Here is a 122,772-nt window from a genome sequence, read left to right as displayed (position 1 = left end):
AACACTTTAGTGGCATCAATGAGGCGCCGTTGTCAAGCATGCGTGAATGCAATTGGTGGTCACAAGCGTTTTTAACTTTGTTAATTCAAGTTCGAATACCAGTGTCTTTCGAGTGTGCTGAAATTGACGTTATTCGACGTTAACATTAATGGATTATGAAATGTTGTAACGAATACATTTGTTAACAGTATTACAAAAAATAAAATTTGTTCATTGTTATTTTTTATTATTTTTTTCACATATCAATAATGCACAGTTTCTTTTTTCCGCTAGTATATATAGCTTTAGAGCTCTCCACCACAGGACACCACAATCCACAGTGATGTTTGTTTTCAGTTTATTATTCTAATCCGACAAGGCATTATTTATATATGAAGTTACTAACTGGAGGAAGTCCAGCAAATAAATTGATACAATGATATACCTAGTTATCATTCAAGTCTTTAATAATGAAGGAGCGAGGCGAAGTAAAATAACCATGTAGTCCAGAGAGTATGCAGAGTATATCTTGTTCGCTAATTGGCATTATGACAGGTTGTCAAAGGGCTTGCATGTGTTTTATAACAGATGTTTTAAAATCTTGAAACATGCTTGCCGAATATTTCATTTCTTCTGACCTAGATAATCAGCTGATAAAGTGCAGGTCTTCGTTTCATTCAATATGTAGGGCACATCTATTTGATATTTCCTGGTATTGTCTGACTCGAAAGAGCACAACCAGTTTTTATAACTTGAAACGTAATATCTGATTCTTCAAATTGCAAAAATAATTTCTAATTAGATATTATATGCAAACAAGTTGTTGTCTTTTATCAAAGGACTTCAATACATGGACCACAGGCATGAGTTTCTCACAGAAACTTAATATTCAGGTTGAAATAAAAATGTGCTTTGAAACAGATTTTTTAAATTATTCATTATTATTTCATTATATTTTTAGCTTCAGAATTAAGAGCTATCCTTGTATTTGATTTGAACCTTAAAGTTCAAATTCTACAGGGGACACAATCTGGTCTATATGATAATGTTTGAGTTTCATATTTTATTCCAAATCTACATAATACCTTATCCAATGATATAAATCTTGCAACACAATGTTTATGCTCACATGCTTGAGCGTCTTTTTTCCAGTAATAAAAGTCCATGGTGTTTTCACAGGTGAAGTGTATTTCACCTTTGTTGAGCGTTGCTGACGTGTAGACGTTGAATATCTATAAATGAATGAATTAAACTTAATACATTAAACGGTTTCTTTGTATTAAAAACACTAAAACGTTTTTCACAATTCAAAAAAAAAAAAATTCTCTCGACATTTGTTTATGAAACATTACCGATTTCATTAAACATGTACTTGGCATGCACAAGCTGACACCCACCCATCCCCACTTGTACATGTGTACGGTCACGTTCTACTCTGTTGAATAAAGGTTGTGTCATCAAGCTCTCGTACATTTGGTCTAGTATAGTCGAGAAAAGTTTGTAAACTTGATGGAAAGGTCCAAGCAATGTTCCGATTGGCTCCGGTGAAAACGTACACTAGCTTGTGTACATGTATGCGCTAACTTTAATCTCGCTTAACGAACAGTGATCAATCTCTTATATGTCTTTTCTTATAATTTTATAAAACGAACATACCTGTTTACATGGTGCTCATAATTTGAAGTAAGCTTTCTTTGTTTTAAACTTTAGCTTTTGAATATATGATTATATTGTTTTGATAACGTTTTCTGGGACAAGCTTATTTCAAATAAAACGAGGATGTGAAGGGGCCCATACCTACGTCCTTTTGAATACATTCAAATTCAACTCCCAAAAATGTTATACTCTCAAACCCGCATGCTCTTTGGTTTTTCTTCTTCGGTTTTTTTTTTGGAAAAATTCCTTTAAGTTCTGGTTTCTTGTTGTTGTGTATCCAGGGGCGGATCCAGGAATTGCGGTTACGGGGGCGCCACTTCATGAGGCAGGGGGTCTGGGGGTCGTCTTGAGGCCCCTAGTGGGTCCAGGACAAAGTCTTGGTGGGAGGGGGGGGGGTAGGGGGCGAAGCCCCTGGATTTTACAGATTTTATAGGGTTTGAAATATGTCTCCTATTAAGTAATTTGTACTATTTTCTATCATTTTTGATAGGGTGAAATCAATAAAATGACGCAAATTTTAAGAGTTTTTGGGGAAAAAATTAAGTTCTCGCAATAAAGTAATTCAAGAAATCAAAAGATTTTGTCATTTATTTCTCCGGGAGTGGAAGAAATTCTTGCTTCGTTTATCATTTAGTACATTTTTCTAAACACGATACCACGATTTACCTTAAATTTGAAAATTTTAGGGGGGGGGGGGGCAGCGCCGGCTGCGCCCCCCTTAAATCCGCCACTGGTATCTGTTATTTACTGCATGACGACTTGGTATTGTATTGATTCATTTAACAAAATTAGATAAATTCGCCTCCGCCAAATCGACGTGCATTATCAAATCTTAGATTCTTGGATTTCTGTGCTGTCTCGAAATTTAACCTGTCCCCGATGAAAGATAAAAGGACCTCGACTTCCTTGTCTGTTGGTTTTATTTGACATGATTAACTAATGAATCAAGCACGCGATCTCCTGGTTGATACACGTATATCAGAACCCCACAAATATTTACCAGACTCGGAGTGGTTATCTCTCCTCAAGAGCTGCAGGTCCTCTACTCCTTGTCCCTCATTCTGCTCTATCTAAATCTGAAACTTTCTACCAATCCCGGTGTTTAATGACGTTGTGTGATGTCAGAAGAAGCTGTGACTTTAATTAGATAAATATCACACAGATATTGCACTAAAGTACAAGCAAGGGGAACCGAATTATTCCAAATTTTTCATGAATAATTTCATTATAATTATATATCAAAAACCAGAAAGCAAGGCTTTCCCGGAGCTCGGTACACAGCGCAATTCCTAGTGAAAACCGTGCAGGTCGTATAGTGAATTCACTGACAATGCTGAACACGGGTCACATGTTCGAGATTATATAATACAAGGCATGTATATATCAAAAAAAATTTTACATGAAATTGTGTCAGTGAAATTTATTTTGTATAGTGAACGTGTGTTGTAACAATAAGGGGAAAATCGTATTTCTGAACCATGGTTATTTTCACATTTATTTGAACGTGTTACAGAATGATATTTTGCAAACCAATATATACGATATATACATTTTCTTTTGAAACACTCGGTCGTTTCTATCTATGTTTCTGTGTCAAGTTTAGGTCAAAGTTCTCTATATCCGTACCAGAGGACCCTGGGATTTCATTTGAGCAGACATTGGCTGTGTCTGCTAGCGGTTTATTGCATTTTGTGGTTCTAATTTGTTATATGAACACTATTTTTGAACATATTTCTGGCTTGTTTTTCTTTTTTAAGAAAGCAGAACTAATAAACACTGGCAAATTAATTAAGATATGGTAGACCTCGGCTCCTTTGATATGCTTCCATCATACGTTTTCTTGCCATAAGAATACTAGTGCAGTATTATAGATATAACATAAGGTAATGAGGTCATATAAGGTGGAGAAAATGATTTCAACGGCATAAAAATAGGAGTAGGGAATCTAAAATGGTCTCAGTGGGGCTTGCATGTTCCAAATATCATGGAAATATCCGCTATACTGTTGTTTTGCCAGTTATTTGAATATAATAGCTTATGCTCTCAGGGGTATTATTGTTTTGCCTTCTTTGTCATTCTGTCCAAAACTTTATCCTCGTGTATAACTATTGAGGGGTGAGTGATAGGGCTGTCAAATATATATATATAACAATGTTTATTCTATATTGTATGATCTTTAACCTTGTAACCTTGCAGTTTGTCCAAAACTCAAGAAACGATAACGTAGACAATATATCTATTAAACTAATTGGGACTTTCATGTTTTGTACATGGATTCCTTGTGAAGAAACTTCGTTGCCACCAGAGGCATAGTGTTTGTCAAACTTTATTAAAAAACTTTTTTTTTCTTTTTCTCTCTTTTTTCGCTATGCGTTTTTCTTTACTAAAAGACAAAATTCATTACTGTAATTTTTCCCCGTCAGGGAATTAGGTGACAGTTTTTTCCGCCGCTGATTCCATTGACAAAAGACTCCTTTCTGTACGATGACCGATATCTGCCACAACACTCTAACCTTTGATTAATCTAAATGTAGAGTAGCAGAACAATGTACATTTTACTTCGTCAATTAACTTCCAACCTCTGTAAAGTGTATAAAGGGCACAAAAAATTCCACTACTTTTGATGAACGATCTGCCAATGTTTTAATCAGTGACAGTTTACACTAAACTGTAATTAAATTTGTTTGTGATTCATAAAAAGCAAATAACACCCTACGAATCAGCAGGGGCGGGTATAAAAACAGGAGAGCATCTTCGTCTAGTAAGGTAAACAAGAAACATATATTAACTATCATTGGATTGCTAAAATCAGCAACGTTATGATTTCATAATTTCCGAGTACGTTGAAACTTTGCCGTTTTATATCAGAGTTCGTTCATAATTTCTGGATCAGGGAAATAAACTAGCATTCTAAATTGATATGTAGTATTAAAAAGTAGCATAGACAATTTTTTTTTTTAAAACCCGACTTTTTATGATCACAACGAGATTTTGCATTGCATGTTGATTTCTTTTTATGTATTACAAACAAATTTGATTACTGCATCAAAATGATGGCAGATAAAGTACAAGCAGAGCGAGCGCCGTGACAGTGAAAAACATCTACTTTTCTGCAGCATATATATCATGGATTGCTACAACTAAGACCTAGAAAGAATACCGTGGCCCCATGACTGAAATACCAATGTATAAAGAAAATAAAAGCACATACGGTACACATTTTCTAATTTGCCAGAGGTATTACAAAAATACATCCTCATTGAAAATAGCGCATTACATTTGCTCTTTTATTTTATTTTTTACATGTTTCAAAACAAGTCTTTATAACACGGCTTCCGTAATGTGATTAGTGACAATCTCGCACCTCTTTTCCCGTAATGTGATTAGTGACAATCTCGCACCTCTTTTCCCGTAATGTGATTAGTGACAATCTCGCACCTCTTTTCCCGTAATGTGATTAGTGACAATCTCACACCTCTTTTCCGTAATGTGATTAGTGACAATCTCGCACCTCTTTTCAGCATTGACTCTACATTGTTCTCACTCAATGACCCCAAAGTGTGTGGCGTGTTGCTGATCAGATATTAAAAAGGATCAGAAATGATTCCATCTTAACTTGCAGAGTGTCCTCTGTGATCCCTCATCCAACTCACGAGATGTACTTTTGAGTTGCTGGTTTATCTAATGACATGGGATATCGCATCAATTTGTTAGTCTAGACACAGTCTCACGGATAAACTCGAAAACTGACCGACACTATGTTCGGCCAAAGGCACAGGAAGTATGGATACTACCCCCTTTTTCAAAAAAATATTTTTGTGGCGACAATTTCTCTGAAATGTGTAGATTCCATGTCTACCTCATCCCTCTTTCGATTTACGTAATCGTATCACGTTTTCTGTCAGTTTTAGAAATTGGCCTCTTACCGGTATGTATTTTATCCTACCGGTAGGAGTCCAATCTCTAAAGTTTACAAAAAGCGTGAAAGATTACATAAATTGATAGAGGAATGAGATAGACAGGGAATCGACATATTTCAAAGAAATTGTCGCCACAAAAAATATTTAAAAGGGGGGGGGGGGGTAGTATCCACACCTCAGGTGCCTGTGTGCTAGGCATGGCTCTCTTCTTCAGGTTTTTAAAAAGAAAAATACAAAATACATTTTAAGACTTTGTGAAGAATTGTATTTTTCTATGATCTCACAATATTCTAGGCTGGTAATGATGCAGTAAGTCTGCGATAAAGTGCATTGTGCTTCGTTTTCATCAATAGGTTATCAGGAAACGGGTTTTAAGTTACAGATAATTCCTTTTTAAATCAAGTAATTGAGCTGTCTTTTCGATACAAGTGAGTGGTACTTTCAGCTGACGAGAAGGTATTAATAGCGCCCGCTTCGGGTTTCTTTTGAAGTTGAAATAAATTGATATCACTAAGCTCTTTTTATCAATGTGTTATTACGCATTGTAAAGAAACACTTCTGATACCATGAAAAAATGTTACAAGTATAGCTAGCTTCCGTAACAGTGATAGTTGTTAGTCTGGATCATCCCGACGTTTGTGTATACGGAGAGTCCGCGTATACACAAACGTCGGGATGATCCTGACTATGATAGGTATCCCAAATGTTTGTATTAGTTCGCAATGTTGCTATTATCGATAGGAGAATCAAATAAATCGTCGCTGCTTCATTTAAACAACAGAACGCATTTCTTTGTTGTATCACGCAAACAAACTTACGTATTTCATTTTTTGCCTTATGCTCCGAGAATATATTGTACATGTATACCTTTTATTTTCTGTGGATGGAAATCTTTCCTAAAGGATAGCTACTTATATTTTGCGTTACCAATTTATACATTTAATTTTAATTTGTATATTTTGCGATGGTAATGTCTGCGGGTTTTATTTATCCACAAAAAACGGACAACGGCAGAAAATAGGCTTTTTGCGGTAGTCATTGCTTTTCTTTGTCACTTATTCATGGAAAGCAGAATCACAAATTTCATCGAATAGCTTTACGAATGCATAAGTCTGAGACGAAGCTTAAGTATAGCGTGTTCTGTATATTTTCATTCCTGGTCTTTCTGTCTGTCCTGAGATACAATTCATTGCATGGTTACGGTCCATTCCTGTGTCAGCATTACCAAAAAGAAAAAAACATTCCCGGTAAACCATGCAGATCTATAATATGAGTTCAATGCAAAATGTCATTAATAACTTTATCATCATTAATAAGATTTTATTTTCATTAGACATCAATAAATATTTCTCTCTACATTCTCTTCTCCAAGTCCATTCTACAAATTAAACAAAAATACACCACCTTCTGTAGAACTTTCCTGCAAAGAAATATCCCCTCAATATATTCGTCAGAAATTCATACACAGGCAATGCTCAGCTATATACAAAGTGATCCGGAAAGAACCGGAATACTTCTCAGCGTTACAAACCTCATGGTCAAAAGGCATTCATCTGCTTGTGACGACCATTTCGCCTCACGAACAAAACCTGAATGTGGTCGTTCTTAACATTTTTGTAACCACTTCTTAACAAGACCTATAACACCAGTTGAGTAGGAGACGCACACTGCTCAAGAACATTGTCATGCATTACACTTTCTGTATACAAATAAAGCGTACAATGCCTAAAGCTTATCACTTGTAGACAAACACGACTCTCAGTTTTACGGGATGTGAAACTCATTTTTCTGTCATTGATAACTGAAAGCTTTATTAGAGTTGTCACTTTATGATGAATAGTACCACTTTTGACGAGAGGTAAACTGATCCGCAAGACAGTGAAAGACGAATCAAGCGCTGTGTGCACGTCTCCTAGCAACGTATCATTTAAATATAACTTTGACTTACAACCTTATGACCCCTTGATTTAACATTCATCAGTCATCTTCTTTCCACTCTCAACGATTGAGTAAATATATACTTATAATCTGGAATGGTAGTCTTTATATACAGCAAACAGCCTAGGTTGGGGGCACATACACACAAGCGCAAGCATGGGGGTAAGTATGTTTACATATACAATGTATATCACCAGCATTTCAAATGTACAAAAATACCCTAAGTTCTAATTATTACATTTTAAAAAGTTATTGATAACAATAAAAGCACCAACAGGGCAATATCAACAAAGTAACATGGCATAACATCTGACTCCAGACTTAAAACAATATCAACAAAGTAATCAGTTAAAAGATCCCGTGGGGATCCAGGTTATAATAGGTCCTCAGTACCCCTTGATTGTCGTAAGAGGCGATTAAATAGGACAGTCCGTCGAATGAGACCGCAAAATCCGAGACCTCGTGTCCCAGCAAGTGTAGCACGTTAAAGATCCCTCCCTGCTCAAAGGTCGTAAGCGTCGAGCATAGACCTAAATTTTACAGCACTTCACCACCAACCGTGGTGACGTCTCCATATGAATGAAAAATTCTTGAGAGGGACGTCAAACAATATACAATCAATCAATCAATCGATCGATAGAACATCTTAATCCAAACATAGAGCAATAGTCACAAAGTAACACGTTATAACACCTTATTCCAAACTTAATTAAAGCAATAGCCACAACTTACTTATTGTACATCTAGTCAAGGCTTGATTACAACCATTGGAATGAGTACATTATAAACTGTAAATCAGCATTTATTCGAGAAATCATTGCGAGGTTCAAGAAAGCCTCATCGCCGTGAATATTTCTCGCGGTAAATTGCGATATAAAGCCGTCGCCAAAAACAAAAGTTGGTTGACTGTAAATAATGTGTTATAGAAGTGGTATGGTACGGAAATATATATTCGAGATATATATTTGAATGACGGAGGGTATTGTGAGTAAAATACTATTTAGAGTAGACGTGTTCAGTTCTTTAAGGTTCTACATTTCAAAGTTCTACAGGAATCATTAAGTTTGGTTCATAGCAAAATACATGTCAGATCTGTAGTTCACATCGGACGGTAGAAAAGGCATCAATAGTCAAATGCCACTCATGTGGCGTACAGTCCACGTGTGAAGTGTTGACACAGTGTTGAGGGACATTCACTAGAAGTCTGGGTAGTGAGACTCTTTGATTATTTTCCAATACGTCTAAAGAAGAGGACTTTCAGATTCTTCACAAATAAGTCGGAGTAGGAGAGCACTTTCATCCATTACGGTTACGTCTGAGGAGAGGGACTTTTTTATCCTTTTCTGATAAGTCTGAGAAAGAGGACTGTTTTTTTACCTTCGCGGATAAATCTGGGGAGAAGGACTTTTTGATCCTTTACAACCGGAAGTGAAGAGTATTGCGTCTGGTCATCTATATAGTGGAATGCAGGATATCACGCGTGAAGATCTGATCATTAAAGAAATAGGTTAGCCTGACATCTGTGTTGGTTATGATGTCTTTTCGACTTTTGAACCCTTATAGACAGGAATGGGGAGTTGGTGTAGAGGACGTATTTTGCACAGAACAGCGATGGTATGGATTTTGGTAGGTTTTGCTTTTGTACATAAACAACATCCTTAGCTCTTTCCTGAAGTAGGCCCCCGTCAGGCAGTAGAGAAAGAAGTTCACACAGTAGTTAATGTAAAAAATTGTTCTGGTGATGAACATAGCGTTAATGTTCCACGTCACTTCCGATCCTGTGTTGGCCACCAGGAGTTCGTCATTCCGAGTTGTCTTGACCAGTTTGGTCAGAAGATACTGCTTGCACCAGATGGCTGTGTATGGGGTATTGAGTGCGATGAAACAGATGGAAATGGCGATGAGAATGACGGTAAATTCTAGTCGTATGATACTCTCTTCAGTAATTACCTTGCACTCTCGGTGATGCTTGTTCCGAATATACAAGGTGCGAATTATCATGGTATTCAACACCGTTATTATAACGAAAGGAAGAAATATGATGCACAGAACAAATATGCAGTCCAAGATAAAACTAATTTTTTGGTGATTGGGATCAGTTGTGCAGACATTGGATTTGTATGGACCTACCTCAACAGAAGTTGTTAAGCATGGTTTATACAGGCAAAGAACCAAAGCTAGGCTAACTACTGACGTCACGATTTTTTTTGTCGAATGCATGTCACAAAAGGATTTTCTTTTTAGGGAATGGCAGACACCGATGTAGCGTTCAAAAGTGAAGCACACAATGATCCAGGATGACAAAAATCGGGAGAGATATTGTAGGTAGACAAGAATCTGGCATACGCCATTTTGTTCAAAGAATGGCGCCGTAGGTATGTTTGGAGAGTGTGAGATTGCTCGCTTTACCCATTCTATCAGGACATAGAACACAAGTGACATCAAATCTGCTGTAGAGAGAGCAGCAAGGTACAAACTAGCCGATAGCTTCCGCATATTCTTTGTCATGAAGACTCTCAGAGACAATATGTTTCCGAAAATTCCGATGACGAATATGAAGGGTGTCATATATGTGAAAATCTCTTCGCCTACAGTGACAGAACCATGTTCCTCCATCCCTGTAGATTCGCAGTTGTCAAGGGATCCATTTTCTGCGTCATGACAAGGTTTGCTCGTCCCCTGAAATGTGTGATAAAAATTCTACTGATGAATATTTCCATGGGGTTCTCAAAGACGAGATATCCAGAGAAATCATTAAAATTCGTGGAAATCAATTTTCGTGTGTGGTCGAACTTTTACAATTTCGTTGGGATGTAATTTCGTGAATATAGTTTTTGTACATCGGAACATTACATAAATTTTATAGTTTGTTATAATATGAAATTCGTACGATAAGGGTACCAAAAAGAATCACAAAAATTGAGTTCCCTCGAAATGTAATGATTCAAAATTTTAAACACCATAACCAACTAGTGAAAACACAATCTAAATCAGTCTTTAGAACCATTCTTTCCAATAACATACATATTCTAATGCATAATGTACTTGATTTTAACCTACACTATTTACATTTCCAATATTTGTGCCTATATTTAGCATTTGTAGTGATGGCCATTTCCTTAGGAATGCAATGCAGATGTGAACAATGTGCATATGAATCTTGATAAAAAAAATAGTACATCATATATATGCTCAAAATTTCTTCAGAAATAAAAGCACATTGTAAAATTGTAAAGATACTTAAAAAAAAGAATTCATTCTCGTAAAAGCATGAGAACATGAACTGCGACACTTCACGCCAGCGAACTTTTGATGAAGCGCTCACATCGTTCATGAGGTATGCTGGTGTGAAGCGCTCACATCGTTCATGAGGTATGCTGGTGTGAAGCGCTCACATCGTTCATGAGGTATGCTGGTGTGAAGCGCTCACATCGTTCATGAGGTATGCTGGTGTGAAGCGCTCACATCGTTCATGAGGTATGCTGGTGTGAAGCGCTCACATCGTTCATGAGGTATGCTGGTGTGAAGCGCTCACATCGTTCATGAGGTATGCTGGTGTGAAGCGCTCACATCGTTCATGAGGTATGCTGGTGTGAAGCGTCACAGTTCATGCCCTCATTTTTTTTTTTCAAAAATGGAAATTTATTAACAAATAAAATTCTTATCACCGATACACCGATAATATGTGCGGTCTGTATATTTCATTACCGTTTGAATATTGTTTGTTGAAGAGCAAAGCTATCTCAAACACACGGGGATGGGTGGGTGGGGGGCATAGGAGAAGTGCATTTCTAGTGTGATGGTTCTCCTTGCTGTTCAACATTCATGCACATACCTTGCAATAATCACTCATCGAAATACGCAAATCTATTCGTGTGAAAATCATGCTCCATAATATTTCATTATACGTCATAGTTTTCGGTAATTTTTCGTGTGATTGTCGTGCAGTATTCGCATGAAAATGGTGCATTAACTATGCTGCATTGAACTGCTTTGTTTGTTTGTTTCACTCCCTTCGAGAATTTTCACTCATATTGAGATGTCACCAGCTGTACATCTAGGTGAAGTACTACAATTTTAGACCTATGCTTAGCGCTCAGTGGCGTACAATGTTGCAATGAGGGTTCTTCAACGTACCACCGCCCATCATGACACGGGACCTTCGTTCCGAAAGACCCGTGATTTTCACTTCTAAATGCCAAGCGAAGGAGCAATCACTACCCTTGACGCTGCCATGGCAGGAGTGGGGCTCGAACCTCCCAGTTACGAAGCGAACGATCTAGCACTGAGCTACCGCGACCGGTGTCATTAAACCATCATTTGTATATTTCATGTTTCAAATAGATAGAACTGGTAAATAACATCCTTTGATGTCACTTTTTTAAAATAATGCTTTATTTTTTATTCTTACACCTATTCTGTACATTTACTCTCATTCGCACCTGCAATTACACTGCTCATCGTCTGCATCCACAACAACAGCAATAATTGTATTACATGTATTAAAAAGTACAGGTGATTTCTAAGGAACTGAATAGGGTTTTCAACAAACTACCTATCATGTAATCATACATTTATAATTCCATACAATGTCCATTTGCTATGAAATACATTTTTCCAAAATTTCTGATGTAAATGTATGTTTAAAATAAATTTTGCAATGTCATCAGACAATTTGGGTCCGAGTTTTGTAATCTTTTGTAATAAATATGCTTTTTAGCTAACAAAATAAGAAAATTTTCCAAACAACTTTCCTCAATATTGCCTAGTAACACAAATCCTTTTTGTGATTTTATAACCCTTTTCAATGTTGAATTAACTAAAACACGGACAGAGAACTGTGACGATACACTTAGACTACAATAGTGCATTAAAGCATTGTAGAATAGGAAAAATAATAAAAATCACAGTCGAGTTTTACAAATTTTTCTGGAAGGGTATTTTTGTGCTACATTTTAGTTAATTGTTCATTAAATACGGAATTCTAGATTGGAAATCTAAGTTTCAATCCCAATGTGTAATGATTTGCATTCCCACAGAAGAAAAGATAGACGCTATATAAAATAGGCGACCCATTTCAGTGTAAGATGTAGAATATAAAATTGGTTCGGGTGTCATAATAAATCATACAACTCACAAGTGGCATATGTGACACTCAGAAGTTTTATATGATTTGATTTATTATCTAAAACAGCAAAATTCAGCCAGGATTGCTCTCGTTACTAGAATTTGAAATGGAAGATTTGATTTATTTCTTTAGAATGAAGTTTTACTTTATAGAAAAAAAAACAAACAAACAAAACCCCAAACAGCCAGGTTTTCAGTATTGGGGAATCTGTTGTTAAATAGTTCATGACTCGACACCTCTAGTACTAGCTGCATCATTAGCAATGGAAAATGATTTCAATTCTTTAGTCTTGTAATTATCAATCTAAAATTCATTCCGAAAATAAAGCACATATTTTGAATCAAGGTTTGAAAAAAAAGGAGTTCATACCCCCCCCCCTCCAAAAACATAAGTGGAGGATTTATCTCATTTAAACTATTTCAGGGGGGAAATGGGAATCTTATATGCACAAAAGAAACAAAACTTATTTCCAATACCGTATTCTGATTTGTTATATTGCTACAAACTCTGTCCTTCACAAAGTTAAACTTGTAGATAATGACTTGTGTTCATGTCGTGAAAGTGAAACAACAACTCATTTTAATTGCTGTAATTTTGCAACTGAATTTTGGAAAGGTTTTGTGAAATGGTTTCTGTTAACTTCATTTGCTGTCCTGATCCTGCTCGAAATCTTTATAATTTTGGAATATTTACATTTCCAATGTTTTTGCCTTTGATATCTATACAAATTGTAATGATAGCCATTCCCTTATCAATGTTCTGCAAGGGTAAACAATGCGCGTATGAATCTTGATAAATATAGTACGTCTATCACTACGGGAATTCCGACAAAAATGAAAGTAGAATGTAAATATGAAAAATAGAATTTCATTTTTGAAAATACGTATGAACATGAACGCAACGCTGATATTCTCTTTATAAAGTAAGCCGGAGTGAAGTGTCTCAGTTCAAACCCTCATGTATTTTCAAAAGTGAAATTCATTTCTTGAAAACCGGTATATCTTCATTTTCAATGTTTTTGCCTTTGATATCTCTACTAATTGTAATGATAGCCAATTTTCCTAACGAATGCGTTGCAGTTGTAAACAATGTGCGTATGAATAATGGTAAATATAGTACATGTACGTCTACTTTAACGTCTAAGAGTTCCGACAAAAAGAAAGTAGCACATAAATATAAGAACTACAACAGATCACGCCGGCGTACTTTTTATGAAGCGCTATTGTATGCAGGCGTGAATCAATATCTGATATCTCTACAAATTGTAATGATAGTCATTTCCTCAGGAAAGCGTTGCAGTTAGATACAGTACGTCTACTTTAGCGTCAAAGAAATCCGACAAAAATGAAAGTAGAATGCAATTACAAGAAAAAAAACTTCGTTTTGGAAAATACATGAGATTATGAACCGCAGGGCATTACACCGGCATACATTTTATAAAGCGCTAATGCGCCGGTGTAAAGTATGCTTGCGTAAAGTGTCGCAGTTTATACCCTTCATGTATTTTCTAAATTTATTTCTAACATGTAAATATAGTAATTGTATTTTAGCTACCCCTTCTCCCCCCAGGCATGATTTGGAACGGAACAGAAAGTTTACGGGTACCCCGTAAATTAAATTGCTTACGGTGAATATGATCACTGCGTTTCTTTGTAGTCACTGGTGTCATCAATTTGTATAATGATTTGTTCATCCTGTCCACCTCTGGGATCAAGTTAGGCAACAAATTAATCAAAATGAAACCATTTAATTTCTTTTTAGGTCAAGAAACATTCACCAATTGAGATGGTCGTTTGAACTAATATTTCTCTTACTCTCAAAGCCTGGCGGAAGCATTAGTGAAAAGCATTATCGCCGACATTAGGGGTATGTTTAGTTACATGAAAGTGTAAAGTGTTGTCACGAGATATCTTCCGGCTGCTCCATCGCGCTAAAGAGCAGACGATAATGGCTGTCCCCGGTCATGACGACATTTCTTTTATTGTTAGTATCTCCTGGGACGTGTCGTTTTAGCATGCGAAGACAACGGCACAGGGCCAATAACCAAATCACGTATATTCATTACGTGACTGACTTCAATATAGCATTCGCACGGGATTTCGACCAGACGATATGTTTTTGGTACATGCATGTAGTCTGTTTTCAAACCATGGCCGTTTTTGCTGTTACTTCTCAAATGACACAAAAGAGAGCGAAGGCCTGGATCATTGATTCATTTCAATCTACTAGTATTCCAAGGCTCGTGTTAAGAGAATGATAATGACGGTAATTTTGAATAAAGTTTCCTTTTGGTGTCGATTTTTTTCTAATTCCATTTCAACGCTTGAAGTAATTTGTCTAAGAATTAGTCATTTTACATCATAGACGCAATAACAGAGAATTCTTCATTATATCAGCGTAGATAAAAGCAGCCATCTTTTTTTTTTTCAAAATCTCAAGGGGTTGGGGTGAAGTGATTTTATAATTTCATAATTTGATTAAGTTTAAAGGCGTTTTATTCCCATAGTTATCATTACAGTGGCGTATGCTTGCTGTAAATTTTGTCAGTCGTAAAATTCGCTAATGGTTTGAGAATAAATTAGAAAGCGAATGGATATTTGTGCCAAACCTCTACATATTTTAAAATTACAGCTTAAATGCGTAATCATTTACCAAGGTTTTAGATAATTTTATTATTTCAATTCAATATGTATTTTTTAAAATTCCAAGATGAGTTTAATATTGTTTCAAGCAAAACAGGACTACATGTTTGGCACAAATGTTGTGGCCTTTTGATTCAGTTCTTGATCGGAGAAAAAAAATATATTCACTCATTTAATACACGTATAGATGTACGCTTTCAAATCAGTAAGTCGGTTAAATAATTATACAGTTATTTTGTTCACAATATACAGATTTGTATTTTTGATTGCATTGCACTTTTGTTCGCAAAATGTCCATTATCTAGAATTCTTTTCATCACGTTAACTGACATACCAACCAGAATTCCACTGTGTTTGACTTTTCTAATAATTCTGAATTACCGCTGATTTTCTCATCTCATAGATAAATCATTTCTGACAAATGTTGTAAAAACATGTTTAATATACACTGTATATATATTGAAATATAATGTACGTGACTGTAAATGAAACAAAGTTGCAAGGTGCCACGAATAAATGAATAAAGTTATCAGGTTTCTATATCCGAATTCGTCACTCCTGTTTGCTGATTTGAATCTTCGCAGACGGTAATAGAACGTCAGAGGAACAACATCGTCTCACTAGAACTCTATACACCTACTTGACGCTGCAGTTATCTACATCACGTTGTGTCTAATTCTACCACTTGTCGAACTCGTAATTCAACATAAGATCGGGAAGGTTTACGCTCCCCTTTTTAATTCAATAACAAGTGTTCGTTGTTTGGTAGATATACAGATAAAATTGTGTCAGGAATGTTGCTCATTGCTTGTTCAGCTTTGCTCTTTCGGAATAATAAAAAATATTAATTGCTTGGTTTAAATTGTTAGAGTAAAGCTGAAATAGGGAGGGTGGATAGAGACAATTAAGAAATTAGTAAACATTATTCATTTAACTGATGAATGTCTTATGAATCATTCGAACATTACAAGCATGAGTAATTCACATTGATTTCTTGAATATGTAAAATATACAACGAAGGACTTATGACAAATATCAGTAAAAAAAAAAATATGTTCCTGCCGACTTGAATAGACTTAGGTGTTTTGCTATCATTGCTTACTTGCAAAGATAATAGGAAGCGGTACCGTTCTATCCTCAAGGAACAAGACCGACACTATAGAGGAAGTGTCCTGTTTATAGGAAGCGGTACCGTACTATCCTCGTGGAACAGGGCCGACACTATAGAGGAAGTGTTCTCTTTATAGGAAGCTAGGAATCGGTACCGTACTATCCTCACGGAACAGGGCATAGAGGAAGTGTTCTCTTTATAGGAAGCTAGGAATCGGTACCGTACTATCCTCACGGAACAGAGCATAGAGGAAGTGTTCTGTTTATAGGAAGCGGTACCATACTATCCTCAAGGAACAAGACCGACCCTATAGAGGAAGTGTTCTGTTTATAGAAAGCAGTACTGTACTATCCTCACGGAAAAGGGCCGACCCTATAGAGGAAGTGTTCTGTTTATAGGAAGCGGTACCGTACTATCCTCAAGGAAAAGGGCCGAAACTATAGAGGAAGTGTTCTCTTTATAGGAAGCTAGGAATCGGTACAGTACTATTCTCACGGAACAGAGCCAACACTAAAGACGAAGTGCTCTGTTTATAGGAAGTGGTACCGTACTATCCTCACGGAACAGAGCCAACACTAAAGAGGAAGTGTTCTGTTTGTAGGAAACTGTACCGTACTATCCTCACAGAACAAGACCGACACTAAAGAGGAAGTGTTCTCTTTATAGGAAGCGGTACCGTACTATCCTAACAGAACAGGGCCGACACTATAGAGGAAGTGTTCTGTTTATAGGAAGCGGCACTGTACTATCCTCACGGAACAGAGCCAACACTAAAGAGGAAGTGTTCTGTTTATAAGAAGCTGTACCGTACTATCCTCACGGAACAGGGCCGACACTATAGGGGAAGTGTTCTGTTTATAGGAAGTGGCACCGTACTATCCTCACGGAACAGAGCCAACACTAAAGAGGAAGTGTTCTGTTTATAGGAAGCTGTACCGTACTATCCTCACGGAACAGGGCCGACACTATAGAGGAAATGTTCTTTTTGTGTTTCCTAATATTACGGATCTGAGCAAACAAGATATATTTTTTGTTGTTTCAGACATGTATAAACAACAAGGGGTAATTTTGCTGTTTCAAACATGTACAAAGAACGAGAGGTATTTTCTATAACTAGTACTGGGAATGTTTTCTGTTGTGTCAGACCTATAACGACAACAGTAGGCATTATATGCTTTCACAGACCTACATATATACAGGCAACAGGGAGTTTTTTCTGTTGTTGCGGACTTATAACAACTATAGGAGGTTTTTATGTTGTTGGAGACCTCTATAGTTGTTGGAGACCTCTATAGACAACTATATACATATATATAATATACACACCCCGATAACCATGATCCTAAAACAAAAGCTAACCACTTCAATGGAAGAGAAAACCCAAAGACAATAAGACTAGTGTCTGACTTCAAAATAAGAGAACATTTAGTATCATACAAGAAAATCACCAACCTCATATAATGTGAGATATATACTGTATTAGAAAACTTGTACTTTTAAAGTGCCACGGTGTAAAATGAGGGCACTGGGCCTTAATATTACCAATTTCAATGTAAATTGAATTCTGATGTAGATCCTTTCCCACAGTTACTCCCAATAGGTTAGGGAGTGCGGACTGATTGTCCATCTCAAGGGCTTACTTTGTTAACATTGTACTTGTAATGGTAGACATTAACCGATTTGCAATCATTAAGCATCTTTGATTCAAGAAATCCTAACAAAACATTTCCAACCATTTTTCATGCGTACGCGTGTTCTTGACCATGTTGAAATATCCTGTAGTACGTACATAATTATGTACTTGGAAAGACTATCAGAATTTTTGGCACGTACTTCAGGACTTAGATAAATTGATTTGATCGACCAAAAACATGTGAGAGAGTCAGAATTTTTTTTTTATTTGATTTGTCTTTGACGGAGCATCAGCCTTTGCCCATAGCTGCAGAACTGTAGCTCTCTGAAAAATATTTTGACATAACAGAGAGCTACAGATCCACCCTTTATAAAAACCTTAGATTTACGGCGCACAAAAAGCTGCGCACGGTTGAGGCCTTATGTCGTTGTATTCTTGAGTTGCTGTCTCATTAATATCAAAAAATTCTTAACATATTTTCCTACTATTCTTGTGTCTAAACATACCTTCAAATATTCAGTAAAGCCCCATACGACCTGAAAACTCCCAGCTTCAAATGATTTCGTTTGTTGACGTAGCCATGTTAGGTAGCCGGTCAATTCGAACCCCGGTTAATTTCCATACTTGCACAATAACGTCTAGATGTGAACTAATATCCCCACAAAAATTTTATCTAAATATTTTGAATAATATATCATCCCAGTGCCTTTAAATAATAATTATTCATATAGCTAAACTCACGGCTTTCATTAATCTGGTCTGTTCTCCATCCCTGCCCTTGAGTGTTAAGGACTTTTGTAGCATTTTCATGAATCAAGAGCTTATTTTACCTTTAGAAAAACTTTTTCTTTTTTAATTTCTATAAATTATTCGTATTGATGATTAATGAAGAGCGAATACATAACATATAACGAATTTTATGAATAGATACCAACAACAACAGGGTTCGAATTGACCGGCTACCTAACATGGCTATATACGTCAACAAACGAAATCATTTGAAGCTGGGAGTTTTCAGGTCGTATGGGGCTTTAATGAATATTTGAAGGTACATGTATGTTTAGACACAAGCATAGTAGGAAAATATGTTAAGAATGTTTTGATATTAAATTTATGAGACAGCAACTCAAGAATATAACGATATAAGGCCTCAACCGTGCGCAGCTTTTTGTGCGCCGTAAGTCGTCGGTTTTTTATAAGGGGTGGATCTGTAGCTCTCTGTTATGTCAAAATATTTTTTCAGAGAGCTACAGTTCTGCAGCTACCTTTGCCCACAGGTATAGTCTTTAGTACTGTTCACTTATTGTTCATATCTAATATATTTGATTTAAAAATCATTCAGAATTGGAACATATATCAAACCCCGAAATTGTTAATTGATATTTGTCATAAAGCTTTGTTCATTGTATCAGTTATTCATGCAGTCAGTCATCCTTTGTCCTAAGGAAGGGGCGGGTTGCTATTGCGTCTTACTCATATATGTATATTATACTGTATAAACATTTTTAAAATTCTGTTACATTACTAATACCAAATATTTAATTGTACACATAGTCATATTTTAGGATGTATCCACGAGGTCGGGTGAGTATTGTTCATTTTATTATTAGACTCTAACCTTCGCGCAATATCAACTTTGACGTTTATAATACTTACTGTGACGTCATAGTACTTTCGTGTATTTATTCCAAACTCCCCCATTCTCTCACCAGAGGGCGCGTTACGCAAGTTTCACATACACCTCTCAAACTCCCCGTCGAGGCCTCATTACGTCACCTACGAATAGACCTCTCCTATGTGACGCAGCACAATATACAGATTTGTATATTGTGAGTCCGCGATTATCACGTAGGCAAATAACACTAAAGAAGTAGTTCGCAGTTAAAAGTTTGAAAATATTGATATTAAGAGCATTAATATAAAAGTATGGATTTTATTTTAAACATAAAATGATCAAAAGATCATTAAAAAGTAGGGAGACTCTGTTCAAATTACTGTGTAAAGTAATGAACTTGATTTTTACTTCTTGTTTTGAAAGTTGTTTACGTTTGACGTTATGTTTTTTCGTCATTCTACAGTGACGTCACAGTATACGCGGCCTAAGAAATCGCTATCCCATAATGCCTAAGTGGAAGAGTTTGGTTTGTGAGCAAACGAACTCTGGTGGAAGTTTGATACACCTCTGTCCACGCTTGGAATCACGTGACAATATAATCACATGATATAAACAATCATTCTCGATTTCCTTTCCCTTTAAAAGTTCAGGCAACAGGTGATATATCAGGCTCTTTTCATAGCCAACTGACACTTTAATAGGTGCATATTTACCATTTAGCTGTTTGTCTCTTATTTTACAAGTTTTATCGTATTTTTACAGCCTTTCTTACTTTTGATTCCATTTTTACATTTAAATCTCCACCACGTATATATCCTACATTCATACGCATATTACGAAGTAGTTCCAAATTTATGATCAGAAAACAGCGATTTTAAATAATTTACAGTAAGCATCAATTTGATTGCACCAAAAACATATCATAATATGACTAAATATTTAGTCCAAAACATAAATGTTGGATCAAAGAAACTTTTACAAGATTTCTGTAAAAAGCCGTTGACAGAGGTATAGTGCGAGGAGCGCACGGAACTCTGGGTAGAGAATGCAAACTCCCCGTCGAGGCCTCATTACGTCACCTACGAATAGACCTCCCCTATGTGACGCAGTACAATATATAGATTTGTATATTGTGAGTCCGCGATTTTCACGCAGGCAAATAACACTAAAGAAGTAGTTCGTAGTTAAAAGTTTGAAGATATTGACATATGGATTTTATTTTAAACATAAAATGATCAAAAGATCATTAAAAAGTAGCGAGACTGTTCAAATTATTGTGTAAAGTAATGAACTTGATGTTTACGTTCTTGTTTTGAAAGTTGTTTACGTTTAACGTTATGTTTTTTTCGTTATTCTACAGTGACGTCACGCAGTATACGCGCCCTAAGAAATCGCTATCTCATAATGCCTTAGTGGAAGAGTTTGGTTTATGAGCAAACGAACTCTGGCGGAAGTTTGGTATTTAGTCTTGCGTTACGTTGCTATGAGAGATTAACACGACTGAAGAAGACCAGTAACCAGTAACACGGTCGAAATATTTCTACAAAGTGTTTAGAGTTATATATATATATATATATATATATATATATATATATATATATATATACATATACATATATATAAAATTAAAATCCAGAATGTGCTATCCAGATAGTCTGTATTAAAAAAAAATGTATCGCAAAGTTCTTAATGGGATTTATTTATGATTTCCTGAGAGATTAAAAGCAGTCTATTTCTAGCTTTAATGGTGCGAACAAATATGGAGTATCCAGATGTTCATCAAAGAAAAGAAAAAAATGCTCCACAATAAAGATCTAAAAATCTGACGAAAACTGATTTTTGATTTTAAAGCTTCTGGAATTTTGGATATTAAGTAAATCAAATATGTAGTATTTACATTGCGTATGTTTTGTAGAAAAATTCCATCATTTGACCAAATGCTTTTCTTTGGCTTAATACTCCCTCGGCTTTGCCAGGAATATATACAAAATGTTGCTTGATTGTGAATAATTGAGCATTTTTTGCATCTGATTTTTTTCGCATTGCATGTCAACTTTGAAATTTGATGCCATCTGAAAGCATAATTGATGCATAAAATTACCAGTGAAGAGAATCAATTCATAATAGTTGGTTTATGCCAGTCAATATTCCTGATACCACATGTACTATTTTTGTGCTGTAATTTATATAATTTTTGTTACATATAAGCACGTTTGTGGAGGTTGAACGCCCAACATTCTGATTCAGTGATACAGATGCGACTGCAGCGAAACTATTGTTTCGACATTATTGTTTTCGACATAGATTCTAGGAATTTGAGGATATGTCCGAGGAGATATCAGGAAAGTTTTTTTTAAATATCATCAAACCAAACTTGTTAAAAATTTCAAAGAAAAAGTGTATGAACCAGTGGGTGGAATCCCGTTGGACTAATGGTAAATCGGAATTCTTAAATCATGTTTTAAAGGGACATGGACACGATTTGAGCTGAAAATTTACAAATTTTATGTTTTGATTTTTAATGTTTAGAATGAGGTATTGCTAATGATCAGCAAAAATTTGAATGTCAGTAGCCATGGTACATGGGAGATACAGAGGTCACAAGTCCTTGTTATGTAAACAAGGCTCCTGCCATGTTTACGTTTACATAGGTTAATAAAAGTTTCGTTTAAAGCAGATTTTGTCAATTTATAAGTGAATTTTTAACACAATTACGTAGTTTCCAGTGTTTGGCATATCTCATTTTGTTTTAACACGCTATTTTCTACAAAACAGTCTAATGTAAACAAAAGCATGACACGAGCCTTGCAAAGAATTGCGAGTGCTGTATCTCACTTGTAACTCAACAACTGATTTTCAAATTTTGGTTGATCATATATAAATAGTGCATGTAGTTGAGAGTAACATTGAAAATTTTCACCCTGAGAAAACTATTGTCAAACGAGGCGTAGCCGAGGTTGAAAATGGTTTCTCGAGGGGTGAAAATTTTCAATGTTACCCTCAACTACATGTAATATTTGTTTTATTATACTAAATGTTATATAAAAAACAAAGCAGAAGGACTTACGTCTGTTTACATTTGATCAATCACTGTCATGCGATATTTCGTATATCGATGCAGGTATTCGTGTTTATTGCAAACGCTCTAACGACTTCGTCTAACAATCTACGGCGAATCGTACGCGCATAAATTTGACGCATGTGATATTTTTTTTTATTATATACCCATTAATGTTTCGTTCTTTGATACCGTGGATTTCACAGCGTGTGGTCCGGTTTTCCGGATGAATACTGGACAACTCGCCCCCAAGACAACTCGCCCCCTCGTAGGACAACTCGCCCTCTCTCAGGACAAGTCGCCCCCTTCTCTTGAGACAACTCGCCCCCAATATTATATATAAATATATTATCACATTTTATTTTTATTTTGTGTGTGTTATTTACACTTTTAACCCTTTATTGATACGTCTTTTTATTTCATACTTTAACACTTATGGTAAATTCTAATAGAATTATACACATATTTAATTATTGCATTTCAGAAAAAAGTTATATTTTTCATAAATCAAATGACAAGGAAAATTATATTTACTGATCTTCAGGTAATTGATTAAATGTCTCCAATACTGAGAAAATGTTGGGGGTTTGGGTGGGGGTGGGGTGTGTGTGTGTGTGTTTTATCGATATAGTATACTTACGTGTAAAGGTGAAGCATGAATATTCTGATACATGTAATTATCTTTTAATGCGTTTCTCAACTAATTCCCGTTGAAAAATAATAAAATTCCCATTCTAGAAATTTTATAACGGCTAAATTTGCTTTACTGATTCTTTTTACGCGGGGTGATTCTTTTTACGCGGCGATTTCAAAGTGTAAAGAACTCTGATGACGAGTAACTCATAACGTTTGAAGTAAAATAACAGCTTGGGGGAAATCAAACAATTAGATTTAACAACAGACGCAGCTTATTGATAAGTATACTACGTCAGCTGTAGACCAAGCTATAATACTCTCCCTATACCAGACGTTAACTTGTTTCCGCTGAAATTATATATTTTACATGTACATAAAAGTGATGATGAATTTACTGAACCCAAACATTGGATTTTCACTAAAACATTTCGTCTTGCATAAAAAGACACTAAGTTCGGTGTTTATGTGAACACGTCTTATTGTCTGTGATGTATATACTATCTATAAGAAATTCATTAATTTTTGCTAATACACCTGTTGGATTTAGAACAAAAATAATAATTGTAAACATGTATGATATGAAGGAGCTAGTTATCTCAAGAGAGGGGGCGAGTTGTCCCGAAGAGGGGGCGAGTTGTTTTGAGGGCGAGTTGTCCCGATATTGGGGCGAGTTGTCTTGAGGGCGAGTTGTCTTGGGGGCGAGTTGTCCTGATACCTTCCGGATCACCACATTGTAGTTTTTTGGTACAAGTAGAAAGATCTTGTCACAAGAAATGCTCATGTGCAATATGAAAGCTCTAATATTTCCCATTTAGAAGATATGACCAATGTCAATTTTTTAAAAAGTAGGTCAAATGTCAAGGTCAAAAGGCTTAGTACCAACGGAAAGGTCTTGTTGCAAGGAATACTCATGTGAAATATCAAAGCTCTATCACTTACTGTTCAAAAGTTATTAGCAAGGTTAAAGTTTCAGACAGGATCACAGAATGACAGAATTACAGAAAGGCAGACAGGACAAAACAATATGCCCCCCGATCATCGATCTGGGGGGGGGGGGGGGGGGGGGCATAAAAATGAAAAAATAAAATTTGAACATTTTCAGCTCAAATCGTACCCATGCCCCTTCAAAGGAAAATCTCGGTTAGATTTGACATACATAATACGACATTAATGGAGACTCATTTCAAAGACATGAAAAAGCACCTATGGATGATTATTTGACCATAGAAATTTCAGATTATAAGATCTAAACACTTTGCAGTCCCTAGGAGAGTCTGGACACCAAAAACAAATGAACAGAGACCTAGACTGTACAACAGAAAGAAAAGATGTGTACGCAAAGTATTGCAAGGAGTCTGGGAGCGCCTTGAGGCCCCAATGTGTGGGTCCATGGCATTGCCCTGGAGGGAGCCGAGGTGGCTAGATCCTGGGTTTCAACAATGAAATCGCTTATTTTTGTATGCATAGAAACAGGGTTTCTTGTCAATTTCCAAACCCAAAAGAATTCACAAAATTATATTCTAAACTGTTTTATTATGCCAACTCACCGTGTGTACTTTGACTGACTTTACATTCGTCTTACGAATTTTTTTCGTTGTTTTCAACTGGTATCTATCGTAAATTATACTGATAACAAAAATATCCTAATCCGTCTACTACATGTACTGTACATATATGATGTAATATTCTACATGTGTTAGTGATTTGAGATTCAAAAGGACTTTAAATTTGAATGAATGGGCATTATCATGAGGATTAAATTATAACCCGGGACTACCTAATGCATTTATTTTTAGGGCACAAATATTTTAACGGCAAAGTTCTCTCTCTCTCTCTCTCTCTCTCTCTCTCTCTCTCTCTCTCTCTCTCTCTCTGTATGTGTGTGCGTGTGTGTACGTAGTTGCGTACTTGCGTATAGGCAGCCACGCGCCTGTCAGAGAATCAGACTACACAAACGCTCTCAACTGGTCATTGTTGAATACAATACAAAAGTTGCAGACGGACAATAGCGGCGAATTGTGACGGTACTTATTGTCTTTCTGTACTAAATGTAAATGCATTGTCCTCCGACGACGCTATGCACACACATGTACCCTAACCGTACATCGTGTCGTTCGTCCGTAGGCACAAGGATAAGTTTTCAGTCAATATGCAAGATCGCGACTACTTTTTCCGTCTTGGTTTTAAATTTTACTTTCCCCTTTCAAAGTCTCACGAGACCCAGAGTATGCGATAATTCGGGCATGTTGGTAAATAATACCAGTTTTGCAACTTTTGTCGTGATTGATTCACCTGATTTTAACAATGGTGCACTATTATTGCATTGCAGTAGACTGTAGTAATGATTCAAGAAAGAAACCTAATACGCAGAAATATCCACAAATGATAGATTTAATGGAAATTATGTGGATTTTTTCCCACTGCTGTCAGCCAGGAAATTCCCAAACCTGAGAAGAGCTTGCGTCAAAACATATAGCTTCACGAGCCAAATTCAGTTCATTTTTTCTGTATCCAGACGTTTCACACACCTTTCATTTAAAAATGCTTTTAATTGTGGAATGCACAGGTTAAATCGTCTTCCGATGCCATGTTTGAATAAACAAAAAATGCCCAAGATAGACACGCTTTTCCGGACTTCTTTACAAGAGAGTTCCGCTAACTCGGTATTTACGATCTTGCGTATTCTGACGTAACATCCGCCGTTTGATTTTTAGACAAAGTGTAAAGAGCTGATATTAACGAAACAATATTTCTACAATTCAAAGCCAGAGGAAGGGGTTCATATCAATGATTTAAAAAAAAATTAAATCAAAAGAGCAACCCCAGTTACCCCCCCCCCCTCTCTAGATCCACCACACAATTATATACAATATGCTTTCACAGGACATTTTATTCAATGGGTGTAATATTGCATATTGTCTTGCATTTTCACATGAAAAGGTCAAATATTACCTAATTAGATTTGAGTTTATTTCTTTGTATTAGATGAAATATCTTAAGAACGGTGTCGTCCTCATAGTCCATACATGTATATGACCATAAGTGAATCATCATTTAATTTTCTCACATGTTTTAAAATTATACAATGAAGAAATGAATTTGAAAAAACCTATTTCCATTTTATTTTTAAATCACTGTGAGGTCATTAGTCCAATTCCCCCCCCCACCCCCCACCCCCCCTCACCCCCCCCACCCCCACCCCCCAAGATGCTAAGCAAATTATGATACATTGATTATTTTAGAATATTTTATGAATCATCAAGGCTAAAAAAATTTAACCTAAAATTGCTACAATATCCTTAACAAATTTGAGCCGTAAAATTTTAATTTCGCGTTTGATGTGTGATATCACCGCGACACCTACACAGATACAATTATTTTCAAAATGTGTCAAAGAAACTACGAACAATATGATATCATATCCAGAAAAAAAAAGCTACAAATAACGAAGCAATAGATTTTTTAAAAGGCATTTTTCAATGAAATGTGTAGTGAAAATATGAAATGACGACTCATTTATGTCCATATTTCTCGAAAAAATCCCAGACTTAAGTTGGAGTTTTCCTTTATTTGAGCAGTCAAAGTCTGAGTAAAATGTAAGACTTTAAAAATCGAATAAAGTTTATTTTGAGAAATCCAGGTCAGGAACTGTATATTAAGTGTCAGTTTGCACAATCATATTAAAATTGAATTCTTTCATCCGCCCATCTACGACCCTACGTAGGTGTGCTGGTCAGGTAACGGATCTAACTTTAATTAAAGTGCGCTTTTTATGCCTACTATTCCATTCTATTTCAGCGTAACTTTAATATCTGTTTATATTTTCTTTCATCCAAAGGCAATCTAACAGTTTTCTGTGAGCTGCCCCAGGGAATAATTTCTTGCCGAGTTATTTTCGTTTTCTCTGACACTGACTCAAATGAGATGACGTCGAGCATATCACTATCTGATGACTTCGAAACGGATGCAGACTCAAACATAGAAGGTTGAATCCTTAAACTCGAGTCTATCCCCGGTATTTCACCGTCATTATTCACGGTGCCGCTAAAACTGGTCATTTGTCACAGAAATTAAAATGATGATAAAGGGACGTAATGTAAATGATTTTCAATGTTATTTATTACAATTCTCTTGATTGGACAAAAATAAAGGTGAACGAGAACCCGAAAATACGATGTATTTAAGTTCAAACGCGCCTGAAAACAGATAAAGTAATGTATGGAGACTCAGCGAGGAAACTTTTTAAAAATTTTGAAACTTTAAATGCAGGATACAAATTGGAATTATAAGAATCAAACATTCTTTTTGAAGAATTTATCAATGTGTAAACTCTGGACATTTTACTCACAAACTTAACATAAAAGTACACAGCACTTTTATTTAGTTTGGGAGTAAAATGTCTAGAGTTTACACATCGAACAAATCTTCATAAAGAATGTTTATTTCTATAATTTTTACATTCACTGAATCTTTTCTCTTGTATTTCTTTTGAAATTGGCATTGCTTTCATCATAGACAATGAATGTATGTTTGTTGCAAACCAGTGCGATCCAGGTAATTAGAACCACCTGTCCGCGTAATCATATCCAAATATGGAGCGTCGTGAAGGTCAAAGGGTGCATTGGCTGTTCTTTTAGGTAACGAAATGGTCAACGATATGATATTTCAACACTTAAATCTAGTTTTTATTTTTAGAAAATACACAAAAATATATATAATTTATATTCATATTTTTATGTTTCAAATAAATAAATGGTCTCCCATAATGTAATTATAGGAAAGGGCGATAATTCCGTCATTCGTTTCTATAAATAACGTTATTCGCACAAACTATACCCTTTTGCCAAATATTTATCTTTCCAGGGCACTTATGATTAACAATTGCGTTTTCTGATAGAAAAATGTAAAATTGGCATTTTAACTTTTGAGACATATTTTGCAATGATATCACCTTTGACGTTCTGTACGCCTAATGAATGACGCTTACGCCTAATGAATGACGCTTCCATGCGTGAGAAAAATTCTCGAGTTGGACGTTAACCAATATACAACCAACCCATTGAATGAATGTGAGCAAAGTTTGTCATATTACATGTTCTTGCATAATCTTATCCCAGCCTTTACTTTGTTTTCAAGTCATTTGTTCAAGAATAAATGACCAAACCTCACTCTACATTTCATTTTGTCTATTGTATAGAAGTTCATCTGATAGGAGGATGCAAAAACAAGCTGAGTCAAAGTCAGATAAGTTAAGTTTTCAAATAGTTGTGGATATAAATGTGATTAGAGGAAACTGCACGTTGGACATGATCTCTGATATAAAATGAAATAAAACATGAATTTAAACAAGTGCTTTTGCCTTTTATTAAACAATACTTTCCTAAGATATACAGGTTGAGTTTCTCCCTCACTTATCACTGTACAGGATGTACTGCACACCTCGATCTGCGACTATCCGTGTTTTTTTCACACCTTTGAGGGAACGTGGGCGTGGTGTTAATAATTAAGACCGTTCACCATAAGGAAAATTGAAACAAAATTTATCATCAAACTACTTTCATATTTAACTTAGCAATATACAATGTATTTAAACCTGATTTAACCAGTAGCGATTTTCAAATGATTTGATCATTAAAGATATGAAGTCATTAATTGAATAAAAACGGGAAAATAATGAATGTATTTGTGTATATATACATAATGTAGTCTAACTTTGTGATAATGATAAAAATAAAATAAAGAAGAAAAAAAACTAATAAAAATGATAAGAATAGATCAAAACTTCTTTCAATAAATCGCATTCATACTCGATATACATGGGTCAGTATGTACATTTTTAAAAATAATTGTAAGGGTTTGTGTCTGTATATATCGCCAACGACAAAATATACCGTCTTAAATTGGAAGAAAAAATGGGTGGTCTCGGCATATATTGTTGTCGGCGACAATATCTGCCGACGGACGACAACATGTAACGTGAGGGTTTGTACAGAACATCGCCGACAATATGTACCGTAACACCCCCTGCTAGACTCGAGCCCAAAAGGAATCTACATGTATTGCTGATAAGGAACCCAACCATTATGGCGATGTATTATTCTTCCTGAAACTGATCATGATATTTCATGCAGTTTTTCTTTCTTAAAAGGTTGGACAAACTTATAAACTATTATTTTGCCAAATATGTATCTCTCCTTAGCACTTACATGTAGCAATTGCGTTTTCTGAAAGAAAACTGTGCACTAAAATTAGCGTTTTAACTAAATTTGGGACATATTTTACAATTGTATCACTTTTAATGTATGTACTCCTCATGAATGACGCTTTCATATGAGTGGAAAATTCTCGAGTGTCGGTGTCGGTGTCAATAAGATATACATGTACAACCATATATACAACCATATACAACCAACCTAACGAATGTGACTATGGGAAACTGCACGTTGGACATTATCTCTGATATAAAATTAAATAAAACATGAATTTGCATCTAAAGCTTTTTTTATTTGTGAAATTCAGTCCGAAATTCTGTTCTTAAATAACTTCATGAACTGCATGATTGTGTTTGATTTTCTAATAGAATTCTTATACATAACTAAAATTAAAGTTGTGTCCTCATTTTCAATTTGTATTATAAAGTAATCATGAAATTAAACTCCATACATGACTTTCAGTATTACACTTTTAACTTTTTTCTGAAAAAGTGAAATAACATATAAAATATATTTTAAAATATATATGTATATACCAATTCTAACACTCGTTTGTTTTTCATCTACAAAGACATAACAAAAAATCCAAGAAAAATGATCAATTAGATTAAAATTCGCAATAGCACGCTTCATTTCCGAAATGAAATGCTTTCATATGAGTGTAAAATATTAGAATTTCTGCCCATACGGAATTCTTTTATAGCAAATAAAGAATAAATAGACTATTGAAACTTAGTCGATAGTACTCACATTAGTCAACTCGCGCAGCAACAGAGTCAACAGATCCGAGTTGCCGAGGAATTCGGACAAATTCATCTTTCTATTGCTAACAACTGTTAAAGAAGCCGAGTCTTGAGAACGGAATTGATCTCGGAGATGAGAGTAGAGGGTTTATATACAGCTAGGAAAATCAATCACTAACATTAACACAAGCATCTCCCTATGTTTCATCCACGGCTTTACAGCCGCTCACAATAAAGAGACACTCAGGCGGAAAAGATGTCGTCTTTATCTGAGTGAGAAAAAAAAAATTCAAAGTAGGTTCGAGATTTTTCAGACTTTAATCCAAACATAAGCTTTGCATTTTCGTATGACGTTATCCTCATTAACATATTACAGCACTATTAGTAGTTGTAATGGATGCCAGGTATATATCTTACATAGGAGTATTTATCATTTAGTGTTCTAGTTTATTTCGTATCGTATGGAATCAAATTGCACACAAAGAATAAAACACCAAGGTTTTTGTCATACTTCTAACAAGATTCAAACCCCATGCAGGGCTTGTTGGTAACAGTTCCATGTAACACCTCATCGCCTCCTGAAAAACAAAAACCCACCACATTTAACAGATGTACGGTCACAACTACAAAAAGAAATTATATGCAATAGAAATATAGATTAGAATTGTACAATGTCCAGGTATCTGACCTGAAAATAAATACATGTACGTGTATATAAATACATATATATTTATCATTGCATCATGTATGTCCGATTAGAAGCGTGTCCCGTGATGTGCTGCATACCATGCCTATTATCCTATTTCTATTTCATTCATCATACATGTGTGTGTGTGTGTGTGTGTGTGTATATATATATATATATATATATATATATATATATATATATATATATTTTCTATTTTACATTTACAGATTATAAAATGTCCATGACGTACAATTTACAGGCGGTTTGTTGTTAAGTTTATAGAACTTATTTTCCGTAGAAGTGTTGAAATTCCGAAATAGAAAATTTTATTTACTGGGGATGACGTAAGAATTTCCTTAAAAGCTTTTTCTGACCGCGTAAAATTGAATGGAACGAATTGACAGTGATCGATGCTATTAACATGGTGAATTTTTAAAAAATTATGTAATAGTGAACTTTCAAATCATAGTGGAAAACGGCATTTTTGAACAAAGTAAACTATGATTTTACTTCAAAATTGTTTTATTCTCTTTTTAAAAATTGTCGCCTTTCATTTTTTTTTAGAGATGCACATACTTTTGTACATTGTAAGAAATTCGTGATTTTTAGCTTGTGATTCTGAATACCAAAGTTTTGCATGAAACCGCTTCAATATTAATTCTTTGATAGATTTACCTTACCATGTTTGTTTTGAGTACAACTCTGAGCAAGTACCCAGCATACTCGAAAAATCTTGAGCATGTACTCCATTTGAGTATGAGAATAATTCTATAAAAGTTTTATAACCTTCACTTTTGAGTATGAGTACGATTTAGAGCGCAGAGTTCGACTTTGAGTGTGAAAACGTGTCAAAAAAGTTTTATAAACCTCCAGACCTGTAATCCTTGAATGAGAGTTGTTTGCATTCTCTCAAAATTATCATTCATAGATACATGTATTTAGATATTGGCTGAAAACAACCAAGTCTTTGAAATTATAAAATGACATTTTTGGATATGCTTAATTGTCATTCTTTTAATTAAACTCCTTGTAGAATGTGTTAGACAATCCTCTTTCACTTTACAATCTTCATTTTTATCATAAATATGTCATATATCTGATTAGCAAAGTTTATAGAGATCAAACTTTGTGAAAAACTTTACATTTGGTTCCCACTACACCTGAGCTTCTTGTCAGAATTCTATACATCCATGAATTTAGAGCCTCATCATCTGCATCTATACTCTAGAAGAGAAAATAATAAAAAAAAAACCCAAAAAAACCCCACTATCAACACACGTATTTTGGGATAACGTTTACGATGGACGGACTATACGTTGCTTTGTCTCTTTTTTTCTTTGTGCAGGAAAACTGATATATATTGAATTCTACAGTTTTGTAAGTAGAAATGAAGAAACCCTCGCAGGTACATTTATATTATTTGCAGTCTGATTAAAACGAAATCTTTGATCCGTTATATTGTACAGTACGTGAGCAGATCAAAGGACCTTTTGATCTGAAGGATTCTTAGTAGCTGAGTAGTTATTTTCATTTTTAGATGAGAACCCCTGCATCATCACAAACGTATGAATATTCAGCAGGGAATTCTCTTTACAGAAATATCACGCCCCTCCTGCGTATCATTCAAATTTATAGGTTTAATCTGTTTGGAATTTTCCCCTGCATATTCCAACAAATTGACATCGATAAAAAATGTATTTTAAAAAATACAAAAGTACAAAAATAGAAGTTTTTTTTTTTTTAAATGTTAAATTTATCCCTCAATCATGTACGTGCGCAGTAGGCGTGTGAAGACAAACTGCAAACGCAGTAGATAGGAAGAGGTCTCTGTTGTCAATTCAAAAACAATAGTTTCATGTTTTAACTTGGCGTGCTTTATCCAACCAGAGTGACGTACCTCTAATTTCAAAATTATGTAAAAACTCCATGGGTAAATTCCCCCTGGGGCTTTGAATCCTTTGGAAGCTTGTGAACTTATCCAGTTCAGATTTCAAGACGTTTTACCTTTTTTTCTATTTAAAGCAAATACTCCCTTACAACTTGTTTCTTTATTCTCTAAATTAAGCGCTGCGCCCCCTACTCCACATTTGACTCTATCCTTTCTTTATTCTCTAAATTAAGCGCTGCGCCCCCTACTCCACATTTGACTCTATCGCTTCTTTATTCTCTAAATTAATCGCTGCGCTCCCTACTCCACATTTGACTGTATCGTTTCCTTATCATCTAAATTAAGCGCTGCGCCCCCTACTCCACATGTGACTCTATCGTTTCCTTATTATCTAAATTAAGCGCTGCGCCCCCTACTCCACATTTGACTCTATCGTTTCTTTATTCTCTAAATTAAGCGCTGCGTCCCCTACTCCACATTTGACTCTATCGTTTCTTTATTCTCTAGATTAAGCGCTGCGTCCCCTACTCCACATTTGACTCTATCGTTTCTTTATTATTTAAATTAAGCGCTGCACCCCCTACTCCACATTTGACTCTATCATTTCTTTATTCTTTAAATTAAGCGGTGCGCCCCCTACTCCACATTTGACTCTATCGTTTCCTTATTATCTGAATTAAGCGCTGCGCCCCTACTCCACATTTGACTCTATCGTTTCTTTATTCTCTAAATTAAGCATTGCACCCCCTACTCCACATTTGACTCTATCATTTCTGTATTCTCTAGATTAAGCGCTGCGACCCCTACTTCACATTTGACTCTATCGTTTCTTTATTCTCTAAATTAAGCGCTGCGCCCTCTACTCCACATTTGACTCTATCGTTTCCTTATCATCTAATTTAAGTGATGCGCCCCCTACTCCACATTTGACTCTATCGTTTCTGTATTCTCTAGATTAAGCGCTGCGCCCCCTACTCGACATTTGACTCCATCGTTTCTTTATTCTCTAAATTAAGCGCTGCGCCCTCTACTCCACATTTGACTCTATCGTTTCCTTATCATCTAAATTAAGCGCTGCGCCCCCCTACTCCACATTTGACTCTATCGTTTCGGTATTCTCTAGATTAAGCACTGCGCTCCCTACTCCACATTTGACTCTATCGTTTCTTTATTCTCTAAATTAAGCGCTGCGCCCCCTACTCCACATTTGACTGTATCATTTCTTTATTCTCTAGATTAAGTGCTGCGTCCCCTACTCCACATTTGACTCTATCGTATCTGTATTCTCTAGATTAAGCGCTGCGATCCCTACTCCACATTTGACTCTATCGTTTCGTTATTCTCTAAATTAAGCGCTGCGCCCCCTACTCCACATTTGACTCTATCCTTTCTTTATTCTCTAAATTAAGCGCTGCGCCCTCTACTCCACATTTGACTCTATCCTTTCTTTATTATCTAAATTAAGCGCTGCGCCCCCTACTCCACATTTGCCTCTATCGTTTCCTTATTATCTAAATTAAGCGCTGCGTCCTACTCCACATTTGACTCTATCGTTTCTTTATTCTCTAGATTAAGCGCTGTGGCCCTGCTCCACATTTGACTCTATCGTTTCTGTATTCTCTAGATTAAGCGCTGCGACCCCTACTCCACATTTGACTCTATCGTTTCGTTATTCTCTAGATTAAGCGCTGCGCCCCCTACTCCGCATTTGAATCTATCATTTCTTTATTATCTAAATTAAGTGCTGCGCCCCCTACTCCACATTTGACTCTATCGTTTCTTTATTCTCTAGATTAAGCGCTGCGCCCCCTAATCCACATTTGACTCTATTATTTCTTTATTATCTAAATTAAGCGCTGCACCCTCTACTCCACATTTGACTCTATCGTTTCCTTATTATCTAAATTAAGCGCTGCGCCCCTACTCCACATTTGACTCTATCGTTTCTTTATTCTCTAGATTAAGCGCTGTGGCCGTACTCCACATTTGACTCTATCGTTTCTTTATTATCTAAATTAAGCGCTGCACCCCCTATTCCACATTTGACTCTATCGTTTCTTTATTATTCAAATTAAGCGCTGTGCCCCCTACTCCACATTTGACTCTATCGTTTCTTTATCATTTAAATTAAGCGGTGCGCGCCCTACTCCACATTTGACTCTATCGTTTCTTTATTATCTAGATTAAGCGCTGCGCCCCCTACTCTATCGTTTCCTTATTCTCTGAATCAAGTGCCGAACCCCTTACTCCACTTTTGGTTATTTGGCTTCCGTAAATTATAAGTCAGACCGACGATAACTGCCAAACAATATGTCGTCGGTCATAGAGCTAAGTCTCCCTTATACGAAAGGTTTCAGATACAAGTTACCGGTATATCTATAGTGCGCTCGTCAGATACAAGGTACCGGTATATCTATTATGGGCTCATCGAATACAAGCTACCGGTATATCTATTGTGGACTCGTCATATACAAAGTACCGGTATATCTATTGTGGACTCGTCATATACAAAATACCGGTATATCTATAATGGACTCGTCAGATACAAGGTATCGGTATATCTATTGTGGGCTCATCAGATACAAGCTACCGGTATATCTATAGTGAGCTCATTAGATACAAGCTACCGGCATATCTATAGTGGGCTCATCAGATACAAGCTACCGGCATATCTATAGTGGGCTCATCAGATACAAGCTACCGGTATATCTATAGTGATCTCATTATATACAAGGTACCGGTATATCTAAAGTGGGCTCGTCAGATACAAGATACTGGTATATCTATGGTGGACTCGTTAGATACATGTACAAGGTATTGGCATATCTATAGTCGGATCTTCAGATACCGGTATATCTATAGTGGGCTCGTCAGATACAAGGTACCGGTATATCTATAGCGGGCTCGTCAGAAACAAAGTACCGGTATATCTATAATGGGCTCGTCAGAAACAAAGTACTGGTATATCTATAGTGGGATCGTCAGATACAAGGTACCAGTATATATATTATGGGCTCGTCAGATACCGGTATATCTATTGTGTGCTCGTAGCCAATTATGTATGGTAATGAATTCATAGAATATGATATCATGACAGAAAAAAAAATTGTCCCACAAACAAACCATGTAAACATAGTTGGTAAAATTCTTTAACATTACATTCTCATGTTAACCTCGCAGACTTGTAAAATGTGCATAATTGAGAAGATGTATTTAAGTGGAAATGTCAACAGGATCATGCGTGCTTGAATGTCCATCATAACACAAACGGCCACGATAATTTATTATATAATTATAGGTTTTTATATCAAGTTGATACATTAATGCTTTTATCAAGAAACCAAACACACCAAGACAGAATAAGATATACAGCTGACCAATCAAACACACCAAGACAGAATTATGTGTACTGCTCACAAAACATGGGAAATACACACCAAGGCAGAATTAGATGTATTGCTACATTGTAACCAATCAAACACACCAAGACAGAATTATATGTACTGGTGACCAATCAAACACACCAAGACAGAATTATATGTACTGGTGACCAATCAAACACACCAAGACAGAATTATGTGTACTGCTCACAAAACATGGGAAATACACACCAAGGCAGAATTAGATGTATTGCTACATTGTAACCAATCAAACACACCAAGACAGAATTATATGTACTGGTGACCAATCAAACACACCAAGACAGAATTATATGTATTGCTGACAAAACATGGGGAAATAAACACCAAGGCAGAATTAGATGTACTGCTGACAAAACATGGGATAAGACATGCATAAGTATTTCTGTTCATAAATGCATATATACCTACCCATCGCATGGTAAATATTAATGCCGAATGCAGCCACGTAGAACCGGCCACGTGGGTGTAGGGATTACCCACTCGTGGACAACGTAGATTATCTGCTATATTTACATGCAACGATAGTTATTTTCACAAGCAACGGTTGATTAAGCCCTCTTTTGACTTGGAACAGTATAAAATATGTCACGACGTGGTATACGCACGCCCACCATTATTTTATTTCTTTTTTTAAAAATGGTTCATAGAAAACAATACGTACCATAAAGCAGAACATATTCTTACCGCCCGCCTTTGCCTTTCCAGACCTATCTAATTTCATTTATTTTACTTCCTTGAAATCTTTACTTTTATCTGTATTTCATAGCAACACTTCATACCAGAAGCAATTCAAACTTAACACACCTAGATCTGTTCTCGTCAACAGGGAAAATTGTTATTCATTCCAGTTTTTCTCTCATCTCTAGATCTATCTCCATCTTTTAAAAAAACCCATTCCAACAGCAAACAAATATTATCATCTTATACACTAGGCGATATGTTGTGTGGCGATACCACATAATGCTTTTAAAAACGTACTTTTTGTTAGATAGGACGTCCAATCGCCCTGGGTCAATTGAGGCATCGTTAGAATGAAGCAAGCCTCCAATTGTCGCGACTTATAGCGCGTTAATTTAGGACAGTAATGGGCTACTCATAAATCGGCTCTAAAACTGATAGTCCACGAAGTATTCAATTTGTAACTGAAGACTTCAATTACTAGACGGCCTGCATGATCTGTCGGTGGCTGGAGGCTTTCATTGGTGGGAATTGTAAATGTGACTGTTATTAAATGAAATTACACAGTGTTAGTGTAGTTTTCATTACATGACAACGTGAGCTTTTGGTCATTTTTCCTTCGTTTTAACCTAGGGTTACCCATGCCCCTTAGCTTTTGGTGCCCTTAGCAACTTCTGTACGGAGTTCACACACAAGTAAGAATATGGTCTGTGTATTTTTTTTTCTGATTAAGACAAATTGAATTATACTGCATTGATTCCTCCACTTAGAGGGCAGTTAAACACGTCACATTGCCCGTGAATAATGATTGCTATTTTGAGGCATTGATTTTGAAATCTCTAAAGCTGTTTTATGCAGTTTTAGACTGAAAACGATTAATTTAACAATGATTTTCCAAAATCATTTTATTCAATATGTCCAAAGACCTGTTTGACATTTCTCTGTACAGTACTGAAGCAAACACCTTTTTTTTCCTTTTGGACTGAAATACCATGCATGGAATCAAATTTCCAAATAGCGGCAGAGTTTCTTCTCGGCAAAAATTTGGTCCACGATTATATAAGCGATACTAAGGTCCTTAAATTTTCGGTGAATATGACGGGTCATTCGAAGATAAAGACTAGTAAAGTCCTGTCTATACGTTTGCATTGCTCAAGAGAGCTCAGCCATGATCCACAGCCAGGTCAAGCCACATCTCAAAGAGAAAACAATCTTTTAAAACAATTTCTAGTTATAATCTTGTTTATGCTGATGCCACTCAAGAAAATAATAACAAGCTAAAAAACGACCCCGCCCAACCCCCAAAACAATGCATATATATATATATATATATATATATATATATATATATATATATATATATATATATATATATATAAAATATTTGACCCCTTACAGACTGAGTAACGGAGTCATATCAATACATGTACTGAACAATCTAAATTCGTTTCGTGACGGTCAATAACATGTTAATTTCTATTTTTAAACGTATAATTTTAAATATTGATTAAAGTATTACGTTCTGCAATAGATTGAATCTTGTTATCCATAAAGATGAAACTTAATTTCTTTTTTAAAAATGTCCCTGAGAGCTAGATTTGACACGAAACTGGTTTTATTACATGTGTAATGAAACTGCATTTCCAACCAGTAACCTGGAATCTCATAAAACAAAGTTTAAGATAGCTGAAAACAAATAACATGCATCTAATAGGAGACATGTTTTCGAATAAATCTGTCAAGTCCGTGTTGGCAAATCGACACCGACCATTCCTTTCCTTCTTAGGAGAATAAAAGGTGTCGTGGGCGAGTTGATGCACAGCTACAGGACCGACTTTGTCTTGGGAAACCCCTATCTTGCATGTAAAAAATCCATCGTTGAAAAAAAAATATATCGCTTTTCATTCTGTTAAAATCTTACAGGAATTAAAATTTCCTGATAAAATACTTCGTTTCCATTAGGAAAAAAAAAATTCTGTAGGAAAATTACAAATCTCTGAGAATTAAAAAAAAAATCTGTTAACTTTTATCAATGTCCCAAGGGAACACCTTTGCAATTCCGGGGGGAATAATAGTAACCGATTTGGCACTTGACAGATTAATCCAAGAACACGTTGATCACGGCTCTGGTAGGCGGAGGAGTTTGTAGCGTGCTAATTCTTACAGTGCCTTGAACCGGTAGGTTTCCAAAATTTACGTCGGTCCGAAAGTACTGTCTTCTAAGAGACTTTATGACATAAACACATGTACTCTTTCTATTACTTAATCTTGTATCAGGTGCCTAGGAGGCGTAGAATCGGGTGGTATATGTATATCGAAATTGTTAAAAACGGTAGAGTAGAGGCTCACACATCGTAATTTAAGTTACAGGTTATAAATTTATATATTGACTAAAACATAGAATGTAATTTTATTTACGTAAAAAAAAACCCAAGCAAATGTTTAGAATTATCGAAAATGTTTCAAGAGTGAATCATTTCAGCATCTGTACAATTAGAGAGATCCCAAGGAATTGTAGCCCCCCCCCCCCCCCCCCCCCCCCAATCGGAGAGGGTTACATTATTACAGTTACAGAAGGTCTCTTATTTTTATTCTGTTATAGGACTCTGAGGTGGCAAACTTGCAAACATCAAACTAAATGGATTAAATAGGTTCAACTCTTCAAATCCTCAATGTATACATAAAGTGGTGACAGGTGGGAAAGAAGTCAGTTCAACACAGATATATACAAAGCAAGTGAAAGTGTCAGATGATATTATAAACAGAAAGCGGGGGAGTCCATAGATTTATTGTTGAACGTCATTACACCAATCTGAATGACAATCTGAATAACCATTCAGAACCATCAAAACAACCAGCTGAGGTACAACTTATCCCGAACCTACAAAACAGCCAGCTGAGGTACAACTTATCCCGAACCTACAAAACAGCCAGCTGAGGTACAACTTATCCCGAACCTACAAAACAGCCAGCTGAGGTACAACTTATCCCGAACCTACAAAACAGCCAGCTGAGCCTGATTTACAACTTTGGGTGGCAGGGAACAGTGTTTTGGTTCTGAAATATGTGGGTAGGGGGTATACATCAAAGTCAGATTATGACAGACTAATGAAAATCATATTTCCCTTTCATGTCAATACTTGTGTTTCATATTGGTGTAGTTTATACATTTATTGCATGATAGTGAAGGAGATATGAAGATTTATTCACCCAAGAAAAATCATATTCCCCGATGTTCTCGAGGAGATATGAAGTTTTGTCATCCCTGGCATGTGACCGTCTAGACCAATCAGATTACGTGTTACATAGAATTCTCATACTGAGGTATAATAAAATAAATTATGACCCTAAATTACACAATCTAATTAAAATCAGATCCTAGGATACGCTCACAATCGCTAAAATAGGATCTGACATAATCCCATTGGGGGTCATGTCCACATGACCTTTTTCTTGGAATATTCATGAGAACTATCAGCCAGTCAGATTGCGCCATACAGACAATGATGGCTATTCAGGCGGTTCCCCGCAATTCGTAAACAAGTTGCAGTAATCGCTTTCCCACGAAGTTTATTGCACACTATAAAATTGTTGTTCTCACATAAGGAATTCTAAAATTTCGCAATATTGCCGAATCTACTCCGTTCATACAAACAACAGGACGTACGATATAAAATACACTGAAATAAAATTAATTGTGAATTGCGAAGCAAACGAACTCTGGCGGAAGTTTGATGTAAACACGGACAGTTTCAAAGCCAACGCGCTGATTGGCTGATATAAAGTTCATCTGAACATGACCTCTAATCGGTGTATGTCAGATCTTCTTACGCAAAGTATCCGGCGCGGATCTAAGAAGTCTGATTTTAATTAGATTGCTAAATTACATGTAATCTATACATACTGATGCTGGTGTAATCTCAGCGAGATTCGTCGAGGCTGGATATTTGGACTGAATCTCAGACCAGTGTCACATAAAGTGATTCGGGAAATCTTGCCTGAACTTCGGCCGCTTGTTGCAATTAAAATGGGTTAAATTGAGTTTCTTGTCCGCTTTAACTTTTCGCCTTAGACATCTTATTAACTCTCTATCACAATGAAACATGCATTTCTTACCTTTACATAATGTAAATCCCACAGTAATTCAAGATTTTCGTAGATATCTTAAGGAACTTTGTGTTTATATTAGATATCTGACTAATTTACAACTATCCAATTGAAGAGGGGTGATACTAGGTATATTGATATGCCATCAATTTTCAGATATCACGCTTAAGGAAGTCATGAATCGTGATATCTGAAAATTGATGACATTTCAAGATACTTAATATCACTCCTATTCACGTGGATAGTTGTAAGTTAGTCAGATATCTAATACAAACGCTGAGTTCCTTAAGATAATAACTTTACCGATCTCTGAGCAGGTGCCTCTTTCTTGCTTCCATTTTCTCTCATTTGGGCTAAACCACACCACCCCCACACCATCACAGTACCAAGCGAGGGGATTTAGACACTGTGCACAATCAAGAACTCTGTCTGCACTTCTTAAAAATCTATCTTTCATATGGGTCCATCCATCTCAGCTACAGACCTTTTGTTGGCCCATGCATATTTTCACCGGAATTTCTTCAGCAACTGACCACGTGTCTTAGTTTTGTATCTCCACCCATCAACATGCTAGTGTAACAGCACTCTATTGCCGTCAATCTAGTATGAGTTCAAAAAGAACTTCTTTGCTTAAACTAAAGTATAATTTTCCTCAATCACTGATTTGATATATATTTATTTATTTGAATGTCCCTACCTTGGGTTGAAATCAAGAAGTAAATCAATAATAAATGGAGGACTTTAAAAAAGTAAATAGCACGTTTCCTTAACTAAATAGACTAGTACCAAGAACAGGTCGGCTCTATTCGGGCCACTATCCCCAGCACTAGTTAGTTTCCCTGACTTACTGTCGGTGCTATGGTCGGTCACAATGGACAACCACTCCGGAAAACAATAAGGCGAGCAAACAATCAAAACAGCTTCAGCTCTATTCTGGCCACTGAATTGATTGTCTCTTTACCTTTCCTAACGCTAAAACCTTTATTTATCTTTACTTCCCAAGGAAGTTTGCAGCCTCTCACTGAAGAGGAACTGTACAGGTATTACTAGTTTAAAAACCGATATTGTGGCAGTGATTTCCAGTTTCAAAAGAATAATAAAATGCATAGTAAAAAGATTTCCTTTACCAAAATTAATCTGGCTGTGAATGTAACTCATTTATTAAATGTGTACTACAATTACCTCTGATAAAATTTCATAAGTAATTAAATGCATACTTTTCAGAGGGCCTTGATTATCGAAAACATTTACAGAGCCAATTTGAGTATTCAAAAGCTTTGACAATACATTAGTATTTAGGTATTAAGAAATACTTTTTTCCCCAGATTTTTGTGCATTATCTTATACACGCCTGTGAAGTTCCAGTCGATAGACAGATATTGGTCAACGCATGCCCCTGTCGGAACAACTCGTTATCAAGAATTATGTCTAGAAATAGTTTTCAAGAGGTTGAATATAAGAAAATTTTTGTTAAATATGATGCAATTACATTTAAATCTAGTGATTGAAAGTAAGTACTTGAACATTCGTTTATGTTGAACTTGGAGAGGAAAAATGGTTAGTACTTTTTGATAACATTTGATAAGGTGTTGTTGCTTAGCAACCAAATATAATTGAATAAAAAAATAGATTATTTTAGATTAACAATAATTGAAAGATCTTTGTTTTAATGTTGCAATACTTATTCTATTTAATGGAACATAATGGCAAAACGTCATATTATTAGAAAATGATGGACAAGTATATGAAGTACGAAGTTTCCATTTGATGACCTTTGACCTTAATTATATTCATTATATTTTTTGTTATAAACCTTTTAAAATGATTAAGATCTATTTAAAGATTATATTTTTAAAATAATGTGACATTTACTAATCATCATGGATTGTAATTAAGTTTAAATTGTGTCGAATGGATGCAGAAAGGCAAATTATGGTCAAAATTGTACTATGAGTGTTGTTACTTAGCAACCAAAAATATTTGTTTGTCAATAAAATTGATTAGTTTGATTTTGTTCTTTTTGTAGTATATTAAAAGGCACATTAGCTCATACATTTAGAATTTCCTATTTTTGACTCTAATTTAGTGAGAGGGGTCGTAATATATATATTTCAGAGAAAAAAGATTGCAAAAATGTGCACTTATATGACCTTTGACCCCGTAGATCTATTTGAGGTCATGGGATACATTGACAAATTTTATAAGAAATTGTTCCCTGTCCAATTCCTAACAAAATTACATGTCATATGCCTACCCCAAATCGTGATCCATGCAGATTTAAATCGATTTAAAAATACTGTCATTTAGTCTTTAAAAACCTCTAAAATGTGCCGGTAGAGAAAGGGTTAAGCTCCCTCTCTGTTCGATCAGCTTGGAAGAATGATACAGAATCACAGCACCCCGGGTTTATATACATACGGGCTGTTCTAATTATAAGGGATGTCAGGTCATTCCATGTTATCATGACAAATATAGTCATTAAAACGTTTGATTGAATAGAACAAAAACATTACACTAGGAATCATGGTGACATGACACCTACATTTTGTATATCAGCACTCGGCTATATTTGACATGTATCCTAAAATCATTCTATACATTTTTACACAATGTCATGTAATATCACTTCAAATATGAGATAAGACTGTTACCTTATCCCGAGCCAACATAACACAACTTCTTCCGAACCAAAGAAACAGCTATCTGCACGAAGAGTTGAAGGGGAAGGCAACCCAAACATGTTTTACATGATAAATGATAGGATTAATTATATGATAAAAATACTATTCTGTTGATATGTCGATTCGATATATCCATGCGGGCTCGAAATTAAAAAAAATATTTAGTTGTGGCCTTCAATTCGACATTTAGATATATCGACGACGTTTTATCTATTAACAATAATAACTTTATTCATACATGTATGTCGATTCGATATATCCCTGCGAGCTCGAAATAAAGGACACCACAGAATCGTCTACTACTGCTTCATACTTAGATATTTTATTGAAAGTAGATATTAACGGCAAACTAACAACTCAACTTTATTTCAGCTTCTCCATCGTCAACTTCCCATATTTATGTAGCAATATTCCACTATAACCTGCATATGATGTTTAAATCTCTCAACTGATTCGATACGCAAGAGCTTGTTCTGCGTATAATCGGTTTTTAAATCGAGGCAAGCTACTGACAAACAAGTTGATGGTACAGGGGTTTCAACAGTCTCGTTTAAAGTCAGCATTTCGCAAATTCTATGGCGTTATAACGATCTAGTTTGCCAATACAACCTATCATTGGGTCAAATGCTGTCTGACGTGTTTCATATCGATTGTTAGACCGATCTTGGTACACTGATTTTGACTACGGATAACTCCGTTTACCTGATCAAAATATAGGGTTCACGGCGGGTGTAACCAGTCGACAGGGGATGCTTACTCCTACTAGGCACCTGATCCCACCTCTGGTGTGTCTAGGGGTCCGTGTTTGCTTGCCCAACTATCTGCTTTGTATTACTTATGGGATTTATGAGATTGATCACTGTTCGTTATCTTCACCTTCATATACGGCCTATATAAGCTTTGAACAGTACTCATTTGAAAACGTTAAAAATTGAAATTCCCGCCATCTATAGAGGTTGTCTTGATGTGAAACTCTTTTGTATTCAAGACCACAAAAATTAATAATGTTGACGTCACACCGTCTGTTCTGGTTTTAATGAAATTCTAAGATCATAAAAAATATGTGCATGTGGTAGATTTTACGAATAAATAGGTTGGTGCCTTCCTGTTAATCAATACGGGATATCGGAACTAGAAAATTTTGGAACTCTTCAGAAAAAGAAGTTACGAAGATTATGCGTCACTTGGGCAACTCTTGTATACAAATTAGTGATGGCAAAAAACGACTCATTTCTGATATAAAAATATATGCCTGGTTTAAAGATTATTTTTCAGAATGTTGCAAGTGAATGCCCTAATACCAAAACATGAGTTATTGGATTAAATTTGTTATGTTTGGTAGCAAAGATAAAACAAAAGAAAAAGTCTATTTCCTACACCGTATGCACTTGTAAGGATATTTACTTTACGAGATTTTCTTGAGTCATTAAAACAACCGACCGCTATGAAATGATATAATTAATCACAATAAATTATTTATAAATCGATCTCCAGAAACGTACATACAGCAACATATAACCCCCCCCCCCCCCCCCCCCCCGTTTTCCTGAGATTGCGTTAAATTATCACATACAACATTAAAGTTTGTTATTAGTACATGTAAAGATCGATTCATTAGCTGGTCACTTGATATAGTAGCGGTGAGTGGTAGTGAAATTAATGCAAGGTTAGATCGATGAGTTCAACTCATGAACTGAAGAAACCCACCCCCCTTTTACGATTTAGGGGTTTGAGCAGAACTGCTCTTCTTGCTAACTAAGATTTTTCATATTTTGATATAACGGTACTTTTTTTCTTTGTTTGTTTCCCACCCCTTAACTCTCAAAAACGGCGCTAAAATGTGCCTTAATTCACAATATCTGTAAATACATAAGTAACATGTGCTTGTTTACTGAAAAGTTACCCAAGTTAACGCAGAAAACGTGATCTCGTTGAACGTACTAAATATTAAAACTAGGACGGATTCGGAGACGAAATAATGGTTCCGAAACTATTATAAATAGTTGTGCTTTCCTATGTAAAGGATCGATTGATTTTTAAAAGTACCTATGTATTTTGAATGTAAATTTCTTTGACTGCACAACAACAGCTATTCCCGATTTTTCAAAATAGATACATGTAGTTTAATATTTTAAAGTAATAGCTTACATGTACTTCAAAAGATGAGATGAGGACTGAACAACTGCCACATACCTGCCTAAAGTAGTGCTGTCTTACACTAGTACTATTGTAGTACTAACTTACACAAAGTACTCTCATGAAATCAGCGTGACAAACTTATTCCATATACAAGCAACGCAAAACACAGAAGAAAAAGCCCCCAGAGAAAAACAAAATTTTACACCGTTCGTGAAAAACATGACTGATTGATAGAGGATATGTTCTTTGTTATAAAAAGACTTAATATTTCAATTATTGGTAAACAGAACGATCTTTTACAGTAAATTGATATTCGTTTGACAAAATTAATCTTATTTTACTTTGAGATAATTGAAGCTCCTTTATTTTGAACACAGATGCGTCCTTAAAAGTTGATTAAATCCGGGTTTTTTTTATTGTGTTGGTATTGATTAAGGTAAATGAATTTGGTTATTGTACACAAAGTACCTGGAACTCGTCAGATTCTTTTACATTCTAAGGATAGAAAACTGTCATGTTTTTTTTCGAGTTTAGAGTTGTTTTTTACTTCTATATCTGTAAAGAAGCTGAGTTTTCCAACAAATTGGGAGGTAAATGCCTCACTCTAAAGATTTCACAGCTATTTCTTTCCAGAGAATCATTTCTCTCACTTCTCATAAGAAACCATTTCTGATATCTAATTATCGGACGCATGATCTATTTGTGGTTGTGTGGGGAAAAATAAGAAAATAATTTCATACCCGCACTTTCCAAAGAAAGTTCGGGTATATTGTTGTTAACCCTAGGCCTAGTCCGTCCGTCCGTTTGACACACTTTCTTCTTCTATAAACTCCTCTTATTTTAAGTAGCAACCAATTAATCTTTTGGAATATGACAGGCGTTGTCCTGTAGATTTGCAGCACAAGTTTCAGAATTTTCATTTTTACCCTGGGGGTAATAAAACATTGGGTTTTTTTTTCTTTTAAGAAACCTGATTCTTAGAACTCCTCATACATTTTATGCAATAGCCAAATCACCTTTTGGGAGATGATTGGCGGTGTCCTGTAAATGTGCAATAAGGTATCGGCATTTTCACCCTGGGGCTCAAACGCTGCTGGCTCCCTGTGTTTAGCACCTTTTTCGTAGACAATGACAATAGTTTATTCTCATAAACTGGCAGAATGTACAGTGTAGAGAAACATCACACTAATATAGTTAAGTGCATGCATACGTGAGAAAAATGAGTTACAGTATCTGATAATGAGCTAAGCAGGAGAGCTAACTCTCTCAATAATACTTTTTATAAATTTACATAGTTTCCTCAATCTTAATTTTATTTGTTGTGTTAATAAAAGTTGTTCAAACGTATACACATTTTGGGTTTATATAGAAGTACTTTGGTACATAAGAGTAATCTTGATTGCAGTATAGATGGATCATTACAATTAAATAAATAATGGTACTCATCGCCAATTTCATTTTTCAAACATAACTTACAAATTCTATTTTCTCTTGGTATATTATACCATCTTCCAATTTCAATAGGTAGTTTAACATGACAAGTTCTGAATCTACAAAAAAGTTTCAAATATTTACAAGGCAAGGATGATAAGTACAGACTTGGGTGAAGTCCATATTTCTATACCGAAAGGTTGAAGATATTGGGGAAATAATTGATTTATACATCTCAAGAATAAAGTGTTAATAGAGGATGGACTCGTGGATTTTGTGATCATATTCATTAATTTATTCAGTCATGTACCGTGATTCAATTTCGTCGTGAAAAATTGATATCTACATCAGTCTTCGCAAAAACGTTTCCGAGACACTGGCGATAATGACTAGTTCATTCGACAGATCTACTTGCTCAAAATCATATGAAACTATTTTTCTAGCCCATAAGTAAAATATACATGTACATTTGTACATATAAACATTAAAGGCATGATTCATCAGGATGAATTTAAAATTTAAAAAAAGATTGCAACGGTTGACAAACATAAATCAGACTGAAATGTAGAAAAAAGTTTGTAATGGTCTTTTAAATCTTGGCAATTTATTGATCCCAGATTTTTCACTAACTGGAGATATTTTCTACCAACCAGTAGTATAGGGGAGTCGGCAAGTTTATCTGCACGAGTTTTAATGAAGACTGCTACATTGTACATGTGAACATCTTTCGTCAGTGTTAATGTTTTCTCTGTAAGTTTTAATGTTTTCTCTGTCAGTAATAACGTTTTTTCTGTCAGTGTTTATGATTTTCTGTCCGTGTTAATATTTTTCTGTCCGTGTTAATGTTTTTTGTCAGTGTTAATGTTTTTTGTCAGTAATGTTTTCTGTCAGTAATGTTTTCTGTCATTAATGTTTTCTGACTGTGTTTTTTCTGTCAGTGTTAATGTTTTCTCTATCAGTGTTAATGTTTTCTTTGTTAGTAATGTTTTGTCAGTGTTAATGTTTTCTCTGTCAGTGTTAATGTTTTCTCTATCAGTATCAAAATGTTTGCTCTTTCAGTAATAATATTTTTTCTGTCAGTGTTAATGTTTTTCTCGGTCAGTGTTAATGTTTTCTCTGTTAGTAATGTTTTTGTCAGTGTTAATGTTTTCTCTGTCAGTGTTAATGTTTTTTCTATCAGTATCAAAATGTTTTCTCTTTCAGTGATATTGTTTTTTCTGTCCGTGTTAATGTTTTTTGTCAGCAATGTTTTTTGTCAGTAATGTTTTCTGTCAGTAATGTTTTCTGACTGTGTTTTTTCTGTCAGTGTTAATGTTTTCTCTGTAAGTTTTAATGTTTTCTCTGTCAGTAATAACGTTTTTTTCTGTCAGTGTTTATGATTTTCTGTCAATAATGTTTTCTGTCCGTGTTAATGTTTTTTCTGTCTGTGTTAATGTTTTTTCTGTCAGTGTTAATGTTTTCTCTGTCAGTGTTAATATTTTTCTGTCGTGTTAATATTTTTCTGTCCGTGTTAATGTTTTTTGTCAGTAATGTTTTCTGTCAGTAATGTTTTCTGACTGTGTTTTTTCTGTCAGTGTTAATGTTTTTCTCGGTCAATGTTAATGTTTTCTCTGTTAGTAATGTTTTTGACAGTGTTATTGTTTTCTCTGTCAGTGTTAATGTTTTTTCTATCAGTATCAAAATGTTTTCTCTTTCAGTAATAATGTTTTTTCTGTCAGTGTTAATGTTTTTCTCAGTCAGTGTTAATGTTTTCTCTTTCAGTAATAATGTTTTTGTCAGTGTTAATGTTTTCTCTGTCAGTGTTAATGTTTTCTCTTTCAGTAATAATGTTTTTGTCAGTGTTAATGTTTTCTGTTAGTGTTAATGTTATCTGTCAGTAATGTTTTCTGTCATTAATGTTTTTCTATCAGTATTAATGTTTCCTGTCAGTATCAATTTTTCTCTGTCATTGTTATTGTTTTCTCTAAACCCCCTCGATATAACATGCTCTAATACTTGTATTTAAAAGATCTTTTGAGGTACACTTGCTGATTGTATAATAATTTATTTTAAGTCCCCCTGCATATTCTAACTGGACACATCGATATCCAATAGTGAGACCAAAACCGGCATATAAACGGTGACTTTAAAAAATAGCATGTCTTCTAAAGATATATACATGGTACGTTAATTAAATGATCGACATTATTTATGTTAATTATATACATTTACTCCATAATAATTATTAATTCATATTGTATTTCGAAAAAGTACATTGTAGCATTACCTTTGAAAATTTTAGGGGGATGGGCCCCCACGCAGACCTTAAATCCGCCAACGATAATTTAATAAGCACACCAAATATCCCTGCAACTAACTGAAACCCTATGGAAAGCACATACAAGAATATCCTTATGATAGCGTTATAAGTGCATCTATTTCATTTCGCTTTTATTCAATGGGCAGATGTATATGAATCACACATGAATTTCTAAACACCTACATGTATAACATGTTAATAGATTTTTTTTTCAAATAATGTTGTAGCAGTGTAAAAAATTTGTAAATAACTTTTAATTTCTATTATTAAAATGAATTGAATTTGCAATTAATAAAATTGTATAACTAAAATCATATGCTAAAACGATGGCAAACAGCTTTGATTTTATTTAATTTCCAATTTGATGTAATTAGTATGTTCCCGCCAAAAGTTTGGTGCCCGTTTGGCGACTTTATAGTCATTTGACTTTAGACCAGAATTGAATATTTTCATATTGACCAGTTGGTTTGAAGTGTTCGGACGCTAATAAGTTTTAGTTATAGTTGGAGCTATCACCATCAGGGTATGTTGGGGTTTCCTTTGTTTTTGTGGAAATAATAGCATCGCAGTTATCGCTCTTAACTATATTGAAAATATCTAACAAAGTGCATGTTTAACTTTTATTGCAGTTGCACCAAAGAGGCTTTGATTTATAGCTTACGACTTTACATTTGATAAATATCAAGCCTAAAGTTCATATACTTTGGTAAGTTAGATCATTTAAACTGTTTAAGCAAATTAAGTCAATTATCAAAGCACTAATATAAATAATTTGTTTTTAAACTTATTTTTCTCATTTATGACATAATTATATAAAGGTTCGGTGGATCACTTTTATGAAATTGTTATTGTGCTTGAACATTATTTGATATAACTTAGTGCTCTCTCTCTCTCTCTCTCTCTCTCTCTCTCTCTCTCTCTCTCTCTCTGTGTCATCAACTGTGCCAGTGCATAGTGTGGTATAGCTGGAATATAAACACAAACTTTTTGAAAGGATTTACGCTGTAGTTGTTGTATGTTTCATCAACGCATCGTGAGTTACAATGTATTTATCATATCAATGTTCTTAACACTTTCACATTGCATTAGTGAGCATATTCAAATGATAGATATTTCATACATTTATAATTTTTGGAAACCACTCAAAAGTTTTTGCATAATTTATAGTATTAATGATTTTTCATAAAGTTCACTGAATATTAATGTGATACACAAGGGTACCGCCGTATTTTATTAATTAGTTGCTGCAACAATTGTTCGTGTTTTAATTTTGAATGTCAAAAATACAAGACTCTGACGTGCAATTTGTAATTCAAACAATCAATTTGTTAAAAATGAATGGTATAATTATTATTATATCAGATTTTAGCAAATCATTAAATAGAAAAACAGCAATGCGACTAAATATATGAACGAGTTCATGAGTTTCTTTAAATAAGGTAGTAGCCTGGTTCCCGAGGCCTTCCGATCTTGCACATCAGAAAGCCTCGGGAACCAGGCTAATAAGGTAGCAACGAACAGTTTCGCACTATAAGCCCGGCCAACTTTCTTTAAAAATGGAAATACCCCATATTTTAAGTGATATTACATGTGTAAAATGTACACAATAATTTTAAGATGTATGTCAAATGTAGCTGAGTGCTTAATGAAAAAGTTGATAATGCAACATGAAGGTGTAACCATGATTCCTAGCATGAACAATGTAGATGGATGCAAATAAGAAATTAAAACACGTGGTCAGTTGCCGAAGAAATTCAGGTGAAAACATGCATGGTCCAGCAAAAGGTCTATAGCTGAGAGGGAAGGTGGATGCCCCCATATGAAAGATATATTTTTAAGAAGGGCAAACATGGTTCTTGATGCACAGTGTCTAAATCCCCTCGTACGGTTCTGTGGTGGTGTGTGGGTGGTGCGGATTTGCCCAAATGAGAGAAAATCAAAGCGAAAAAGGAGCACCTGCTCAAAGCATATTCTGTGCACCAGTACCAGTATGTGTGGATTAGATGTAATCTAGGGTCATCATTTATTAACTACAATAGTATGGAATACAAGTATTGACATAACAGAGAAATATGATTTTTCATTAGTCTGTCTTAATCTGACTTTGATGTATACCCTCTACCCACATATTTCAGAACCTAAAAAGAAATCCTGTCCCCTGCCACCTAAAAATATACGATATTTCTACCAATTCAAATGTTCCGTATCACAGTAGGTGTCAGTCCGATAATAAATCCTTACTTCTACGACTCTATTTGCCATGCTTAGATCTACGGTACCTTAAGCTGGTGACGTCTCGATATGAGTAAAAAAAAATCTAGAACGGATGACCACAAATCATTCAAATAAAAACCTTTAATCCCCTTTACCTAAAAATATTTATGATGACGGTGGTGGAAATTCAAATAAGACTTTGAAGAAGACATATAGACAAGACTAGTTCTTTCCAAAGCAGAACAGATATTTACTAAATTTGCGTCAATATGGGTGCGAAATAAAACGCACAAAATACTATAATGTTTACATTTTGCGATGCATGAACTAGATATCTGAGAAGTATACGACAACTAGAACTTATAATACGAAACCCGTAAGTACTAGTATACAGCAACTGAAACTCACAAAACGAAATCCGGAAGTACAAGTATACAGCAATTAGAACTCTCAAAACGAAACCCGGAAGTACAAGTATACAGCAACTAGAACTCACAAAACGAAACCAGAAAGTACAAGTACATGGCAACTAAAACTTATAAAACGAAACCCGGTCGACCCTCCTTGTTTACAGTTAAGAGCGCAAAACCCAATAGGAAGTGCTTAGAAACGCAAGTTTTGATTGGACGACCAAAAAAAAAAAAAAGACCAATCGCATTATTTACTTTGTTAGTTTGGTACAATGTTAGGAAAATCAAATGCTAACATTTCATGTTTCTAGTTGAAATATTTCATCTTTAAAATCATATATTTGTCTTTAGAAATAATTTTCTTCACTGAACAGTATTGCATTTAGCAATGCTGTATATTGTTTTAGTTGGAGCATAGTTTTCCCGGTTAGTTGAAACAATAAATCAAACAAAATATTTAAAAAAAAAAAAATATCCAAGGGCCGTGTATAAAATCAAATACATTTAGTAGCAGTGCAAGACATTCGCATATTGAACAGATGCTATCTCGCTGACATGCAGTGTAAATTAAATTCGACAGACTTCATTAAGAGAATTACAAAGTTGGAATTTTGAAGCCTTAGAAAATTGACCTGTTATTGGCGGCGAACTGTCACGTGGTCTTCCTGACGAGTGTCGTGCGTTTCCGATGATAAATTTAATAACAGAGTTTTGAAAGGATATGGACTGGTGAATTATTTCAGCATCAAGAGTTAAATATCAGATGTTTTTAATCAAACACATTTCTTAAGTTCTTTAACCCCTTCTGTGTCTTTTGTAACGAAGATTATTTTACACGATTGAGACGTTGAACTCTGGTGAAAAATGTATACTTGAGCCAACAGATTCCGAACAATTTGAAAATTCACATCTCTGTTTCCAATCTCATGATTTTTAAAACAAAACTCTACAAACTCGATTAATAATGTAATATTCTGAGATGAATTGGTGATTTTTTTTTCAAGATTAGGGTGAATAAACCTCAACCCCAAACAAATCATCCTCAATGCCAATGCAACTATTTCGTAATCTCAGTTTTGATTGGCCAGTACACTCGGACAACTATTTTGTAATCAGAATTTTGATTGGCCAGTGCACTGAGATTTGAGGCTGTTAAACGAGCATTAACGAAATGGTAAGTTTTAAATTGTAGAATATCGCAAAAAGGCATAACGTCATCTTTACATTCGTGATCTTATCATCCCTTTCATTTGTACAGGAAATCTTAAACTTCCTTACGGCGTATGAATATAATTAAGGAACTACTTGCAAACAGTTACATTTGGAATTAATTTGGATTGAAGAAATATTTTAAAAATATTCGTTGATATTTATTCCGTTTCATTGTTACCATTTAATTGCTCTTTCTGAAGTAATAGTCTGTAGTTTTCGTTCTTTTACTTATCGCAATGTATTTTTCCTAACCGAGGCGAACCAATCAGCTGATTGTTTTGTTGTTTCATCAGTACCTGTATCATTCACTTCGGGTGACAAAGATCGCTAAATTTAAGTTTGATAAGAATGTCACGATAAAAGAATTCATATGAATGAAAGGTGAAGATAACGAACAGTGATCAATCTAATTAATCCCATAAGAAATACAAAATAAATAGTTGGGCAAACACGGACCCCTGGACACACCAGAGGTAGGATCAGGTGCCTAGGAGGAGTAAGCATCCCCTGTCGACCGGTCACATCCGCCGTGAGACCTATATCTTGATCAGGTAAACGAAATTATCTATAGTCAAAATCAGTGTACCACGAACGGCCTAACAATCGGTATGAAACACGCCAGACAGCAATTGACCCAATGATAGGTTGTATTGACGAACTAGATCGTTATAACGATCATAGAATTTGCAAAATGCTGACTTCAATCGAGACTGTTGAAACCCCTGTACCATCAACTTGTTTGTCAGTAGCTTGCCTCGATTTAAAAACTGACCATACGCAGAACAAGCTCTTGCGTATCGAATCAGTTGAGAGATATAAACACCACATGCAGGTGATAGTGGAATATTGCTAAATATATATGGGAAGTTGACGATGGAGAAACTGAAATCATCCCGTTGGTCATAAAGTTGAGTTGTTAGTTTGCCGTTAATATCTACTTTCAATAAAATATCTAAGTATGAAGCAGAAGTGGACGACTCTGTGGTGTCTTTTTTTTTTTTTTTTGAGCTCGTAGGGATATATCAAATCGACTTATGGATGAAAGTTATTATTCTTAATAGATAAGACGTCGTCGATATATCTAAATGTCGAATTGAAGGCCACAGCAAGAGATTTTTTCTTCTCACGCAGAAGTTTCTGAATAAATTCTACTTCATATGAATATAAAAAAAACAGGACATCTAACAAAGGAGCACAATTCGTGCTTAAGGAGATTCCAACAGACTGTTGGAAGACCGCGAAGATATTGTCAGTGAGGAACTGTAGCATATTTTTTATTTCAACTTCAGAATACAAAGTGGCGTTTAATAAAGTAATTTTTGGATGACTGATCACTAGCTAGGAATATTTATGTTTTCCATATTTGTTTAAAAAGCAACTGTCTATGTCAAAAAATCTGGTTTTTAATTTTTCGTGAGGAATGGTCGTGTAAAGTGTTGAAAAGTAATAAGTTTTGATGTTGTTGATCTGAGAAAAGTTTTGCGATTTCAAGTTTACTAAATGTTCTTTAGAATTTTTTAGAATCCACATTTGATTTAGACCACTTTTGGCATATGAAGTCGCACAGTACGTTTTCTCCTTCACAGCTGTTAATATTTTAATGAGGAGCAAAGATAAGGGCTTGGTAGAGCACTTGCTGGATCCAGCGATATATCGTTGTAAGGGTTTTTATGTAGTTTAGGAATCCAGTATAGGTACGGTAACTCATATTCATTCGACCCACTGACAGGGATACCAAATGTGCCTAAAACTGAAGCATGGTTTTGAAGAAATTCATCTTTTGAAAGGGCAGTTGGAGTATAAGTACGATTACTAAAAGTGGAGTTAATGCCAAGTTCGTTTAATATACAGTTGTAATAATGAGCCTTACAAACAAAGACAATGTTGTTACAAGCTTTGTCAGCTGGAACCAAGACATATTCCTCATGTTACCTATCTAATTCTTTTATCACTTCTGGTTTACTAAACACAGAAGAATAGATGGTACGTACTTTTGCTTTGATATGTCTAATGCGGGATTTGGATATTCCTCATACACTTTAATCCATTCTGACAATGTATCAAGTTCTTCTTTTTTCATATTGAGCCCAACGTCTGGCATACTGGTAATCTTCGACAGAATTCAAAATAGAGATGAAGCTCTGTCGCCAATTGAAAGACCGGGGTTCTTTGTATTTAGGACCTTTTAGAATAAGTGATTTGGGGTCCTCATTTTCAACTATATCAACATCACCAGTAATGACATGTCCAGCTGGACTATCTAGATCTTGGCACTGTAAAGTTTGTTTATGATTAAAAAATTTGGATGCAATAGTAGAAGTATACTTGTAGGAAATACTGGGTGTGGACTTGAACTTGAAATAAAGTGGAATACAAGACTGCACTTTTTTATGACGAAGAATGTTGCTTATGTTGACAGCATCTATTCCTTTGTTTGTCAATCTAATTAAAATCAGATCCTAAGATACGCTCACAATCACAGAGTATACGGCGCGGATCTAAGAAGTCTGATTTTAGTTAGATTGTTTGTTTTTAAATTTGAGCTTAAAAGGAACTGGCGACATGATTCGGAAGGAATATCGTTGTTGTTATTTATTAGTCAAAAACAAATACAGCTTATAGACAAAGTATACAATGTAATAAATCTAAAATCATATAAAGGTCAAGAAAGAATAGAAATTGTGCTTATACATTGGTATTTCTAATTTCAAAGGAATTCTTCATAGATTTACCCAAGTTACATAATTCCTTTACATTCTGTGTCGATAAAAGTTGAATTAATTTAAAGACAGAGGAGGGTCTGATATAATAATACTTTTTTCAAAAATTTGATTCTTAAATAACTGCATTAGGTACACTTAAAAGAAAAAATGAAGCTCACCTTCTACATCTAAGATACATAAAGGACACAAACGTCTTTTTAAAGGAACATTTTTGTATCTACCGGTTTCAATAACTAACCAGTGAGACGATAATCTTAACTTGCATATAAACTTTTTATACTGCATAGGAATTCTTTTAGTTAAGTAGGATTGCAAAGTAAAATGGTCAATCAAATGTTTATAAATTCTACATTTTGAGGAAGAGTTGATTTCAGAAAAAATTGTTTGTTTACAATTATTAAATATACGTTGCTTAGCAACTGCAAACCTGTATTGTGGCTTCAAAGTACATTGATTTAACCATAGGTTCATCAATCCAACATTTGATAAAATACCTTTAACATTTACTACCCAATTTTTAGTTTTGTTTACTACTCATTTCATCACACATAGTCATAACATGATTTCAAGATACAATTTTTTGTTGATAAAAGCTTTAACCAATATTTTAAAATTCGTAATTTTCTCACACATTGCAATGGTAATCTACCCAATTCACAATAAATCATTACATTAGGAGTAGCACTTTTCACACCCAGTATGCTTTTACAAAAATCCATGTGAACTTTTTCGATATCAGGAGCTGACTGAGCACCCCACACTTCACATCCATAATTTGCAATGCTTCCTAAATATGTATCAAATAAGAATATTAGTGTTGTAAAATTCAAGTTCATATTAGAACATTTTCTTTTTAGTGAAAATAAAGCTTTCTTACATTGTAATGATAACTGTTTTTGTGCAACATAAAATTTTCCATTAAAATTCAACAATAATCCAAGATAACAAAATTTATTTATTACTTCAATTTGTTCATTATCATAGAGCCAGTTATCGTCTGATCGTAAAATACCTCCGTTTCTAAAAACCAATACTTTTTTCAGTGTAAATTTCCAATGGATTCAACATAAGTTGCAAGTCAGACGTCGATTCAGCTAATATAACCATATCATCTGCATACATTAATAGAAATAAAGATAATTCTTGTAGCTCGATGGGAGCATTGCCCTTAAGCAAAAATTCCTTCTCACAGTCGTTTACGTACAAAGAAAAAGGTAGGGGAGAAATTATCTCCCCTTGTAAAACGCCAATATTATTTACAAAGAAATCTGATAAATTTCCTTTTAATAGAACACATGACTTAATATCATTGTACAATGATCGAAGAATCTTAAGAGGCTTGCCTCTAATACCTAGCATAGAAATTTTGTTCCACATTTTAGCTCTGTCTACCGAATCAAACGCCCGTTTAAAATCTGTAAAACAGCAGTAGAGCCTCTTTTTCTTAGAAAGATATTTATCAATTACAGTTTGCAAGGCAAAAATGGCATCAACAGTTCCTAAAGAAGGTCTAAAACCGAATTGTGCGTCAGAGATGACATCATTATGTTCCACCCAAACCATAAGTCGTTTATTCAAACTTGAAGTAAATAGTTTAGTTAAGCAGCTCACCAAGCTAATTCCCCTGTAATTCGCTGGGTCAGTAGTACTTCCCTTTTTGTATATAGGAACAATAAGCGATGTGCAATATATGTTCGGAAAATATCCAGTGGAAAACATTGCATTAAATATGGTATGTAAAAACGGTAACAGAATGTATCATCCATGACCCGTGGTGGTTTAAAGAGGCTGTGATTGGCAACATCCATAATCACAGAGTTCAGTCAATATTCAGGTGTCGAAAAATCCAAGTATAGACTAACTGTAGTTTCTTCAAATAATGTATGTAAAACTCTCAATGGAACAGAGTAAAGTTTTGTACGAATGTGATGTGGACCTAATTGTCTGTTCACGTAAGGTTAAAGAGAATCAAACGTGACATCATTTATACTTGGCTTTTTATATGAACGGTGTCCATGACTACGTTTCCGTCTTTAAATATTAGGAAAGAGTCCCATCATATTCACGTTATTTCCTTGTGAACTAGTCAAATTTCCCACATCATATATATTATCATTGCATCCATGTGGAAATGCAGTACCTAGGATGTTGATATAAGCATAACAATTTTTTTTTGGTGGATATCGTCGAAGCTACAAAACAGCCGACAAATTAAAATTTATAAAGTCAGCTGCTGGCAGGATTGACAATTTCTAAAAATAAAAACCAAAGCAATATTTCGTGACGCATCTTATAAGACCCCCCCCCCCCCCCCCCCCAAAAAAAAAAGCAAAACTCAACTAGAGGTAAACACGAAGACAAGTGTATGAAAGGTTTTTGTTATTTGCGACCGTTAATGCTGATTTAACGGTCGGAGTTTTGGATGACGCGTTACCAAAGCCGGCTGTTTAAAACGGATGTTTGCGACCGAAAAATCAACATCAACGGTCGCAAATAAGTCTTTAAATAGTTTTAAGTTAATCCTAATTACAAATGAAATTTACTGTAGAAAAAACTCTTCGTCTTTGCAACTGTTCTTCTTGCTTGCGTTACAGCTTCCCACATTGTCAGAATACATTGACTATACATGTCGGATGTTGACACACACACCCATTAACTATCAATCTCGAGTGGGACGTTAACAATATACAATCAATCAATTTTCCCTAGCTGCTGATACCTTTACAGAACATCAAATCCCGTTAGGTGGGTCCAAGGTCTGTACAGTGACCCGAGTGACACAGGTCTTAGTTTGCGCGAGCAGGTGCGTAGCCAGACTTTTTACCATGTCAATTTCACTATAGTAGAGATTTTGGGGCCGCCTTGATCAAAACCCTGAAGGGGTCCAGGCCTGAAGCTGGGAAATTTTGACGATTATAAGGTGTCGAAAGGCATAATTTCTGAGTCTTGACAGATCAAATCGCAAGTCACGCCATAACAATATATCATTTGTACAACAACCAGTAAATGTGAACGTACGACAGACCTAGAATAGCTTTATATATCGGAGTCCATTATTTAATAAACTTCTCTCTCGCTCCCAGTCAATGATTTTCCTCACTTATTTTACAAACTGATGTGTACACATCTGTTGTAATGGTAGTTATGCGTTATTATTGATTGTATATTGTTTAACGTCCCGTCCGAAAAATTTTCCTATTAAGCGCTCTGTCCTGGTAAATGCATGCGTTGTTGCTTAGATCTTCGGCACCAGGACTAGTCAAAAGACACAAAGTGCAACAATTGCACAATCTCAGGCCTTTCCCGCAAGCGGAAAAACAACCTCGAATGTGTCCTAGTAACCTTCATTTTATATCAAATCAGAATATGACAATAAAAATTATAATTGTTCATTTTGCCCAGTTAATATTTGCTAGAAACGATGAGATCCCCCCCCCCCCCCCCCCCTTATAAGTCTGTAAACATGTTCAATAATCACAACTAGCGACTTCAACCCTGATTAGAAACGTCCATTGTTACAATTTCGTACTTCCGGAGAACGTTATACAATCAAGACGTCATTTCCGGACCCCAATAAGTTGCGATTGAAAAAGCAAAACGGATTTCCGCTCACTTTCCCCTGGCATCTGATCTCATAGAGAGAAGAGGAATGGTAGCCACACCGACTTCATTTTTTTACTCAGAATTCCGTCAATAAGATTTGTGTACCACAGAGCTAGGCGCTCTTGAAAGCGAGACATTCTAATTGGGTACTATTCGTTGTTCTAGGGCTTAATCAACCAGTCCCGTTAAGATAAATTTAACGGTGTATAGGGTACCTGAAGTGATTTTATTTTGCCCCCTTTTTTTTTGGTGCGGTCCTTCTAAACAGAGTACGCTGGTAAAATTTTATAATTCAAAGCAATATTAAACCGCTTTATTGCAAGTGTTGCTACTTTAGTTTAACCAAATATTATTATCTGGAATATAGTGTCTATGTTTTCACTATTTTAGGAAATATTTCGAGGTATCGTATTATTTATTGTTTGATCCCTATCGACGTTAATGACAGATGTCAATGTGTTATTTGTGTATTCTCATTAATCTTCTTGTGAGCTAAGAAAATTTCGGGGACAAAACACGATATTCAAGAAGTCGAAAATTAGGGGGGCGAAAAGGGGAGAGAACGTAAAGATAGAAGAAAAAAAACCGGTCGCTAAACTGCGAGTTATATTGTCTTTTCGCTCCGAAATAACGAGAAGACGACAAAGGCACACACGAGTCACCGTGTAATTCAGTTACGATGAGACGACTTTTATTCTATAACCAACATCGTTGCGTCGAGGGACCCCCCTCCCCCCCCCCCCAAAAAAAAATCCCACACCATAACAACACCCGACACTTGCAGTAAGTCATAGATTTGTTTTCATGCCTAAATGAAAAAAAAGTCTGCTACTTCAAAGAAGAAAACCCAACACTTGAATAGAAGCCAATACTTTATTGACGTCGTTCTATATAATGCAATTCGTTCTCAGCGATATCCTAATTCATCATTCCGCATTTACTTCCGTCTCCGAGAACATGAAAAATTGTAACAGATCAACAAATTATGACACAATTCAGTGCTGACACAAAGATTACATGTATTCTCATTTAGAACCGACAAAATAAATTTTCCCATCTCTCAAAGAGAAACAGTATTTATGGATGAAGTCATGCAATTTGATCAGAGATAATCTTTACCTGTCGAGATAATAATTTAGTCTCGTGAGAACATGTGAACTTAAATATAAAGTGTTGTCAACTGTTACGTCACATTAATGGCTGCACTAAGTCAGCCTCTCAGAAACATTTTATGTTTGGTGGAGACATGCATGAACATATAAAAACAAAGGGACACAGACACGCCCACACTTCTCACGGAACACGCCCATCTTTTTCACTGTCGTACTTAATACATATTGTGTGTGCAAACAAATATTTTTAAAAAATCTATTCTAATGTTCCCCATGTGAAACAGAAATGTTTCAGAATTAAAGTAACAATTTAATTTTTCTTACCAAAACATCAAACACTCAATTGCGATATTCCTTCAATATACTTATGTGCATTTATAAAACTACAGGTAAAGAAAAAAAAAAAAAAGAAAAAGTTAAATCGTCATCAAATTTAAAATTCAAGTTGAAGGCATTTTCTCTCTCTGACCTGGGTATAAGTGTAAGAAGTTGATTATTGTATTGACTATTTTCCCCTATATTTCTTTTATACATACTTCAATAAAATGTTTGCAATTAATCATAAATGGTCTTGCATGATAAACACTGACAAGTCAGAAAGTTTTAAGGTGTGTGTGTGTGTGTCTGTTACTGTCATGAAGACTATTATAATATATTTGTGACAAAGTCCTTAAGGAGGAATGACACACCAGAGAAATCCGATAAGAATGGAAAAAGAAGGATATGTACTGCAGTACAATAATATTCTGAATTTGAAAACTTTCAAATTTACCTTCTTTAGTTAAAAAAATTGCGGTTTTAGTGGAAAGTAATCTGAAAAAAAAATTGAAAATCTCTGCTAGACTCGAACCTACGATCTACCGATCAGCAGTTGACACTTTAACCTAATGAGTTACCCAGCTAGGCATTTAGATTTAACAGGAATATACAAGTGTTGCTGATATTTACATTTTCATTTATGTTTCAAAAGGAAGTCGCCATTATGACATTGTGTTATTCCTCCTTAAGATGAGATTTATATTTTCGCAAGACCTAAAGAATTCTAACAATGCACGAATTCCGTCTACAAATGTAACTGTAGTAATCATGATAACAGACAGAACTTTGAAAGTCTCACAAATATCTTCTTTTATCCTCAATTCACGAAACAGAGAAATAAAATCATCATTCCAACATTATGGTAATGAACATTTGGTCACACATATTTTACCTTGCACCCCCTCAAAAAAAAAAAAATCACAGAAATAACTCGGGTAGTGTGACATCAGACTTCCTTGTCTTCATCTGTTGCTGTATGTATGAGCTTCATGTCTGACACACAAATATATAAACACTAATCTGCACGCGAAATATCACAAGTCAATGCACATAATAAATTCTTACTTATCAAACATGCTTTAAAAACAATATGCTATATCAACTATCGTTAAAATGAGGAATTATATCAACAAAATTCTGTCCAGTCTTTTTGACGAACAAAATACAAATTACATATTAATGCACTGACTTTAATTAATGCACAGTTGATAAGTTCCTGTGGCAAGCACTTGTTGATTTTGCAGTTTTTCTGGACAGAAACCTCCCCGACTCAGATCTGCACCAATCTACCAGAACTGTCTAGCGTCATTACAAAGTATAAACACAGATTTTCTCAGTCAATAAATAAAATTTCTTTGTACATAAATGGCATAATCCTCCAACATTCTCCAGAAAACGAAAATATTAAATTTTTCCCTCTGTGGAATAAAAAAAACAAACCCCAGAAAGAATGATAGAATGTTGTGACCTTTCTGTCACAGAAATCCAGGTCACTGGAGTGTCGTGTGATAGCTCTGGGCGATATTGTTAACTTGTTGTCAGTGAATCGCCTGGGCTGCTCCAGCCAGGTAACACGATGAAGATTTCTAACAAACGCAACTCATGCCAGGTAGCTATATGTATCTTTTTGCCCTTCCACTCGTTCCAAATACTCCTTCTCGATCAAAATGTCTATGCATTTCTGTCACAAAAAGAAAAAAACATTTCGTCATTATACACATCATAAGGATTTTCGTTCTAGTAAGTGGGGATAAGTTTCTTGCTTATTCAGCTTCCAACAAAACTTGCCATCCACATCTAATCACTCCACCCATTTTTTATGTAAAAATTCAGGCATTTAATTTTTTAATTTCTGATAATGCATGAAGGAGTAACAATATATTCTGTATCATTAATTATTGAATTTTGCTCCTGTATAAGTGGTTATTTACATTGGGGGTTAAGTACGCGTTTTTGCACTCCAACATTACATATGTGGGAAAAATATGCGGCAACTGAATATATTATTCAAATATCTATAACTATACATGTGGGGGAAATTGACATGCTTATTACATGACACGTAAATATTTACGCAGTATTAAGTCTTCCCCGGAAGACATGTGTCGCCTGCTAGTTCATTCTATATGTAATATATCACGTATAATGTTGAAAAAGTAAATTATTCAAATGGTTTTTGTCAGTTTAATACTCCTTTTAAAGGTTTTGAGAATTACTAAACATTCTTTAACGATAACTGAATTGAAATTGAAAGATGAGACATTATTATGCAATGGAATTTGTGGGAGAATCTGTTTGAAATTAAGACATTTATTAAATGTAGACTGAATGAAAACATATGTTTGAAAATATGTCCTTCAGTTAATCATAAAATAAAATCTTCAGCAAAAAATGTTTTTGCTGTAAAAAATTCTAAGTCCCGGCAAACAGGAAGTTGATAAGCGACAGATTCGAAAATGTCTTACACAATACAGTTGGCCACACTGATGCTCTGTGCCAAATATCAGGGAGTTGCCCCATGTGGTTCTTGATAAAAGTGTGACAGAAATTTTTTGTGACGACGACGACGCCAGACAGTGATCCCTATATGTCGCCACTGCGTGTAACGCAGGCGACACAATAACTATACATGTGGGGGAAATTGACATGCTTCTTACGTGACACGTAAATATTTAAAACTATACATGTGGGGAAAATTGACATGCTTATTACGTGACATGTAAATAACCACTTTTACAGTATCTCGATCATTGATGTTTTGAAGTTAGTTGGGAGTCTAAGCTACATGTACATTTCCTTCAATATGACATTGTATTTTAACCTCTGTATCTCAAACTCTCAGATATCTCAAAGTCGTTTCTCCACCCTATTGATTCTGAGAAAACAAGGTTTAACTGTAGTTTAAAGTCATGGCAATCTGAGGTTAGATTAAAAGTAGAAGATTACAATACACATCTTGTTTTATTAATTAGCTCACAGCCATTTAAATCTGATCTCATAGTAACAGTACATCAATATATTTTATTAGCTTTAGTAATCAGTTTACAACCATCAAAATCTGACTTGGATTTCTTGAAAAAAAAAAGATCAATTAAAGAACAGAAATGGCCGGTTTGCTTTAAAATATGTTACCGATCACAGAGACAGCAGTATAAAACAAACTGGAAAAATGACATATTAAATGTAGAATTTAAAAAACAACAACCAGAAGCACTCTTAAAATGGCACATGTATATCTTCAATGATTTTATAACATCTATAATGTACAAGGTCTGAAAAATGTTAAGTAAAAGATGTAAGAGGAGTTGGTTACACAAAGTAGGTACCCAGCTTAAAAAATGACAAAGTTCAACAACATCATGTCATGTAAATTTTTCAAAGAATGTCCGATCACTTCCATAAAAGACACATGCACATTGTCAATGCTTCCAAAACAGCTGTACAAGGTCTGAAGGATGTCAAATGAATGCTGTAAGAGGAGTTGATGACAAAAATAGGTAATGTCTATTCAAGACATCCTTAAAAAATTATAAAGTCCAACTACATGTAAATTTTGTCGAAAAATGTTTGATCACTTTCAAAAAGACACATGCTCATCTTCAATGTACAGTATCCATAACAATTGTACAAAGTTTGAGGAACGTTAAGTAGGAGGTGTGAGAGAAGTTCTTTACACAAAATAGGTAACGTCTATTCCAGAAATGCTTAAAATTGACAACATGCACATCTTCAATGTATCCATAACAATTGTACAAAGTTTAAAAACATCAAGTTAGAGGTGTGAGAAGAGTTGATTACATGAAATAGGTACATGTACTGTCTATTCAAGACATGTTTAAAAAATGACTAAATTCAACTACCTGTAAATTTTTCGAAAAATGTCTGATCACTTTCGAAAGCCATATACACATCTTCAATGTATCCATAACAACGGTACAAAGTTTGAGGAACATCAAGTTAGAGGTGTGAGAGGAGTCAATTACACAAAATAGGTACCCTATTACAGGGACGCCCACCCGTCATTCACCATTCTATAAGCCATTTGCACGTTATGCAACCAGATCAAAAATCTCTCAAATGTAAGTTTGAGTTTTCTTCTTTTATTTGAACAATCCAAGTTTTGCCCCGCCCTGAGAAATTCATCCCTGATCTCTTAGTGTCAATAAGTCTTTTGATTAACGAGACTACTTACCTTTATTACAGGTACTCTGGGTTTGAATCGGGAGGAAAGCTGATTAAGAACCTCGGCCAATAACTGTTGGTGTTTTAAAACCTTCCTCATTTTCATAATACGCACAATAGCAGCCTGAAATATAGAAACACAGTCATAATATGCACTATGGCAGCATGAAATATAAAAAATTGTCTAAATATGTAAGCATTTTATGCATTAACAATAGGCTTTAAAAGAAGGTACTACATTGTGAATTGTCTACAGTCATTTCATCTGGAAGTCAATCTTTACAAGACCTGCTTATGAAACATGTCCACCCCTTCCTCTGATTGGGAATCAATATTTAGAAAACATTAGGAAATGAATACCAATACAGGTTATTTACTAGGGATATTCAATTTGTCAATGAAGTTTGATGACACCTAGTAAAATGTTTTTGAAGTTACTGGTTGGACTTGAATGAAGCCTCATGACCTTTGACCTGAAAATTAACAGGTCACTTTTTGGTCCTGACCAACCTACTTGATGACCTATCAGTATAAGGGTTCTTCAGTTATTTGACAGATAGCAGCTTCTTTACAGACGCTAGAATATCTGTAACCTTTGTTTGACTTTTTGACCAAAAAATCAATGAGGGTCATCTACTAGTCACGACCAACTTGCCTACAAAGTTTGATGACCAATGGACAAAAAAATCTGTGACTTGAGAACAGTTCGAGAAATAATCGTACATGTATGTTTGTATTAGCCACGAGAGTAATACTTTCCTTCTTTCAATGGCTGATGTTGAGATATTCCAACAAATTGAAAATTTACTGGGATTGAGATTACACCCAAAATAAAAATATTGTGGAATCATTACAATTCATGGTGGCTTAATTTTCGTGGCATTCGTGGGTACCCCTAAACCACGAATTTACATCCTCAACGAATAAAGACAACTATTTACATTCCAGAGTTACCTTTCTTACAAATATATAAATCCAACGAAATTACATCCCCATGAAGCCGTAAAAATTAAGCAATCCACGAAAATTGGCCCCCACAAATTTAAATGATTCTACAGTACATGTTATCTTATCACTTAATTGAAAGTCTTCATATACTGCAGTATATTTCAAAGACATGACTTCCATGGTGATCCGGGTTAGAATAGGTCCTCAGTACTCCTTGCTTGTCGTAAGAGGCTACTAAATGGGGTGGTCCTTAAGATGAGACCACAATAACCTGTCACAGCAGGTGTGGCACAATAAAAGTCCCTCCCTGTTCAAAGGCCATAAGCATCGAGCATAGGCTTAAATTTTGCAGCCATTCAACGGCAATAGTGATGTCTCTACATGAGTGAAAGATTCTCGAGAGGGACGTTCAACAATATACAATCAATTAAAAACATGATTTGAAAGAACTAATTTTTTGCCCTCTTGAACTCTCCAACTCACCGTCCTCTCTGACTCCTGGTGTCCCCCGTCACACTACACACTTATATAAGTAATTTCTGTCCTCTCTAACTCGTGGTCTCTCACCACTACAGACCTGTATAAGTAATTTTCTGTCCTCTCTAACTCGTGGTCCCTCACCACTACAGACCTGTATAAGTAATTTTCTGTCCTCTCTAACTCGTGGTCCCTCACCACTACAGACCTGTATAAGTAATTTTCTGTCCTCTCTAACTCGTGGTCCCTCACCACTACAGACCTGTATAAGTAATTTCCTGTCCTCTCTAACTCGTGGTCCCTCACCACTACAGACCTGTATAAGTAATTTTCTGTCCTCTCTAACTCGTGGTCTCTCACCACTACAGACCTGTATAAGTAATTTCCTGTCCTCTCTAACTCGTGGTCTCTCACTACTACAGACCTGTATAAGTAATTTTCTGTCCTCTCTACCTTGTGGTATCCCCCGTCCCACTACAGACCTATGTAAGTAATTTTCTGTCCTCTGTAACTCGTGGTCTCCCACTACAGACCTATATAAGTAATTTTCTGTCCTCTCTACCTCGTGGTGTCCCCCATCCCACTACAGACCTATGTAAGTAATTTTCTGTCCTCTCTAACTCATGGTATCCCCTGTCCCACTACATACCTGTATAAGTAATTTTCTGTCCTCTTCTATGTGTTTGTGTGTTGTCTCTTGTTCCAATTTCACTTCTGTTTTTAGAGGCACATTGATGTTCACACGTAACTTTTTACTGCAAAATTCAAGAGACATTGAATATTAACATTCCTCATCTCTGTGTCAACATTCCAATGCACAGACATCATTACGGACACAAAAGATCAATATACAGAGAAAAATAATGGTGAAACTCAAAATGGAAAGCATTAACTTTGCACCATCATCTTTATTCATAAATAACCTACATCAACTAAGTATGTCCTAGTATGACATCCAGACAACCCCCCACCCCTCACCATGTAAATTCAAACTGCCATATTTCACTTTTTCTTACTTTTTGTATCCAAAGAACAGTTCGAGTGCGGATGAAGGTCGAAGGTCATTCTCATCATCGTCACACACCAGTAATTTAACTTTTAATAAAATCTGTAATACCTGAAGCAGTGTCTCCTGTAAGATAAAATTCATTCTTTAAAAGAGATTCTACATTCTCCATAAAAACAATTTCTTTTTATGTGCAATCTAGTAAATTTTTATCGGTTTCCATTTCACAGTGCTTTTAAAACAATACATTAGATTAAGAAATATCAACCTTTGTTTTGATTATAGAAATCTCACATTAAACATTTATTTTGATTCTAAAAATCTCTCTCTAAACATTTGTTTTAATTATGGAAATCTCGTACTAAACATTTCTTTTGATCATAGAAATCTCACACAAAACATTTGTTTTAATTATAGAAATCTCACTCTAAACATTTATTTTTTACTCACAGTTTTCAGCTGGGTTGTCTCCTCCAACTGTTGCATTGTCAGTTTGTTCACCGTGTTGTACTGCAACAACACAGCCATTTGATATGTTGATGCCTGTTAATAACAAAACAACGTCAGTTTGTTTACCGTGTTGTTGCTTGTCCTTGGGTTGCACAATCTATGCTATATACAGATGGTTGCATAAACTACACTGTTGTGCCTCTTAATGAAACCCTAACCCTTGATGAGAACTAAAAAGAACTTTCCCCAATATATTTCAAAGCAAATCTTTAAACCCAAACTGTGGTCCATCCTGCTCACAAGGGCCATATTGTAAACAAACTTGAATCGAACAATTTCAGAGGAAGTAAAAAATCTGAAAGATGACAACAGACGAAGTTCACTTTACACAGTTTGTTTGCAGTGTTGTATTACAGCAAAAAATGTCTAATGGTTGGCACAATTATTTAACGGGTTACCTGTAGCATATAGCAGTTCGAACCATCATTTATTGGCTAGCTGTGGCGGTTTGAAACATTATTTAATGGTTACCTGTAGCATGTAGCGGTTCGTACCATTATTTAATGGTTACCTGTAGCGGTTCGTACAATTATTTAATGGTTACCTGCAGTGTGTAGCGGTTCTTACCATCATTTAATGGTTACCTGTAGCGGTTCGTACCATTATTTAATGGTTACCTGCAGTGTGTAGCAGTTCTTACCATCATTTAATGGTTACCTGTAGCGGTTCGTACCATTATTTAATGGTTACCTGTAGCGATTCGTACCATTATTTAATGGTTAACAGTAGCATGTAGTGTTTTTTTTAATTACTATTATTTAATGGTTACCAGAAGCATGTAGTGGTTTTTACCATTATTTAATGGTTACCAGTAGCGTGTAGTGTTTTTTAAAACCAGTCTATGCGAAAGACATCGGACCGTCGGACCTGACCGATGTGCAATGCCTCAGGTCCGATGTGTCATTTTTTACACCGGACCGGAATGTCCGATGTCTCAGTATTCGGTTTTAAGCTTTATTATTTTGACGCAGAGTCAATTAAATGTTTGTTATAAGTAAAAAATATCACACAAATCCAAATACGTAAATGAATGTGATTAAACCGCATGGACCGTCTAAAGTATTATGCGGGAGGGATCCCTGGTATAGTATTACTAGTATAATAAATAAGATTTCCTTGGTTTTGCATTTTCACGTGTTTCTCTTTTTTACATTAGGTTTCTCGGTCTGACAAAATTTGGTTCGGTCCGGTGTGTTCATTGATTACACAGGACCGAATGTCCTGTGTGGTCCAAAAAACTTTCGTATAGACTGTTAAACCATTATTTAATGGTTACCAGAAGCGTGTAGTGGTTTTTACCATTATTTAATGGTTACCAGTAGCGTGTAGTGGTTTTTACCATTATTTAATGGTTACCAGAAGCGTGTAGTGGTTTTTACCATTATTTAATGGTTACCAGAAGCGTGTAGTGGTTTTTTTACCATTATTTAATGATTACCTGTAACGTGTAGCGGTTCTTGAAGCAGTGAGTGACCACCTCCCCCTTGGAATGATGGTACAGCCAGTTCAGCTTGCGTCCACTGTGTCGATTGTTATAAAAACATGTAAACCGCTGGAAACTTCTCTCAAGCTGTTAAGAAAAGCAAAATAAACAAGATGTACTGTGAGTAATGCTCACTAAGAATACCCCCCCCCCCCCTAAGGGTGTTGTTAATATGTATAAATTACCTCTTTCCTGAGTGTAAAAATATGGTATGCATTTGTAGAAGAAAATGGAAGTATCCGAACACAAATCCATGGCATAAACCTATAATTTTGACCTTGAAATCAAAGGTCAAGGTCATAAAGAGGTCATGAATGTACATGACACATCGTCTCATGGTGATACACTCATGTGTCAAATATGATATGCCTATGTCAAAGAACAAAGAAGTCATGGCCCTGACACAAATCCATTGTAAAAACCTTTACTTTTGACCTTGAGGTCAAGGGTCAAGGTCATATAGAGGTCATGAAGGTACTTGACACATCATCTCATGGTGATCTACCTGTGTTCCCAATATGGTATGCCTAAGTCAAAGAACAAAGAAGTTATGGCCCGGACACGAATCTGCACAGACAGACAGACGGACGGACAGAGTGATTCCTATATACCCCCCAGAACTTCGTTCGGGGGGTATAAATATTCCAAATACAAAACAAGAATAATTCAAACAGAAAAGCATTTTTAACACATACAAACACCCCTTCCTGCATCATAGACTGATTCACCATACATTCAGGTTCCCCCCATTAACTTTCGCAATAGGCTTACCCTGATCACTAAGGATCAATTCCTGGGCATTTCATTGCTAGAAATATATGAGAAAACTTAAGACCACAAAAGAAATATTGATTTTACAAATTAAAATATAACTGCCTGCTGTTACACGTACCTCTTGAGGAAGAACAAAAGTACAGTCACAGGATTGCTGAAATGGCCACGACCCAGAGCTCAACACTTGGATGCTGAAGTCAACTGAAACAAATAAACCACAATATCTAATGTCAACAACTGCCACCCAGAGCATGATACTACAGCCAAACACAGTACATACATGTAATTATGTCAACTGTAAATCTAATATCAACTATGTCAACTGTAAATCTAATATCAACTATGTCAACTGTAAATCTAATATCAAAGTAAGGAAAACATTTTAGACAGTATCTTTCTTGATACAGTAAAGATCACTTCATCTTCGCTAGCCAAGTGTTTACGATCTGCTCTGCTTTTCTACAACCCTTGGCTGCGCTAGAAGGATTTTTGTAGCTTTGAGTGGTGTCCTCTAGCAGATGGAGAAAACAAAGTCTGCTTGGATTATATCATGTTCAACCAATGAAAATGCGTTTTTCAACTACACTTTGTGTGTTGTTCAAATAAAAATGACTGCACCCACTGAGTTGCACGATGTTATATGCAAAGCCTCATGGCACAGTCTACACACCGCCATGTTGTATGAAGATTGAAAATCTGATTAAATGAAAGTGTTTTGAAGACAATGACTAATTGTTTACAAATCCATCGTCTTGCACGTGGTGTAACGTAACACAAATCATGCAGGGGACTTGGCCTGCATCCAATCATATGCTGAAAATTGTTGACACGAAATTGTACTAACGCAGCCAAAAGTTGTAGAGAAGTGGAGCGGATCGTAATCAGCTAGCGAAGACGAGATCAGTCAGGTAAAAAAAAAAAGCCCTGGTGGTTAGGCTTAAAATAAAAATTGATTTGTTTGATGTACTCCGACCAACCCATGAAATTTGCCCCGACCCGATCATTTTTTCCGCACTTGGAAATTTTATTTTTTATTTGCTCCCTGGAAAATAGACATTCTTCGAATTAGTATTAAACTTGATGCCATTTTTTTTTTATTATTTGGACTAGTTGTTTTACAGAATTCTTGTTATCAAAATGTCCTTAGGGCGTCTTTCGGTTCTACTTTCACTTTGATAATGACCATTTGTTAATCCAGGAACTTTTCAAACACTTTTCTATGTGAACGATCAAATATACCGCATCACAGCTCCAAATTACCACATTATCTACCAACAAGATAGAACAAGGAGCTATGAACTCCCCCATCGAGGCCTGATCGTATTTATGTACAAAACTTTGAAAGCCATGTTATTTAGATAAAAAATCACGTGGGATAGCGCACCAAAATTATGACGGACCACGAGTTAGCGCTTAAGTTGATGGTATATATTCCTGAAAAGGCACGCACATTATTTTGATATGGGATTATCTAAATGTTATGACAATTTAATAGGTAAACGTCACTTTTACTTTGCTCTTAAACTGAGACACACGAATGGAACACGATCGTCACAACAATTTGAACGATGCGGGAAAGTCGGCAACTTATTGTAAATTCCTGTCATCATGCAATTCACTTGGATATTCATGGATCACATTAAAGTGTTTAAGTGATTGCTATTATGAATGTCAGAATCGACCGGAGGTAACAAAAAGGGGTGTTAATTTATTTATTAACAACTGTAGAGGTCCTCATCCGTGACGAATGCAAAACGTCCTGAGTAAATTTCAGGAGACATTGGAAGGTTTACGTGTATTATATACAATGTGTACAAAATGAATGTTCTAAACTCTATTCTGTCTGGCAGCGTTATGTGTTTAATGAAAACATAAGAAAATTTGTAAATCTGATTTAAAAAAAAAAATAATAAAAAAAAAAAAATTCTGACTTACCTACCCGACTTCAAAAATGTGGGTCGGAGTACATCAAACAAAATTTTTTTTAATGATGGCCTTATAAAACTTTTACCGTACTCATACTCAAACGAGTTTGTTTTGAGTACAACTCTGAGTAAGCTTCGAAACATACTCGAAAATCTTGGGCATGTACTCCATTTGAAAATGCGAATGATTTTATAAAAGTTTTATATATCCTTCACTTTTGACTACGAGTACAATTTCGAACACAGAGTTTGAGTTACAAATGTAAGAGTATGAAAACGTGCTCAAGAAAGTTTTATAACCTCCAGGCCTGTACTAAGGACTCCCTGCTCCTCATTTACTATCCCTTTCTTAATACAGTGAAGATCAGTTGGGTAAAATAAAAATGAGTACTCAGTACAAAGGGTTCTCTGGTTCCCACTTACTATCCAGCGGCTCTTCTGAGGTCTTTTTGAGATGTTCCCTGAACTGGTCATTCAGCTCCTTGCTGACGCTAACATCCTGGAACATTCTCTGGAGTTTGGACGTATACTCGAATCCGCAAGCTTGCTGTAATCACAAAAAACATATGCTTACAGTTCAAATCTAATTACCTCTTCCCTAACAGGGTTACAAATATCATTTTCCATCCATATGTAATTCTTCATAAATCTACTTCAGACAGCGATGTGCAATTACTATTGCCCAACACCTGGGGCCTCTGATTGTAGAAGTTGGACAAGCAAAAAATAATGATGTAATTAGCCTGTTGGGCTAATTAATTAAAAATATGAAAGTAAACCTCTCATTTGTTGTAAAACTGTCACTATGACGTCAACGAGTATATGTACAATTTATCTTTGTTGCCAAATGATGAAATCAAGATCTTCAACCCATTTTAATGTATTGTGCATTGATAATAGTCCAGGTTTTTTTAGGGCCTGTAGGGGGCCGAAGTAAGGCCCCATTCCCAACGCTAAATAGCAGGTATTTTCCCCAATTTTTGCTTTCAATTTAGTCTAATTATTTCATAATGCAATGGCATAGGTTTTTTCCCCAACTTCTTTGAATGAAACATTTTTCCAAATTTCAAGCAAATGTTGCTATTTTTTCCCAATTGAAAAGGCCCAGTCCCCTGATATCAAGACCTTATAAAAGAAAACCTGCAGTCAGTTCAGTCACAAAATGGAGAAGCATCTGGAGTTTCCAGGGGTCCATGTTTGCCCTATTCTCCATTTTGTATTCCTTAAATGTCTTCATTATCTTTACCTTTTTTTTCCACCTGACAATTATGAAGAGAAAACGTGTGCTGGATTGAAACAGTGGACAATGCCACATGACTGTTGTTATACTCTGACAAGGAGAAAAGTCTCAAGCAATGAAAGTACTTATAAAAGTTTCCAGAGATTGTGAATTTTGAAGATCCAGGGAAATTCTATAATTTTCTTGAAAGTTGTTCATATTTCGTGTAAAAAGTATGAAAAAACATGCATAATCTGAATAATTCACCACTTGGCCAGATTTGTTGATTAACACTAAATGATATGAAACTGACCACTGTTTGTGTATTTACATGTATTTCAACCTGTATGTATCAACGCCATTTCTAAACCTTTTCTAGTATTACTTATAGCAGTCCACGGGTTAGTAAACTGACAATCTTTGGCCAATAACTTTGTTGCTGCCAACAGCCACAGGGCTAGAAGCTAATTTTGTTTCAATTGCACATCCCTGTTTATGCATATATACATAAGTGACAATCATTCTCCATTGCTTTATAAAATTAGGAATATATACACCGATCCTGAGACAGACAGAAGGTCTGAGTTTCAACACTTGGTGGACGAAGCGCTTAGCAGCCATCTAAATGGCGCTGTATCAGGTTCAAAACTAAAATACAAGTCATTCCGGCAAGCTTGGCTAAAAAATTAGGTTGCCTGAAACAATTTTAACATGCCAAAAATTTACAAAGGAAAATCAACTGGAAGAGAATGTTGGGAAATAATACATGTACACTCATTAACTTGAGAACTGTTCTGGATCCGACCAGACACCATGGAATTCCAACGTATACAAATGTGCATGATTTGAACTTCTACGAAATCACAATCGTTGTTTTTGAATCAAAGGCTCATCATATTTGTTATGGTGAAATTACAAGTGGTCAGTCAGATGAATTGTACTTGATTTTAGGTCATCCCACTCGGGGTTTTTTTTTTTGGGACGACCTTGATATGAAATTTCCGAGCCTCGCTGCGTGTATACTCACCTTCAGCTTTGAGATCATGCTGGCTTCGGCATCGTCGCTGGCCGACATGTGCTGGACCAAGCGCTTGGCCAACATCTTACTGTAGAATTTCTGGAACACATCTTTATCCTCAATGTACTTGAACACAATCATCTGGAAAAAGGATATAACTACCATCATTCTCGTCCATAATACCAAACAATAAGCCCACCCATAATAATAATAAACAATAGGCCCATCCATAATATTAAACAATAAGCCCATCCATAATATTACACAACAGGCCCATCCATAATATTACACAATAGGCCCATCCATAATATTACACAACAGGCCCATCCATAATATTACACAACAGGCCCATCCATAATATTACACAACAGGCCCATCCATAATATTACACAATAGGCCCACCCAAAATATCAAACAATAGGCCCATTCATAATATCAAACAATAGGCCCATTCATAATATTACACAAGAGGCCCATCCATAATATTACACAACAGGCCCACCCAAAATATCAAACAATAGGCCCATTCATAATATCAAACAATAGGCCCATTCATAATATTACACAATAGGCCCATCAATAATATTACACAATAGGCCCATTCATAATATTAAAAAATAGACCCATTCATAATATTAAACAATAGGCACACCCCTAATATCAAGCAATAGGCCCATCCATAATATGACACAATAAGCCCATTCATAATATTAAACAATAGGCCCATGACATGCATTGCTCATATCAGGAGTTGCTTATCTGTAACACTTAAAGGGACTGATTTATGATTTCCCCCAAAATTTTGTTTTTCACTTTAAATGATCAAAATATAGTCTAATATGTTTAAAAGGTTTCACAAAAAATTAAAGTCATATATCATGGCAGAGGCTCATTATAGTTTTATTATTTGTTTTGAAAACAAAGACTGGGGTCTACTATTTACAAAGTTTTCAAAATAAATGTATATTGATTCAAGTTTATTATATATATCACATTTCAAGTATACTTTAAGTGAAATGTGTCATTAAAAAGTTGAATTGTGTTTGTGCAAAATTAATATTTCATTGGTTTGTTTGTAAACATAAAAAAAACTCAAGTATTTGTTTACATAACAGAGTTAAGAATAAAATACTGTTCTTATCCTTGCATTCAGAAGGTCCAAATTTTGGGTCATCGCTCACCTAATGGCCCCACCTTAACTCCAGGGGCCGTGATTTGAACAAATTTGAATCTGCACTGTCAGGAAGTTTTTACGTAAATGTAAACTTCTCTGGCCCAATGTTTCTTTAGAGAAGATTTTCTCTATAAATATGTATGTAAAACTTTGATGGATCCCCTATTGTGGCCTCAACCCCCCCCCCCCCCCCCCCCCCAAAGGGAGGGGCATGATTTTTACAAACTTGAATTGAATTTGCACTATGTCGGGAAGCTTTCGTGCATATATACACTTTCCTGGCCAAGTGGTTCTTGAGAAGATTTTAAAAGATTTTCCGTATATATTTGTCCGTAAAACTTTGGTAGTGGCTCCATCCTAACCCTAGGGCCATGGTTTTAACAAACGTGTTAAAAGAAAAAGTTACCAACCACTTGATTAAGAGTGTCCTCTAATTCTGCTTCCTCTGGATTCTTGGAACTGTTTAATCACAAAAAATAAACACAATCAATAATTCACTACACATATATTTAAGGAGTAAAATGCACATTATATATTATAACTTTAATGTTGAAAAGATATGGGGTCTGCTTAAGGATGGGTTCACTTACAGCATAAAACTGGCCCTAAATTCTTATCTATATACATGTAAAAATATCTTTAAGAAGGCCAAGAACCACATGTATTTTTTTTTTTTTTTTAGGTGTTTTGCTTTAGAGTGTGTGAACCACAACCATACTGGAGGTGTGTTAAATTTCAAACCTTAATGTTACAAATATATGGAAACAGTTTTGGTTCATGCAATGCACACGATTTCTAAATGTATAAATACCTTTAAACTTTATGTTTTGCGCAATTATCGAGGAGACGGTAAAAAAAAAAAAAACCTCCAACTTTGTGATTTCATAATCCAAACAAGTAATAATTATTGGGGGCCAAGTATTTTCCAGTTTTGTTTCTGACTATTTTAACATGGAATTCAGTGATTTCACATCAACTGAGGACTGAATAAATATCAGGGCTGGATATGGCTATTTTTGACCCCTGACCTTTCACAGACCATTTTGTCTAGACTTCATACTTACCTTTTCTTTAACAACAGATCACAATATCTAGCCAGAAGCTCAGGAGATTTACTGGACGAGTTTGCCATTTTTGTCACTGAGTTACAATTTATAAACCTTCCACAAGCCTACAAACGAAATATCAATTCAGTGAGCTTTGAGGTATAGCATAAAGCATGTTGGAATTAGTTCAAACACCCCCCACCCCCCCCTTCCAACAAGTTAGAGTCTCAGTTAACATCCCTTATATACTAAGCAGTGCCAAGTCAAAAGTATCTCACTGTGAACCTCTAGCATGCTGTAGTACCCACCCCTCTAACCCAACCAAATCTTAAGAATGCGAAAAATGCCAACAGAACAATTAATGTAACTGTAAATGAATTTAAATAAAAGAAAACTTCTATTTAAATGATCATATTGTATTTACAACTTCTTTTCCCCATATTTTTTATACAGATGAACTAGTCATTTAAGAAAATATATTTGTTATAACGTATGGCATTTTATTATCAATGCTGGTCAACATTTTCTATAATGCTGGTTGATATTTTGTATCATTAGTCCTGGTCAACATTTTCTCTTATTAGTCCCGATCAACATTTTCTCTTATTAGTCCTGGTCAACATTTTATATCATCAATGCTGGTCAACATTTTCTCTTATTAGTCCTGGTCAACATTTTCTCTTAATAGTCCTGGTCAACATTTTAAATCATCAATGCTGGTCAATATTTTCTATAATTAGTCCTGCTGAACATTTCATATCATCAATGCTGGTCAACATTTTCTCGTATTAGTCCTGGTCAACATTTTATAACATCAATGCTGGTCAACATTTTCTCTTATTAGTCTTGGTCAACATTTTCTCTTAATAGTCCTGGTCAACATTTTATATCATCAATGCTGGTCAACATTTTCTATTATTAGTCCTGGTCAACATTTTCTATTAATGATTCTGCTCAAGGTTTACAGTTGTTAATGTTGGTCAACATTTTCTATTATTTTGTATTGTTTATGGTGATGATTATTCTCTGTTGCTGGTTGAACATTACTGCTGGTCTAACCTTGTCAAGAGCTGCCACAAATCCAGCATCATTACTGAAGGCTGTCATAACGAGGGCGTGGTATTTCTTGTGCACATCAAGTATGGTCTGAACATACATCTTAGGATCCTGTAGAAAGAGAAAGGCAACAACTTCACAAAAAGAAAATTAAATACAGATATTGCATGCAAAATCTAACAAAACAGGCTGATTTTCTATTCACATGCAGAACAGTAAAACTGTACATTTGGGTATGTCATGAACCTTTCTTATTCTCATGGTTTATACAGATCACAAGCTCTCAAAGATTTGGGTATATCACAACCTTTCTATCATGGTTTGAACAGACCATGAGCCCACAAAGATTTGGTCCTGCCTCAATGACTTTTCAAGAATGCAGATTACAATAAACAAATAACATGGCAGACATGCTGAATGCAAAGCAGAGTCCAAAATGGTATAAATCTTAGCTTGAATTGTAATTAACTTGGGTGCTTAACATCAAATTGGCATATTCCATCCAGATTCAATCTGAAGTATTGAAATTGCATACAATTTGAATAATTCACTTAAAGTATGTCATTAAAAATTTTGTCTTTCAAGTGTAAGGAACCTTGCAGGTCTGGGCCAACTTCAAATCGCAGGATCCACCCAAAGAAACGGTCACACAAAAGAAATCTATGGTCACAACTACATGCAAATAACTGCTTGTTTTTTAATATCATGAAATAGGATTTTCTGAGTTTGTGTTTAAAATGAATAAAACCAAGGGTGTCTTGGTATTCTTATTTGAATGCATGTTTAGAAATGTCAAGTCCTTGTTAGAAAAAATGTACAATTTTACAGTTTCTTCTACAATCTTTTACATTGAAACATTTAGCAATTTAAAGATTTATATGATATTGCCAACAGCGAAAGAGTCCTTTCTTCGGCAATGTTTGAACTTTTCTGTTTTCAGAATAAGATTTGGAGTAAACAAACAAAGAAAACAACACACTTTATCATTTTTACCCCAAAGTTTTCTTTTAGGGTCATATTTTTTTGTATTGTCCCTGCATCTCCCACCAAAGTGAAAGTAATTTCCCTACCTACCAACCCAGCAGTATCAGGTGTGGGTCGACAATGTAAAACCAACAATTATTTAATCGAGGTCTTGTGTAGAAAAACATCCGACTAAATTTCTCGATCCAAAATACATTTCTCGGAGGTCGCTACCCTCGGTTGTAGATTAGTCTATGTGGACTTACATTGAGGGCTGAGTCCCCACATTTGTCGATGGCTGCGATCCCCTGGTTGTAGATGTGAGTTTCCAGCAAGCTTTTAAGCTGCCCTAATCCATCCTGAATCCTGGAAACCAACTGGTACATCCGACCAAGGTCTGAAACGACAAATGAATGCAACAGTATATCACTACTGGTAGCGGACATGAGTTTCACAATCTCAATAGAGATTTTGTGGGGAAGGAAGCCTCTGCATAACCAAGACTTGGCTGGTATTGAGCACTCTAGAGAAAAATAAGATATCTACCTATTCAATTCTCCATGTTCTTCCAAGAAGTCATTCTCTAGCACATGCAAAATGAATCTGAACGACATTTGTTCAGCATTGGGTTTTTTTTAAATGCATTATCAAAATGATCCTGCTAAAATGTTGACTTTTGTTCTTTCAAACTTTACTTTCTAGTCACACAAGACTCAAAAACATTAATGAGATTTCTCATTACAACAACCCATTCCACTCCTAATTAAATCTATCACTCTGTATCAAAGTGCAAGGTTGCCATCTGGAGTATTCTCCTAACTAGCTTTTATCCATTTACATTCATGATGTTGAGTTTTCAAACTTGCACAATGCGAGGTAATGATATTTTGGTTAATGATTTTGCCATGTTCTAAAATTTTGAGACATTATTCAGAACAAACAAGTAACTACAGAGACTTTAGAAAAGTTTTCCCGACCAATTCCTCACCTTCATTTTTGTCATCATCCAGTAAGTGTTGAAACTCAAAATGGAAGATCTCCAGGTGTTTTTCAATCATCACCTTCTCGCACTTCTTAGCCAATATATCCTGTGTGCTTTCGTGCAGGTACAGCTGTACTCGCTTCTGCTCTTCCATCAATCGTGCTTCCTCCTATAATTCACAAAGATATCCACCATTCATATTTCTTCCACAAAAAAATTCACAGTGGTAAAATATCCATTAAAGAAATCAATAGTTTCGATTCAATGCATACTAATCATCAAATAAAATTAATCTGCTACATGGAGAAGACAATTCTAACTTCATCATGTCCTACATATTGATGTGTTTTGTTATCAGGGACAAACAAATCTACCTTTTTCATGTTTTAAACTTCTTGTCAGGGGCAGACCACTCTACCTTTTTCACCATACATGTATCAAACTTATTGTCAGTGGCAGACTAATCTACCTTTTTTCATGTATTACCCTTCTTGACAGGGGCAGACAACTCTACCTTTTTCATGTTTTAAACTTCTTGTCAGGGGCAGACCACTCTATCTTTTTCAAGTGCTACACTTATTGTCAGAGACAGACAAATCTACCTTTTCCATGTGCTACACCTATTGTCAGGGGCAGACAAATCTACCTTCTTAAGTGCTACACTCATTGTCAGGGACAGACAAATCTACCCTTTTCATACGCTACACTTATTGTCAGGGGCAGACAAATCTACCTTTTTAATGAATTACACATTGAGGTGGTTTATTGATTGTCAGGGGGAGACTAAACATTAATGCGTTTTATTGTCAGGGACAGACAACCCTACCTTTTTCATATATTCTGTGACTGGGTTCTGTCGTAAGAACTCGGTACTCTCTCTTGTGTAGTACCGCTCTGTGTCTTCCAAGAATGGGGTTTCGAAGTGTTCCTTGTAGACTCCCAGGGTGGGGCCTTTACTGGTGGGGTCATCCTCGTTCAGCCCCAGCTCAACTGAAACATACATCATCCATATTACAAACTCTCTGACATTTTGAAATTGTGAACATATTTCCCCCCCCCCCCCCCCCCCCCCCCCCAAAAGCCTGCATTATCTCGAGGGACAGAACCTGCAGCTGGATTGATGAATATCTACAAACATGTGGGTGTTTCACTGTACTATATTTAGGATAAGGTCCATATACACATGCATACCTATACTGATGACATCACTGTGATATCAATACTGTATGCAACTGCAGAGAATTAGATTCATGAATAGTCTAATATGGACCCTATTCTGAATGTAATTTAACACTTCATAAATAACACAGCTACTAGCATGAATTTGTTGTTAATTAGGAAAGATATACAAAACTAATGATAACTCAGTGGTGAATTTACATTACATGGCATTACAATTACATGAATTCTTGGAATTGACTAAAAATGACTATTTTTCAACACCTGTATGACTTCACAAAGTAAGAGCTATGTGTATCAATCTCACTAAGGACACCAAGATTAAAATATACTTATACTTGCATTTTAATGTCAAAAGTATACACACATGAATCTAGTATTGACCACTACAAAAGTGACTAAAATGTTAATATTTAAAAAAAAAATTCAAAATAAACACAAAAATTACCAACTTCTTGCAGTAATCGGGAAGGTCAAAATATTCTATGGGACTATGACCCTATGGTAATTTTTATTGGGCCATTTTCAGATTTAATGGGCCATCAACATATTTTAATGAGCCATTTTCAGTAAATAACAAATGTGCAGTGGAAAATTATTTTTATTGGTTTATATTTGTCTTTTAATCTAATCATGGCTATGATCTTTTCCACCGCTCTTGAAAATGTCTTTCCTTAGTTTCTTTTTCTTGGAATCAGTATCTGACGACAGTCTCTCATTGCTGTTCTTCCATTGTTTGCTTTCTCACTTTCTGTCGTTTCTACATCTGTCCTTGGCCTACCAAAGCTTAAAAGTGTTTGTTTTTGGATCTATTTTATCCTTTCTTAGGAGGCATTTCCTTAATACGCTAAAGTAAACATGTGTTACTTGAAGATGAACAGTTGGTGTAAGAGGAAACAATTTATTGGTTATCTATTTTGATTTTGATTTGTAATACCTCAACCAATGAGGTTCAGTGTATCAGAATATATAAGGATTAAAAACGAAAGTTTGAAGAATTTTTTTTTACCAGAATCCCCCCCCCCCCCCCCCCCCTCCCCAATTCACTTTTAGAGAAAGAACGCAAGTTACACTGGATAATGAATGTGCACTTTGGCACATGGATTAGATCATCTAATGGGCCAATTTTCATAGGAATGAGACTATGGCGCAGGGCCTTCCCAGTCACTGCTTCTTTTTATCCTATTCCAGAAGAGGAATCAGCTTGAGGAAAACATAGCTTTAAATACAGCTTCTGCTTATTCCAACAAAGAAATTACTAATATTTCAGAAAAATCCCAGAGCATTTGAATTTCGGGATCAGAAATGGTTGCTGCCAAGCCCTTTCCTTTTATTCTTACCATAGCAGTTAATGACACCACTAACGAGTCTGGTATTGATTGTCTCCCCATTTCTTTCCTTCTCAATCAGCTTCAGGACTGCATTTGTTACTTGTTTGTTCAATGGCCGGAATAAATGTTCCCTCCAGGTAATTAATGCCAGCTGTAAAAATCAGTGAGATTTTATTAACCACTTAATTAAGCACTGAAATAAAACTATGTATATTCTTGTCCGCGGGACCCGTAAAATGAACCACGAGTTATACTTCCATAACACGTCGCCCCTGTGCACATACACTGTGTGAACAACTCATGCATCAGCGTGTTGTATAGGAAATAAAATAATGAAGTACTACTTTATAGTTCTGTAGTACATCTAGAGAGGTGGGGTACCAATCTCTCTCCACAAGCAACACCTCTTTAAAAGTTGTAATCTTTTATTTTACATGATGAATTCTGTAATCTATTTAACCATATAAGGTTATCTCCCCTTCCATTCATTCCTCCAATGTTTGAGGGGACTTTTCAGTTATCCATCTGTAACATACCTAGAGGACAATTTCCAACAGAGCAAAACTAGAACTGTCCAATTTGGACTAATACCCCCCCCCCCCCCCTATCAGATGGTGGGAGAAATAGTTAACAAATAAATGGTTTGCAAGATATAGTCTGGACAATGACAACAATACCCCCCCCCCCCTTAAATGGAGAAAAAAACCTCCTTGAATGATGAAAAAAAATTCAATCAAAATAGCAGGTACATAACTTTAACTTGATTATTCCTATACACAGTCTTAATCAAATCTGTGCATCAGTGTTCAATAGTGTCTATGAAAAGGTGATTCCAGTATCCCCCTCCCCTCCCCCTTGAATTCATTTGCTGGGGGACATAATCAAGAAGTGAGACCATGATCAAACAAAACGAGAAAAGATGACATTTTAATAAGAGTACACTGTTCCTACCAAGATGAGTCCTGTTTCTTCTATCTATACACACAGATAGAATAAACACAAAGTCTCCAGCTGGGATTTGTGGAAGACTTAAACTGAGACTCGTGGAAGACTTAAACAGAAAGTCTCCAGCTGGGATTCGTGGAAGACTTAAACTGAGACTCATGGAAGACTTAAACAGAGACTCGTGGAAGACTCAGAGACTCGTGGAATATTTTCATCAATAACATTGCAGTGGACTGTGTTAAGTATTTGAGACTGTTATTTTGCAATTCCAACGATCACTCATGGTGATTTGTTATTGATGATTAAACCGACATTAACGCATCAAAAACACCATCACATGTCACAAATCATAAGTTGTGCAGCAGGAAAAAAAATTCTGGCTGATGTATGCAGAACAAGTTGGTCATAGACTTCAGAGTCAAAAATTTACTTCCAAAAAATCGATTTACATGCCAGTATATTCTGTACGTGATACAAGATAGTTTTAATGAAATTTGTTCTTCAGTGCTAAGATATACTCTGGACAAATCATGTCTACAGATGAACAGGCAGACAGGCAAGGTGATTCCAGAGCAGGTATATTTAGAAGATTAGGTCTAATAGAGTTGAATTCGTATAGGAATAGTTTTAAAAGTCTTACAAAGTATATTCAAAATATTGAGATAGTGATTTCAAGGTCATATTATACATGTTTCATATATGTGAAATATGGACTGAAATGTCTTACAGAGTAAATTTCATAGATGCCCTTTGTGCCCTCATCACACTCTCGTCTAACCCAGTGACGATTTAGGTATGCACATACGCCATTCAGAACACGGCTCGAGAACTGGTAGTCCTCCCATTGCTTTGTATAGAATGACAAAACTTGTTCATCCAGCAAATCCTGGCCGTCCTGCAAGAGAGACACTTACAATTCAACATACATTAGAAATAATATTGTCATTAGAATTGTTGGTTGGTTATTAAACAATTCAGCATCTCATTAATATTGTAAAAAACAAGAAGAAAAAATAAGCAAGATGTGTTTGTGAAACACTATGCCCCTGGTGGCAATATAATAAAAAAAAAAAAAAAAAAAAAAAAAACCCACAACGAAAGGTTTTGTCCTAAAGAATTGGAATTTATATCCAAAATAAGAAAGCCTACCTCAATTAGTTTAGGAGATATTGCCTTGGTTAACTTCCTTAGAAGTGGATCACACTCCAAGGTCAAAATCTTTACTTAGGTACCAAAAGAAAGCTCTTGTCACAAGAATGCATATATATATATATATATATATATATATATATATATAAAATTTATATGAGCTCTACCCCCTTCACGAGCAAGTTTAAAGTTCCCAACATAGGACAAAAACAAAATGCACCCCCCCAAAAAAATTTCTGGTCTTCCAATATTATGGGAGGCATGAAAAGCACTGTGGTCTCTCAAGATCAATCTTAATTGTAAATGAAGTTCTTAAGATGAATTAGTCCACATAACATATACATTTAACAAAATGAACAAATCAACCGGCTATAGGGAAACGGAGAGTAATATTTTTTTTATATGAACATGAAATGGAAATTATGTTGTTTTCCTTAAACAGTTTTGGCTGATCCATGCGGACAAACCTACTGCAATTATAACATACCACATTGAAAGATAAAAGTATGCAACAACAGAAATGATTAACACCTAAATGATAGGACTGTGCGGTGCACCATGATTCATACCATCCGATTCGATGCACCGATTACAAATTCCGGATTTCGGTTCGGTTGAGATTTTACATACACGGTCACCAAAAACAACAAATATGGCATCCAAGTTATGTGCAGAACATGTGGATTTTTATGCAACAGAGATTTAAATCACTACTGTATTGAGATTTAGTATTTTCACCACTCAGATACCAACAGAAAATGGTCTGTAAGATCATTGCAGTTTATCTTTACATGACATACAGAATTTCTCTCAGTGCTGGAGTGAAATCAACATTGTAGATAATGTTTTGACAATTAATATGAGAGAAAAGTAAATCAAGAAAGGAGAGATAATTAATAAAATTGTTGAATTTCGACATAATAAATGAAAACAATACCATATACATTTTAAATTGACTATAGATGCATTTAATAATCCAAAATTTATGATTCAACAAATTTTAATAGTCTGTCAATGTTTTCTTTTTTTTGTATCAAAGTTATAATATGCAATTATAAACAGATATTATGTTTACAAATGACGACATATAGTCATACAAAACTTGAATAAAATTAAATTAAGCATGCTACTCATTAAAAGTGTTACTTATTGTGCTGTCATTAGATAAATTAGACCTATTACATGAACCGAATCGAGAAAAAAGCAACGAATCATGCTGTTCTGAATCAAAACCAAACTGAGCTAACCCCGAATCGTCCCAGCCCTACTACATGATTATTTGTCATCTAAAAACCTGTTACTCACTGTTAAAAGATTGACCAAATACTGCTTCAGGAATTCTTTAAGTCGCTTGTACAGTTCCAGCCCTACAAATTGTGCACCACCTGTTGGTTGGTTTGGGCCGCCACGCCGACTGGTCGGCATTCGGGACTGTCTCTGTCCACTGGGGCTGGACTGGTGGACACTGGTACAATAGTTATACACATGACTATCTGGGTCAAGGACAAATTAATAACAGATTTTAAGAGTAAACCATCAATCCAAACCCACACTACATAAAGTGTAGCTTCAATAATCTCTCTTGTCCCGTGGGGATCCGATCAGGGTTAGCATAGGTCCTCAGTACCCCTTTCTTGTCGTAGAAGGCGACTAAATGGGATTGATGGTCCTTTGGATGAGACCGCAAAAACCGAGGTACCACGTCACAGCAGGTGTGGCATGATAATGATCCCTCCCTGCTCAAAGGCCTTAAGCGCCGAGCATAGGCCGAAATTTTGCAGCCTTTCACCAGCAATGGTGACGTCTCCATATGAGTGAAATATTCTCAAGAGGGACGTTACACAATATTCAATCAATCAATAATCTCTTCGCTGAAAACACATACAGTTTCAAACTTTGTGAGGAATTCTTGCAAAAAACTTTCCTTGAAAACAAAGCTTACATTTCTCATTTCTTTTTCATCCAATTTATAATATTTCATAATCCACAGCTTATTATCATAAAATGCTGCAAAGACACTGCCACAACAATGTAGACACCAGGGGGCAGACCATGCAGTATGTTTTTCTAGGAGATACATTCATCTGCCCTTGAGCTTTACACAGAAACAATGAAACATTTGCAGGTCTACATAAAATTAGAACAAATTCATTTAAGTGCATTTAATAATATTAAAGCATAGTAAAAACATAAGTAATATTTGTGAATGCTACCAATAAAACTGAATTACAACTTTGATTTACATGTATTTAGGCAGAAATGTGAAACTAATTGTCCATCGTCACTAAGGAACCATTTCATATTTAAGGGGAATTTTTGAGAATGCTGTTATGAGCTTTCAGAGGAGGGGATGGGGACATATAATACAGATTATGATATATATCTCAAAGCATTTATAAATAGATTGATTACTGATCGAATTATTAACTATCAATATTGTAAGAATTAACAATTACGAAAATAACTTAGGGGGAAAAGTACCATTTACCAGTGGTAAGAACCTTGATAAATCCCTGAAACATGACAGCAAATGACAGCCCATAAATTGGGCAAGGGTTAAATTGAAGGAAAATAAAAGTGCATTGGACTTGCATGTTTATTTGCAAATTGTTTTATGAGTTTTATCATCATTGAAAGGTCTTTAAGACTTTGATATCAGACAGTCTGTTTGAAACCAGTGCTTTTTTTCCAGAACTTTGGCACTGGGGCCCAGGGCCCTTAGAATTGGAAAAATTAGCAACAAAACAAGAAAATTGGGAAAATTCATTTCTAATGATTTACTTTATTTAGATCTACTCCCCAATAAAAAACGACAATATTTCACTTTTTTTTGATTTCTTAGTTTTTTAATGTAAGGCCAATTCAACTTAAGGCCAATTCAACTTAATTGATAGATTATCATCCCTGCCCGCCCCAAATTTTTTACTTTGCGAAGCTTGCGATTTCTGGAATATTTTCATGTCCAACTCCGGTATTTACACTTCTTGTTTACATTTCCGGTATAGGAACGTGAAAAGTCACGTGAAGAAAATAGATTTATATAGTTTTCTTAATTTCTCGCGTTCTTACAGACGTAAATCTTCAAGAAGTTAGGTACATTTCTGTTATATCCAATAAATTAAAGCTTAACCTGGAATTAGTGTATGAAAATAGCATAGATTGATATCCATCTGCCATTAAATGATGCGGATCTGTTGGAAAAAAAAACTCGTTTGTCTTTAATATTTTTCTCTGAAAATAAAAATTAAAAAATAAAATCCTCCCTCCCGCCCCATACTTTTTGCTGGTCCTGGATGATAATCTACTAATTAAGTTGAATTGGCCTAATACTGACTATTACAGAGTTGGTGAAAGAGCATAAAAAGCTACCAGACATCATGTCCTGTAGATTAGGGAAAATTTAGAAAATCTACCAGACAAGTTAAAAATTTATCAGACAGAATAAAAAAACCCAAGATTGTTTCACCTTTTTTTTTATTCAAGCCTTGAGTGTGACAGTTTAAAACATTTACTTGTGTTTAACCAGATCACTATGTTTTGACCACATATGAATTTACTCATGAATTAAACTTTCTTATCAATTTTGTTGTAGTTTGATTTTCATTCTTTATTTTTCATAGACTGTGCTTGTGGATATAACCACATACCTCGGAACCCCCAGCCAGCACCTCCACCCCCCCACCCCACAAAAAATATATCTTTAGAACAAATATAACCATTTTCGTTTCATTACTCATTTTACAATGCATATTCCAGTGTGCGAAATTAACCATGGACCGATAGACAATGTCTAGAGAAAACCGAGTCGGTCTATACCAATCGAAATAGCTATAGACCGACTTGTCTATAGGAATTCTGAGTAAAAAAACTGGTTCTCCGCTGCTTATTTAACATATATGAGAAGCGGGACCAGTTTATATGTAGTATGCTGATGTTTCTGTTCACCCCTTAGCTGTAATAAAATGTTCCACAATGTAGTTACAAATCATTCGAATCAGAATGTTTATTTTCAACAGGGGGGTGTCAATTTGATATGTCCTTTTTTGAACGGTTTTTAAAAATATGTGTAAGGTGCACGCCCTGGAATCAAACGGAAAGCGGTCAGTACAACAAGCTCCAGCAAGGCTTAAGTCGCAGAAAATAATGAGAAAACGAAATGTAGTAGCAGTGACTTAGATGAAGAATCAGACAGTGAAAATGAGCGGGACTAAAATGAAAAAGAAATTCTAATTGAAAAGCTTGACGTGCACGAAATTGAAAAAGAACATAAAAACAAATTACCAAACCGAATTTGTGTCTATTATTTATTTTTTAATAACAATGAATATTGCTTGTTAAATTTCAGTCTATAGGAATTTGTTGTGGTCTATAGGAAATAAAATGACTATGGACCAAAAGTCTATAGAACTTTAAAGTTAGTTTCGCACACTGTATTCACTATGAAACGTAAAACTTGTCATTTCTAGCATCTTTGGTCAGAGACTTCGAAAATGAAAGTAGATAACCCCTTGGAAAACTCTACACAATACTAATAAAGAAAAGTATTATGTGGTGTAGTTGTTTACTCACTCAACCTTACAATAAAATTTCTTCGAACTGCACAGCACAAAGCCAGCCAATATTTACGTGATCTATTACATATAAATAAATTTCAAAATTTGTAACTGACGAAAATCGGACCTATTGCCACGGAAGTTAATAGTCATATTCTAAAAATATTTGCTGTAAACTAAAGGGGAGGAAGATATGCGATCATGCTGTTCGAGCACCTGTGTTTACACATTCAACTTTATTTTTTACGTCTGAACTACAATTTTTCAACCATGTGATAGGCCACACAATCGGAAGTAGAATGACATGTGTGATATTGAAAGTACATGCACGGAGTGGGCTCATGATTTCTGAGAAAACAAATTTGTTGTACAAAAGCAAGTTATCTATATACCAGAAGAAATTTTTGTTTGCACAAAAGCCAATAAACGCAGATACAATCCCTTTTTTGTCTGCTAATACCTACTGGACAGTTTGTCAGATGAGTTTCTAAGTTTTACTGGACAAATTCAAAATTTACCAGAGATATCCGGGAGTCCGGCGTCTTTCGCCAACTCTGCTATTATTCAACATGATCAGTGATCGCGAAATGTTATAAGATAAGGAATCATCGTACAAAACACACTGCCATGATCTGTACTTTTGATTTAGTACCAGAAGGGAACATTTTAGTTAACTCGTACAACGTTTGAGACTAAGAAAATTACGATTTCATCGGTTTATTTTTCGGCAAGTGAATTGGGAACTTTTAGTCTCAAAATTGGGAAAAATCAACGGTTTTTGGCATTGGAAATGGTACCGTTTATCGGTACCAGTTATATAAGGGGGGAAATGCTGCGTAGTTTTCGAAACCGTTGCTGGAAAGTCACCGGACATTCGGACCGAAGATTTAACGAAGTTTACCGGACCAAGAGTCAAATTACCGGACATGTCCGTCGGTCCGACGACATTTCGCTTTCACTGCATGATTACATATATCAGAAATCACAAGGTGCCATAATAGATAAAATATACACAATATAGACATTTTGTTTATTTTAAGAATTTACGACTGGGAACTTTGCGGTCAGATTTTGGAAAAATTTCAGAATGGAACTGGAGCAGATATTCAGCCCCCCCCCCCCCCCCCCCGCTAAAAAAAAACCCACTGGAAACCAAGGTCAACTCACGACAGCCAAGGCCAACGGCCAATCGTCATCTGCATAGGTGGAGGAAGCTAAATAATACTGAACACATCTGCATTAACTGACTTATATTAAGTCTGTAGTAGGCCTAGTCTTTTTCTATTTTTTGACAACAATACAAACACCAATTTTCCCAAAGGATACGTGTAAAGCTCCATGTATCTGGTTTTAGGCATGCTCTGTCGACTGTAGACATTTTTTATTCCTTCCTTCAAATCATCCCAAATCTGATCAAGGCCAATCTGCTTCAGCCCATGCGGGTTTGTGGGTCTGCCACTCCCGGACATTGTGAATTCACTAGGTCTTATAATAACTGAACAGTTCCAACATAAAATTTAATTCCTCAGGTCAATAAATGATCAGATATCAGGTTTCCTTTTCCATCTCTTCATTTATCTGCGTGCATATCTGAAACAAAATGTGTACTCAGTAAGCCAATGTAAAATATCGAACAGTAGTTCCTCGACAACATTCTGATAGAACTTACAAGTCTAATTCGACTCCTTTGTTCCATAGAATTTTAACTCTATTCTGTTATAGAAGACCCCGGTTCACTCTGATATAAGGATTCTTTACTCAGAGAAAAGATTACAGCGTTTCCATATAAGGCAGAAGTCCGAATAGCTCAAGTGTATGTGATCATGTCAAAAAATAAAACATCTTGAATAGATTTGCTAAACATGACCAAGATGGCGACCACTATTGAAAGATTTCTCAATAGATACTGAATAGGCTCCATATATCGTTGAGATGATTATCTTTCACACGATTTTGAAAATTTAACATTACTTACCGCAACAAATTAAAGAAAAGAAGGTAGTATGCATCGCTTTTCTCACATCCAGATTGTTCTATTGCCTGACATTTTCTGGTCATGAAGATTTAATTTCCCTTGGTTTACAACATTGCCGCCAGAGGAACAGCAAATAATTTTTTTTTTTTTTATTAACTCGTACCATGTTATTTCGACACAGTTCTCTCCCGTCTCTAATATGGGTGTTTCTAAATCGCGGAAAGGAAAAGGGAACGGAAAATGTTGTATGCAACATGCAAAGGTCAGCATTTTGGCTTATTATGAACAAGAGAAGAATATAAATTACAGAGAGAACGGGAAGTCATCCTCAGAATCCAACGTTTCATAGATGTGCCCCATACTAATGTACCATTATCACTTGATTACGAAAAAATATATATAACAAGCGCCTGGGGTACCACCCCCTTCCGGCTTCAAATGTCATTTTTTGACAACCTCCTTCCCCCGACTGTGACAATATGTTGTTTCACAAATTAAAAAAGAGTTATAATAAGTATTCTGAAGCCTTGAATTATAATTAACCCTTTTTATTACATTATTCTGGCTGCACCATTGGAAATGATTTTATGAGTCTATCCATGCTATGATCCGTAGCAGGGGCGTCGACAAATGGGCGGCAGACCGCCGCCCCAATAATTTGCCCCCCCCCCCCCAAATAGTAATAGAAATATATAAATAACATCAAAATACAAGATTAAAAGATATCTACGCATTGGAGCGGCGAGTATAACAGCGATGGGGTCACAAGTGTGAAAGCTAAATTGTTTACACAGACGCAAAATGGAATGTACATGTATGTCTGTATACCTGTACCTGTCGGGTGTAAACAATAAAAGGGGTTTTATTGCTGTAAGTGCGGGTTTGCTACAAATTGTTCATTGTCTGATTAATTGGTTGATCGATGTTTGGAAGCTTTAATGATTCTAGGTTTTAAGTCATTAAAAAAAGTATCAAAAAATATTAGAATTGATGAGCATATTTATAAATCAAAGGAAAATACTGAAAATTAGTCAAAATTCAACGTCTGAAGCAACTTGTTGAGAGATTTTTTTTATTTTTTTTTTTACCTTTGTCACACATATTCCTGCATTTCAATTTTAAAACAATGGAAGGATTAACAAGTATCGATAAACCTGTTTATCTTTATTTCCTAAGCGTTGTCTTGGCAATAATCCAGAACCGAGTTCTGTCAACCTCTCTTGGTTTAAACGTTCCATACGTATGGTTATATTATGATGACTGGGGCGGATCCAGGAATTGCGGTTACGGGGTGAGCCATTTTATGAGGCAGGGGGTCTGGGGGCCGCCTTTAGGCCCCTGGTGGGGGCCCAGGGGGCGAAACCCCCATGCAGAAGCTCCTGGATTTTTACAGATTTTATAGGGCTTGAAATATGTCTTCTATTTAGTCATTTGTACTATTTTCTATCATTTTTTATAAGGTGAAATTAATAAAATGACGCAAATTTTAAGGATTTTTGGAAAAAATAAAATTATCCCAACAAAGTAATTCAAGAAATCAAAAGATTTTGTAATTCATTTCTCCGGGAGTGGAATAAATTATTGCTTCTTATATCGTTTAGTACATTTTTCTAAAGAGCATACCACGATTTACCTTAAATTTTAAAATTTTAGGGGGGGGGGGGGGGCGGCGGCTGCACATCCGCCACTGGTGAAGTATCAACATATTACATTTCATCTACTCTATGCTATTTTTAAAGGAAGCAAATCTTATGTATTACATGTATTGAAATCAAACGTGATATTTGTGAAAGTATTTTTGTTTTTAATCTTCATTTTTTTCTCTTATTTTCAGGCAAAAGATCATGGAACATCTTAAGTTTGATTCATAATCTGAGTATTGGGATTAAATGATTGATAAGTCAAGGATTCCAAAATAGAATTGGTATTCAATATTGCTTCATTTAAGTCAAAGCATGTTAGTTATAGACCCCCCCCCCCCCCGTTTCGATCCAGTCCGCCTCCCCAATGTTAAATATTTGCCGACGCCCCTGCGTAGTCAAAACCAGTGTGTCAAGAGCACGTCAGACATACTTTGACCCATTATATTGGCAAAATAGATCGTTATAACGATCATGTAATTTGTGAAATGCTGACTTTAAACGAGACTGTTGAAAACCCTGTAACACCAACTTGTTTGTCAGTGACCTGTCTTGATTTAAAAACTGATCATACGCAGGACAAACTCTTGCATATCAAATCAGTTGAGAGATTATAAGACTCTCTTATGAGTAGCCATGAAATATAAGGTGATTCCACCCGATGGTTGCAAAAAAGATGTGAAACCCGAGGCTTTGCCGAGGGTTTTACCGCTTTTTTGGAACCCCGAGGGTGGAATCACCTTAATATTTCATGGCAACTCATAAGAGAGTATTTTTCTCTCATATTTCTAGAGTTTTCCGTTTTTCTTGTGCCCAGCGACGCCATTTTGAGAATTTTTCAATTAATTAATTTTTCGCTGTACATTAAAAATAACACCAGAAACGAATTCTACGACCCTCATTTTGGCAACTACGTTGCCGACAAAAAATCGGCCGACGAGTGTATAAGTGAATTGTATTAGAGTTATTCCTCTTTGAATAAATTGCATGACGTAACTCGACAGTCCATCAGCGCGAAACATTTTGACAGACCTAATCAGAATATGAAGGCTCAACTGCACGGTTTTTTTTCTTAGAGGAGCATTGATATTGATATTAATTGAGCAGTTATTTAATGACGAGTGTGTGAAGAGAGATTCCAAGTGGTTTTTGTTGGTGGATATGGGCATGGCTAAACTTTCGTTTTCCGCGCGTGCAAGGACTCGAGTCTCATGGACATTGAAGGCACTTATTTCACCTGAGACACGGACAGTAGACGTTGACAGAGTGAATGTGGAGGTAGGCCTAGAACTAATAGACCGTGTGGGCTGGGTTTCTGTGAACTGGCATAATGCACCGGATGACATAGGTGTACGAGGAATTTGTGACTGTTGTTGAGTGTTACTGTGCAGTAATTGTTCAAGGAATGTGTATATTTGTGTCCGGTCACATACACCTGGAGATGCATCAGGGACATTACAATCTGTCATTTTTTGTACAAGAGCTTTGCAGACACTCGTGTTTGTCAATCGAGGCGAGGTAAGTTGCAAGCTAGTTGTGTATTGATTATGACGTCACGGGATATGTAGATAGAAATATCTTGCATACCTTTCTTTCATAGAATATCTGTATCTTACATACGTAGATATGAGAGAAATAAACATCATATGCAGGTGATAATGGACTATTGCTACATAAATATGGGAAGTTGATGATGGAGAAGCTGAACTCGTACTGTTTGTCATAAAGTTAAGTCATTACAGAAAATGGGCTTTGGCGTTAACGTACGTGTTCAATAACATATCTAAGTATGAAGCAGATGTAAAAGACTCTGTGGTGTCTTCTATTTCGATTTCACTGGGATATATCAAATCCACATATGAATATTATGATTCTTAAAATAGACAAAACGTTGTCGATATCTCTAAATGTCGAGTTGAAGGTCATAGCTAGAGATTTTTTTTCTTGTTGGAACATTTACTTGATTCAACAATGTATTTTTGTTTGTATGGGTTTTTATAAAGTTTGGGAATCCAGTATACGTACGGTAACTCTTATTCATCAATCCTATTGACTGGAATATTAAATGTGTCTAAAACTGAAGCATGATTTAGAAGAATTTCATCATTTGAAAAGGCAGTTGGAGTACAGGGATAAGGATTTATCGACGACGTTTTATCTATTAACAATAATAATTTTCATTCATATATCGATTCAATATATCCTTGTGAACTCGAAATAAAGGACATCATAGAGTTTTCTACATCTGCTTCTTACTTGAATATTTTATTGAATATACAATGTAGATGTCAATAACAGCAAATTAAAAACCCAACTTTATGACAAATGGGATGACTTCAGCTTCTCCATCGTCAATTCCCCATATTTTTGTAGCAACATTCCCTTATCACTTGCATGTGGTGTTAGTGTCTCTCAACTGATTCGATGCACAAGAGCATGTTCTGCGAATGATTTTGTTAAATCGAAGCAGGCTACTACAGTTGATATTACAGGTGTTTTAACAGTCTCATTTAAAGCCAGTATTTCGCAAATTCTATGGTCGATATCACGATCTAATTTACCTATACAGCCTGTTCTGCCATTGGGTCAAATGCTGTCTGACGTGTTTCCAGCCAATTGTAAGGCCGTTCTTTACACACTGATTTTGACTACGAATTACCCCTTTTACCCGATCAAGATAAAAGGTTCCCGGCAGGTGTGACCGGTCGACAGGGGATGCTAAAAAACATTTGCCCAACTCTTGACTTTGTAATCTTTATTGGAATTATGAGATTGGTCACTGTTAGTTATCTTTAGCTTTCAATTATGGCCTTGATAAAATCGAAAGCAAGCTAATTATTGATGCGAACTATATACACATTTAGCTAAAATACCTGGCCAATAAAAAAGAGTACCTTGCTTTGTTATTAGTTATACAATATTTTGGTCTTTTAATTATTTGAATGTTACTGTGCCCAATTTTTACTTTTGTGGATCATAACCCCCTCAGTTATTTGCATAAATTGTCAAATTCACAAGAGTTTACAAGAGTTTATCATTACAAGAGTGTGCTTTTGATATTTCAAGGATATCAAAGTCAACAACAATATTATTGCAGATGCCTAGTCAAAGAGTATCGTAAATATACCGGTATTGTATCCAGTTTCATCTTTTGTTGCTTTGACTTGATGTAAGTGTATTTCGATCTTGAAATTTGGAGAATTTTAAGTTTTCATTGTCATTCAAACTTCTGTAGGGGAATGCTGTGTACTACTTGATTGACATCTGTAACCTAGACAAGATTCTAGACGATCTATATTTAGAACGATGTTTGTCAGAGTTCAATAGACAGATGATGCAATACCTGTTGCCCGCATTGTTTAATTAGTCCTATTGTAAGTTAATTTTTTTCCATTATACATGTATATATATATTTCTGTAAATAATTGTAAATGAATTGTGAAATCTTTAAATTGTTTGTAATTCTGCTGGTCTCGGATTATTCTTATCCATAACACACGTACAAGCACCATAACCACAATGTAAATCACATTCTATTGATGTACGACAAGGAAAAAATCTCATACCAATCTTTAAAAAATAAACATGCATCCAACTATACCAAGTTCACTTAATATTATGTACAAAGAAAACACAAAAAGGATATTGCAGATAGTTCAATTCAAGCCGATTTCAAATCTGCACGTACTAAAAAACATTCTGAAACAAACTGTACTTACTTGCATCTGCATATTAGTACCTTCGTTCTCATACAATGCTTCTATTGTGTGCTTGGGCTTTTCGTGTATTCGTCCTTCATTGATTTTGCTAGTCTCTTGTTTCTATCTTACTATACGTTGTAAACTGCGGTCTTTGTTCCTGTATGGAGAGGGTATGCAGGCAGAACCTGCTCTGTTGTTCAGTGTACATGCACAGAGATTTCTTAGACAGTTGAAATAAAGGATTTCCCCCCGTAACATTGCTTTCTATTCCTTGTATAACATAAAATCGATATACTAAGATACTATTGTCTCCAAGGAAGCTCTGGGGTCGAAGTATTGCAAAAAAAAAATTATGTGTATAACATAGTCTTCCATTTAATTGAAATCGAGTTTACCTGTAATAATTCAAGGCAATCATTGATATTGTCTAAATGTATTGAGGGTATCGATACCCTTACGTCTTTTTCTGATTTCAAGTCAATTTTCAGAGAAATGCCACCGATATTTACACGTTTTCTACTTTTTAAACAATGTACATTCAATCCCCAAGCATCTTTAGCGAGGAAAATTACAGGAAAAGTTTTCTATTATTCATAGTAAAATTTTTAACGTTTGTCTTGAAAGTTTCATGACGTCATGGGAATAGACATCTGTAATTTAACACTGCCTTAAAGGGGAACAACTGGAATAATTGGGATTAAAGGGGAACAACTGGAGTAACTGTGATTAAAGGGGAACAACTGGAATAACTGGGATTAAAAGAACAGTTGTAGTTTGATTTCTTCATGAATAATTCAGTTTGCAGGTTTCAGATCTCATCATACTTTTTTAACGGTGACCATAACTCCGTTTTGTGCATTGTTCTCCACTTCTAATTCAATTCCTGTATAGAGAGGACTTGAATCCACAAAACCTATTGTATTGTCCATTTGGACTTCTGTTTCTTTAAGTAGTGAGCTTAAATTGGTAGTACTTCTTGTGTTGTCCATTCTCAACTTTGTTCCTCTATTGAGAGGACTTCAATTTACAATGTTCTCTGTCTGAAGAGAAGTCAAATTTACAGAATGTGTTACCAGTATATTATTCTCTGTCTGAAGAAGAGTCAAATTCACAGAATGTGTTATATTGTTCTCTGTCTGAAGAAGAGTCAAATTCACAGAATGTGTCGTGTTGTTCTCTGTCACTTTGGTTCCTGTATATAGAGACGACTTGTATTGGCAGTATCTGTTGTTATTCGCCATAACCTTTGTTCTTGTTACTCGCACTGTATGCTTTATAGAATAAAATTCTCCCTTTTTAATTATGAATAGGTTGTATATTTTGTGTTAAGAAACATAAGAATTACATTGAATATTACATTATTAGGGATTAGACTCAGGAATCCGGCTTATTCCTGTGTTTGAATTTAGCTCAGAGGTAAGCAAACAATGTACACGGTTTTGTGACTTTAGTTTTGTTAGTTACACAGTCTACAAATATGTCTGAAGCGGGATATCATTTATTGTATACCTGGTTTGCTGTTCACTGCTACTTCAATTCCTGCATAGAGAGGTTTTGTATTGTCAGTACCTGTTGTTTTGTTTACCGTAATATTTGTTCTTGTGTATAGATGACTTATATTGGCAGTACCTATTGTGTATAGATGACTTATATTGTCAGTACCTATTGTGTATAGATGACTTATATTGTCAGTACCTATTGTGTATAGATGACTTGTATTGGCAGTACCTATTGTATATAGATGACTTATATTTTCAGTACCTATTGTGTATAGATAACTTATATTGGCAGTACCTACTGTGTTATCCACTGTGACCTTTGCTCATTGTTAGGGCGGGTTTATACAGACAGTGCATTTATTGCCTGATGAAATGTTCTTAAAACAAAGAACCTGCTGATCCCTCGGCGTATCCCTCTGAACAGATTGTGGTGCTGAAGTACAAGTATCCCCTCCACGAATCTCTAATGTAGTAACATGGCAAGTTTAAATCAACTAGCATTTGAAATTTATACTGAAGTCAGACTACATGAATAAAAATCAACATAAATGAAGAAATTATATCGTGGAATTGGTAATGGGGAATGGCATTGCCCCCTTGTAACAATGTTTTCTAATAACGATTTCATTTCGTAAGGCCGGTGATTCTTTTTGAATGAGTTCCGTCTACATAAATTTTATTGTATCCCCAGTTTTGATGTATTAGTTATACCGATACAGACAGTAATGACATTAGACCTCAAATCATAGTGAAAGTTTACAGACAGACAGACAACCGAAAAACGATTAAAACCAGCAACGTGTAAAATTTCATTTCACACTGAATACAAATATCTTTTATTCGTTGCCATTTCCTCTGCCAAAAAAAAGAAAAAAAAAAGAAAAAAAGAAAGAAACTCGGTGCGGATTTTATTTTCACCGATAGAGCAAGGAAACCACACAAAGATATGCAGTCATTTTATGATTATTTGCAATAATGATTGAGATCAATTATAAGCCAAGTACAAAACACACAGTTTAGTAAATTACAAATCACTTGCGACACGTAAACAGAAATTTTCTATGGGTACACGAATGACATGATTACCTCGTCTCATCACAAAATTAAACCTGAAAATGGTGTGACTGGTACTTCCAAGGAATAGAATCCTGTTGCAGTGTATCGTTTGATTTATTGTCATCAGAGAAGGAAGCCAGAAAATGTTGTTATGGGCACAGAGTTGGAATAATATCCTTTTCCGCGGTGTCGTCTGATCCAAACTCTGTCTCCTTTGTTTAACCTAAGGACGGCCAGGTTTGTTCCCGTCATGTACTGTGCAGTATTATGTGACATTGATCTAACTTTTGAGACTTCATTAAGAACAATATCTAAGTATAGATAATTACCACCGTACACATTAACATTGACAAAGAACACGTATGTCCCGTCCGTGGGTGAGGTAAAGATTCCGGTGCTGGGATTATATCCATTCCCACCATTATAAACAACGTGAGGAAACACCAAGGTACTACCAGACCAGGAAGAATCGGAGCTCGTCACGCCCACAGTAAATCCTACAGGAGCTGCTTTCCCTGTGAATAATCAGATACACACATAAAGCAGAATAAAACTCAAGAGTTCCTACATACATGGGAATTTGAGTAATATACTAAGGGGCAAGAATACAAACCCGAGTCAGCTCCTATATCGTAAAACTCTAATAATCGATAATAAACTCTAATCACCGATAATAAACTCTAATCATCGATGATAAACTCTAACTATCGATAATATACTCTAGTCATCGATAACAATCTCTGATCATCGATAACAAACTAAACTTAAATCAGCCATGATAAACTCTAATCATCGACAGTGAACCCTAATCATCAATAAGAAACTAAATACTCATCTAAGTATATTTTGAGTCCTCGTATTTAATAATTCGCACACCCGTTTTGTAAATCATAAGCGCATACAATTGCAGAACGATATCATGAATAAGACGCGGATCGAGGAGCCGATTTAATTCAGATTGTGTGAACAATAGGAAGACTAGCGTCGTCAACCCCTTACGAAGAGGAAAAACCAACGAATAAGAGACGAACGAACCAAAATCATCATGAAATGATCAAAACTTATCACGTCACAATGATAAACAGAAAATTAGACCTTTGATTCTTTTATCATTTAATATTTATTTTACATGTATATTCATCACATGTCACCCTTCCCACGACGAACCAGAAATCACAGTAACAAACAGAACGACATACGTAAAGAATTAAAAAAAAAAAAAAAGAGTAGTCAAAGTTAGTTCAGTTTCTTTAAGGTGATTTAAACAAGATTTTCAACATTTCGTTCATATTTATGCTTTGAAAATCAGACTCTAGAAATTCTAAAACTCGAATGTAGCTGCCACTGGTACATGTATGGGACTGGTCAAGAAAACAAACTTGTGATCAATGTGATTACCAAATTTGATCAAAACATTAAGGTGAGAATGAAGATTTGATTCCGATAGTAGGCAGTGTTGTCCTGAAGGTCATCATTCACCCAGATAGAGATAGAGGTTTGCAACGATAATAGACAAAAACTATGAACCAATTAATGAAAGGTGATGATAACGAATAGTGATCAATCTCATAACTCCTTAAGGAATACAAAATAGAGAGTTGGGCAAACACCGGCCCCTGGATATACCAGAGGTGGGATCAGGTTCCTAGGAGGAGTAAGCATCCCCTGACGACCGGTCACGTCCGCCGTGAGTCTTATGTCAAGAAAACGGAGTAAGCCGTAGTCAATCAGTAATGCATAACGTTGGAGCCAAAACATGAAAAGGGTGCATGACCGCTCATTAACCATAAGACTCCCAAAATGAGTGGTGGGTGGGGACCATACTAGTAGTTCGTATGTTTAAAAATTTGGTATGTTTGCAGAAACCAAATGTCGAACTTCAGAGAAAAACACTTGGTGGTCGGTTAATTTTCTCTGACCTCTTCAAAGGAATGTATTTGTATGGTATTGACTTACCACAACTATTCAAGGTCATATTCAGTCTGAAAACCTCCAGGGACGACACAGCAGACGACAACTTCAACTGATCATTCTGGGATTGTTCAACTTCCGCTTTGAGACCATAAATAGTTTTGTTAATGTCATCTGAAAATGAATACACAGAGAGATTTCAGCATGATCCTTTCATAATTCACAATCAAATTTTTGAATCCAAATTAATATTGGAACATACTTGACATTATTTCCATCATTCTGTAGTGATGACACTACAGAATAGTGTCACGTGACGTGACGAGCAGGTAGAGGACGCACTTTTTACCTGCTCCGAAAATTGACCGATATTTGTCTTTTCTACGGCAAATTTGTACATATTTGTGAGTATTTTGGATTTATAAACTTGTTGTTCCGTGTGATTTGTAGCGGAAAGTTGGAAATTTGTATATATATGTGAATGTTTGATACATTTTCGTTAAGGAGGTATGCTACACCAGAGAAATTTGATGCAGATGAAAAGTGGAGGATATGTACAACAATATTTTGAAGTTGACAATTTTCAAATTTACTTTATTTTGTCAAAAATACAATTTTAGTAGAAGGTAATCTGAAATTTTTTAAAACCCCTGCTGGACTCAAACCTACGACCTACAGTTCAGCAGTCACTATTCTTACCTACTGAGCTACCTGGCTAGGTATTTAAATGGAAAAGGAAAAGTCAAATATTGCTGATATCGATTTTTTCATCCATGTTTTTAAAGAAAGTCAGCCATTATGACGATGTAGAGTACTAAATTAATTCCATTGTTTGATTTGTTTACTGTGGACTTGAAGAGCAGGTAAGCGACTATCGGTGACTATCGATGATCTGTGTTCACTCAGAGAATTCACTTGACTGTCAATTTTTGCACCAAATCGCCGATAATAATGCCGACAATGGAACCTGAGAAAACTGGGAAACAGCCTGGAATGCAATTTTCAACGACTAAACCTGTATATATTAAAAACTCAGAAATACAGTTTGACAAAGTCAACAAGATTTGTGACTTTGAAATATATGAAGCCCTATATCAGAAGGTTGAAAATGACATACACTGTATCCAGTTAGAGCGAGAACTATGGAGAGTTTACCTTACAACCAAGGAAAGCAGATCAGTACTGGTAGTCGAAGGATTTGAGATCAGAAACATATCTGTCCAAGTATATGACTCAAACCCATATTCAACTGGAGCGACTGGTCCAAATGACAAGGTACTCAAGATAACAATATGTGGGTTACTTCTATCGGTAGACGACAGCGCAGTTTCTGAAATGCTTCGCAACTTTGATGTAAACATTAGAAGTGACATAAAATACGAGAACATTAGACACCCTGTTACACACCGTATGACCAATGTTCTTAACGGCAATATATTTCTTTATATTGACCCGCTTCCCCAAGCACAATCTCTCCCGAGAAACGCAGTTTGTGCGAAATTGAAATGCAGAATATACCACCAGAACCAATTTCAATCTGATTCCAAACTACAGTGCTACAACTGCTGGGAACCTGGTCATTGGAAACAGCAGTGTAAGAATGAACAAGCTGTGTTTGTGAAACACAAATGCCCCCGATAATGGCCAATTCCGAAGATGGCCAAGGTCACAAGGGCAAATATCTTGGTACCAGTAGAAAGATCTTGTCAAAAGAAATGATCATGTACAATATGAAAGCTCTAATATTTACCATTTAGAAGTTATGACCAATGTAAAAACAAAATTAAAAGTAGGTTAAATATCAAGGTCAAAAGGTTCAATACCCATGGAAAGGTCTTGTCACAAGGAATACTCATGTGAAATATCAAAACTCTATCACTTACTGTTCAAAAGTTATTAGCAAGGTTAAAGTTTTCAAAAATTAGGTCAAACTCCAAGGTCAAGGTCACGGGGTCAAAAATGTTGGTACCCACGGAAAGGTCTTGTCACAAGAAATACTCATGTGAAATATCAAAGCTCTATCACTTACTGTTCAAAAGTTATTAGCAAAGTTAAAGTTTCAGACAGAATTACAGAATGACAGAATTACAGAATGACAGACAGGACAAAAACAATATGCCCCCAAATCTTCGATCTCGGGAGCATAAAAATTGTGTAGAGTGTGCAAAGAACCCGGACACGCTCCTGGATCCACATAATGCAATACTACGTAGATACATCAGAATCCAGCGATATTGTGGTCTTTCAGGAAAAATCTAATCCACTTTCCAACTTTTATCCCTGTGATCTTAACGTTTTTGGTGCACAGCATAAATCTGCTGAGCACGCGTACCAGTTGACCAAAGCAATTCGTGCTGGCGATCTGTATGCGGCCAATAAGGTGAGAGAGGCAATACAATTCCAGATCCACAAGGGTGGAGCAAAGAGAAGGAACTAGTAATGGAGGAAATTGTGTCCACCAAAGCGGAACAGATTCCGGAAGTTAAGATCAAGCTAGAGAACTCCAACAACAGAACCATATTTGCCGAGGGAACCTATGACATGCAGTGGGGAACAGGATTGGATAGTGAGGCTACTCTGCATACCGACAACAAGAAATGGCCCGGCGAAAACAAACTTGGAAAAATCTACAAAAAATTAGCGTCCAAATACGCCAGAAAAACCAGAAATGCATCTCTTTCACGGAAAGGGACGGGGACGGGGAGTGAAAATCAATCAAACATTGAAGTATTTCTCAAGGATCTGAAAAAGGCTGGCAAGAAAAATAGCAAAAGTGATGTGGATAAGTAAGTAAACGCCCTGCCAAACTCAATATTATATGGACAAATACTGTTACTACTTTAAAACTTTACTCTCTAAATGTAAGAGGCTTAAATACTTATAAAAAGAGAACAGTGTTATTTGATTGGTTGAGAGATGTTAAATATGATGTGATATTCTTACAAGAAACTCATTTTATTAAGGATCATGAAGCTGTTTATAATTCAAGATGGTTTGGAAAACTGATACACTGCTTTTCAGATTCAGTGTATAGCAGAGGTGTATCAATTTTGTTCAGAAAAAATAGTAAAATAGAAATATTAAATCAGTGTAGATCTCTTGATGGTCGAAGACTGTTGATCAATATCAGATACGATGATAAGATTTTGACTTTGGTGAATATTTATGCACCAAATAACGAAAGAAACAGAACAGATTTTTTCAAGAGAGTGAATACTTGGATAAGTCAAAATGCTATGAATTTAAATAATATGATTTTATGTGGGGATTTTAACTTTCAGTTAGATGATAATAACAGTGACAAAAGTGCAGGTACTTTAAATAAAATTTTGAAAACTGTAGACTTGAAAGACTGTTGGATATATATTGGAAAAAAACTACAAACAAGGTTTAACATGGTGTAATGGAAATAATATTCCCCAAAGCAGAATAGATTATGTATGTTTTTTTTGAGAACAACTAGATTTTCCCCTAAATGACATTTTTTTTAAGTAAAGCACCAAAGGTTGATAATGCGAGATTTTCAGATCATTTAGGTATATTTTTTGAACTCAGTACAATTGAAAACTCAAGAGGTGCTGGTTACTGGAAGCTAAATACATTGCTGTTACAAGACAAAACATTCTGTAAGAAACTGAAAATGTATATACGTGAAGAAATACATACACTTGAAATAGAAGATCCGATACGTAAATGGGAGCACACAAAAATTAGTGTAAAAAACTTCTATGTAAATTACTCAAAACAGATATCTAAACACAAGAAAAATCGAATAAACTTTATTGAATTGCAAATAAAACAATTAGAATCAAAAGACTTTTCTGAGATGAATATGAATTATAAACGATTGTTAGAAAAAGAAATTGACGATTATTATGCCAAGAAATGTAGTGGAGCTTATATACGATCAAGATCGATATGGATAGAAAAAGGAGAAAAAAGTTCATCATATATTTTAAATCTTGAAAGAAAGCAACAATCTAACAATACAATAAATAAAGTAAAAGATGAAAATCAATTGGAATATACAGATAATAACGAAATCATGGATTGTCTCATAAACTTCTACAAAACACTCTATTAAGCAAAGCTAAGTCTGAACAAGATATCCAATCAAACCTTAGTAATATTAATTGTAAGAAAATTACTGAAATTGAAAAGAAAGAATGTGAAGAAATACCTACAATGCAAGAATGTCAAATGGCTGTTGAACATATGAAAAATAATAAATCTCCTGGACAAGATGGGTTAACGGCTGAATTATATAAAGTGTTTTGGCACGATTTAAAAGACTTGTTTTATGCAGAATAGCCCCATCTTTTTTGCCATTTGTACTCCATTATTATATTGTTAATGTTTTCATATCCATAATTGTGTGATTTGCTAGTCTAGATAAGATAAATGTTACTTTAAATCCAACAAGTATGACATTTATATTTTGAATATTGTGATTTTGTTTGGCATTTGTAATAAATGCTAATTTCAACACAATCTGACTTAGTACTTATTTAGTAAAACTTAGCAAAAAACATAGCAGAGTAGACTTATGGAGATGTTTAGGGAGGAAAACATAAGGTAGATATAAAGAGGAAGGTATAAAGACTTATATCATGCATCTCTTCTTAAAAGCATCCAAATTGGAATACTACCATTTTCACAACGAAATGCAGTAATCTCTTTAATTCATAAAAAAGGAGAAAAAGACTATTTAAAAAACTACAGGCCTTTAAGTCTAACCAATGTGGATTATAAAATATTTGCACATGTTTTGGCCAGACGCTTAAAAAAATTGCAGGTAAAATTATCGGATGTGAACAAAGTGGATACATTAAAGGTCGATATATAGGCGAAAACGCTCGATTGATTCTGGATATCTTCGAATACTATTCACAAAAAAATCTAGATGGAATATTACTCTTCCTTGATTTTGAAAAAGCTTTCGATTCAGTTGAATATAATTTTATGTTTAAAACTTTAGATAAATTTTACTTTGGACCAAAATTCATTGGAATGATAAAAATACTTTACAATAAACCTATGTTTAAAATAAAAAATAATGGGTGGATCTCAAAACCATGTACAATGCAAAGAGGAATTCGCCAAGGATGTCCTGTATCTGCATTATTATTCATTTTTGTATTAGAAGTTTTAGCTATTCAGATAAGAAACGACAATGATATCAAAGGGCTTTCATTTCAGAAAAATAAGAATAACAATGATAGCATAAAAATATTTCAATATGCAGACGACTGGACGAATTTGTTACAAGATAGAAACTCTTTATCAAAAATATTGAAAACAATTTCAGCATTTTCGAAAGTTGCCGGACCTAATCTTAATTTAGAAAAAACTGAATGTTTATTAACGGGTTCATTTGTAAATACGTATGTCAATGAACAATACAAAAATGGTATCAAAATCACGAAAACTTGTATAAAATCTCTTGGAATCTACCTAGGACATGGTGAAATTGAATGTTACGAAAAAAACTGGATAAGCAAACTTGAAAAACTGGAAAAAATACCTAGTGTGTGGAAAAGACGAAATCTGACAATGTTTGGGAAATGCACAATAGTAAATACTCTAGCTATCTCTAAAATACTATATAATGCTTCCATCATACAAAACCCAGATGGTGACTTTTTCAAAACCGTTTCAAAACTTGTATATAACTTTATTTGGAAAAAAAGGGATAAGATTAAGAGAAATACTTTGATTGGTAAGGTTGAATATGGAGATATCGGAATTGTTGATGTTGAAAGCAAATTCTATGCTGCAAAAGCCTCGTGGATAAGCAGAATGATAGATTTAAAAAAGTGTTACATATAGAACACTAAGTGATATTTTACAACAACACAATATTTCTGTATTTGATATAATTAAGACTAATGAGTATAAATTTAATAAATCAAATTGTTTTGAAATGTTAGATCTTCCTCAGTTCTACGGAAATGTCCTTTCCGCATTCAATAGATGTAAAAAGCAAAAAACCATTGATAGTTTAAAAAGAGATGAATTTCTAAGTGAATTTTTATGGAGCAATACACTTTTTCAATATAATTCAAACCCCTGTGTTTTAAAAACTGGATACAGGGCGGTATCTTATACGCCAGAGATATTTTTGATGAGTCGGGAGAAATGTACGACATTTTGTATTTTTCAAACAAGGTTTTTAAAAAGAACAATCTCTTATGTGAATATTATATGCTTAAAAAGGCTGTTAAGGCAAACCAAAAGAAAGTCGATTGTCCCTATACACATTATGTGACAGTAAAACAAGATGTCAATTTTCTATTTAAAAATAATGTTGTAAAATCTATAAATGATGTAAAAAGCAATTCTTATTACTCAATGCTTCTTAATATGAAATTTCAAAAACTTTGAATGAAAATAAATGGAAAAGAGAATTCAATGTTACAGAGGACTGTATTTGGAAATACATATATACAAATAAAATAACTAGAATGACTGAAAAAAGAATATCTGAATTCAACTATAAATTATTACATGGTATTTTGAATAACAATGTTTTTGTGAGCAAGTGGAACAAAGATGTATCACCTTTGTGTGAAGTTTGTAAAATTGAAGAAGACACAAAACATCTTTTGTATGATTGTAATGTTACCAAACCTATTTGGCATAAAATCAGCTCTTTTCTTAATTTAATTGATATTACTTGGAAAATCATTGTACTTGGATTCTATCATGAAACCAATGAAAAAATCTTGTTTTTCAATAATCTAATAGCCTTTATACGTTTATTATGTACAGATATAAGATGAAAAATGAATCAATGTCAGAAAGAAATCTCCGACAAAAGTTAAAATGTGAGCTTTTTACACAAAATGCTGTCCTTAAAAAACATTGGTTAAATCAAAAATGACATTTATTATATGATAGGAGACGGTAATCCTGCTCAGTACGAGAGGAACCGCAGGTTCAGACATTTGGTTTATGTGGTTACTCTTTGTAATGTATATGTAAATTTTGATCCCTTGTCATATGGTGTATGTGTGTGTGTATGTATGAATATGTGTGTGTGTATATGTGTATGTATGTATGTATGTATATATATATATATATATATATATATATATATATATATATATATAATATTGATATGATAAAATTATGCATTATGAAATGAAATTTCATGATTTTTCTGATGTATGAAATGAATTACGATTATTGCGATGTATATGATTTTTTTCTGATATATGGTGATTTTTGAAATGATTTTTCTGATGCATGATGATATGCATTATAATATGCATTGCGATTGTTATGATATATGCATTATGAAATGAAATTTTCTGAATTTTCTGATGTATGATATGCATTGTTATTTTTGTGATGTATGCATGCATTATGAAATGAGCATTTTAATAAAAGAAAAATATATATATATGGACTGACCTCTTCAAAGGAATGTATTTGTATGGTATTGACTTACCACAACTATTCAAGGTCATATTCAGTCTGAAAACCTCCAGGGATGACACAGCAGACGACAACTTCAACTGATCATTCTGGGATTGTTCAACTTCCGCTTTGAGACCATAAATAGTTTTGTTAATGTCATCTGAAAATGAATACACAGAGAGATTTCAGCATGATCCTTTCATAATTCACAGTCAAATTTTTGAATTCAAATTAATATTGGAACATACTTGACATCATTTCCATTATTCTGTAGTGATGATTTTCTAAAACAGAGAAATTCCTTGATAATTGCTCATGGTAACTGTTAGAGAGAAGAAGATTTTCCCTCCCCATGTCAAGTGATTCATTAAGTCTTTCGGACATAATTTTTAACTTGTTCTCTACAAGATTTGGAATAGATCTATCCAAATCCAAAAAGTGCTTGTTCAGATCTAAAAGCGTTACAGATAAATGGCGAACTTCAATTTTCACGTCTTCCAATACGTTTGATGTGTTCCTCTCAAATAATTGTCGTTTTGTATCTAATTCGTTTTCATATTCAGTGCGGTTGTTTGCGACTTTTGTGAAATTGCTTTCAATCGTTTTGAACCTGTCCTCAATATCGGCGAATTCCAGCTGAAATTTCAGAACCTGTTCCTTTACATTCTTACTCTCCGTTTTCAGAGTTTGGACCTCTCGTTTTAAGAGAAGGATTTCTTCCTCTGCGTCCTGATATCTTCTGTCCGTGACCCCCATGTTTTGTTTTAAATCCACCATATCTTTCATAAGATCGTGGACGTTTTTAACCAGCGCTATTCTGATCAGTGTCTCCTGGTTTAGTAATTGTCTGAAGACGTCGGTGTTTTTGTTAACAAAGTCATTCTCTGCCAGACTAGTAGTGTTGAGTATTTCATCATCAGTCAGGGGAGACAATCGACCGTTAACTGTAACACACAGGCAACAAAATATCCAAAGCAGCATCCTTACGATTTAAATCAAATGTTGAGTCGCTTGATGTTTATATAAAGTCCTTAATTTAGCTAACAGACCGATAATTCGTGTGTTTCCCCAAGTGGTAGTGGTCTCTATTGCGTATGAAAATTAATCCACATCTCTTCATTACGGCTTGATGGATGAATTCATTGATTTGTGTACACTCTAATATCAGTTATACATTTCATCGAAGTATGATATTTTCGTGTAACAAACACTTCACTAAAATTCAAGCTCCAAAATGTCGTGGGATCTTAGGACGGTCATGATAACGAAGAAATTTGCGGTTTACCACAGTTGCCTTAATATTGAGAGGTGGTCATTATGGTAGTAAGTGTCAACTAAGTATTTCCTGCAATACTGCGTTGTTAAATCGCTGACATTACTAGTAGTTAATAATTGAATTAATTTAAAAACATTCGGTCTAGGTTAATAATACCCCCCCCCCTTTTTTTTCTCTCTCGTAAATTGACTAACTGCAACTGTACATGTAATTTCAAAATGTGAAAAACTGACCAGTACAACAAAGGCCTTTGTTTTTGTTTGTTTCATGTCCCTGCGAGAGTCCTCCTCCATGTCAAGACGTCCCTAGATGTAAATAAAGTACCACGTACACATGCTTAGCACTCAAATGCCGTAACAACGAGCGTGCAAACGCCTGCCTTAATACGGGACCTCCGTGTTAGCTCACCTGACTTTTCCTGATCGACTTTTGTTTGTCGTCCATCTGTCCGTTCGTCTGTACACTTTTCACACACACATATATATATATATATATATATATATATATAACATAATATATTATAAACATATTTCTTTATTTTTAAAGGGGCATTAGCTGTCATTTTGTCATGAAAAATTGAATTCGATGAAAATTGTCCCATCTTATACATTTCCGTAATAAAACCAGTATATAATTATTTCAAACACATTTTTTAAAAACAGGCACATGATTATATAATGTTTTGGTGATTAAATGATTATTGTATTGCAAGACAACAATTCCTTCTTATATATTTCTTTACACTAAAAGCAGTTAGCACACGTAGTTTTCACAGGCACCTGAAGTATGGATATTACTACACACACACACACACACACACACACACACCCTTTCATAATTTTTTTTCTGGTGGCAATAATATCTCTAAAATGTATGAATTCCCAGTCTATCTCACCCCTCTTTCGATTCATGTAATCGTTCCACGCTTTTTGTAAGCTTTAGAGATTGGCCTTCTACCAGTATAATAAAATACACAAGGTCAGAAACGAAAATTTGTAAACAAACAGTCCCTGTCACTGTCGCCGAACAAATTTTTAAAATTGAACAAGCAAATAAAAAAATCTGAGAGCGTGTTTTATAATTTTCTTTGCGTTAATATCATTTGTATTACCTAAATTTTCATTTTCATTAAATAAAAGTTTAACACCTTTTGCGTATGATTTTAAGCAGTGGTGTATGTATTATTCGACGTCGCCAGATTATATTCTGTGATCATAGGGTCAATCAAACACCCAATGTATGGACAAAGATTTCGTATTATCTTTGTGTTTTTGATCTATTTTGGCACTAAAATATTCAAAAACTTTGGGAAAATATTCATCAAGCGATATTTGGATGTGGTATTCAGAAGAAGTTATCAGTATTCTCAAAATACATTCGGTATACATTTAATCAAAATGTTGGGAAATTAAACATTTTCTTTACATTATTATTGTAAACAGATTGTTAGAAATGTGTAAATATGTTTCTTTCCTTTTTTTGAATAGAAATGATGTGTTTATAGTAATGAAAGGAAAAATAAGAAACATACGTTACTTTCATTGTTTATTATAACAAAGAGCAATCCAGGTTTCAAAATATGTGTCTGTTATTTCTACAAGAATCATTAGCATTTATATAGGCCTTTCCGAAAACATGAGTTATCTCTCTTCGTATTCTTACATTTAGTGTGAATATGACAACTTCCGGGTAGTAACACAGTCAGACTGCGCATATATTATATATATAGTTATATTAGTATGGGCGCTGTTCAAAATCGAGAACAGATGCAATCATTTGTACGAGAGAGTAAGAAAATGTTAATGGAAAAAAAGAAAGAATTTCTTGATCGAGTCGGGAGTGATTTTCGGGGGGAGGGGGGATTTTAAAAATTAAATTGGAAATCACCCAGACATTCATTTGTTTACATATGTCTCCAATAACGACTGACATAATTATTTTGTAGGCAATTTTTTTTTATTATAGATATTTAAAACGTCGAGTGTCTGTGGTGAGAAGATCTTGCATACATGTAAAATGCCCCCCCCCCCCCTCTTTTCAAAATAAAAAAATCAATTAAATTAGGAAATCAACGCTTTCATTGTTTTATCAGGGCTAAATTTATTCCACCACCACCAATCGACTCTTTCAAAAATAAACCAGATTGCAATCATAGGGTAACTTTCTCCAAAGTACCTGAACGTGCAAATCATTTTGTACACTGCAGCATGAAGCTAGGATTGTTAATATCAACTGATATGTTTAAAATGCAGTAAAATAGGTAACTAAATAATATTTTTTATTAATTTTGTTGAATATTGCTAGACTGATATAAATTATTTTTCATAGACCTGTGTGATCCCGGGGGGAGGGGGTATTCTCAAATGTACTCTCTGGGGGATAGGTAAGTTCCCCCCCCCCCTAATACAATGCTTTTGACATCTCTGTATCTTCCCTCTTTTATTCGTTTTAGCCCCCTTGAAATCTACTTGATTATGTATAGGCACGTATCGTGTCATAAAAGAAATTGCAATGACAGATTTAGATACCCCCTTTAGCCACAAATTTACAAAATAATTTGAGTAAAACTCCAAATATTTTACTCAAAATGGCTGTATTTACAGGTACATACTCTTGCCGACTATAAATTCAGGGTGTTCAATTATACGTTATTTTATTTTCAAAGCATTACATGTCTAAATGTCAGTTTAAAGATGATTTGTGACGACGAATTTCTTTATGGTTATACTTGTATTTGAAACTGTATAAAATTTGTGGGCAGACAGCTGGAAATCTGTCAGTGGCCGGCCTCTGTTTCATTTACAAGTAGGCCTACAGGCTGGGTTAAATTTTACTCACCAATCGAAGGAGATGAACATTTTCAGAATCCAGATGTGTCAGTCCGACATACCTAGACGTACATCGTGGCAGAACTTTCATCGCTGAATGTACATGTACTACATTGATATTGAACAAGTAGCTTCTGATATTTTATTATAAATCTGACTGTGTTAAAACACGGGCTAAAGATCCTGAGGAAATGTATGCAATATATGATATATACTAATTTCAGTTAAAAAACACGTGAAATCCTGGAGGGAAAGGGGGTTAGTTAGAATAATCTTACTGCGTCTCGAGACAGGCCCGTCGTAGGAAATTACATCAGTTTAACGATAGAATATCCTATCGGAGAGGGGGGTGTCCTCCTCTACTTACAACATTAATTTTCTATTATTTTTACAGGCAAAGTTGGTTATTTTCACGTGTATGAAGTAAACCTATGCATTGAGATCTTTTATTAACGTTAACATATTTGTTGGCGTGATTACTGTAAAATTATACAGCAATATATATATGCGGCCTTCTGCACTGTTGATAATGACGCTTCTCGAATTATACTACCCGGAAGTCTTAACTACTGTTACGCAAGCGTACTACGTTCCGGATCAAGGAAAGATAACTCATGTTTTCGGATTGGCCTACCAATCTTTTACGTTTGTTTTAATCGCATAATTATTGCAAATTTACAAATTCAGAAGAAAAGACACATTTGGTAAATTTCTTTGCTTGTCTACGTTATATTTCTATTAAAATTGGTATATCCATTGAATTAAGTGATGTCGTTATAATTTTGCAACATCAATCGTTAAGAATAACTGATGATGACATCATTTTGGCTTAATATTTTCGTGGATGTACTGTTGTGTAAGTGTTGAAACGTACGTTACAAACATGTAATTATAGCGCTACTTCATTTACATACAAAAACGCTATTGTTCTATATCTATTGCTAGTCTTTTATTTTCACGTTTCATACATATTGAACTGTTCGAGAATATTTGTTAATCAATTTTATTTTCTGCCATTTCAAAGATATTGAAAGTGATATCTAGTCGTTTATTTTGCGTTCTTAAAATCTTATTGCTGACTTTTACAGTGGATAATTTCTTGTTGTGCTGATTAGATATTTTCTTTGAAAACCTGTATTTATTGTCTTTCGCAAATTAGAAAAATATATGCTCAGTCAATTCCAATACAAGTTATGGAATAATACATGGAAAATTAATGTTTATCTTACATATTATCATGTCAAGGAATCAGTAACGAAGGTTACATGTGAGAAAAATCTCGAAAAATATACCATACTTTGACCTTCTGTAAAAAAAAAAAAAAAAAAAAAAAAAAAAAAAAATCTGTCATAGATGTACTTAACTTGAAACAATTTGAGGTGAGTGTTCAACAGCTATTTACCATTGATAAACGCATGATACCATATATATTTTGAATGGTCGATAAACCATGATTTTGAAACCCTCAATTGCACGCTTTTATTGACTTTGGGTGAGAAATGACCTTCATCCATATTTATACTCTTACATGTATTGCGTATTTGTCATTTAAATATTTGTAGGATTACCCAGTTCTAAGAGCAAGCCTAATACATTTCATGTGTCAATACATTATACATGTAGTCTAAACATAATTTTTGAAATCGTGAAAATGAAATTGTTTGGTTTTTTTCCTCCTTAGTATCAGACTCAATGTATACGGTTACATGTTACGAGTGTATCAAATATTTAATATTCTATACTATTTCAGTCTAAAAGCTCTTATACTCGTATGTAGTATTTTCTACAACCAACAGTTGACAACTGTTCATAACTCTGACCGAAAAACAAAATATGGGACGTTTTATACGCAATAATAAAGTTCAACATAATTCGAAGTAAATATGCACCTGAAAACATTGATTCACCATTACAGCAATTTGCTACTTGAATACTTACATGTATCTACTCAAACTGTTTAACAGTTATTTACCTTGTTTGGCCTTAAAGTTTTTCTTTCAAAGCTTTGCAAAGTTCACAACGATTTTTCGTAAAAGGCGCCATGCCTGTCAACACCTTTCACTCAGAAAAACATACCAGTTATCGTTAGCAACGTTGACTATTAAAACACAGGTATTGCATGCTGTATTCGGCGTGTTTGTTGAGAGTCAACGGGTGTCCAGGTTGGAAACTTATTTCAAACTCGGCACATTGTAGTAAACAAATTTGACATAAAACAATTATGAAAACTAGAAGTGTGTTTCAATTAAGAAAAAAAAATCTAGATGGAAAACGTAATATGAAAAAAAATGTGTTCGTGAGGGATTCGAACCCGGTCGTTTTAAAAATGAAAACATCGTTACCTATAAAAGTCGATGACCTTTTCTTTTCTCTTTTATAAAAGTCGATTACCTTACCCACTGAACCACGTTGTAAACCATACATTACTAAAGGAAATTAACGTACAGGTGAAATTGAAAATAATATCAGTTAATTGAAGTCGTTTCGATTTTTTGAAATTTACAAAAAAAATGCCCTTGTGAAACAAAATTTCAAAGCGACAGTTTTTTAGTGGAAAACCTGAAGAACATGTTCATGCTAAATTCATTTTGTTTCAACGAGGCAGTTTTTCTGAAATTCGGGGATACCCCTCCATTTTAACGCTAAAAATCATATAAATCACTTATTGCTTGATTTAAACTCGAAATATTTTGGCTAATTTTTGTCAATACACGTCTTTTAAACTTATTTTGAAAAATGTTTGAATCAGGACATAAGTTCCAATTGGTTTTATCATATATTTTGATAACTTAATTTTATCGATCTATCATGCAACATGAGACGTGCAACACCTTCTTTCATTTTTTAACCCACTGCGACGCTTCACGATTATGGTGTAATCGAAGTCCAAAAATGTGATGACAATCTTTAGTAGAATATCTATCCAGCACCCCAGCAGAAAACAATCAAGGACTTTCGTAACTATTTCAGAGAGAACTGGTTAATGAAGTATTCGGTCCGTATGGCGTTCATTGGCCTGTTCTATCGTGTTATCAACTATCACTATGTGTACATGATAATTTATTCTGTGTAAGAAAACTGTCAAATATGCGATGTTCCCATGATAACGATTTCTTTTTAATAGTACCAAAATATCATTTTGATGAACCCCATATCAAGATACGACCAGTTCATGAGAGGTGAACGCACGGTGCTTGTTTATTTATTAAACTATAAATGGAAATCAGTATTCATACCGATACCTGTAAGACATTCATCGCGATATCTCTGTTATGGATCTCGTCAAAGGGAGAGGTGTGTGAGAGAATATACCCAATGTCATCAACGAGGAGAAACGAAACTTTTTCATTCAACATCTGAAGAAGTGAAAATTAGAAAAAGAATACAAAATGTAACCAAATGCAATGGACAATACATGTTTGAAACATACATTACTTTAACATCAGCAAATCTCGACTTCTCGAACTTTCTTATTAAGTGTTTGCAAACAAACTCGAAAATGAAATTTATTTCTATTAATGTATTAGAATTAATAATCTGCATCGATCTAGTGACTTTAATGAAATAATGGCAGTCTGTGAAAGAAATGATAATTATGGATACCTGTAAAATGCGAAACGAAACCGAAACGAAATCTGCCGAAACGAAACCTATCCAAATGAAACAGATTGTTGAACCGAATTATGTAATCAAAAATTGAATAGTATATCATATTAGAAGAATGCAATTCGGTAAGATCTATATACATGTACATATATTATTAAACATTATTATTGATACATAGAGCATGTATGCAGTAAGTCTAAAGATAACTCTATATACATATGTATTTAAGGTCTGGCTAAAACGGGAAATTGAAAACGGAAAATATTTTATGCAATAATATTATGAGAAGGTCAGCATTTTGTAAAAACAAAAGCTTGTGAACAGGGAAGCAGAAATTACAAAGAGAACAGGAAGACATACTCAGAATCCACCGTCTGATATACTTCATACAAATACACCATATCCACATGTATGCTTAGATTTTCTTTAGAGCAAAAAATACTGAAACATGTATTTTTGCCCAAAGGCGGATCCAAAGCCGGCGACTCCACCCCTGGTTTAGTGTGTTTCCCCAGACCTCCGACCTATGAGGCTGTAACCCTTCGTTCTGAATTTCTGGATCCAAAACTACTTGTACATGGTATTTAATCAACTACAGATATGTACTTTGTGCTTACTCACCTCTGTTCCAACTTTTAAAACTTCGTATCAGTCAAGCCGAAAGTACGAAAGCCAGCTAGGCTCATTTTGAAAAAGTAAACAATTATGTTAACTCGTTATGACGAGTTAATTATCTCGTTAGAACGAGTTAATCATCTCGTTATAACGAGTTAATTATCTCATTATAACGAGTTAATTATCTCGTTATAACAAGATAATTATCTAGTTGGTCGTTATATAGAGTTACTATCTTGTTACCTGTATAACGAGTTAGCTATCTCGTTAAAACGAATTAGTATCTCGTTGTTACGAGTTAGCTATCTCGTTATAACGAATTAGTATCTCGTTATATAGGGTTAACTATCTCGCTATAACGAGTTAGTATCTATGGAAATGTTATGGGCCTGTTCTTTCCAAAATTCAATCATAACGATTATGAATTATCAAAATCTGCAAAATCGAATTTATAAAATATCAGGCTTACAAATTATTTTATGATGACTACATGTATTTTATTCTTCGTGAAGATGACAAGAAAATGCTTATCTCTAGCTGCAAACAAATGAATAGGTGACGATATATTTTCTTCTATTCAACAAAAATTCTAAATTTACATTGATTACCTCTGGCCAAACTTTTCTCGTCTTCAAAAGGGGAACAGTATGATAAGGGTAAATTGATAACAAACATACTTTAAAAAGTGGTTGGTGTCCGGTTTTCAGGAGTGTTCGGTTTTGGAAGAATTTCTTTGTAAGGGAATGGTAATATTTCTGCCGGGACTTTGAAAATCGGCCGATATCCAGAGAGAACCGGTTTTCAGAGGGGCCGGTTTGGAGAAGTTTCACTGTAGTGAAAAAGTGAATGATGACTTACTTATGGCCTGTCAATACAACCTACATGTAGCTGCCATTGGGTCAAATCCTGTCTGACGTGTTTCATAACAATTGTTAGGCCATTCTTGACATAATGGTTTTGATTATGAGATTACTCCGTTTACCTGATCAACATAAAGGATTCACGGCGTATGTGACCGGTCGACAGGGAATGAAAAATCCTCCTAGGTACCTGATCCCACCTTTGGTTTATCCAGGGGTCCTTATTTGCCCAACTATCTATTTTGTATTGATTGTAGGCGTTATGAGATTAATCACTGTTCATTATCTTCACCTTTTCTTCATTTATCACTTTTATGAGTTTAAAATGTGGAAATGTACAAAATGATATTTTATATGCTTTGCTGTTTTTTCATTTTTTTCCTCCAGATTTTGATGTACCATATATATAAGATTTTCATGCGAATACTATATAATCATCACATGAAAAATGTCCGAATGTATTGAAAAAATATTATACAGACAATCCTGCATGAAATCGACAGGATTTTCACCCTCATGTTATTTGCATGATACGTGATTTTTTTTTTTTTGTACGATAACCGTACTATAGTCGCATGGCTTTTAACAAAATGGAACGTGTTTGTTTGAAAATGATATACGCTTCTTTTCCTTGGGTAGAGAAAAAAAAGAAGATCGCACTTGCTCTTTACTTGCATCGATTCCCTTAATTACAGCTTAATTTGGAACCAATTTTTAAAAGGAAATTTTATCATGCGCTCTAAAATTTGTTCCCTGTTTCCGACTAATGGCCGCAAAAATCCGTAGTACTGCTCTCCTAGATATGTGTATTTTGTGTGTTACAGATTTTTTTTTAAAAATCAGAATCGAATTCAAGTCATCGGAATAAAAAATGAATTAAGATAAAAGATAACTTTAACGTATATTGAAGCGTATCGTAGTTTGATTCAAGAACAAGTATCTTGTTTAACGTCCCTCTCGAGAATTTTTCACTCACATGGAAACGTCTCGTATCGTAGAAGTCTTATTTCAATTACATTGGTTTTAATCAACATGCATTTGGGTAGCAGTTTTTATAAATACATGTATACAATTTTGTAGTGAAAGATTTACCGGCCAAAATTCTTATCAATCATCTCTTCTTGTCACAATATTGAAATGGTTGGTTAGTTTTCTTACAGAAATGAAAAAATGAAAAGCCAAACATTGATATGATAAATGGGTACCATTATGAATCCGTTTCGCCAAGACATATGATTGATAATCAGGTAGATGTATAAATACCGACAGACAAGAATATTTGCGCATTTATGTTGCTTCTGCAGTCGGGATGAGACAACTGGCACTTCTGGTAACAATTATCTGCGCGGCACAGTTGGTGACGTCAGCAATCACTGCTAAAAAGGTAATGCTTATTTTCGTATGATTTTTATGGTGCATGATAAGCTCTGTTTTAATTTGAACTTTGCATTGAAATAATTTGATAAAGTTGTTTTTTTTGTTTTTTGTTTGGTTTAAATGGTTAATGCGAAAATAACCCATGAAGGATTGAGAGGTCGTTCTCAGTCTGGTGTAAAGATTATTATTTGGGGGTATCTTGAGAAAAATGAACACGTTCGAGTGAATGAATACCATGCCCTCTCATACACATCTACCGCCGATCAATCCAAGCACGGCTCGAAGCGGTGAAACCGAAGCACACCGCTACTGTGCGGTATAGATATTTTACGTTTTATATTTAACCGCGCCCGTCCCATTCAGAGGGGCTCGTCTTCCGAACTGTGGAAAAATAAGAATGTAAATCTTCAATACAATAACCTATGAAATTATTTTGATAAAGATGTCGACAGCTTTCGGTCGACATAATTATTATTTATTAATATTAATTATAATTACCAAAACCAGTATCAACTAATTTGATACTACACACAGGGTGGGGTATTTCATCAATGCATCTGTTACCAAAAACAAGTCGATCTTTATCAAAACGACAAATTTATTTTATAGAAGATTTATACTTTATACTCTTCATTATTTATTTTATTCTAAGACGAGCCCCTGTGATCCCATTAAAATATTCAAAAATACTAAAGGTAATTTAAACATGGTAAGATTTTAAAATTTTCTGTCTCAAATCATAATACACGTACCAATGAAACAATGAAAAATCAAAAGCTTATACATGTAAATACCTAAGAAATTTAGCTGTATATTTACATTCTACTTTCATTTATACTGGAATTCCTTTAACCGTTAAATTGATGTACTATTCCTATCGACATTCATAAGCACATTGAGAGCACGATAAAAAAAAAAACCAATCTCATGAAAGGCGAAGAAAACGAACAGTGATCAATCTCATAACACCCACAAGGAATACAAAATAAAGAGTTAGGCAAACACGGACCCCTGGATACACCAGAGGTGGGATCAGGTGCCTAGGAAAAGCATCCCCTGTCAACCAAACACACCCGCCGTGAGCCCCATATCTTGATCAGATAAACGGATTGATCCATAGTCAAAAAGAGTGTGCCAAAACACGGCCTAACAATCGGTATGAAACAAGTCAAACAACATTTGACCCAATGATAGGTTGTATTGGCAAACTAGATCGTTGTAATGACCATAGAATTTGCTAAATGCTGACTTTAAACGAGGCCGTTGAAACCCCTGTAACATCAACTTGTTTGTTAGTATAAACCTGCCTTGATTTGCAAACTGATTATACACAGAACAAGTTCTTGCACATCGAATAATTTGAGAGACCTAAACACCATATGCAGGTGATAATGGAATATTCCTTCATAAATATGAGAATTTGAAGAAGGGGAAGCTGAAGTGCTACCATTTTTTCTTAAAGTTGAAAGATGAACAAAATACACACAAAATGAACAGATTACTGGGATATATCGAATCGACATATGAATGAAATGATAATGTCGTCGATATATTTAAATGTCGAGTTGAAGGCCACAGAAATATATTTTCTTTTCTTCTGTAGAAGCTTTGGAATAAATTCTGCTTCATAAAAATACATAAAAACAGGTCAGCTAATACAGGAGTATGATTTATGCCCATGGGAATTCCAGCAGACTGTTGGAAGACCTGATCACTAAAGGCTACAAGATATTATCAGTGAGGAACTCCAGCACCTCCTTATTATCATCTTCAGAATACTTGTGCATAGAACAAGAGTGATGTTCAACAAACTAATTTTGTGAATGAGTAATCACTAGATATGATACGGATGTATATTTAATTGCACGGTTTTTTTTTTTTTTTTTGTTTTTTTTTTTTTTATTTGTTCATTTTTTTTTTTTGGCATGCTGTTTTTAGCTATAATAGCTCTAAAACTTCATTGTTATTTCGGATTTCAAACATTTCGGTTGAGCATCACTGAAGAGACATTATTTGTCGAAATGCGCATCTGGTGCATCAAAATTGGTACCGTATAAGTTTTACATTATGACCCCTGGGTCGAGGCCTCTGCTGGTGGACTGTTAGTCCCCGAGGGTCTCTACTAGCTTGAAAATATGGATGTATATTTAATTGCTGTTATAAAATTTAGAAATTCATTTCAAAATTAAGGATTATCTCCCTTATGCATAGCTCTTATCCTTAGACGAATTTGACTCCACTTTTTTGGCACGCTGTTTTTGGCTATAATAGCTCTAAAACTTCATTGTTATTTCGAATTTCAAACATTTCTGTTGAGCATCACTGAAGAGACATTATTTGTCGAAATGCGCATCTGGTGCATCAAAATTGGTATCGTATAAGTTTTACAGTATGAATATATGCCCCTTTTTCCATTTTTGCTGATAATGCAACTGTCTATGACGTCACAAAGTCTAGTCTTTAATTCACCGCGAGTAATGATCGTGTTAATTAAGTGTTGAAATGCGATACGTTTTGATGTTGTTTTGAGAAAAGTTTTGTGATTTTAAATTCACGAAAACTTCTTTCGAATTTTCCAGAATCTACATTTGATTTACACCATTTCTGGCATATGTTGTGGCATAGTATGTTTCTCGTATCTATGCTTGTAGGGTTTTTTGTGAAATTTAGGAATCCAGTATAGGTACGACAAATTCATCCGTCCCATGGATTGCGATAAATGTGAAAACTTAACCATGATTGTGAAGAATTTTTCATTCTTTGAAAATCTATCTATCTATCTTACCTTATTTTTGCCAACAAAAATAGGAAGCAGGAAACTGAATATTGAATTAACAAACTGTATTATCTCCCCTATTTACCTAAGAAACCCCACCTACTGGCTCTACACAGACACATAGGCCGCCTCGTCACTAATTTAGCTTTACGTCATCTTTTGTAGCCTGCACAATCAGAGAAAAGACGGCAATATCTAGGAGCAGCCGAGTTTCTGAAGGCACTCGAAGATAAACGTCATATATTCAGCCCCAATGACAGGAGTCGGGCAGAAATAGTGAGAAAGGAAACCAATCCTTGTTCTGGGAATGGCGTGTGTTGGTGTATCAATGGGGAGAGAGAGAACACGTGCGAAGCATTTGGTAATCAATCAATCTTGAAATGTTTTATTTTCTTGCGATACAGAGTAAAGCACTGAAAAGAATATTAATAAATATGACAAAATAAAAGCAAATTATCTCCATGATAATTCTTATAAATTTACATAATCTAACATAATCAGTGTGTTACTGTTATTCACATTAGATAGTTGATTACATTGATGAATGTTAGAATTTGTGTAATGACGCTTACGCTTGCCTTAATAAGACAAGTTTGGTAAAAAAAAAAAATCAATGTTTTGATTCAAGACATTCACTGTGATAAGCGAATTACCTTTTGGGATTTTCTTTCATATAAATAATAGTGCGGAGCAATTTATTCAATGCATATAAATACGCTTCATTTATCCAGACGCTTCATTAATTCGAACGATATGAGTGATTGGATTAATAAGGCCTGACTGTATATACACTACAATCATATTAATATCTGATTATCAACAATCTTTACTACTAAAACTTAATCCACTGATTAATTATTGTAAAAAATGGTGTTTGGATATCAATGTAAATAAAACAAAAATAATTATTTTTAATAAACGTGGATACCTAATAACAAAAAAAAATTCTACTGAAAATACAGATTTAGAATGTGTAAAACATTACCAATATTTGGGTATAATACTCTCATCTTCTGGTTCTTTCAAAGAGGCAAAATCTTATTTATATAAAAAAAAAAAAGCATTGAAATCCTTATCTAAAATATACAGAGATATCAAGCATACAGATCCACCT

The 122,772-nt window shown here is 35.0% G+C and overlaps 3 protein-coding genes across 4 annotated transcripts; all 3 read right to left on the bottom strand.

Moving 5' to 3' along the window:
• Positions 1-6,854: 6,854 nt before the first annotated feature.
• On the bottom strand, positions 6,855-30,524 carry LOC125648124 (C-C chemokine receptor type 1-like). The gene is made up of 2 exons (XM_048875047.2): positions 30,279-30,524; positions 6,855-10,172 (listed from the first exon to the last, which is right to left on the bottom strand). The coding sequence occupies exons 1-2, from the start codon at positions 30,342-30,344 to the stop codon at positions 9,051-9,053; spliced, it is 1,188 nt and encodes a 395-aa protein (XP_048731004.1). The 5' UTR covers positions 30,345-30,524; the 3' UTR covers positions 6,855-9,050.
• A 30,101-nt stretch (positions 30,525-60,625) lies between these two features.
• Positions 60,626-91,287, bottom strand: LOC125683704 (cullin-1-like). Of its 2 annotated transcripts, none has more exons than XM_048925139.2 (20): positions 91,092-91,287; positions 90,443-90,706; positions 85,869-86,052; positions 84,142-84,309; positions 82,479-82,620; positions 80,786-80,949; positions 79,966-80,128; positions 79,244-79,374; positions 78,018-78,125; positions 76,977-77,083; positions 76,323-76,371; positions 74,748-74,879; positions 72,925-73,048; positions 70,695-70,777; positions 69,758-69,889; positions 68,260-68,352; positions 67,820-67,935; positions 67,453-67,558; positions 65,389-65,502; positions 60,626-62,877 (listed from the first exon to the last, which is right to left on the bottom strand). In XM_048925139.2, exons 2-20 carry the CDS (start codon positions 90,583-90,585, stop codon positions 62,797-62,799), a joined length of 2,340 nt encoding a protein of 779 aa, XP_048781096.1. In that variant the 5' UTR covers positions 90,586-90,706; positions 91,092-91,287; the 3' UTR covers positions 60,626-62,796. The 2 variants fall into 2 exon arrangements, with proteins under 2 accessions (XP_048781096.1, XP_048781097.1); XM_048925140.2 differs by lacking the exon at positions 91,092-91,287 and adding an exon at positions 90,786-91,002.
• A 7,585-nt stretch (positions 91,288-98,872) lies between these two features.
• Positions 98,873-110,029, bottom strand: LOC125683782 (uncharacterized). Its single transcript, XM_048925241.2, has 4 exons — positions 108,569-110,029; positions 108,352-108,480; positions 100,944-101,072; positions 98,873-99,502 (listed from the first exon to the last, which is right to left on the bottom strand). Exons 1-4 carry the CDS (start codon positions 109,299-109,301, stop codon positions 99,111-99,113), a joined length of 1,383 nt encoding a protein of 460 aa, XP_048781198.1. The 5' UTR covers positions 109,302-110,029; the 3' UTR covers positions 98,873-99,110.
• Positions 110,030-122,772: the final 12,743 nt, after the last annotated feature.

The sequence above is a fragment of the Ostrea edulis genome, chromosome 6, assembly GCF_947568905.1.
Source record: "Ostrea edulis chromosome 6, xbOstEdul1.1, whole genome shotgun sequence".
In the NCBI taxonomy this organism is placed as follows: domain Eukaryota; kingdom Metazoa; phylum Mollusca; class Bivalvia; order Ostreida; family Ostreidae; genus Ostrea; species Ostrea edulis.
Note: the sequence above shows the minus strand (reverse complement) of the source record. Positions and strands in the feature narration are given on the sequence as shown.

Excerpts from the sequence above, each read along its gene's own strand:
- LOC125648124 (XM_048875047.2), bottom strand. The coding sequence starts at position 30,344 with ATGAATTTGTCCGAATTCCTCGGCAACTCGGATCTGTTGACTCTGTTG. Across the intron at positions 10,173-30,278 it reads TGCTGCGCGAGTTGACTAAT|GGGACGAGCAAACCTTGTCA; the intron begins GTGAGTACTATC and ends CACACATTTCAG.
- LOC125683782 (XM_048925241.2), bottom strand. The coding sequence starts at position 109,301 with ATGCTGCTTTGGATATTTTGTTGCCTGTGTGTTACAGTTAACGGTCGA. Across the intron at positions 108,481-108,568 it reads AATAATGGAAATGATGTCAA|ATGACATTAACAAAACTATT; the intron begins GTATGTTCCAAT and ends ATTCATTTTCAG. Across the intron at positions 101,073-108,351 it reads TATGACCTTGAATAGTTGTG|ATGACATTAACAAAACTATT; the intron begins GTAAGTCAATAC and ends ATTCATTTTCAG.
- LOC125683704 (XM_048925139.2), bottom strand. The coding sequence starts at position 90,585 with ATGTCCGGGAGTGGCAGACCCACAAACCCGCATGGGCTGAAGCAGATT. Across the intron at positions 79,375-79,965 it reads GGATGATGACAAAAATGAAG|ACCTTGGTCGGATGTACCAG; the intron begins GTGAGGAATTGG and ends TTGTCGTTTCAG. Across the intron at positions 68,353-69,757 it reads AGAACCGCTACACGTTACAG|GCATCAACATATCAAATGGC; the intron begins GTAATCATTAAA and ends TGTTATTAACAG.